Below are 131,920 nucleotides of genomic sequence, written 5' to 3'. Positions count from 1 at the left end.
GTAAAGTACTTTTATTGTTTTAAATATGAAGTTAGTAAATAGTGCATTTCCATAACAATTATTAAATTGAATTAAAAGGAAATTCCTCTTTTACTTAAGAGAGCTCCCATTGTACACTCGACTCTTGAAGAGGAGTTAGACAGAGACAGCTTTCTTTCAATATTTTCCGGCTCCAAAATCTAAATTAAAATGTCCATTCCTCTTCAAAGTGTTGCAGAACGTATCAGAACAAACATGAAAAGATTTAACGCGAAATGTTTAAGCAATAAATAATGAATACAACTAAAAAAAATTCGTTCGTAATTTAATGAGTTAGGTAAACACGAAATTCTCCATGTTGATATATGTATGAATGTATTAGCCCTTAGTTTTCCCTCTGAGTGAAACGTATTGAATACATTTCGAGCATAACCCTCAAGGAGATATCAATCGTTTGGCCATATGCTTATTTTGTAAGCTTGACTCAGAAGGGCCAAAGCTTTACAACCCTCTCTCACACACACAGACAGGAGTACATATAAATGCATTGAGCGCAACCCTGCTCCCGGCCCAAGCGATTTGTAAACGAAAGAGGCAACAAAGACGGGAGTTGGCTGACACGAACGAATACGTTTCCAGAATTGGGCAACAAAGCGACAAATTCAAGAATTTAAACAAAGACAAAAATGAGTCATAGGGCCGATAGTTGCGTTTTTGCATGAAAGCCATACAGTTAAAGGGTCTCTGCTGCCAGACACATGCATGTCCCACAAATGCATTTTGTGGTCTTTAAGCTGCTATTGTTATTATTGCAATACAAACAAGTTTCCAAAGCAGGCTATTTGAGGCAGCTAGCTCATTTGCATACAAAGGCGTTTGCATATGACCAACAAACAATTGTAAGGCAGCTGCATGCAAAATAAATGGCATTTGAGGCAAGCGCCACTTATCTTGCATCTGTACTCCTTCCCCTCTATACCCCTTGATAGCCGTCCAGTTCTGTCTTTGGAAAAGAGACAAACAAGTTTTGCAGTTTTCCTATTTAAAAACTCAAACAAACTAGCCAAAAAAAGTGTAAATAGTTAAATGAATTATATAGATTGCTGCCGCGTCTCATTAGCGTATAAGAATTAAAGCTAAACAAAAATAAAATGGAAAACAAACTCTTCTAAAACAATTCTCCATTAAATATAAGTGGAAAATTGTGCGTGTTGTAAAGAATAAGAAAGGACATTAAAATGAAAGCATGTCCTCATTCAATGTTATCTGTCAATCGATGATCAAATTAAAAGAAAACACTATATACTTATTAATGATCAAGTGAATTCCTCAAAAGCTCGAAAAAATACAGCTCGAGGAATGTGCATTAAGTACATAACTTGATTATTGGCTGAATGTATATAGCCCAACATAATTTTTTCGGCTCATACTTTCAACTTTGAAGATTTGTTTTTCTACAAAAGAACGAGAGTAAAATGTTAAAAACTACATTGTGGAGCGAGAGAAATAAATGAAAATGAACCATTTCTTTTCAATTTAGCAAAATGTCGAATTTATTTTAGTTCCGGTCAGGTCTGCGGAAGTAAAACCATACAATAGATTAAGGGGAGACTACATAATCTTTATAATGTGGGTCGTTTTCTAAAGCCAGAAGTTCATCCATACGGACATACGGACCCATCTAAAGCAAGTTGCCTTGTCATGCACACTAATAATATATAACATTTATGGACTCTGAGATGAGTTATGTAGTAATTTGTAGAAATTCTGATCAATAATAGCTTTAATTATTTGATGGGGTCATTAAGATGTCGTTAAAAGCGCAATAATAATAATCTGCGAGTCTGATAAAGGGCGTTAATAAATTCTTACAAATTAAAAGTTGTGGTGTCCACACCTGTATTGTACGCAGCTTGATTATGTTGTAGTTCCTGTATGAATTTCTTGGCTTTTTGTTTTAGATTGCTAGAAGAATCAAAATACATTGAAAAAAGACGGTTTTTAATCCATGTACCCGAAGGATAAAAAATGCATATTAGGTTTGTGCATTTCATACTATGCAGACAGATGGAAACATTTCCGACCTCAGATAGTTCGAGTATATATAGTATGTATCGATGTAGGCAGGTTTGTCTGTTTGGATGCACATCCGATTTAGGAAACTACTGAGCCCATATTGACCGATCTCGTTGTGTAGGCTCTCTTTCTCTACATACCTCGATTTAATTTAATTTTTTATTTTACCTTCCTTCCCTCGCTCTTTTATTTTTTCACTACTATTCACAATTTCGAAGGTACAGAAACTATTCGTTGCATTCACAATTAGTATCTGGCTCTACATCTATTTTAAATGTAATCCAAATCGGTTGATTGCAATTGGTTAACGCTAATAACACCCCGGGGAAGCTCGTTTTGGGAACAGGGTGTTCAACTCCCAAGCTTGCTCGATCATCAAACCAATCATCAAACAAAATCTGAATATTTGTTGTTCTCCAAGCCAAGTGAAGCCCACTCCTCAAATTTCAATAGTTTTTATTTGATTTTTATTTTATATTGTGATGCCTACCAAAAACAATATACATACATTTTCCAGTGAAGTGTGGTTAATTAATAATGTACCTAGAAGTAGTACTAAGTCCATAATCAATGTCCGATTTGATTAAAGTCGAATTAATCTCCCCATTTTCGACATCAACGTTTTAGCCATGCGGCATTTCAACAACGTCGTTTTTCGACGCCTCGCTAATGCTATTCAGAACTGGCCGTTGCTTGGGGCAGTCACACCTATGCTTCGCTCAACTTTTGATCTGCAATAAATCAAAATGGAGCCGCAATTAAGGCGCATGCCAGTCGGCTGCATTGTCAGGGGCAAGAGTTTTGCATGAGTCAGAGGGGTGTGGGAGGCATGTCGTGGACGACCGAAGCTCGCATTGCATTTCCGTTAGTTATTCATAGTCAATGAGCACGTGTGAGTGTGTGCGCCTGTGTGTGTATAAAAGCGAATTGAAAAAACCACCGCCAGTGGACTGTGGTGCTGTTGTTGTTGTTGCCACCGCCACCACCACCGCCAATGTGTTCATGTTGCAATTTTCCGCGGTTGCCGCTCGATTGCCGAGCAATGTCTGTTTGGCCATCAGCCCACCGCCCCTTTCAGTCTATTTGCCAGATTGTGGGCCGCGGCATAAAATTAGTTTTGCCACTCAGGCCGAAAATTGTGCTTGAAATTGCACAAAATTGAACAATACATTTGTCCCATAGTGGTGCAAAAAGGTGAGAAAAATAAAGCAGACTGCCGCAAACATACCGAGTGTGTGCGAATACATTTTTATTAAATAAATTATGAATGTGTGTGTAAGCTTTACTCGACACACACATACACACACACCCGACCGGCTTTCCGGCATTATTATTATTACGCGTTATCTATTCGATTGTAATTTAGTTTATCAATTTAAATATATTAATGACAATAAAGCGGAGCGGAGCCAGCAAAAAGTTGGTGGCTGACTCGTTAAAAATGTATGCTCGTATGTAAATATGAATGTACAGCCAAAATAACTGAGCAAGGCGTGCACGGGCGTGCAAGTTTTTATCAAATTTACGCTCATTGCATTTTAATTAATTATAAACAGGTAATTATGGTAAACAGACTGAGGCACACCTGCACGAGCTGCAAACAAACACGCCTGTGCATGCACACAGCACCACAAGCCCATAAAAGTACGGTGCAATTATCACATCCATGGGGCAGACAGGAGGTGGAACGGCATTTTATAATGTTACCACAAGCTTATTTGAGTGCACACGGCATTTGCTGCCCCAGACCTCAACTTTAAAGTGTTCAATTAAAGCTCGACCTTTCACTTTTATTACCGCTTTTATTGGCACATCGACAATCGCCGATTTCCGCATTCATGTAATAATTAGCAGACGTTTTTACCGACAAACGCAAAACGCGGCGGAACTGCGACTGCGAAAATAAACTGTTTGAATTAATTCAACCACACTTGTATAGATAACCCACAATGTACACCATACTTGAACTTTGCGCCATTCGTGACGTGAGAAAGAAGAAACTAACTTATACTTCATAAGCAAAACTATTAGGGAGTTGCTGAACAAGGACTCGAAATTTTTATTCTCAAAATCTTCTGCTGAACTGTAATATTAGGACAACTGCAGCCAATTAATTACTCAGCCTGGGAGAGAAGAATCGCACCATATGGAGTGACAACGCCGCCAGCCTTTGGAGCTCATTCGCCTGTGTGCTTATCTAATGAAGTTGATTGGAGATTCATTTCACGCCGCTCTTTGCTAGCTTGTAGGACACTGAAGGCAGCAAAGCATAGATTTAAGCGTTGACTTACAAAATATCAGCCAACTCTGGTCCATTGTGTCAAAATTCAGAAAGTCTAGATGACCTAAAAGTGCTTACAACTAGGCACTTTCTCATTGGTTCTAGCTTCAATACCTTAGCCGAACCGGATATATAAGAACGCAAACGTCATACTTTTTAGGGCACTGGGTACTACACTGCCACTACACTTTTATTTATCTGTCTGATAACAATTAGAAATATTTTTAACAGAATATTCACTAACGGGATTTCAGCCCCTTGTAGCAGTTCTACGTCTATTAGCCTTCCTAGCATTAGCCTTCCTGGCATTAGCCCTCCTGGCATTAGCGCGTCTGCTTGAAGTTGTGCTTCCGCTGCTGGTACTGGAGCCTCCGCTTCGAACTCTGCGCACAACTTTGTACTGCAAATTACTGATCCGTACATTTTTCGCATTGCCTCCGGTTGGAGAGGTCGGGGAAGTCGGACTGGTAGGACTAGTCGGGGCGGTAGTAGTAGCTTCCGTTGTTGTCGCGGTCGATGACGCATCCGTTGATGATTGAGCCTCGATCATCGGCAAATTGGCAATGAAGGACATTGCTAGAACGCCGTATATGAAAATTGTTGTACAAGTTTTCATTTTAGAATCTCTTGAAGTGAATCGGATAACTGAATGATGATTTATAGTCCAGCACTATCTTTATATAGCAAATTAGTCGAGAGGTACCATATTTGCTTTTCAATTATAAACATTTATCTGCGCACTCACAGTAAATTTGTCAGCTGACACAGCTGCTGCCGAAGCCATTGTTTAAAAATAAGAACTCTCATGCAGTATTTGATGCGAATATTGGGTTAAACAAATTTGCTTTAAGTTTAACCTGAAAGTGCTTAGTCAGTATTTCGTCCTAAAGGTCAAATACTATGCTGAACTGAAGGCCGATTCCTCGATTATGAGTTATGTATGAGTTTGGGGTGCCGATAACAGATACTGCAGAGATGATATAATTGTGTGATCGACGGCATTGCTATAAAGGGTATTTTAGGCTTGTGCAAGATATGTACTTGTATAAGGCAGAATTAAACATGTCCGTTTGTCCGCCTGGATTTCAGAAACGGCTGAGCCCCCATTGACAACACTTGGGAAGTAGTTCCTCCGGTTTCCAAAGAAGACATGAATCAAAGCGAAAACTACAGGAAAATGCTGTTTACGTAATACTGGGAGTTATCCCCCTCATAACAATATGAATATAAGTATCTGTATATGCAGAAAGTAAATTCAATTTCAAGAATTCACTTCATTTAGCATCTTTGCGATCTACAAAAACGCCCGAATGACATATTTATAGACACATAACTTATAATTTGAATTAAAAACACCAAAATGGCTGGAATTGCAAAATTAAAATAGAAGTGCCTGCATAAAATAAATGTGTTTACATGCATTATTGTTGTAGAAATTCAATGAATCACAAAGCCAGATTCCAAATTTCTCTTTTAGTTTGCTCCCTGCTCCTGGATAGTCCCTATAAAACGTATTTGGCAATGAGCTGACTATAAATAATAAAACAACAACAGCCTAACTCATCCAAAACAATAGTCTTGAAGAATATTAGAATATTAAGCTATACTTGTAAGATGATTAATAAATAAATAAAACAATTTTCTTGGTTAGCATATTTTTAATACAAATAAACAATTCAAGTTACATAAATGTGTTTATACCCTGTACCTATAGAGTAGAAAGGGTATATTAGGCTTGTCCAAAATATGTAACAGGCAGAAGGAAGCATCTCCGACCCCATAAAGTATATATTCTTAATCAGCATGGCGAGAGAAATCGATCTAGGAGGATCTCGAAAACTATAAAAGCTGCAATAATCAAAGTTGGTATCCCCTTACCCCCCTTCAAAATTTCGTAATACTGGCCACATTTCCAAAGTTATATAGTATAAATCAAAATTTGGACACGCACTCCATAAACAGTCTACTTTTCTTTTAAATTTCATCTAAAAGGATTATGTGCATATACTGCTTTTGAGATGCTTCCTTCTGCATGTTTCATACTTTGCACAAACCTAATATACCCTTTCTACCCTACGGGTACAGGGTTTAAAAAAAAGTACTTATTGATGTAACAAAAACGGTTTATTAATGTTGCCTCTTTACAAATAGTATTGTTCTAGATTATGTTGTTAACCCAAAGAGCGTATATTTCTACGTCCATTACGTCTTCTGCGGCTATTAGTGTTACTTCGCCCAATTGCGTTCTTTGCATTAGTCCTTTGGGCCTTAGCTCTCCTGGCATTAGCGCGTCTGCTTGAAGTTGTGCTTCCGCTGCTGGTAGTGGAGCCTCCGCTTCGAACTCTGCGCACAACTTTGTACTGCAAATTACTGATCCGTACATTTTTCGCATTGCCTCCGGTTGGAGAGGTCGGAGAAGTCGGACTGGTAGGACTAGTCGGGGCGGTAGTAGTAGCTTCCGTCGTTGTCGCGGTCGATGACGCATCCGTTGATGATTGAGCCTCGATCATCGGCAAATTGGCAATGAAGGACATTGCTAGAACGCCGTATATGAAAATTGTTGTACAAGTTTTCATTTTAGAATCTCTTAAAGTGAATCGGATAACTGAATGATGATTTATATCCCAGTATCGTCTATATATAGTACATTGATAGGTTGAGGCTTTTTTCATTGAGTTACTACACATGTACCTATATGTTTATGCGCAGACAAACCCATTGTGGAATTTTTGCTCAGCTGTGTATACAGGTATCATTTTAAATCTTTATTTGCGAGGTACAATGCCTTTTACTTGTAGATAGTTCGTTGCCTAGAAAATGTTGACGTTCCACGAACAGGTCAAAGCATTAGTTAAAATTCATTAACGCTTCATTTCGCAAACAAAATAGTAAACAGAAAATATGTCACGACCACTGTACTCTGAAGCTTTCAACTTTTAATATTTTATTTGGCCCTGTTTTCTGTTCTCTGCTTTTTTGGTTAAGTAGTTTAAACGCTATTAAAACGCTATAACACATAAGAAAACTTCTGAAGCAATCTTTTTCAGCACCAAACTATGGCGAAGGTGTAGGCTGATCTAATTCTAATGACTTCGTATCGCTCAAAATAACAATTTTATAAGTTTATCAAATTGGTTTCTTAAGTTAATCACTTCTTCCGTTTCTTTTGTACCCAAAGGGTAAAAAGGGTATATTAGTTTTGTGCAAATGTATGTAACACACAGAAGGAGGCATGGCAGACCCCACAAAGTATTCTTGATCAGGGTGACAAGCGGAGTCGATCTCGCCATATCCGTCTGTCTGTCCGTCTGTTAGTGATTATGTGTCTGTATGCCAAGTTTCATCATGATAGGTCAATTCTGAAGAAAGTTATAGCGATAAATAAAATCGCTGCCCATGCTCTGCTTGTAGCTCTTTTTTCATTTTTTCCTTTTTGGTGGGATGTACAGGGTATTTAAGAGTTGAGGCTGCTCGACTGCTTGCTTTAAATTAAGTTTTACACTTCGAACAGATACATATATTTGAATATAGGTTTATTATAAATTAATGATTTGTTGCCTGCAGCTGTTGTTGTTGTTGCTACTTTGTACAGCTACATGGAACACAAACACGTATAGACACGCATAATTATTCTACACATATGTGCAGAGTATTTCAAAGTCGGGACACCCGATTTAGCTTCTCTACTTGTCTTTTTAAATATTATATTGCTTAAGGAAAAACAAACGGGACTTTACCACCTTTTACGCATCTCATATTAATAAGAATAATACCATATTTATCAAATGCAATTCAAATTTAAATTATATTGCTTGGCTTGAAATTCGTATTCTCTACTTTTTGGTTGGAATTTTGTTCAGAATCGTTTTTCTTGTGCTATTATACTTGATAAATTAAAAACAACAAGTCTGCGCTCGTTCTCATGGATCATACATAAATATTAGAGTGAAAAGGATGTCTTATAGAACATATCAAGAATCTATATGGTCTTTGCATTAAGTTGAATCGGCCTTCAGCTCAACATATCAGTTAACCTTCAGGCGAAAATACCTTTGCAGTTAAGCTTAAAGCAAATTTGTTTAACCCAATATTCGCATCAAATACTGCATGAGAGTTCTTATTTTTAAACAATGGCTTCGGCAGCAGCTGTGTCAGCTGACAAATTTACTGTGAGTGCGCAGATAAATGTTTATAATTGAAAAGCAAATATGGTACCTCTCGACTAATTTGCTATATAAAGATAGTGCTGGACTATAAATCATCATTCAGTTATCCGATTCACTTCAAGAGATTCTAAAATGAAAACTTGTACAACAATTTTCATATACGGCGTTCTAGCAATGTCCTTCATTGCCAATTTGCCGATGATCGAGGCTCAATCATCAACGGATGCGTCATCGACCGCGACAACGACGGAAGCTACTACTACCGCCCCGACTAGTCCCACCAGTCCGACTTCCCCGACCTCTCCAACCGGAGGCAATGCGAAAAATGTACGGATCAGTAATTTGCAGTACAAAGTTGTGCGCAGAGTTCGAAGCGGAGGCTCCACTACCAGCAGCGGAAGCACAACTTCAAGCAGACGCGCTAATGCCAGGAGAGCTAAGGCCCAAAGGACTAATGCAAAGAACGCAATTGGGCGAAGTAACACTAATAGCCGCAGAAGACGTAATGGACGTAGAAACATACGCTCTTTGGGTTAACAACATAATCTAGAACAATAATATTTGTAAAGAGGCAACATTAATAAACCGTTTTTGTTACATCAATAAATTCTTGTTTTAATTTTTTGTTTGTTTATACCCTCTACCGAAAGGGTAGTTTATTAGTGTTGTGCGAGTGTACATGGAACACACAGAAGGAGGCGTATTTTTGATCAGCATGACCGTCTGTCTGTCTGTCCGTCTGTCTGTCTGTATGAACGCCAGGATCTCAGAATGTATAAGAGCTAGAATAACCTAACTTGGTATACAGATTCTTCTGAGCCCGAGAAAGGACGAGTTTATTCATTTTTCCCGATGCACCCCCCACTGCCCCCTATTCGTGATTTTCTCTAACTCCCGTAATTCTTGGAATTTTGAACTAAAATTTTGTAGACACATCCAGTTAGTGATTATATATCTGTATACCAAGTTTCATTATGATAGGGCGATTATACAGGCCCAATGCACACATACATACATATGTACAAGTACACCAACACGAATACACACGATTCTGATGTAAATGTAAATGTTTTTTCCTTGATTGTTATTGATTGAATGTTATTCTAAATATTTGCTCCATCAAACATTTGATTTGTAATTATGTATTAGCTGTAGTAAGCTATTTAATTTTGTGACCTGTATTTTCTCTCGTGGAGAAAAGATGTGCTGTATTACAATATGTCAACTAAGCTCTTTGAGCAAACACACTGTTTTATTTATACATATATTTAGACACTTATAATTGCATTCCAAATTATTGCTTGTATAAATTTGCGTTTTTCGAACTTTAATAAATATTAAAATATGGGGATTGTTAAAGATATGACTGTGTTGCGCATATTTGTGGCAGCCACTAGTTTTTTGTTTGCTTGCACTCATATCATATGCAGAAAACTATGTAGTATATACTTGTATGTAGAATATATAGTACTTTATGAATTTATTTATGTATATATGAAGTGTTTTTTGTGCGCATCTCTCTTGGCATCTAATAAGTATTACGTTCGTATTAACATTCTGGAAAGTTGGAGGGCAGAACATGCATTTCAATTAACATAAATTTAATGTTTCCATGATATTTGTTAACAAGCTCACTATCCGTACAACAATATAATTATTTCGATTTTTGTGTGTAGTAAAAGTTTCGTTGGCACTGGTGTTTTAAATTTTAATTTCCTGAGTGCTCGACAATAACGCACTGGATCGGTCAGCTTAAGGAACACATGCGAGCACACAGAGAGGCACCCATCGAACTTCCCTGATAAGTGGACAAGGGTAAGTCAAATGCCTGAAATGCGCTTATGCAAACTATAAAATGTCCAGAAAGGCAGAGGCAATGGCAGCTGCAAAAATAAAAAATCAAGTCAGCCAACACAAATCCCAGCCCCAAGGCAATAAAACCAATTTGAAATTGTTATTTTAAACGAAAGTAAGTCGGTGGAAGCAGCAGTGGTTGGAGTTAGTCTAAGTCAGATATGGTAAGCGAAAAGGTTAAGGTAAAATTCAAATAAAGAAAAGTAGCAAAAAGTCATAAAAATTCAAATATCGATGAAGTAGCCGAGCAGTAGAACAAACAAACGTCTGCCCATTCGTGACCCAAAATCAAATGAAATGAACAATTTTCAAGGTATTTTCCCTCGACCGATAAGCAAAAGAGTGTGTGTGTGTGTGTGTCTTCGGTACACAAACACATGATGGCAATGGCAGGCTCGGAATGTTTAGATATTTACTTTGTAATGTATGAAAATTGCCACACACATCCACATATGTGTACAAACGTTGCAAAGATAGCGAGCGGCATATAAAAAATCAAGGTAACGAAATACGTATTACTGGCATTTTTCTGATGAAATCAGCAAAAAGAAAAATAAAAAGAGGCAAGAAACGAATGCGTTGGGGCAAAGACCGGGGACAAAGAGATAGGACTAGGTGCTTGGCTATTTTGTTTATTTGAAAATCTTTAGAAGCCAATAAAAGTGGAAACAATCACATGTGTGTGTGCGTGTGATTGTTCGTCCGAATTCCCGATAAAAAGTAAATTGGCCGCAGAACATTTGGCCAGCCTTTTAGGTGAGCAGCGCTTTCTGGCCATCCTTTCGACACTTTTGTGCTTGCGGTTAACTTGGCTGTATTTTGGGAACGGTTCGATTGTGAATTATAGCAGCAGGTGAAGTAATTTGCTTATTTATTGCACTTGCCAGACTTTTTCCCCGCATTCCAGATAATAGCTCTTCATCGATCAGGCCACTGACGCTCAACAGTACTGCTTCAAGATTGCCATGGCAACTCGAGCAGCTTGTCTGCATTTCTCCCGACCGGAGCTCTTTGACTTATTCACTTCAGTAGAGTGCAACAATGCAGGCTCTCGAATCGCTCGTCACTGGCACGTGCAGCAATCGTACTCGTATCTGAGCATATCTTTCGATTTTGAACAAATTGCAAAGCTTAAAGCGGAACGGCTTCACATTTAAAGCTATTGGGCTCTTGGGCTGCTGGAGTGCTGGACTGCTGGACTGCATTGTTGCCAGTTGAGTCGCACGCAAAGGCATTTTACATCACGTAGCTACAATGACATGAAATCATTTCCACGACCAAAATGCCTTTTAATGGCCAACATGCGAAGCAACCAGCCTGCTATGCGCTCCAAATTCATGTCAGCTACGTTATACAGAATCTATATAATTTATAGCACAAGCGCAATAGCAATAGCAATGGCAATGGCGATGGCAATGGCAAATTATGCGCCAGCAATTGCAGGCGACCAGCGCCCTCGAATTGGCTGGCAGCATTTTATGAGTAATTTTATTTTGCCACGCATTTTTATTGCAGCACAAAAATTATGATTGTTCGCTTTGTCGTCTGGGGTTCCCAGTGTTTACTTATGCTTTCTTATCCGTATATATTTGTACATAAAAAGAGGAAAACAACACGATACATAATACAAGTATAGACAACAAAACAAAAACAAAAAAAAAAAAAAAAAACAGAAACAAACAACAGCAACGATATTACGTGACAGTGACAAAGACAATGACAATGGGCTTGGGCGTGGAACGAGCAGCATCCTGTCATTTGCGTTGGCTCGCTTAAGTGTATGAGATGGGCAGTAAGGGACATTTTTATTGCAAATCATTTCAAATGCTGGAAATGGTAAAAGCAAAACCGCAACACAGACGGCAGACAGGCATGTCGCGTTCCTGTCTGCGATAGATCCTGCTAATCTAAATTTTAATTCACTTCATTACTTTGAGGTGGCAGGTAGATAATTGAATTTATATTTATGAGCCAGTACGGCCTATACTTTTAGTAGAAAATGTACTATTTAGCTTGTATTTATATAATAGTCGATTATTGGCGTTTAGATTAAATAGTAGATATAAATATATAGAAATACCCTTTAAGTTATCAAATAAAACAGAATAACTTGAGTATAAGATGCAATATAATGTTTAATGTGGGATATTCTTAAATTGAGATCAGTATTAAGGGAAATATGCCCACCTTAAAATGGAACTGAGTTGGATTTTTGAAGCTTTTCTTTTGATCGTGTGCATAAATCAAAATATTAATTTGTTGATTGCCAAGTTGAATCCACATGGATAACTTTTTAATATTATTAATGCTATAACTGAGGCCGATAAGTTTGATTTGATAAGAGTGCACATACAGGAAAATAGAAGGAGAGAAGTCATACAATTTTAAGATTTGCCGTAAATAGATGGAGCGCTTCTAGGTATAGAGACTGCCGTCCTAAAGCCAATTATAGGTCTCAATTATATAAAGTCGACCTCTTCTCCAACTACAACTGGGTAACTTATATAAAAGGTAAGTAGTCAGTCGATGCGACTACGCTAATCCACACCCTGTGCCAGGCAACCTCAGTTTCAACTCTAACGACGTCAAAGAATTTCGAGCCATATTGAAGCAGTTTGTCTGCATAGACCTAGTCCATTGTACATGCCTTCTAAGCGAAATGGTGGTGGAGGTAACCTAACCTAACTCATAGAGTATCTCTGTACGACCTTTGTTCTCAAGAGAGCTGAGCACGCTTTTAACAAATTTATTAACTGCATATCCAGGCAAAGGTTTTCACAACCGATACAGGTGATTATTAAAAAGAACGAATATTGAAGTTTGGAATTAAAATGTTTGAAATTAATGATTCATATACAGAATTTTGTTTCCCTATAAACATGTTTATTTAATTACTGTCTACTTTCAATGAATGTTTTCTTTAATGGGATTGCATTTCACAGCCGATACACGTGATTATTAAGAAGAACGATACTGAATATTAGAATCGGAATTTTTGAAATTAAATTATTTATTTATAGAGTTTTGTTTCCCTATGACAGCCAACGATATTTCGACTAGGCTATAATGATTAATGCTATCTGTGGAGAAACGCTTCGCAGCGGTATCCTTGAACATTTGAATGGAAAACACAAATCTTTAAATGTTTACATTCGGCATGCATTCTCCTTTTCGCTTCGCGCATTAGTATTTTCAGATTTTTGCTATAAAAGAGTGCTTGGCAGTAAGATATGTAAATTATATTATTTGTAAACTCACCTAGCTGAAAATTTCAATCAGCTTTAAGTATTAAAACAAAAACATCTCATATCCAGTATTGGGCCAGGAACTTTGTTCAGCGTTTAACTTATCATTAGGGCAATCAAAACTTTACCTGTCGCCTCTGGTTTTTGCACAATTTATGTCGTCTTATTCGGGCGAAATCAGATCTCAAACTTTTAAGCTCCACACAATTGAGTTTAATATGCATTAGTCGGATTCGCATGCAGAGGTGTGAACGCATTTTGCCTCACCAGTACTCTGGTCACACTTACTTATGTGGCTGTCGTCATGAACAGCATGAACGCAGAGCCGCAAAGTAGGCAACACATATTTTCACTTAGACATAAAGCTTAGGTCGAGCAAAATTTACGCAGAAATTGTCATGGACGGCCAACGGAAAAGTCTGTCTAATAGCGGCTTAGAAAAACTGAAGCTCTATTTAAGCATTGGCCAACTTTTAAACGAATTTACTTAGTCCGAAGAACACGCACATAGCCATGCAACATGCCAACTTTGTTGCTCTTGCTGCTTAATGACAAATCTGATTTATGTGACATTTGATAGCAGCAGAAGAAGCAGCAACATTCGCATGTGACCATTGCCTGGGCATTTGGCTTAATGGCATTTTCTTTTGTTGTCAGACGCACACATAAAACTGTGCAGGTGGGAAGGCTCAGTGGCAGGTAGGCATCTGGTCAGGCAGGGAGCCAATCTGCTCATTTGTGGCAATTTGTTAGAGATACGTAATACAAAGCGCCAAGAAAGCGCCGGTGTGCCACGATTACTTGTCTGGCTAATAAATTTTTCAACTAAGCTTTAGCTACTTATAATTTGTTTGGCTTTTGTCCTGTGCTTATCAAATGTGTTTATATTTTGGCAGCTTATTAGTGAGCCGAACGACAAGTCGAGGCTTAATTGTAAGTCTCTAGTAATGCTCACAAATAGTAGCTGTGGGCATGGCCCAAGAAATCGGTTAGATGGTACCTACCTTCCTAGGAATGACTTATGATCAGCAGCCTTCTAAAAGATCTGGCACACACAATATACTATAAGTTGGCGAATAATTATTGTAAATGTTAGAAAAGGAATAATAAGCTACAAAATCTATTTATACTATACTTCCAAATTATAATTTCCGGTTTTTTCCGGTTTTTTTAACTACATTAATAAGGAGCACTCATAAATTGTTCACAATACAGTCTTTAACTGACATTCAACAGTAGTTGTGAGAAGTCCATGTGCTGTTGTATGTATATCCATAGGCAGTCGTAGACAAGCTGTATCGGTCGCGTCCCATCTTTAGCAGTACAATTACACCAAACGAACTTGTTAAACAAATTAGTTTCATTATAAATAAACAATGCCATACTAAAATATTACATAAACAGAACTTGACCTTTTCAATCAATTTCAAACAGTAAAAGTCTCAGATCAAGTATGTCGTTACCTTAGGTCTACCGAGTCTCAGATCAAGAAAGTCGTTGTCTTAGGTCTACCGAAATTAAATCAATTAAGGTTGCTTAATGTTAATACCGATTATAAAAGCTCTGATGGAACCTTCGATTTTACATTTGGGTAACTCTCGAAAGGCAATGACAGATTCCGTTCACAATAATGACCACAATCTTCTATATTTTTTGTATTTCTAATCTTGAGTTTCAAATCAAATACATATTAAAAATAAGAGTTGTTGCAATATTTTAAAAATGACTAAGCTTCATATTTTATTTTTACAGGTAAATAATCTTTTAACAGTTATTACCAAATTTTAGTTAAAATTAAATTCAATTTTTTCAAACTCAGGAGGTTTGTTCAAATAGAAAAGCTACGACTACCGTACAAACAAAGTGCTAAACTCTTCAATTGTGATAGATTGTAGTAAGACAAAATAATCTTCGTATTTTGTAACACTTTCATTTAAATATGCACTCGTTCTTCTATGTTACACTCTGCTCATACTCTCTCTTTGCTCGAGTGCCAAATGTATTCTTGTTGCCCTTCTTTTTATCACAGTCGTTATTGTGTGTCGTTTCGCCCGCTGTCACGTACACACAGCACATTTTCACGTATTAGAAATATTTTTCAAAAATTACCCAATTTCCTAAGTCCTTTATTTGTACATACATATACTATGTGTACATACTTACCAAGCCTGTGGGCTATTAATATTAAAAGAAACAAAGCTCAGAAAATTCGACAGGCATGTCCAGGGAACTGCTTTTAATTGAAGTGTTTATAAGTGTTTATACAATTTGCGAAATAAATTCTGTACCTCGCTTTCAAATGCTTTTATCCTTTACTACTTCTTTATTAAAGCCATACGTATAAGAATCTGTTTAAGATCTAAAAGCAAATCCGACGGGGATGTTCAGGGTATGGCTTATAACTGAAGTGAGAACATACTTGTACATAAATACAATATGTACTTACAAATTTGCGAAACAAATTATTTTTTCGCTTTCAAAACTTTTTATCCTTTACAAAGTATTTATAAAAGCCAGAAAAAAATCTGTTGTAGTTTTCAAGTTTAAAACAAATCGGTCCCATTTTATGAAGGGGTTTTGGTAGCTCGCCAAACAAATACCGTAGGGCTGTGGATCCTTTTAAGAACAAGAAAAAAACACATTCTTAAGGGTACAAGGACAAACTTTGGATATGATTTCTTGTTAATGCAAAGACGTTCGATTTGATTTTGAAACAAATATTTTTTTATTATATCTTGGCTTTTGCTTGACGTTCGTTCATAATTTTTTTGATTTAACTTTACCATACATGTATTATATATAGTACACCGAATTAATTTATTTACAGAGTTTCTAGCTGCTGTTGCTTAAAGTTTGGTTTTTTAAATTCAAGTAAAATTATTTTATGGCATTTTGGTTTATTCAAGAGTTTGTTAGCAGCATGTTCGTTATGTTTAAAATGTATCGTATATATTTGTGAATGCATTTACTTTAATTTCTTGTTGTTATACATCTAAAATGTTCGTTTTAAAATACTCAAATAATTTATACTTATTTTTAGCACACGTATGGTTTCTACATATGAGCGCAATCTTGGCGCCATATTGATTTTGTTTTCGTTTTTTATTTTTAGTAATGTGTTTGGTAATTAAGATTATAGCTGCGACGTTAAATGAGACTTAAAAAGGTATAGTTTACATCGAATGCAAATTCATAAATGTGCTTATATTTATATTTATGTGTTTATACAACTAGGCTTAACAGTAAAAACTCGCCCGCATTCACAAATCCATTCACAATCCCATTCACATCGGAACTCACACTTGGCTGAACATTTGCGCAATTAGCATTTAAATGTTGGCTCATTGATATTTTATGTGTTAATTTGTCACTTATTATTAAAATTGGCGCGTTTTTGTATTTTGCTTTTGTTGCTGACATCTTAACACTAATTTAGTTTTCATTTGATTTTATTTACAAACGCATAAAATGGATATTTATGTGAAAAAGAATAAAACGCTCTTAATTTGCTTGCATTTGCACATTGTGCGAGATGGCGAAATAAAAGCAAATTAATTATATTGATAATTATAGTGGACAAAAAGCTATTCATGCAGCCCTCACGACGAGCTATTTACATTAAATTTTATATCAATCGAATTGTTCTTATTTTTCTTCTTTTTTTTCTTTCAATAATCCGTTAAGGCTTAATCACAATCATGTTTGCTATTGTTTTGCTTTTTGGTTTTTCTGCTCATCATTTCGCTGTTGACTTCTGCTATTGATGCTAAATTTGGCTAACTAAACTGTTCAGTTATTTCGTATTATTTCAACAGTTTGCGATTTGTCAGTGGGCAGCGCTGGACTTTCGTTTGGAAAATAAATGAAATAACATGGAATGTTTTTAGAAGTTGCTTTTGTTTTGCTAAATAAAGAATTGTACACAATAGCTGTGTATGTTGCGCTTTTCCAGACAAACAATTGATCTTTACATACACACGTACGCAGTATATTTCAAAAGATTGTTTTCATAAAGTTGTGATTTAATACATATACTTTAATTTAGTTTACGTACACATAAAAACTTTGGCAATTTATAAATTTACGATATGTTTTTGTTAGTTTTAAGACTTTTCAACAGTCACCAGCGTTTAAATACTACATTTGATTAGATTTTCCATTTCTTATTGCATATTAAAATTATGTGTTCATCGCTTTTTGTTCTCTTCTTTTTTATTTTTTATTTGATCGTACACATATTATGTATTTAAGACAAGAATTTAATTATTGGCAAGTGCGCAAAAACCGTACAAGTACATATCTGCTCAGAAAAAACGGAATAGTATTTTGTAATTAAAACAACAACTGAATTATTAATTGACTAATTGTGTATGTTTTTTTAATGCAAAAATGAATACGTCTCATTATATTTTTGCATGAATGCGTTGAATTAAAACAGAATGCCCTTCAGGTCAAGTATTACAGATTATCAGAAATAATCTAAAGGAAAAAATCGAATTGATATAATTGCGGGGTCATTTCCATAATAACTTATTAGTGGAACACAAATACTCTCAATTAAAAAATGAATTTGTATAAGCTGCAGTGAAACTTTAATGTCCAATTAGCCATTAAACAAAAATAATTATGCGAGTGCGTTATTAAAAAATTGATGTTTTATACGATTAATTACGGCCCTCTTATTTTGCGCACTTATCAGTATTAAATTGTAATTATTTTTACATGTTTTTGCAAATGCTACACAATTATTGTTAAACTATTAATTACTTGTTTATTTATTTAAATGCACTTAGCTACAGAATTCTTACAACTACATTTACTTCATTGTTTAAACTCGTAGGTCTCCTGCACTGAACATGCTTTTGTTTTGCTTTTGAATTATTTCTCTTACTTCTCTCCCAATTTGTTTAATGCTCAATATTTTTTGTTTCTATAAAACACGAGAAAGTTATCGACTTGCTTCGTCGGTCTGTATTGAGTGTTGATGCTTATAAATAAATTAATAACATACACATATTAAACATTAACTATTTACAGTGATTTTTTGTTTGCTTGTTGAAAATGAGCTCAACAATTCTTTTGTGTACTTTTAATGAATAATATTTTTTTGCTTATTGTTGTTGCAGCTAAAAACATGCTCGTTACTTGCAATGACATTTAGGTTTTGTTCAACAACGTTTTTTTTTTATACAATGCGTGGCGCTTAGCTATAAATAATTTAATTTAAGTATAGTATAGTCAAGTTTAAATACGTTCCATTTATACAAATTATATCCAAGAAAGCTTTTGTTGTTAACGGCATGCATGTAAATAAAGAAGCTGATTTTCACGCGAACATTATCGATTTCGATCCCAACAGCTGAACTCTGTTGGGAAATGGGCGGGGAAGAAGGTGTGGCTGTGACTGCGGCTGCGGCTGCGACTGCGACTGCGATTCTGCTATTTAGTGCAGCTACCGTGCAGTCAACAGCATGCTCTGCTGCCGCTCTGTCACCGAGGACGCTGCTGCTCGGCTCCCTCCGATCGAACTCCTCAGATACCAGGATTGCTGCAGGGTCTTGCGTAACATTTGCTTTAACGCGGCCAGCAACTCAACTACAACGCGCTTTTCAACTTCCCCAATTGCGACATCATCGTCATCGTCACTTTTCTTATTTTCATGATCGTCATCAACAACAATGTTTTCATCATCATTAACATTTGGATGACCTTTAACCGCTTTGACCTTGCGCTTGCCGTGCGTATGCGAGGTGGCCGCGGACGTGGACGCGGTCAGCTGCTGGACCCGCCAACAGCCGCCGGCCAAGGTGGCCGCCGTGGCCAGCGCAAGCAGCAGCAGCGCACTTGGCGCACGGGAGGCCAGAAGCGAATCCGTTTTGCTGGCTGCATTTGTTTGAATGAAAAACGATAAGATTTTTGTAACAAATTGTTCGCGGTATGACATACCTTGAACGGGATCGGCGCGTGAGTTGCTGGCGTAGACGGTTTCGCGGGACTCGAGCACGGGCGCCTTTTGGGGGCGGTCCCCCTCGACGGACTCCTCGTTGCTGCGCCAGTAGAACGTCGAGAGTGAGGCGACGCACTGTTGGAATATAGATGGAGACATCATGAGTCGCAATCGTGCTTGGTCAGTTGCAAATAACTTGGGATTGTTAATAATTGCAAACTAATATCAATAGCAATTTGATAATCAAATGTTTTTGAAATTGTATTGCAATGAATGTAGAGAATTAGTGCTAAATAGTGGAGTTGTACAAAATAAAAATAAAATAGACTCGAGTTGCCTAGAGAATAGGACCCTCTGCCTTGCATATACTAGTACAGGCGTTTTTCCAGATGGACACGTTTCCATCGAAATATACCGTCTTGCTGAACTTTTGTATGATGTCTGCAAAGACATGCCGGTTTCTCCGTCTAACATATATTGCAACACCAATATCTTGTCTTATTAAATAAATTGCTCCCTAGAGCCTCATTAATTTCTATAATTGTGGGTTAATCAGTCCATCAGTGCAAAAACACTATTTGTAGTACAATCTTTTTATTTATGAAATGATGTTAAATGTATTAGCTTCTTCAAAGTATAATAGGAGAATTTTAAAATATATATACTATATGTATATATTATTTTAATCATTTTTCGTTGTTAGTTAGTTTTTTTTTAGTAAGGTAGGCAGGTCTTTGATATTATTGTTGGTTTTCGATGTTCTTTTCGCGAAGAGTAGAAATGTTTCTATCTTGCGTTTGTTTGCGAGAACATGTTCGACAATGGATGGCAATATTGGTACGAATATCATTTGTAAAGAATAGTAAATACATGTCGAATTTATCAAAGAATTTTTCCCCTAGTTTATTAAATGCCTTCAAAATACGTCATCATTGTGGAAGATGTGAAGATTAAAACAACAAATATTTGCGAAATAAAGCATTGCAAAATTTACTCATTTTGTTGCATTTCTGCTGACGAGCAGGTTCGACGAGCAGATTCGCTCGTAGATGGCATTCCAACGACTACAAATTCTCTCTTTTTTCGACTGAAAGTCATTATGACTGATAAATAGATATGCGTTTTGTAACTCTGGAACATTGTGTGTAAATTAAAGGCAAGTCTTAATTTCTGTACCTTTGCAGTTTGTAATGGTGTTGAGGACATTTCTTATCTTCTGACCCTTCAAATGCTGATAAAAACACTAATGTAACATTAAGAGGGAAAATTAAAAGTCCTCATTGCATGACATTACAAATGATGAAATAATAATTATTTACACTTTTAATGTAATTTTTGATGATTTATATCTAGTAATATCTTAGCTTTTGAAAGTGATTAAAGTGTTTTCAGTATTGAATATTATTATGTACTTTTATTAACAATCCCAAGCCAATTATTGTACGTACCTTCAACTTCATGTCGCCATTACGGAAATGATGCTGCTCCACGCGAAATTGAAGACCAAGCACGGAGGTTTCCAAGCCCTCTCGACCCGATATAATGGTATCGTACTTGCGTATCTGATTTGAGTCAGCAGCTTCCCCATTGACAAACCACGATAGATTAACGGCCGGCTTGGAGCGTCCTGCGGTGCAGTTGATTCTCACCCAGTCGCCGATTTGATAGCGCGGACGACCGCCGCTTATTTTGGGCGGCCCCTGATCCGGCAGAGCTGCAAGGAAATAAAGGCGCGTTAGCACTGGCTATCGACTGTCCGAAGCTGAGATGTATAGGAGTAGGTGGGCGTTTGTATGGCCTCTAACGAAATCAAGCTGTGCAAAATTTAATTTACGGCTAGTTGCTGGGTCCTTTGGCCAGGAACGAGCCCAGCAATGCTGCAATAAACCAAACCCACAACAACAAAGTCGCGCTGTCTGCCAACGGAAATTCAATAAAAGTTCGAGTTGTTGATGTACTGACAGGCGGGCTGTTAAAATATAGCAACAACAAAAAAACCAAAAAAAAAACGAGAAAAACAGAAGACCGGCAAACAAAAAAAAAAAAACAAAAAACAAAAATGCAGAACTATGCGACGGAAACGGAAATGGTTTTTTACAATAGAGCCAAGGCAGCTGCGGCATATGCTCGCAGTTTGCTGCGCTTGTTGTTGCTGCAGCTTTTAAAAACTTTGATTGAAAGCCAAACAGTCAACACACAATATGAGCAACATACACACACACACACACTAAAAACTAAAGCGACCAAAACAAAAGCGCTCGAAACAAAGACAAAAGCGTTAGCAGTTTTCAGTTAACCGTTCCCTGTTCCGGGTTTGCCTTCTTGCCCTGCCTTGGAGGTTGGGGGCGTTCCCCAAAGTTTATAATTGAACAATTGAAATGTGAGCGTCAGTGCCCAAAGTGCAGCTCACATCCTGCTCCAAAATTTGGGCACGTGTGACCGTGAGAATGACAGCCGAAGCACTTTAACTTTAAGCTGTTTGGAAAATGTTTGCTTGTTTCGCTTCTTGCCAACTTGCCCGCCTGCCCCCTACCAGTCTGTCTGCCGGTCTGTCAGTTATTGTGTTTGCATTTGAAGTTTGCTGTGGCATCTTGAAGTTTTGGATGGCCTAAGGAAACTGTTCTTCCCCAGTTGGACTAATGCCAGGTACAGCGACAGCTGAAGAATTAAGTGAAGCGTGTGTAGAAGCTGAGCTTGCTGCTCCATCCACATAGCAGCTGCGGGACATGTTGAGGTACAGGGTGCGCCATCTTTTATGTCGGTATGTAAACATTGAATATCTTTGAAAATAAATAACCGATTCTCAAGTATGAGATATTTTTATTTAATGTGGTTCTGTACAATTTCTTGAACTGAGGGTTTCAACACTGGTCTACTCGACTCAATCGGTTCACTAATGACAAAGTTATTCAATATTTACATACCGACATAAAAGATGGCGCACCCTGTACTTCCCCCATAATATGGGCATGAAATCAAGTGAAGTTTGTCAATTAGACTGTTTCCTTCTTTTGGGGCGGCTAACAAAATAAACTTCACAATGAGCTTAGAGAAGTTCCCTTTCTCATATAGGAGTATGTAAGTATGTAGAAAAGAATATTAAATTAATCTGCGATTAAACTTGAATTATAACAAGTCAACAAGTGTTCATTAATATGCCGATTATTCACCTTAATAGTGCAATTATATCAATACTCTATTGCAATAATAATTCTGGAACATTCGTTTCAAAAACGAATATTTCTTTAAGTAAATATAATAAAAATCTATAATGGGTTGGAAAGATAATTGAATTTGTACCACTCTTGTTGGGTTATATATTAGGTATGTATATTTAATGAAAAGAAAATGCACCAATATTTTGGAAAATTAAATAAAAAAAAGTAATTTGTTTTCTCTATGCTTTCTTTTAATTTTTTTAACATATTTCCCTTTGAATCATTTCCTATCAAGCTAGATAACTGCAACTTTGTGATATTTAAAAGTGATCCACACTATATAATTGGAAGTATTTAGAATATGCAATTCTGTGATTTCCTTACTATCATTCTATTTCACAACAATAATGTAAACGCTTATAATAATGTGTACTCAATAAATATATAATAATAAATATTTCAATAATTTAATTAATAATATATGTAGCTCAGGCGCTGTATGTCTATAAGTCACGGTATTATACATACAAGTATATTCTTATTATGCAACAGCTAAGCATTCGGCGCTAACAATGCCACAAATTAGATGTCGCACCATGCAGTTCTTCAAAACGTAGCTCGCGACTTTGTGTCAACTTTCAGTGGCTTGCTTAGTCAGGTCGCTGTGGCAAGTGTGAGTGGCAGAGCCGCAACAAAGCGCACACATACTTTCTAATTAGAATTATACGTTTTCGCTTGACTTTGATAAAGTGCGCACACACACCCACCCACAGACAGACAAACACACACCCACAGACAGACACACACACGTACACTTAACCAATAAAAGCACACCAACGCGCAATAGGCAATGGGCAATAGTATTGCCCGTAAGCAGTGAGCTAAAATACTTACACACAACAACCATGTCGCCATGCTCGGTGACCGTTTGAAATGATGGCGCCTCGCCGGATACCTCGCACCGGAAACGACCCGCCGACTGCAGATTGACGTTGCGCAGCGTTACAATAGCGTCGCTCGAGTTGTGCAACTGCAATTAAAAATTGTTGAATGAGTAAAGCACGGAAAATAAACGAAAAATAAAAGAACAGAAAAAGGGGGAAGGGGGGCCAAAACAAAAACTCAAGGAATGCAACGAAAAGTAGCAGAAAGTTTTGAACACCACGTAGGCAAAAAGAGGAGGCAGCGGGAGACGAGTCTGCCATGCAGTTGGCAGCCTCAATGGCCGCCCAGCCGACCGGCCGACCAGCCGACCGGCCGACCGGCCGACCAGCCGACCGACCGAGTCCTGATGATAGACAGCAAGAGTCAGCCATCCAGCCACTTCGGACGTTAATGTAACGTAATTGCTTTTGAAAACTGCCGCATGCTGCGAAGCGGTCCTCCTTTTAAATGCTTTTTAAATGCTTGTTGGCCAACTTAAAGTTGCACGACGGCACTTTAAGGGTCACTCGACCAAACACTCTGCTCTAACTGAGCCCCTCATGTGGGCTTGTCGTTTGGTCAAAGCTCTCGCAAATATTTCACTCGAACTTAAAGCCATTAAGTCGAAATGGCCAGGGATGCAAAATTGTTTTCAGCGACCTACAGGTAAGTACTGGTTAGGTCCATACACAGCATTAGTAAACCATTTCAACAAATTTGGGAAACTTAAAAGTCGATTTGAATTTATTATTGAGTTGAACTGCGGGTTGATTTTAAATATTTGGCTCCCAGGTCTTCTAGAAGATTCACTCTAATGGGAACTCTTTGAAAACAACCTCATTGTTTCAAATTGATTTGCGTCCCTGGTCGCAACAGTGGGGTAAGGTATGTGGTAAATGGGTCCGTTTACTGGTGTATCTGTTTATCTAAGGAGTGAGAGAGCGATGGAGAGGGGCTACGGAAAGTGCACTTTGTTATCTTATATTGCGCATTTTTCGCTTTCATTGTGGCCTGCCTGTTGTTGTTGTTGTTGCTGCTGCTGTTGCTGTTGTTTTAACCTAATTTATAGTTACCACACTGTGGGGCATACCGGCTAAGGTAAACCTCACGTCTAAGCCCCAAACTATTTCCAACTGCAATAAAACAACACAGCGGCAGCAACAACACCACACAGCAACAAAGCAAAAGTTGCTCGCAGCCGTTCGGTCTGCTCTGGCCACATCCCTAGCTCCGTCAGGGAGCTGCCAGTCAGTCACTCAAATCGATTATGCTAAAACAATATCCGCCAATGGAGTTGGATATAACCATTAAGTTCGTACGCGGCATGTATGCGCAACCATTTCGGGCATACTCGTACGTGGATGCATAGACAGCCGGGAAGCGGATGGCCAGACGGAGGGGGGGCGAGCAGAAGGAGCCCGCAGACGCATGACCAAAGTAGTTATCGCACTCGGGCATCTCCTGCAACATGTTCCGTGTGCCTTGCACGCGCTCCTTTTTATCTGCAGCACAACATCAAAGTTTAAAAGCAGCTCCGGCAACGGCAACGGCAGTCAGTGGGAAGAGCCGCCGTCAACCACACCGACAGCACCACCAAAGCCTTCACCATTGGCAGGACACTCAAAAATCATGTGGCCGGGCGGGTGTTGTTATAGCGCGCATTATAGACACGTTCAGTGTGTGTCCGGCCACGCCTCCGCAGTTCCCTGAATGCGCAAGACCAGACAACGAAAAGCGCAACTTGAACAATTTATTGCATTCAAACTTCAGCAACTCCCTCACCAATCTGCGAGTGGGGTTCTAAGAATAATTGGAGCTCAGTCTTTACACTGAACTCATCTGAACCGTGGAAAATAAAGAGACTTCTCTTTGCTATTCCTGCAAATGAGTTAGATTTCATGAAAATTTATCTAAAAGAATTCATTGATCGGTAATTTGCAGAACAGCGCAGATAAAACAAAACACCAATAGAACGCTATTAAGGGATTCTCCTATGTTGTAAGTGTTTATTGTTTTCTGTGGTGGTAAAAATTTAAAGGTTAGATTTTCGAATGCAGCTTCCCATTGAACATCTGACAGATGAAATACTATACACGTATTTGTCTTATCTGAAGTATGTATGTCAGAATATATGTTGAAAATATATCGATTTAAAAAGGCCAATGCTCATGAATAGGTAATATTAATAGGAAATAATTAATCCGCAAGTTTAATTAACAAATTGAATGATTGTCCACGATGGACTCTCTGCTAATACAAAAAATCCTTACATTTCTTACATACAAGGGCGTAAGCATACGTATTATTATTTTAACGCATCGCACATTATTTAAACCAAATTTTAATTTTGCTTGGCCCCCTTTAGAAAAAGCTGCGTACGCCCTTCTTAACAAATTGTGCATTTGGTCATCCATTGTCATAGTTTGTATAACAACACGATCTATATGAAATTTTGCTTCAATATTGTTATAAACAAATAGTTGATCATACAGGATCCCTTAGAATATCGTTCATATAACAGGAATAAAATACAGTGATCGGACAGGTGGATCTTGGAATAGTTTAGAGCTATTGTTGAGCTCTACTACTGTTCATAGACAGACGGACTGGCGAGCATAACTTTTCAGTGAAGGAATAAAAGTAGTTCTACAAACTTTTGATACAACCCTCCTGAATACATATTCTACATACAAGTACATATATGTACTTACATATGTGTGTACTTATAGACAATGAGTCCTCGCATAGTTCTGCACATAGCGAGCAGATTCACTTTTTCGGCAGCCGATTAGTGACGCGCTCTTCACATACCACACACACACACATACATATCTTCGTACATATGTATAGTATGTACGTGTGTGCGTGCCTGACTGACTGACTGACTGAATAACTGACTGACTGCCGGGCCAAATGCTGGTGCCTCACGTGCTTATCTCGAACTCAGCGTACAAGTTCGACACCAACGCTGGAAGGCAGCAGGTAGCATGCCAGTCATGAGCACGCAACTTGCTTGCTACGGGCTACCATTTTTTTTTTAGTTTTTTTCTTTTTGTAGAGCAACCGGTTAACGTGCAGCGCATTTTACGTGCCAAAGTTTTGTGCCAAAAATAATGGAGCAGCGCCTCTTTAGTTGGTTCAACTCAGTTGGCGTTCTCAACTTAGGCCAGGGCGTTAGAATAGATAAGAGTTAGTTGTCTATCAAGCTACAGTTACCTCGCCAGCTAAAGCTAAATATAGTAAGTCGATAAAAGTAATTCTAAATGCAATAAGCCAAGGTATTCATTTTTTGCCTACATTAGTATTACAGCAAACAAAGTTAATCAGTTTTGTAATCATGTCTTTTGATTAATAGTCAATGCTCTGGTTTAGCGAGCGGTTCAGTGCCTGTTATTATATACAATGGATTCTATAAAAAGGGGCATACTTAACGCAACTGCGATATAAGAGGAATACAAAAATTCTAGTTCAATGCAATTATCTATTTCATTAAGCATCCCGCTATTCTTTTGAGCAATTTATACTTTCCTTCCTTTCTTTATGTAATCTGGAATGGTTCACTGACTAATTGTTTTTGGTATATTAAAAAGGAAAAACTGTTGAAGCTGCCATTGGCATAGTGCTCTCGCATTGAATATCCAGTTGGATATTGGATTATATAATTACTGTAAAACTCAGTGAATTTAACAGCTACATTATTTGTTCGTTTCCCACAGTTTATATCTTAGTAATTGCAAAAACTAAGCAGACAAGCACGCGCATTATCTACACCACAGCCGGGTGATAAATATCTTGGCTGCTGTAGACTACACGCCCGAAAATCCAAACCAACGGGTGCATTGGCAGACATCGGGCAGGCATCATCCGCAAAGTATGCAGCGTTGTTTTAATGTGAGATTTACTACGAAACGCACTCACATGCGCATATATACGTGCAGGAGAAAGCAGACAATACCTCGAGTTAGTGGCTCTGACACTCTCGTATACACACTGTGAAATAATTCAGCGGTACGCGTCCTTAGCTGGCATTAAACTCTATTTTAAAACCTTTACTGTCTCGAATGTAACTTAACATGCAGTTTGGCTGACAAATTGTTTGAAATAATCATTCAACGCTTAAGCTGGCCAATGAAAATTTCGGATACCTTTTACCAAATTTGTGCTCTAAAAGCGATCAGAATATAAAATTGTTACTATTTATTTGTGAGTATTCATAATTTTGTGTTGATACCCAATACAATACTCTCACAACATTTCTATTTTTGTTTCTTAGTTACTTTTGAGAGTTTTACGAAGTGAGAACATCTTTCGTCCGCTGAGTACTGAGTAGCAGTAGCAGTCACACTTTTTACATAATCATTAATAATATATGACTTTTTGTAGGGTACTCACATCAACGGCAACACCTGGCAGCAGAAATGTTTGCGCCGGCGGCATATCCCTGGGCACATAGCGATAAAACTCGTTGCCATCCTTGTACCATTTGACCGAATAGAGCGCCTCGCCATCCAGATTGTAGAGGCATTCCAACTGCGTTGCGGAGCCCTTAATCACGTAATTTGGTATTCGCACCTCGACCAAACGGAGGCCGGCTGTGAAATCTGCAATGAGATGGAGTGGAGAAGTGGAGAAAGTGGCTGAGCAATCGGTTTACTTGATTCGGGAGAATTGTGTGCAGATTTAATCTTTAATGCTAGACCATGATTGATTTATGTTTTTACAAATTGCCTGCTCCGCATAATGGGCACTTATGTTGTTACTTTTTTATTTTTTTAATTAATTAATTATAAAAGTTTGTTTGGGGCTGTTGTTGCTGGGCTACATAAATGTCAGGCCCATGGCCAAATGACTGATTGCCCTTTAGTGTTGTTGTTTGCTGCTGCTGCTGCTGCTACTGCTGCTGGTGCTGGTGTTGCTGTTGCTGACGCATAAAATTCTGCACAATTTATGTATATTTAATATAATTTATAATAACATTTTATCGGGCAGCGCACGTCAGGGCTGCTGACTATTTTTAATTTACAAAAGTGGCCAACGGTCAGCAGCTGCATGAAGGCTATTCAAAGGGACAACGTAGGAAATTCGATTAATAAGTCAACATGACTACATTGAATGACATGGATGCGCGGTTTTGGCCTTCAACATGATTGAGTGCCCGATTTATACGTTTGTGCGTGTATGTTTGTGAATACTCATATGATGGGGTCGTATGAGTGCCTTTGTGCTTGACTGAGCATTAAACTTGTAGCTTCTGCTCCTCTTCAAACACTCCGAAGATGCTGATGGTCCTCTTCTTGTTGTTTTTGTTGTTGTTGTTGTTTCTGCTACTCGACTTGTGTAACGTTTTACGGCAAACTTGTTTATTGTCAATATTGACAATGATACAAGCGCACATCGGTTAGAGGGGCGAGAAGGCTCTTCGGTGCGTGTCTTACAATATTACAGCGCCTGTGGCTGTCAGACACAAACATACTGACAGACGCTCGCACATATACAAATGGTTGCTCACTCTGCTAGTCGTCCTCCCAGTCGTAGCAGCCACCAATCGTTGCACATTACAAGTGTAATAAAATGTGAAAGGATGTTATTGTATACACAGCCAGGAAGACAGCGAGACATCTGCACTGCTGACTGACTTACTGACAACTGACTCCGCCTGTCCTCAGAGAGACACTACGGCGCCGGGGCAGCAGGTGGGGCAGCAACGTTAGAAAAATGGGATTGCAATTGTTGCACATCAAAAAGAGTAAGCTGCATAGATGTCATGCCTTTCGGCAATAAGTATTACATAAGAGTACACATAAATATAACTCATACGCATTATGGGATTGCAATAAAATTTTGATTTTGAAAACAAAGCATTTTTGTAATACTCTCCTTTTGCGAAACTCTTTATCTACACTTTTCAATATTGCAATTCTACCATAGTTGCTTTTAATTAAAATTTCCCCTGATACCTGAGTAGTTTTTTTTGAGCGTTCGGATCAAGCTGTAAAAAATCTTCTATCTTTATCGGCAGTCTTAATCAATGTATGATCTTCCTACATGGAAGAATCGCACCACTCCGTCACATTCTGTCGACTATGTATTTTGTAAGTTAGTTTAGAGAGTTGTTCCATGCATGTGTGCGTTTAATATACGTAGACATAGTATGTTTGTGTACACTTCAAATACTTGAGGAGTTTCTTGGCGATGCAAAAATAGAGTAATAAAAAGAAAATATTCAAAAATATACAAAACTTTCGTTGCTGACGCTATTTGTTTGCTCTCAAAAGTGAATTTAGTTTGAACTTGCAGCTGCAGCACCACAGCAAAGAAAACGTACGAGAAGGAGGAGCGAAAGAAGGATGGGGGGAGGGAAAGAATACGAGAGAAACACTCATTAATTCTGCTTAAGAGAATGCGCAGTCAAGGAAGCACAACTAAAGTTCTGCCTGGTAATGTAAGTAACTTTGTCATTTGGGCGCTGACACGCCCACATGCGCATCAGACACACACACACACACACCCACACACTGACGGAATGGGTAGATGGAATTAATATGCTCATGCTGCGACCGCTGCCAAGCGAAAAATCAATTTCCCCTGCCATGCAACAAGCCCAGCTCCTGATATTCTGGCGTCTCTTCGGTGTGTTCGAAGCCTCTTCCACAACTTTTTCTTGGGGGAAAAGTTTCCTGCAGTCGATGCTGATGCTGATGCCACTCGGCGGCAGGCTTTTATACTTTATTGGGGTTAAGTGATTAAATTTGCACACCAAAAAAAAAAAAAAAAAAAAAAGAAAACATGAAGAAATACGTTTAAAAGGCAGCAGCAGTGGCGGCAAAAAGTAACGGCCCAAGAAAAACTTCAGCACGTATGAGTTGTCATTGTTCTCACACACACACACTTACGCACATACTTGCACAGTGCGCATAATTGCTGCGTAGTCAGAACATTGTTGTCCTTCATTTTGTCTGCTGCATACTTTGCGGCGCTGTGATTTTATTATGCTGATTATGAAGAAGTTTGACACACACGGCCAAAAGAAAACTTTTATCTTATTACTCGCTTTCTCACACATTAGTGTGCCTTTGGACGAGCTGAGCATGAGTTGAGTTGAGCGAGCGGCTGACAAGTGACAAATCAAATTTCCCCACATGGTGCCGACAAGGAGAAATCGCAGAACTTTCTGCAAAGTTGCCGACGGCAACACATTCAATCTGCATTGCCAAATTGTGTGCCTTTGAATGGTAATTTAGTTTTTGTCGGCTACGTACGATTTTTCAGGACCTATCCATTTTTCAAACCATTCCTGCTGTCCAGTAAATGTCGGACAAATGTGCGCCCTCGGCCACTTGTTTAAGCTATCAGGCAGCGGCTGATAAACATAGGACCCGGCCATGACCCCGCCAACTGCATGTGATACCTTATTGCTCGTTCATTTTTGGTCTTTGGCTTTGGCTTTGGACTCTGGGCTGCGGACTGTGGCAGGCCCTGGCAGTGGTCGTGCCTGTGAATGTGGCCGTAGCCGACGTTGATGCTGATACAGACACTGGGGCGGCTTTGGGCTTAATATCCGTTGCCATTTTCGTTGGTTTATTAGTAGTTCGAGTTGCCTGCCAGCCATCCTGTTCAGTGCTGTCCTCTTTTGCCCGGTTCTATGCTAAAGTTGTTGCTGTTCCTATGGCCGGACAAAAGAAGCTGTTTGCTTATGTAAATGTCTGCATATGAGTATACCCTGCCTGACATTCCCCTCCCCTGCCTGCTGGCAGCTAAACAATGCCCTTTATGTTGTTCACATGTGTAAGAGTGCGTGTATGTGCTTGTGCAGTTGTCCGCCTTGGCTGTTGCCTATTGCCCGAGGTAGCAATATTTGTTTTCTTGCTTTCATCATTTGCATATAATGGAGCTGTAAAAGTTCATAAGATGTCCGTTTGGCCGACTCCGGCTACGGCACTGGCACTGGCATTGGCTCCGGCTTCAGCTTTGGACTTGGCCCTAGCTCCTGCTTTACATGTGAAAGGATGCCACTGCTGTTGCTCGCTCTCGACTCATAAGAGCAGCCTGCATACGAAAATCGCAGAATTTAATAAACGAAAAATGCATTATTGTATGCATTTGATTTACAAGTTTTCACACTGGGCATGCATAGACAATGCGCAATTGATTTCCTTCTAATATTGGATGAAACTGACAAAATCACAAACTATTAAACATGGGCCAATTGGAATGGCAAGGAATAAAAACTACAACATGCAACAAGTAACTTATATTTCCATAAAAATACGCTTTAATAGCAGAACACGATCAATTCTTCCTCGGAATACGGTAACTACCCAGTGAGAATATCCAAAAGATCAAAAGTTGTAGTTGGATTACTGGCCGCTGTAAATAGCCCTAACACCCGAAAGCGACTGCACAGAAGCTGTTCACCAAATTAGAAATGCTGTTGTTGGCGCTATGCTAGCTCATGAGAGAGAACAGTGAGAGAGAGAGAGAGAGAGAGAATGAGAGAGATAATCAATCCCTGCTATGCGCAGACAGCTTTACAGTATGTTACCGATTACTTCCATACATGTTATTGTACAGAAGCGGAGAGCCAAACAAAATTCGTTAACATAAAATTAATTAAGACTATGGTAGCTAGACTATGCTGAACTGCCTTAAGAATTGGAAAATGTTTCATTTTTCATTGCACATCAGGAAATATATGCTAAAGAAACAAATATTCACAGACAGAGATGAAAACTATCACATGGTTTTATTCTGGGGAATACAATAATGTTTATTCTCTTCTGAAAAGTTATTTACCATTGCAATCTAATTATAATTAATTTGGCTAGGAAAGGATTCTGGATAATTGAAAGTTGTAATTTTAAGAAATTAAAGAATTTCATGGTATGAATACAATATAAGTTAAATGCAAAACCGCCGCTAAACGTTCCTGGTCGTAATACTAGGGTATAATTATTTTGCTCATATTTTATTTTAGGATTCACCCATTTGGATAGATATTGAAGAGCAGATTTACTTTTTAAAATTACATACATGTGCAAAGTTTAGTTTATGAAGATTTTTAATTGTGGGCAGAATTAAGTTAACTCTGTAGCGCAGGAATGTATGGGAAATGGAAAACTACAAAAAAAGTTTTGCGGTGAAATATTGAAGCGTTTATTCAAACAGACGGACGGACAGGCCTAGAGCAAATTATCTGTTTGGGGGATCTACCTTCTGCCTCTTACATTAATTTCTATACCCTTTTAGTATATTTCATTTCACCCAAATCTGGCAAATGTAGCAAAATCGGAATATGTTGCCCATGTGTTAAAAATTATATACATTTTTCCATTCACACAGAGGAAATGTTCCCTCATTAGGTCCTGAATATGAAACACCAGTTTTATGGTCTGCCTCATCACGCCTTCGGAAAATGAAAAAATATTTGACTGCGGCTACTCACACTATTGACATCCGCCTATATTCACAAACAAACAGCAGCACCGGCCAGCCCCAATGGCCGCCAATTGTGATGGCGGGCGATTCGAGCGCCCAGTATTGGGAAGTCCTGGACGGGAATGACCGCCCAGGCGTTGCTGGAAAAATGAGAAAATATTCGAGTTTGGCTTTTGCGCTTTCCGGACGCATTTTCCCTCATTTCGTCTGACTTTAATTTGCGTGGATAGACGGACTGTGCGGCCACAGGGCGTGGCAAGCGCAACAATTACTTCAGCGCTCCCGAGGGTAACATCAAAAAAGGCAAAATGAGAGCACAGCTCCGGCACAATAGCAAAAACAAAGCACACAAAATTATATAATGTATAGAAAATGAAAAGAAAACAAGCGAGTGCCTAAGTAGTGTCCGCCGGGGCCCCAGTGGGACAGTAGCTTGAACTGGGGGGTCAAGCTGGTCATGTTTTTTCTGCACTGCAATGTGTATGTATGTATAGTATAGATGAATGTTTGTGTGTGTGGGCGTATCACTGTGCAAACGTTTGTTTAAAATGTATATTGCATTAATAATAAATTGCGTAACTTAGTAGCTGCATGATAAGATAATTGTTTGGGGCTTACATCTAGATAGGGAACAAATTATAATTAAGACGGGACAGAATGCACATAAAGTAGGTGGTCTAGTTCATGATTCATACAAGTATGAAAACATAGAGGGACCACAGGGATTAGAATTTTCCTTGTGTGTGCTTCATTATAAGATGAAAGAAGAATAGTTGGCTGATAACACTTTTACATTTTTAAACTTAATATGAAAGTGATAAATCGTGTTTGTGTAACTAGAATGTGTTCTTTTCTTAAAAGCTCATGCTTCTAAATATTCTGGAACGTTTTAATTACATACTCATTAAAAATTAAATCATAGGAGTATTGAGGAGCTAAAACAGTTGATCATAATACTACCCGGGATCTTGGAATGATTTCTTTCGTGGTATTATACTGACTAATTTTATTTACATGTTTGCCGAAGCATTTTTGGCTGAATTTCAATAGAAAGTTTTTCTTACTCCATACCATACATCGTTCTATTTATCGTTAAACCATGATTTACGCTCATTATTTGCTTTTCTCCCACCCACAATCGCGCACACACATCACATCCATATCCACACACACACACACACACACGCACACACACGCCTTCGCAGAGACTATGTGCAATTGTTTGTGTATGGCAATTTTCCCACACATCAATGCCAACAGTGCGGCAACAACAGCAACGGCAACAGCCAGACATGCCGCCATTTATGTAACGCAATTATATTCATTAGTGTGCACACCCACATACACACATACGCACTCACACACTCACACACACACAAACCACACACGTCAAAGCCACGCTCAAAACCGAATTGTTGCTTTTGTAAAGCACCGCAGTCTGGGGCCTGCGTACATGTGTGTGTGTGTGTGTGTGTGTATGTGTATGTGATTGTATTTTTATTTAATATGTAGTTGTGTTCGTGTGTGTGTGTGTGTGTGTGTGTGCTTATTTGTTTAGCTTTTTTCGCTTTCTGGTTTGTTTTGGGGTGGTGTCTGTAATTTGCTCTTTATTGAGATGTTGTTTATTTACCGAGCAATTTGTATTCATTGTGCGCACGTCGCCTCCCTCCTCGCTTTATCTCTGCTCGGGCAAGGAAGCACAAGGCTCGCATTACACCATGAATCTAGGAATAGCAAACTATCTGCCTGGAATACATATACAATCCAGACTTTTATGTGCTTGACCGCCTGCCCTGAAAGTTATAGTTTCCGCAACTCATTTCGCTGTTTGTCGAATTGATTTTTATGCGTTGGCAGGTTTTCTTTGCGAGAAAAACTTTTTCAAGACGCAGGAACTGTGGCACATGTTGGCCAAGAGTTTTGCGTATTTAAGCACAAAATAATTGTTTCGCCTTCATCTTCTACTGGTTTGCATGGAAAGCGCCGTTCCCGATCATTGAAAGGCTGGTTAATTTATTTGCAATTAGTTGAGTTTTTGCAAGGTCAGATATCAGGCGGGCAGGCACCAGGGTCTACGCATTCATTAGGCATTCCGTCCACACCGGCGTCCACCTTAATTAGCGAGCGCTGTTGCCAGCCCCTAGAATTTATGTGCAAATAGGAGCTCTCCTAGGTGCAGAGCTAACTTTACCAAGCCATGTAATATGCATCTACACGTATGTTCGAGTACACTCGTATATCCAAGTGTGCAGAGAAGAAAGAATAACAAATTTTTCGGTGAACTTAACTTGCAATAGGATCCAAAAGGCGAAAATTGAGGCAACCCCACAATTGTTGCTTGGCGTTGGGCACGTCGCCTGCAGCTTTGCCAGCAACATTTTGCTAATGGAGCTTAAAATTTATGTAAGCCATTGTCATTGTGTGTGTATGTGTGTGTGTGTGTGTGTGTGTGTGTGTGTGTGTGTGTGTGTGTGTGTGTGTGTGGCCCCATGTCATGCATGCATAAGTGCGGTGTGCAGTCTACCTAAAACATATTGCATACTTTTGTGCATGCAAGCTGAAAATTAAAAGCGCTTACGTTCGCACAACCCAAAACCGAATGAAGAGTGAAACCAATGTAAATGAAGTTGTCTTCCAGCGCACAAACAAACAGACAACCAGACAACCAGTGGCATATCCACATCCACAGACAGACGGACAGACGGACACACGGACACAGGGACATAGAGACAATGCGATAACACACACAAAACTGTGCTTAACTGGCATTTGGAATTTAGTTTTTGTGTTTTAAGCTTTGACGTTTCTTCGAATAGAAACTTCAGCATCGAATTCATTTGCAAATGCATATTATAGAAACTTTAATTAATGAAGACTAAGGCAACTGTGCAAATTGTTTCTTTTAAGTTCTAGTTAGTCAGCTAAATAAAATTTAACTTTATTGATTTATTAATTTAACAAGAAAATTTAAATTACAAAAAGACAAAAGTGTCTTTGACTCTAAAAAAGAAGGAAGGGATTCAGACCCCACCAAGTCTACATATGAATTTCCGATAATTTCAATTTCAAAAAATAAGCAAAATCTTTTTCTTGTTGCAATTTTAGTTTTTGGCTAGCTTTTCATTCTTCTTATTTATAATTGCTTCTTGGATATCAAAAAATTGATTGCGATTGATAATAGACAGATGATAGTAAATGCTGAGGCAACACTTTTCAACTTCCTATTGGTAGTTTTCAACAATTAACGAAAGTGGTTATAAAAGCCATCCTTACGCATAGTAATAGTATTAATATTTGTTGGTATATTCCTATCTTGTTGACGATATTCTTATTAAATTGATCGGCATTGTTTTAGCAAAATTGCTGACTTGGCTGCTTCCTTTGTTGCCCAGTCAAGTCGATGTGGCAAATGGATTAAAACAGCTTTTGGCTTCGTAGCATTATGACTTTTAGCACTCTTGACAGTTTGCCAAGGCGCCACAATTGCTGCCATCGCCTGCTCTCGCTTATAATCTTAATGCGGTTTGATGAGGATGATCATGACACAGATAATGTCGCTGATTTGCCAGCTGGATGCGAGGAACTGTAGAACTAAGAAGAAGAGTCGGCACAGTGCCATGCAATGAAAAGAAACCGTAACAAACTATGCTGCCATCTATCTTCAACTCTATGGGTGTAGTGGTGTTGTTTCCATCGTTGCCGTTGAAAAAGGAATAATTTAGTGCTTTGTTAAATAAATGTCTCAGTCAAAATTTCGCAATTCGTTTTGCAGTTGCAAAAGCCAAAAAGCAAGCGAGGCAGAGGCGAACAAGGAAATTGTTTAATTTTTCATTTGTCTATACATACTTGTACACACACACACACTAACATATATATTCGCACGCACACATATATACGAGGACATGCAACTCTGCTCCGTCTTTTCCATTTTTGTGCTCTCAGAGTGTGTGGGTTTATCTTTTAAATTCTTTCCAGTGACGCTTCATTTTTTATGCAATCTTTGCTTTGACTTTTTGTGCACTGCAAATTGTTGTAATTATTCCATGGCTTTCTTCTTTTCTCTCTGTCGGGACAGGAAATGGCGTTTACATATCGGCAAACTAGCGCGGCTCACACAGCAACCAACAATCTGTGGGCGCCGCAATTTCCCCAAAGTTGATGTGATGCACAGAAGGTTTTGTACGATAGCAAATACTATATAAGATTGCACAGCTAAGTGATTTTATCTAAAATTCTTGACAGAAGATAATGCATGTTTTCTTCTCGTTAAAATACTTCATCGCTTAGTGGTATAAAATGTTTATATAACTTTTTTCTGTTACAACCCTCAGTAAATATAATAGCAAACATTATTCATGGACTCAATACATATTATTGTAAAAGGAGCTCGATAGTAATATTTAAATGACAAGGAAGCAGGATTTGTGTGATATTTCGTGGATTTCAAAGAGAATGTTTGTAGTGAGATGGGCTTATAAAAAATTCAAATTGGTGGCTTACCTGGAACTATTCATAAGGAAACTACTCACTATTTTTGTAATAACAGAGAGTGCAGAATATGAAAGAAGATAAAAAGAACACAACCCTAGTAAAGCTCAAAAATAACTATTCGGATCTTTCCCGAATTTCCAATTAGAAAATATTAGTTTGTGTTGTTCATACTTATGTAGATGATATAGAATTATAAATGAACAGTAATTGGTTCTGGAATTTGTATCTTCGCTTGACCAGTGCAATGGCCAACCTAGAATACACTTGTTAGAGAAAAACAATTATTCACTAATAAAACCAAACGACATAAGAGCCAGTCATCGGGCTGACAAAACTCGCGACAGGAGATAAGCGACCGAATCTGGCCCAAAGTAATCGCAGCTTTGGGGCAGGCACATGCCGAGGCAACAACAACAAGGGCAACATCATCGGCATTAAGGCGATAGCCATCAGCTGACTTTGAGGAAGTGCGTCTTGTCGCTGGCTGCTTATTGAGGCTTAGATCCGATTTGGTAAAGACAAGCCGGCTCACTGCGTGCCTGTCCATTCGTCCATCTGTCCCTCTGTCCCCTGTCTCCTGTCCCTCTGCCTCTCTTTCTGTATGGATGCTGCTCTGGCTGCCTGAATCGTGTTCGAAAAAGCATGAAATTGTTTGTTTATTGAAAAATGATTGTGCGCTCGGGGTACCGACAGACGTATAAAATACAAAACCCAGGCGGAAGGGCAAGCAGTCAAGAGGGAGTGATGTGGTGTGGTTTGGTGTGCTGTGGTGTGCTGGGCTGAGGGTAGGGCAGCGTAGGGTAGAGTAGCGAAGCAGACAACGCAGGCACTTCAAGAAGAGAAGACATTCATGTTGTGGCTCTGGGTCTTGCGGCTGGCAAAGCGATGCGATTAAGCGATAACCCCAAGACAAACCTTTAGACTGTGCCGCCTAAGCCGCCAAATGGTCTGTGAATGTTGCTCTTGTTGCTGTTGTTTTTGCTGTTATTGCCTGTTTTTCCTGTCGTTGTGTTTTGTTGTTTTTTCTTTTGCTACTTGTTTTTAGGAATTTGCGGCTTTGTCTTCGCCCTCGACTCAACCTCAACCGACGCTGCCTATGGAACGAGTCCCGCTGCTTTAACGCTCGCAATGATTTCGCTTGGGCCCATTATCATTTTGGAAATCAATCTGTTAACAGCACTTGTGGGTAGCGCAATGCATATAAATAAGTATGTACGCGAATATATTCGAGTAGGCATATGGCATATGCAAGGGACTTGTATATTTTTATTGTGTTTTGATTGCCTCTTTGGCGCTGTCTGCACATCCTCGCCCCCTCCCCCTCCTACACCATTTTCACTTTAGAGAGAGAGAGAGAGAGAGGCCATTTGATTTTGAAAAATCGTTTGTTGATTTTGCCATTTCCATTTGCAATTCCTCTTTTAATTTTTTTAGGCGTTATTCTCGAGTTGCACGCCGCTTATCTGCGCCACTATAAATTTTTACTTTTTCTGTGGTGAGTGGTTCGTGTTTTGTTGTTGTTTGATGAGTGCTTTTTGTGTTGAGTGTTTGGCACAAAAGGCGATGGCTGTTGCTGCCATTTCTGTATATATAGTATATAGTACATCAATGGGAGAGAGAGAAGCTGTGTGTGTGTGTGTGTGTGTGTGTGTGTGCATTGATTGAGTGCATTGAGTTGTTGAAGCAGGGGCTCAGATACCCCCCACTGCCCCTCCCTTAGCAGCCGCCTAACAACAGCAGCAGCATTCATGTTGAATTGTTGTTGCTGGCAAAAAGTTTGCTGCTCTTTGCGGTTTTGTGATATGGCCAGCAAACAAGAAGACAACAAATATTGAGAGAATGGCAAATTGACAACAACGAAAAGCATTTGCCATGTTTAATGGCTGAGTTGAAGTGGGCATCGGAATATGATTGGAGCGAGGGCTGCATTCTGCGTTAGTCATACGAACCTCTATTGAACGAACGCTTTTTATTATGTTTTTAGAGTGCTATACTTGTATTTATATGTAAATATAATAACGGTAAAAAGGGTATACTAGATTATGTATATTCCATGTACACTTTTAAAATCTAAGCAGTACAAATTACTTTTTTCCGCTCTCTCTCATTAATAATGATTTCTCATAATTCTCGTAATCCTTAGACTGTTGTACACAGAGCTTACAATTATGTCCTGTTACTACTGCTATTTACAATTTATTTAATAAAAATAACTAAACAAAAATTGTTGAAATCTTTGCTTCATTTTTCTTGAAGTATAAACAGATACAGAGTTTTCCGGAATTATGCCCTTACAAGTCTGCCATTCAATTTTTAGAATATAAAGTTCACTTGAACTTGATATTCCACAGAATCAGTTAATTTAACTAATCTAAGAAAGTTAAAATTAGGAAAACACCAGCTGCATCTTTATTGAACTTACCTCAATTCATTAAATTTTCAGCCAGTTCTCGCTACTGGCAAATTGTCAGTATGTGTAGCAACAGTTGAGCTATTAAAAGTTGGCCACACATTGCTGCAGTGCAGTGAAAAAATACGTTGGTAGCTGTCTATGTAGCAGTTTGTTCGTGTGTTGCAAAGAGTTTTCATAGAGTGCATGGTTGATGGAAATATTTGTAAATATTTTGAAAATAGTTTTCACTTGGAGCTATAGGAAATAAATGTGTTCGAATGGAATTCGTTTAAATAAATGACTTTGAGTTGCAGCTATGAATAGAACTTCGATTCATCAGACCAATAAAGTTGTCAATGATGAATGCGTAGCTAAGAACACTTGGGACTTTTGAATGATGTACTATATATATTGTGTATGAAAAACTATGAGGTCCGTTCAGTTAAAACACTCCCTGCTAAAATAAAAACCATAAAAAAACAGTCGAGCCCTCCCGTTGAGCACGTTAAGCCCAATTACTCAAAACGCTCGCTACCTGCCTTCTCAGTATTCATTAAACTTTGTATACGAGTATATGATTATACGAGTATGTTCTACTCACACGGACAGAAGCAGCAACACCCAATTTGCATTTTAGCGTCAAAAGTTCAAAAGTCGACGCACCTTTCGACAGACAGAGGGCGTGTGGAAAATAGCCCCAAGAAGCTTTCCCACCACCCATCGGAGTGGCGTCTACGATTACCGAAATGCGAGGGAAGAAGCAGGAATGAACTCGACTTCGTTCTTTTATTCGACTCACCTTTTGACTAATTGTATTAGATAAATTGTGAAACCTTAATCATGTGGGGAACTCGCATATAGAGGAATGGAAAGGAAAGGCGAGCAGTTGAACAGAAACTCATGTCAACGTCTGGCAAAATGCAATGAGACCAACACCCTCATCACTGGCAATTGCCGCATGCAATAAAAATTATACGCCAAGGATAGTCGAAATATAAAAAGACTGGCAGGGCCCCAAACCTTATTGAAGTTTTGCGGCTTGCAGTTCATTCCGCACCTGGCATTGTTTTACATTCGTCTCCTGGTTTCCTTCTTCTTTAACTTTTTCCACTTATTTCTCTGTTGCTTTTTGTGCTTTGTCTTGGTCCGTCGCTTCCGCCACGAGCTCTGCCGTTTCATTCAATTTCAAGTTTCAGTTACAGCGCATGGCTTGTCTTTCCTGTTTTTATTTAACTTCTCAGTTTACCTTTTTTCTTATTTAATTAATTCACTTCAATGTGTGTGTGTGTGTGTGTGTGTGTGCGTGCATGTACCGGTGTGTTTGCATTTATACTTGTATGTGTATGGGTCGCTGCCGCTTCCTCGGACACACACACACACACATATACAGATTCGGAGGATGGGCCATGCCTATATCGTATAATTGCTAGCTGGGGGTCATTTGTTTTAAAGCTGTAGCTATTTTTCCTCCTTGTCTGCTTTAGTTACTCATTTGCCTTGGGCGGAAGATTTAAAATCCTGGCACTTATACATTAAAAAACTGTATTTAAAATAAAGTTTGGCGAATACTACTACTGTTAGCTGAATACACAAAATATAAATTAATTAATTTATGAACTAGAAACATCAAGTAGATTGGAACAAGCTGAAACCAAAAAAGAAATAAAAATCCTTTCTGATTTCAAGGAAGGGAAACTGCTCCTAAGATTGTGTTATATAAAAAGCCATTACGGTTGCAGTCTGAAAGCCTTAATGTAAGCATTTCTTGGCTATCGGGACTCTATTAGGCTTTTAAAAATATTGATTGTAATTATATTTAATGCAAAATAGTTGCAAAAAAAAGGAAAATGTATATTTAAAAATGTTGTGCAGGTAAGCCACAAATAATTCCCTTCAGTTAAGTTAACGTTACAAGTGTAATTAATTTATTTGTTATTAATTATTCGAGAGCTTAATTCAAACATTTTTGGCGGCTCAATTATAAGCTTTTAATTAAAAATAATATTGTGTCCATTTTATCATTGAATGGCATGCAGTTCCGATTTACATTTAAAATGTCTAATACTACACAAAACAGAATAATACGCAAAATTAGTATTGACATTTTAATGAGCAGTGAAAACAGAGTACAATGCGATCAAAAAAACGAGTTGCTATTTATGGCGAGCTTATGAAACAATTTGAAATTCTATATGGTTCCTTTTTTGCTTGTAATTATCATGCAAATTTGGAAGCAGCCTAGCAACTTAATTCCAGCCTCTAAACACGTCAGCACATGTCACGCTTTTTGCTGCCAATTAATGTGTCCTGGAGAGCAGCTGCAAGTTGCTGCTGCCACTTAAGCTCAAAACTGTAGGGCAGCAAATTAAAACATAAAAGTCACTCATACGTCATGGGAGCCGGCGAAGTAGACACCGTAGCGGCCACGGCGACATCATATACGACATCAAGTGCGTGTGAGCATTAATAACATTTGTGCGTGGCGTAAATTATGTTGATGTGTAAGGAGGAGACGCATTTGCAGCCCTTTTGTGGTTACAAAACGAAGCATTGCCTACATTTCTGCGCAGCTCTTTCAAATAACGAAGCCAGCATATGTACTATAGGCGAGTATGCCCACATGGGTGTGGAGATGGGTGTGTGGGTGTGTGGGTGTGTGTGTGTGCATAATACACAAGTCAACTCTGTTTGTTTATTTGTAATAAAGAACAACACGCGCGCAAAAAACAAAGCCCTTCTCTGTGTTTGTTTGAATTTGTCTTTGCTTACAACGAAATATAATTTGCGCCTTTTTCTGCGATGAGCGAATGAATGGAGAAGCGGACGGGGCGACAGACCGACAACTTCTTTCACTTCCGCTGTGCCACGACACTTTTCTTTCTCCCGTCCATGGCTGTCTGTGTGTGTGTGTGTTTGTTTGTTTGTCTATGTAAATGTGTGAAATTGCTACGTGGCATGAAAATTCCCACATGAGGCGCCGCATGCGTGTTTTGTTGTTCATACATGCATGTGTGTGTGTGTGTGTGTATATGTAGGTGTGTGTTTGTGTCTGTGTTTGCATTTTGTTATTATTTCTTGCAACTACATCAGCGTTGCCGGCAGAGGAACTCAGCGCTGTAGCCGTAGCCGTAGCCGTCGCCATCGTTTTCCTTTCCGCTGTATGCAGCCATTTGTTTGTATTCCCATTTGTTTTTATTATTATTATTTTTTGCCAGAGTTAACTTCACTCGACACACCAACTCCACTCCCCTTGCCCACCACACCCAAAAACAAATACAAGCAACGTCGTGCCGTGGGCTAAATATGTTGTTACTACTCTTTTCCTTTTTTATTTACAAGTGTCTCTATGCGACAGAAGGCAAAAGGCAGCAGACCTACTGCCTACTGCCTGCTGTCCAAATGCGTCAGTCAGCGAGTAGAGAAAATATGTGTAAAGAAATGTTGTCATCGTTGCCTTCGCACGCTGTACAGTGAAGTAAGTAAATTATAGCAAGCCCTAAATCTATTTAGTTCTAAACAATTCTTGACACCTGCTGTTGAGCATTCACAATAATTAATAATAATAACAATAATTAATATTACATATAACTTTAAAGTTTATATTTAAATATAGGTAAGCAAAGAACGAGTCCAAATGGTTGTATTTCTATCTAATTAAAAATGAGTAAAAAATTTAAAAATTTCTAAAACTGCACGAACGCATTTAAAAATGTCCCAAGAGCGCTGAAATTTGAGCCCCTTTGATTACATTTTTCTGTTGCTAACTAGTCGAAGTTCATAGTTTAATTGTTTAAGGATTCTAAATCCTAATCCTACCTTTCTACAAAAGATGTCACAATGGTTTACTTAATGTTGTTTTGAATTTTGTAACTTTTTGCCCCACAGTTCCCTGCAAGGAAGGAAACGAATACTGCTCACTGTTGTGTTATGAATTTAACACATGCATTAACTTTACTGTTGCGGTTGTGACTGCTGTTGTTTTTGTTGCCAACGTCATTTCTGGAACTTTTGTGCATGCCGCTCCAGTTGGTAAGCGGCTTTCGTTGCTCCTACTATACATGCATACTCGTATATACACACAAATACGAGTCAGAGCTGTGGCACTTTAAATACTGTTGCGCATCTTCGAGTTGGGGTTAGGCGCTTAAATATTCCACGCTAGAGCTCGATGGTCGTAGTAAGTAGTAGCTCATGTACCGCTTATAGAATTTGTTGTACAAACTTGTGATTCTTTTAAGTTTTGACTTCAAGTGCAGGCGAGTGTGCGATTTTTCCCCATTGGTGTTTCCTTTCTTTTACGGTATGTGCCACACAGAAAAACACAAATAGAGGGGCCAAAAGCAAACAGCAAGTCAAACGCAATGGCACAGCTGCTGCTGCGGAGTGGCAGTAGTCGTCGCAGACTGAATTCCCTCAAGTAAGTCACTGACACTCAGTTTCAACGAGCACGAGGATGAAGACGGGGATGAGGAAGAGAAGTACTGCAACGTACAATGGCACAGAGCTCGGCACAAAGGGCAACGCCAACACACAATAATGGCGCCTTTAGAGTAGAGCAAAAAGCAAACTGTAAACTGAAAAAACACACACACACGGCCCACATGCTAAAAAAAAAAGCGAAGCTCGCTTGTGTTTCAAATTCATTTATAACAATTGCGTGTATGTTGATGTTGATGTGTATGTCTGTGTGCTTGGGTGTTTGGGTGCGTTGTGTATGTTGTTGTTAAAGTGCTTGATTTCCTAAAATGGTCATGTAGCTCACCGCACACCCCCCTAGCCGGAAAACTTCTTCGGCTTGAACTCATCAACAGTTATGACCGAGAAAAGAGAACAGAAAAAGTGTACCCTCTAGCGCCACGGGGCATGAAAACTCGTAAGTGTAAAAATTGCATAATATTTTGCCCACAAACACACACACACGAAGTCTTATACAAACTCGCAGATGTGAAAGCAAACCATTGTCACACTGGCGTATCGGGTTAAGCGGCCATTTTAAGACAAAGCAACGAAGCGCCGGCATCTGCCATAAGTAGAAAAACAAGCTCCAAGTGCCTTAATCAGGCGAAGAGGCGACGACGACAAAATTGCAGTAAAAAAGGCAACTGAAGTGCGCAACCTTAAATGAGGAAAGTTTAATGCTTTCATAAGCACAACAAATCCTAAAGACAACCCAAGCACCAGCTCAAGCCCCAGCCCAAAGTCGGGTGAAAAATAGACGCTGCGTGGGGCCGTTGGCGCATATCTTAGCTTTTTATGAGCTTTATCCTTTTTCCTCGACTATGCGCTCCTGCTGTTACTGTTACCGCCGCTGCTGCAGGTATAAAAATCAAGAGTTTGTTGTCTTTGCTGCGGGGCAATATTTCCTCAGCGTTTGCCACCATTTCTTGCCAACATTTCCCTGCCTGCTCAGAGCATTTTTGCAATGAAAGTGCACAAGTTTTGCGTTTAATGGGTCATTTGTCTTTTTTTATAAGCTAACGGGTGCGAATGGTTGAGGGGTGGGGGTGTGGGTCCTCTCGGGTTACAAATAGGCTCCGCATATAGGCAAATTAAATATCATGGAAATGTAGCCAGTCTGCTTTTTTCTGCGGAATACTTTCAGGCGCAAGCAGAATCAGGCCGCCTTCTCAACATTGAAGTTAAAATTTAAAAGATTATGCGAAGAACTTAAAAGAAAGCGAATGAGTAAAATATATTATATGCATCCGAAGGTCCCTACAGACTACATAGAGATATCTAATACTTTTGCGTTAGCCGCTTAGACTTTAAATAACTAGAAAAAAGAACTTTTAAAGACGCTTAAACTGTGACCCATAAAAATGAGAATTAAACAAATAGATTGCATTTATTATAAAATAAAAATGACAAATTTTAAAAAATATTAAAAAAAACTTGATTTGCCAGCTTCAACATTGAATTTTGCATTTTGTGTTAAATAATATAATAATTATTAACTAGACCAAATAATAGCTTTTAATTGCACTCGAGTATAATTTATATAAATCTGATTAATTTAAATTTATTATAGAACATTTGAATTAAACATTATGTTAGGAGGAACAACAAATCCCACAAAATCTATGAATTATGATTTCTCTATTGAATTTCAAATTGTGGCAAGTAAAAAATTGGAGGGTAGACATGTTTTCATGTCATTTATAATTCATCAGATTTCTGCTCATTTTTAGGTGTTCATGCGGAACGAACTTTATTGCCAAAATCCAATATCTAGAAAGCTTGGCTATGAATTATAGTTTTGGTATTTATTCCGCTTTTGTTGTTAGTTTTAAGCTAAGCACATGTGTATGGTTTAATATATTTTTCTGCTCATTACTTTTCAGCTGGCAGCACTTCAAACAAAATTAATTACTGCCCGCCCTACTCCATAAAAACACAAACAACAACAGCCCCATTTGGCCTTCTGACCAACATACATAAGGCCACAGCCACCAGAAGTCAGTATTAATAATTCGCTACGCTTAATAGCCACATCTCGACTAGCCTTGTTTGCGTGGTTTAGGTGGTGGCTTTTGTGGTGGCGCTTGCGCTGGCGGCACATGCACCAGCCATTTGCCAGAATTAAACGCACGCAAATTGTGCGGCATAACAAAAAAGAAGAAAACGAGAAAAAGGCAACAGTGGCGGAATTATGGTCTCGAGCAAAAAATTAGAGCAAGCTTAATAAGCGCTACTCAAAAAAAAAAAAAAAGAAAAGAAAAGGAAACCGAAAAAAAAGTGGGAGCACAAAGCAACAAGAACACAAGCAAACAACAATTTGATGCAGCTGGCAAATGACAGACACAGCGACCATTAAAATGTAGACGACCGAGAACAGAGAGTGGATATTAAAAATATGTACACAGTGGAGCGCACCAAAATAATCATAATTTCTGCTAATAAATTTTATAAGCAGGCACTCGGGCACAGCTGAGCTGAGTATAAGTATTCTATCTGGCCGACAGAAGACACGCTGAATCGGCAAAATCGATGCATATAGAAAAAAAATTACTATTGCGACTTCGGTGATGCTGCCACACAGTGCCCGCTTATGTGGCACACTTAAAGACTATAAAAATGTTGAAGAGTTGACCGCACCATTCCAAGGAACGCAGCTAATGCCGTGCACAGCATGTGGTCAAAGGATAAATGTGTGTAACGATCCCGATACCGAAGCCACTGCCGAAGGAAAGCTGTTTACGCGGGGGGTCGGACGGACGACAGACGCATATAAAAAACGATGCAATTACATTAAGGCGTTGGCTCCATATACGAGCATGTTTTTCGGTATGGATATGCGTGCATGTTATTGTGTGTCTCTATGTGAGTGTGTGTGTGTGTGTGTGTGTGTGTGTGTGTGTGTGTGTGTGTGTGTGTGTGTGTGTGTGTGTGGGAAGAACATTTCCACACAAAAGGAGCAGTGCTTGTAAAAAGTACGTTTTGAGTTCTCCTCCGCCACAAAAAGTGAGCGCAAAATTAACTCCTAAAAGCGTACTGCATAAAAAGAAATTCTGCTGATGAGCTCGGCTAGCGGCGCAGCCGAAATTAAACAGCAAAAACAAAAGGCACAGTATAATCAAGTGCAAACAGTAGAACTCCTCTATAACAAATTTATAGTGAAATCTTAGATGAAACTTAATGAACACTATGCTGAAAGTTTTGTGGAATATATATTTTTTAAGCTCATTTCAATAATAACAATGTGAGTTGTAATTATTTATTTAAACATTAATGTTAGATGCAATTATGAAGCAATAATAATTTAATTATTTAAATTTATATTTGAAGTTCACTTCAATCCAAAGCTTTTATAATCAATTTAAAATTTGTCTTATTATTTAGAGTGATTTAGCTTAAAAGCTTTATTTGAAAAATATTGGTGGCTTGGAATAAAATGTATGGATGGCCTACTGTACACGACGTGGGCTTATGCGTATGTGTGGAAAGTACAAGTAGTATATGGTGCATGCCGCATGCCAAAATGTTACGTTTCATAAATTCCGTTACATTAATTACAAATTTCAGTGGGCTGCTGCAAGGGAAGTCAGATTGCATGCCTTGCATGGGCACGTTTACTGCAGCTGCCGGCTTTACACTGCAACCACACACACACACACACACACACACACACACACAAACATGTACACGAAACTGTCTGGCCGCACCGAAGAGAGTGACTTCTCATCATTGCTAGCGCACTAACGGCATGTAATTAGTGTGGCTCTATTAAAAGGCATGGCTGAGGCAGATGCCCAATCCCAGACAGCCTTTTCAGGCCACGGCAGTCAGTGGGTGTCATTCTGTTGCCACTTTTTGCGCCACTCTTGCAAAGTTGGGGCTGCTTTTGTTGCTACTTGTAGCGAAATTAGTATTTTAATGTATGCTAAACGCACCATTATCCTGTCATGTCCTTAGCTTATAATTCACTACAACCGCCTTGAAGTCTGATACGACTAACTAACTGGAAGGCCAAGACGAAGGCGTTTGAGCGACCGCTGGCGGTGGCAGTGCCAGTGGTCGGATATGGTGTTGTACGCGTTAGTCAAATTATAGACATTTTACGACCATTAAGTGCGGCAAAGTGTCGCCAAAGTTGCCTCCTTAAATAGTACGTCGACGTGTTTGCCCTACTTGCCGAGCCTCTTGGCTTGATCTCTACCTACCAGCCGCCTGCCAGCCAGCCAGCCAGCCAAAGGAATATGTCAGTTAGAGCGTCTGTCCATATATAAATAAGTTTCAATTAGCTGCTAGTTCGTAGTCGTCTACTGTGCCGTTGCTTGAATTATGTTCGCCCAATTGCCTTGTAATTGGCTAAGTAAGTGTTTAAATGGCTGAGCATTGACTGCCTGCAGGTGGTCTTGGACTAATTGCGGCAAGGACTGCTGTCAATGCGAAAAAGCTTAAAACAGGCATAAGACAGGAAATTGCTCAAACTACTCTGTACGATTGCCTAAATGCGGCCATGGAGACAACTGACGGACTTGACAAGAGCAACAAAATGAAAGAGTTGACAGTGAGTGAGTAAAGGAAAAGATTCGGTTTGCCAATTGCTATGTTCGAGGACGTGAGATTAAATGTGTTTTGTGTGAAGAACAGGTACGCATATACCTTGTGATTAAAAAGGAGGGTGTTTAACAGCTTACAGTTTACTCAGAAAACTGAGTTCGATTTTGAACAGTCCTTAAAGCAACTCTATGATCATTTACACGATGCATAGTGGATTAAGACTGAAGGCAAGTATAAATTAAGATCTACTGAGCTGCTCTGACAGAATAAGTAATATATTCCAAGATTATAATAGAATAAAACATTGATGCCAACTAACTGTTAGTTCAAATCAATTGGAGTAGTTGCAGCTTTCGCCAAACCCTTTACACAAACAGATTTTCTGGCATCAGATTCCTCAGAGCAAGTGCATGACGCACTATTAACTCTTTTTTTATGTACAATTCCAAAGCACATCCTTTCTAACATTAGTGTGTATTTTTACTCACTCCTATCATTTCCCATTTGACAATTTATGACAGCTCGCAAAGCAAGAAAACTAACAACGACAGCAACAACAACAAGAAACCGTTGAACAATACTCGATGCAGACGTTGTGCAACAAAGTGAAAGATGAAAAACTAAAGATAAGCAAAGGCAAAAATGCAATTCGAGGGAAAAGCAGAGCCAGCTTAGAAGAACAATTTCTTTCCCAAGTGTATAAGTTACGCTTAATGAAATATTTATGAAAATTGCACAGGAGCACACAGACATAAACTCGAGTATAGGAAAGGAGTGGGTCTGGGGTGGAAATACGCTCCCTTATCTGCAAAGTGTATTGCTGTTTATGTAGCTTACTCATATGCTAAAGGAAAAAATCGAGGAAAAATCGTCATGATAATGCGAACGGAGTAGAAGGATGGCGCGATGTAAAGCTATTGCTTGAGCTTAGTTTAGCCAAAGGACAAGAAGAATATCCATATATATGAAGAATTTTGTTTATGTCCGGGTGGATGAACGGCAAGAGTGCCAAGAAGTGAATGAAAGCGGAAGAGGAAAACGGAGGGCCGTAAAAATTATGGACGTCTGGACAGCAGCTGCTTGAAGCAATTGGCAAATAGCTGTCAATATTTAAAATGCGCTTAAAAGCGAGATGGCACCAGCCCGACCAGCCAGCTAACAAAATGGCAAGTCATGGCCGAACTTCCGCCCCTCCGTCCCCCCTCTAGGATTGCACGCTTCGCTTCACTATGTCGCTATAAAAAATGTGACGAACGTCCATGCCCGCAAATTCAAATCGAGCACAAACGAGCACAAATCGGAGCAAAATGCCGAACACCCAGACATACTATATACTTACAGTACCTACTTGTGGAAAAATTGCGTGCTTGCAGTTATATTAGTCTTTTGATCTAATAATCGTAATCTAATAAATGAGCTTGGCATTAAAAAATCTTCCCTTGCCCTGCGAACTCAAATGAAATTCGCTTAAATAATCGAATCTTGACTTGAAATAATATAATTGATCGAAAAAGGAAGTTTATGGTAAGCATAAAAAACATAAAAAATTCAATAAATACATAAATGAATAAACGCGTTGTGGACCCAAGTACTCGTTTAAACTACAGCAAAGCATCAGCATAAGCATCAACAACAACAACAACATCGACATCAGAATCCTCTGCCACACTTGATGGGCGATAATTTCCGCGCAGCAGGCAATGCAGATGCTTTGGACCGGCGTCGATTCATTACTGGTTTTTTTTTCTTTTTTCAACGCAGTAAGACCACAAATATGATTCGCATCTTTAGGTGCGCTGCGTTTTGTCAGTTTGTGTAGATGGGTATTGGGGGGCAAAAATTCAATTTTAATTGATTTATGGCTGAAGTGTTTTGGCTGCAGTTTTCCTGACTGCCGGCATGCGCACAAGTGGCTGTCTGCCTACCGCTTTGATTGACAGGCGTCTCTAGGTAGCAGCCCCAAGCCCCTCTCCCCAGTCATCACTCCACCGCCGATCATGAACTGCACTTGTGTTTGTGGGGCAGCCGAGGCACCGACGATTAGTGACTCATATAGTAGCATTTTAATTGCACTTCAGCATTTTTTGTGAAGCCCTTGACGCGAGGTGGGGCTTGGCAATTTGTCAGGTACTTAGGATGGACAGATATTGATGCTTAAGTGCACCAAGGGTCACAGCTAAGTGAAAATTACAAATGCATAAATAAAGTGCACAGCTCAGATGGTCTGCGACTTGACATATGAGTAGCCCTAAACAGTTGCAGCTCACCCAAGATAATGTGGAAAAGTTTTCCCATTCAAAAAGTACTACTAAATGGTTGTTGCCAAACAATAACCTAAAATACAATACAATTGTTTTTGAGTTATGGATTTAGATTATAATGATGAAGGCCCGTTCTTAGAGAGACATGGGTGCCTCTGCACCGGCTACATATATACAATAAGTTCCAGTTCCAATAATAATGGAATGATTGAACTGTCAATTCAACAACAAATTAATTTCAAAGTTAAGTTTAATTCAATGGTTTGGCTATAACTACGTTTAAAGTTGATATTTCATGATTTGCGTACACAGTTTCGTGAATTTTCAATAAGAGGTGAGTATAAAGATGAACGATGTTTGGTGGAAGTTCTCTCTCCTCGAATCCATGCATTCATATCAGAATGATTAAAAACATATACGTTTGGGAGACTGGCACATTTTCTTGTGTGTGTAACATACTCGAACATGCATGGACTACAAAAATTGTTGCTTTATTAAAAATGAATAATTGTTCTGTTATTGTGTGTTATTATCATTATTAATGGCTATAACTTTCTTCACAATTGACGTATCATGATGAAACTACAGGCATACAGGCACATAATCACTAAATTGATGTAAATTCCAGGAACTATGGGAGTTATGGAAAATCACCAATAGCGGGGGAGTGAGGCCGCTCATCGAAAAAAAGCAAACTCGTACTTTCTCGGACTTGGGAGAATCTGGATACCAAGTTTGGTTATTCTAGCTCTTATACTTTCTGAGATCATTGCGTTCATACGGACGGACGGACGGACGGAGATGGCTATATCGACTCGTCTTGTCAACCTGATCAAAAATATATATACTTTGTGGGGCCTGCCACACCTCCTTCTGTGTATTACACACATTCGCACAAATCTAGTTTAGTCTTTTACCCTTTGGGTACAGGCTATAAAAACAGTTCTAATTTAATCCACCTCACCTATTATCAGATCTGGAGATCTGGACTAGTAAAATTTTTTTGGGAAAATTGGGAAAAATAAGCATCTACTTTTTTGCACTTTCCATCTATATGTACTGTATGAATATAAACTGGAAGTGTTCTAGTAGAACAAACCCCAACACATGTTAACTTTGTTGACAACACAAATTAACACTCATAAAAGTTTTGTCCTCACAAACGAAACGTAACGACACGAGAAGACAAACAGACAGAAGGCCAGAGAAAGGGGAAAAACTTTAGCACAAACAACAAACAACAAGAATTTATGTGCATACTTGCCACTAACAAAAACTACAACAACTACAAAAATAATAACAACAACAACAGCAGCAGCTACAGTACACAAATGCAAGGGGCAAAAATGTACTCCCAGACATTGCAATTTCGTCTAATTGACGCATTTCGTGGCTGACAAGCAGCCGCAAAACACAGAAGAGCACGAAGCCCAAGTCCGAGTCCGAGTGCAGGGGGCAACATGCGTGGCATAACATGGCGTGCAACTTGCCTCAACCGGCAAACTGTGCAGAGCTGCAAAAAACGAGCAGCAGTAGCTGGAGATGAAGCTCCAGAGCTCAGGCTAACGAACTTGCCGGCTGGCGAGTTGGCAAAGTTACGAATCGGCGGCCATGCAACTGCCGCACGTAACGATGGCCACGGTGGCAACTGTAATTGAAAATGTCTTACGCTTGTCGAACCGCAAGTAAAACTAGAGAGACACACATACAAACACACGCTCGTACACTCGCACTGATGCTTAGCCACTCACATAAACAACGCCCATTTGTCGTGCATTGGAGCATTTGGCGTGAGAGTGTGTGTGTGTGTGTGTGTGTGTGTGTGTGTGTGTAGTGAAGATGCAGTCCGAAAAAATGGAGGCGAAAATGAGCGTAAAGCTCGCAATGACAGGTTGGTGCAGGGGACAGCAATCGGTACAAGCTTCCCCATCCCCATCACGCCACTGATGGAGCTGCCAGCTCGTTTGCCCCGCAACTGCCCTCCCGATGCGCTGTAATTGCAACGAGATGGCATGGGAAGGGCGGTCCAACAACAAGAGACAGGCGGACGGCGGGCAGTCCACGGCTTTAGCAACTTCATTTTCCTCTTGACATTTTTTTCTTCGGCTGCTGGGCTTCTGATGCCTCTGCCGTGATGCCGGGTGCCAAGTTTTTTGCCCTGTCAAGTTGTTTTGCGGCTGGGTTTCCATTTTCTTCGTTTTGAGGTCAACTAATTGACTTGCTGGACAGTCGTATTCATTTCCTGGCTTAGAACTCTGCAGAGAAATCTTCTCTATTATCAGATCAGCTCTAGTTGCAATTAACTACGTGGCCAAGACCCAAAGGGAGATAGCCTCCAACAAACACAATTGCAACACAAAAATCGGCCTACAAACTACAAGAAGATTTGAGGACATTTTTTAGTGGGAATTGAAAAGTAACAAACCTTAAATTTATGACAATACTTGAATATAAATATTAAAACAAAATATACAAATCGATTCGCATGTAAGCCACAAATTAAAACTGCATAAAATCTCATGAAATTGTAGCAAAGCTTTCGTTATATTTTATTCCAATCTGCTTTGCATTATAATGATTTCTTTAAAGAGAATTGTGTGTTTCTAAATTCAGGTCGATACCAGATAGATATTAACATTTCTTTGTAATACTATTGATAAAGTTTTTCTTATTTATTTGCAAATGTATGTCGGCCCGTCAGCACATCTCCAAACAATCGATAACACCAGCTGCGTCGATCTCTTTAGCGATAAGATAACTACTATCATCTCTAGCGCCACCAGCGCGCTTATACAAAAAGCTTAATTGTATCAATTCGAATTAATAAATAGTAATTTAATTGTGCTAATATACACTTGGAGTGTTTTATCTGCAGCTATCTTACTAAGGTATTAACCCACTAAGCCGCAATGGAAAAATAGACATTAATTAAACGACTTTACGAATTTCTTACTTTTTTATTCATTTTACAAAAGCGACATGCCTTAGAAAACGCATTATTTCAGCGTTTCGAGCACTCTGAGTAATGAAGCTTCTTTCAGAATGTAAGCTCACAAAATTGACTTTCCAATATAACACATGTATTCACGCCGACTTGACGTGGCCTAGTGAGACATCAGATTAAAGCCGAACCGCAGAATTAACTACCAGACCCATTGCTCATTGTAAAGCTCAATTATTTAGCTCTAAGATTTCCCAGAAAAGAAATTCAAGCACTGAGACACAGTATGGCGTATAAAAATGCTTATGAAGACACACACAGCGCCAAATGAATTCTTTTCGAGTTCGCTTGGTGGGCCGCCCATCAAATCAAAAGTAGTATGTATTTATGATATTTCTGTAGAATTCCATAATTCATTATTAATTGCCTTATTTACGAGTTCGTATGAGTGTGTGTTTGTGGAGCTGAAGCATGTGGAGACTCAATGGTTAATTTTAGAAAGAGTCCATGGGTCAATGGATAGAAAAATTGTAGCAAAGCTTACACACCACTTGAACATTTCAATTAGTACGCCGACACATTCAAAGACGGACAAAATGTAATAAAACAAAACATGCTCGCATATAAAATCACAATCACTATCAAAAGCCCATGCCCACAAACCACATAAAACCGAAATTGCAAATAAAATTGACGCAATAGTGTGTACTTGTATTATAATGGCAGTCCGACTGGTCTTCAGTTGTCAGCGGATATGTATGGACACGTTCCCTTTTGCAGCTAGTTGCGTGTGAAATGAAACAATGGCGACCACGAGACGCACACGGACCCCCTCTGTCGGACTCTAACTGGGACCAACCCGGCCTGAACTAACACGGCGAAACAACAGGGCTTAATGGGCATGAAAATGGAACGCACCCAAAGGAGCGGACGAGGGTCGCTCTGGGTCAGCCACAGGGACTGGAAATAGGCCGGGAGTGCGTTTAAATGTATAAAAATTGCCACGAAAAACTTAAATAAGTAGAATTGACATTTACGCTTAAATAGAAGTGCTTCGGCTTTAGCATGCAACAAAGTGGCACAAGCTGGGTGGACAGAACGAGTAGACAAGCTGCACAGTGAACACTTGATAGGGGCAACTAGTGGTGTGGTCAGAGTTGGAAATATTATGTATTATTATTACTCCTTCGTCAAATTGTTAAAGTTAGCCACAAAAGGAAATCTAAAACATGATACGTAAATAATTTATATTGAAGTCATTTCAACTAAGGGTTTGGATTGAAACAATGCCTAAATTGTTTGCTCTATTATCGATTTTCACATTTGGTGTACGTTTCTTCATGGCATACATATAACAATGGACTTTGATTTAGTAGTATTCCGGGCATGATGGGATACAAAATTTTATTATTTGTACTAATCGTTTCTAGTAATTTTCTATATATACATACATGGTGCCGCAACCATGATTTCAGTGTTTTGGAAATAAGTTGTTGAGACACAAAAAAAGCATCAAAATTGATAATAAAGAGATAATACACTTTCCTTCCAATACTTTTGTATCTCAACTTCTTATTCTTCTCTCAAAAATATGCGTGCGGCTGAGAGTATCTAACTTGAAAGGGGCATATACAACATCCTAAGAATGATTTCCGATCTCATAGAATGACAAAGAATATGTTTTCACTAACTAGGGACTAATGTGAACTCATTTTCAGTTGCGAAATTCGTTGACGACTTCAAAAGAAGCCACTAATACTACAACAGAAAGAAAATCACAGCTAATGGAAAATTGGCAGCTCTTCCAGCTTCTTCAGTGCTGCCAAGACCACAAAATATCGATAGCTTGTAAAGAATGTGATTTTATCAACCAAATACTAAATAAATTGTCACAAGAAATGAAGATGATGCATCATCATCTCACTACTAGAATTTATAAAATGTATGCAATTAAAAAAACAATTAATTAATATTTCCCATTACTTTGCACTTTCAGAATAAACTTCTGAATACGCTTGAGTGGAATCGGAATATTTGATTTGAAATGTTGATACCCATATTAACGAATCGATACGCTCGCTTTCTTTTACAACATTAGTCCGGAGTCCAGAGCAGCCCTGTCCAATGACATGGCATTGTAGAACGTGGTCTTTGACAGTTTCAAATTTTTTCCACTTTACGGCAAGTTTTCGTGACGTTGATACTTTTTGTGCTGATTCAATTTGCAAAAATAATTGATTTTCCGATTAAAAATGTCGGGCAGAAAAGCATCCGTTAAAATGCCGCTGGGTAAGCCAAAATTGTTCGTTAACATTTTACTGCAGCACATTTAGCATCAAACTGATTACAGACAAGTTATATCGCAAGTGCGTACACCCGAAGCCAAAGTTCCCAAGAAGCTACGGGGGAAATAGGAATTTTCGTCGCCAAGTCCCTCGTTTTAAGTCCTACCAGGACCTTGACTATACACGAGATGTGGAGGTTGTTGACATAAGTCTGCTGAGTGCTCGTCGCAACTGGGGACAACTTAAAAATCAATGCGAACAAATTCCGCATACTCGCCCAAATGAGTTTCTTGCAGCTGGAAACAATCAACAGTACCTAGATCCGAAGTCAAATCGTGAACATCAGGATTTGAGTATGTCAATGGGCGCTTCTGCGTCCAATCAGCCCCAGCAGCTGTATAGCGCACCCAGTATGCTTGGCGGAATGAATTCGCCAGTCGCTTACGTAAATCCGCAAGAAAACTGGGTAAGGAATCCCGTGCTCAAGCATGGAAAATTCAATTATAATGGCTGGCCCAACCAGCAGCCAGCCAACAACCAGCCCCAACTTGGTGGAATCTACAATGGCAGTGGAACTGGCAGCAACCAGCCCCAACATGGTGGTATCTACAATGGCAACGGAGTGGGCCAACTAGTTTTTCGGCAGCAGCTTCCGCCAGTGGGCAACGAAGGCGACCGCAGGTTTTCTGATATTGGCAATATTCCACAGGATGTAGATCTGCAGCGCAATCCTGAGCAACAGCAGTTGCATATGCATGGAAATATGATGAGTGCTGCTGCTTCCAACCAGTTTCAGCCGCTAGGGAACGACTACGGCGGCGGAATGAATCCGCAAGTCACTTACGTGTATCCGCAGAGTAATAGATTCGAAGGCCACTCTCGCAGTTACTGGGTCGGGAATCCCTTCGCCAATAACGGCGGTTTCAATTATAATGGCTGGCCCAACCAGCAGCCAGCCAACAACCAGCCCCAACTTGGTGGAATCTACATTAGCAGCGGAACTGGCAACAACCAGCCTCAACTTGGAGGTATCTACAATGGCAACGGAGTGGGCCAACTAGTCTTTCGAAAGCAGCCTCCGCCACTACATATGAATGGAAATATCATGAGCGCTGCTACTTCCAACCAGTTTCAGCCGCTAGGGAACTACTACGGTATGAACGGCGGAATGAGTCCGCAACTCACTTACGTCTATCCGCAAATGAATCGATTCGAATGCGACTGTCGCGGTAACTGGGTCGGGAATCCCTTCGCCAATAACGGCGACTTCAATTATAATGGCTGGCCCAATCAACATCCAGCCAACAATCTGCCTCAACCTGGTGGTATCTACAATGGCAGGAGAACTGGCCTACTCGTCTTATTTCAGCAGAGTTCGTCACTTGTTGGAAACAATCAGCAGAATGCACAACATAATCCAGAACAGCTGCACATGACTAACAATAATGTCTATAATTCCATGGGCACTGCTACATTCAATTATCGGCAGCAGCATGGCGCAATTCCGCAATTCGCCTGGAATCCAGTACACCAGCCTCAAGCTAGCATGCAAAGGGTCCCCTCTCCAAATCCTTTTTGTATTCAGAACGGCCAATGGGGTGGCCAACCGATTTTCCAGCAGCCTGGGACTCAATTTGGTGGCAGCGTCTGCGTCGATAATGCCATGGATGGAGACCCAAATTCTGTCATCTGGACGCCAGTAAAGTCAGAAGAGTCGGAAGAGCCGGAAGAGCTGGAAGAGCCGGAGTTCAACAACCTTAGCTCAGTCGAAGAGCAGAACCGGAATGGCGGGAATGAAAATGCTACCAACTGGATCCGTTCGGGCCAATTAAAATCCATGCTCAAAGGCACAAATAAGCCAGAAGCTCCTATGGAAGACGGCAACTCTTCACAATTAACGGTTAACAATACCCTACAAATTAATAAAAATTCTCTCCCAAAAGAGACCAACGAAATGGCAAAAACTGCTGCTCAAAGCGATGACATCCCATCAGGAGCTGTTCGGAGGCACACGCCTTCGTGTCAACTTAGACTTGCTGATTTTTTAAATATTGATTTAAGTGACTCTGAAAGCTCTGATGTTGGTGAACGCTTTGGATAAGTTGAGAACAAAGACAAATCGCCAGAGGCTCAGGAGGGGCACGAAGCTAATGAAGTACAGTATCTGATAAATTTTCAGGATTTTACTTCATGCCATAACTTAGTTCATTCTAGAAAACAAAATGAAGTTCGAAGATGGGCAAGAATCTTTCAGAAGGCTTTCAGAAGGCTTCATTACCCTTCACTTGCACAATTCTTTTTTTTTATATGTATATACAACAATAACGACGAATTGAACGAACACATATTAACGAAACTAATTAACAAATAAACTCAATAAACACAAATAGAAAGAACGGGTGTTGGGCGCTGTTCCACATAATGTGCCGCGTCGATTCAAATCTGAATCCAAAGAGAGGCGAATTTCTATAAACAAATAAGCAGCACAATTGCAATGTTTTCGGCCACATTGTAATAACACTAAATTGATTTTGTGAACTCCATTTTGAAGAAATACAAAAGGAGTAAATAAATAAATTAAATAAAAAAATTTAAAAAAACAACTGGATATAACTTTTTTGTGGGACTTATGCTGGGGAGCAGAAGCATATTTTTATGCAAACCATCGAATCAAAATCAAATGTTTCTGCTTCAGCTCTTTAAAGATAAATTAATAGATCATGGACATACATATATTTCACTTTTATTTGGATGCCACTGTAAAGGGCTTATTGTATTGGATTGGAAACTCGATTGGAACATGAAGAATCTGTTCTGCTAAAAATATCGATATAAAAATAAAAACCAAACAAGCTCTTATTGATTGTTCTTACAGTTTTCGAGATAAAGATGATTATACGAACGGCGCAAACCTAATATACTCGTGTATATTTCATGCACAGGGTACAAACAGCTGCGGACAGAGTTTCGGGAGAGAGTATATTTATGGCTGTAATTTTCTTCATAATTAACCTATCTTAATGAAACTTGGCATACAGACGCATAATCGCCAACTGGAAGTATTTGCCAAATTTGAGAACAAAATTACGGGATTTTTGGAAAAACACGAATTGGTGTGGAGGGGGAGGGGGGTGTATCAGAAAAAAAATTAAGATACAAAGATTGGATATTCTAGCTCTTATACTTTCTGAGATCCTTGCCTTCATACAGAAGGCAGACGGACGGACAGACGGACATGGCTATATAGACTCGGTTTGTCGCCCTCATCATGTGTATACTATATACATTTTGTGGGTTCTGCCACGCCTCCCCCTAATACAATATTAATTATGTGTTCTTTATTTTAAACAGTCGCGTTTACTGTGAGACGCATTTATCAAAAGTTGCAATCCAATTTCCTACTTAGTTTGCTGCCTTGATACTGCCATATGCACTCTAAAGCAAGTATCTCCAGTAGTTTACGCTTGTTGCTGCCTCGAAGGCTCACTGTAATCCTAATTCTTGCTGCATTGCATAGCTGTCACTCATCGTGCCACAACACAAAGTCACTACCACAGGCACATGTCTAGTCAGGCCATCTAGGAGGGTGGTGGGCGCAGTAAGGGTGTTGGAGGGAGGAGTTGGGAGGGCTGTGCAGTGAATTGGAACGCTGTCTGGCAGCAAAACAAACACTGCATTATTGTTTGTAATCGTTTTTCGATTTAATAAAATTGTGTCCAGTGGCGTGTGGTAGTGAGATGCGTAACAAGAGGATCAAGAGGACCGTGGGGTTCTACTCGTATATTTACTGTGGCAAATTCATTCGCTCAGTCAATTGACACAGCAGCTGGAATTGTTGGGGGAGGGTTGGCCGAGGAAGTTGCGGTAAATAGAAATGTCCGTTGCAGCAAAAAGTGCGTGTGCCGTTGACGCCTAATGAAGGCGAGCCCAATACTGTTGCCATTTCCAGTTCCGTATCCGGTGGCGAGCTCTCCCCAATCCCTAGCAACCTCCCTTCCGGCTTCCACCCAGTGGTCAAATTGCCCATGGGAATATAGAACTATGGCGCGTTATTTTAGCCCTAAATGAGTTTTGTGTGGCTTTGTTAAGCGTCGTCCACATGGGTTACACTAATGTACTGTTGCAGCTGCCAGTATGCGTGGGCATAGAGTTCTGGTGGAATTTTCAGCGACAAGCTGAAGCAGAAAACTGATTACATATTTGCACACAAGTAGTTCAAAGTCGAATTCTAAGCTTGACAGTATTAGTCCATAAAGACGGATGAGAGAACAGCTTAACAAATCACTAGCCACGGCCTATTCGGCGTAAATCCTCCTCGCAGAGGCGAACTCTTTAAATGGGAAAGCATTTGCTAAACTTAACTCGAAATTTAGTGTAAGCTCAAAAATATGCACAAGCCAGCCGAAAGCCTTGAATTTTTAATTACAAAAATGTAAATTAAAAAAGAAATATATAAGAAAAACTAGGAATATTTCGAATTATAAGTACACTGTTATTAGATCGTCATATCATAACCAACGAGCTGAAAACTAAAATTATACCCTACTGGACCGACACATCTCTATCTGTGCCTCTGGATGGTTGGTGTGTGTGTGTGTGTGTTTGAGGGGGTTGTGAAAATTTGGCAGCCTAGATAACGGCATCATGTCCATGTCTGTTCCTGTTCCATGTTCATGCCACACCCACGCGTGCGCGTATTTCACGCTTCACCGAACTGAGCCATGTGGGTGCTGCTGGCAAACGCCAAAAACTAGCCCAACAACTGGATTAATGCCGCAAAATCCGCACGCGTAGCCCAGTGCAATAAAAGCAGAGCGCAATTAAAGCGTATTGACCGTGAAGCGGCATAATGAACATTTTATAATTGAATTAAGTTCCAAATAAGGCAAACAAAGATGACCAAAAAGGAATGAATGGAGGAAGCCCATCAGCAGCCAAAAATAAGGGGTTGCCCAACTGACCACACACAAATCGACTGGCCACTCGACTCGATTTCCACAATTTCACATTGTCATCTCGCCGTTGGCAGTCGACCAGTCGGGCAGTCGGGTGTGGTAGACATCGGGAGGCGTGCGCGCAGTCGTGCGCAACTGCGGCCAAAGGTCGGCGGCTGAGCAGCGGGCCGTTTGCTGTCCTCAGTTGGGGGCAGAGCAGAAGGTCAACAATTAAAGCAGTTTACCGCCTCTACGGCTGACGCATATGGACAATGTTGAAGGCTTAATAAATAGCCATAATTTAGTCAGCTGCGTGAGTAGGTGGTGGAAAGGGAAGGGATGTACGAGTATAGTGTGTCAGCCGTGGACATCACTGTGTAAATTGTGTCATCTTCTGCGACGTCACGTGCATTGGCTGGCAAGTTCAAACACAGGGATCATTTTCCATCCCTTGACCAGTGCGCTGTGCGAGCCTTTAATGCGCTCAGAACAGATGTTTTTTATGCAGCCGAAGGACAAACAAAGAGAGGGGCATGCAATAGCGGTAGCTGCTGTGCGTGGCAGCCATTAGGGAACCGTAGGTATTAGATCTGCTTCCGCTATTGACTTGGTCTGTGGGGTCATGCCTAGCTCGGACATTAGCTGCAGCTGTGGCTTATTTGCTTAAACATCGTTCGGGCTATTGTCGTTATAAATCGAGTTGGACAGGACAGAAAGGGATCAATGCAATGTGCTATCATTGGCTAACAGTATCAGTCCTGACACGGACTGCACACAAGGCTTATCTGGCTTAATTAAGTTTTAATAATATACAGTGATTTATCAAATTAACAAAGTTATTTATACGCAAGTATTTAATGAAAATACTAGAATATTGTTGATTTCCATCGTACCCTTAAGAAAATCCTGAAATTATTAATATTTTAATCAGTTTATAATCCAAATACAACATTTCGTTTGATTCTAACTCTCAACGTTTCAAATATCCCCGACAGCTGACTTTTTAGCGGCTGAAAACCGAACGCGACTGCTGATTTACGACTTCTGCTCTCGACTCTCTGCTGATATGGTCTCTGCTTATGTCTGTTATCTCTCTGATTTGTAGCTTGTCGATCTGTGGGAATCGCCTGTCTCCTTGTATTTCATTACAATGTCCTTTATTATAAAGGCCCTTGACCCTAAATACATCGGCAACTTCATCATAAACTAATTAAGTTTGCATCACTTGAAACATAATGCTTACTTCATAACAGATTATTGTTTGCTGTATTAACACTTTGCTGTTAATAACATAATGTAATTTGGCAGCAGCGCTCTCTTGCTCTCACTAACATAATGTAATTGTGGCAGCGCTGTCTTGCTCTCATTGTACTTGTAGCTCTAATCGCATATACACATAAACCGCTGTAAAATAATGAACAGTGCAAGGGCCGTGCGCAGCCGAATCTAGTCTAGAATCTAGACTCCAAGAGCCTCTCTCGACTCACATTCTAAATAAATTGTTGTCTATCTCCTCATACTACTTCTATCTTACCCTGTTGTTCAAAGCGCAGAAAAGAGAGTCAATCGAAACAATAGCCATGATACATATATAGTACATATATAGTATGTACATAGGCGTTGACAAGTGACGATTAAATAAATATTGAAACATTGTTATTGAACATCGAGTTGTTTTATTTGGACTGTTCAAGGCTTAAATATAGATCCAAAACAGCTGCCAAAAAAGCTTGGCAGCTCAACATTTTGATTGCCTTTAATATTGCGTGACGAAAAAAATGGATCAGTAATTTTAAACTCAAAATGAGCTTTTTAAATGCTTTAGCAGCTTCTTCAGACATCTAGAAGCGTTGATCTCGCACTTTTTTTATAAATGGGAATAAGAAGTCATTGGTTCGAGTCGGGCCTGTAAGGTGGACGATGTTTCTGGGTCGGACCTGTAACACCAATTTATGGTTATTTCGAATTTTCGCGATCTAGTCAAAAAGACTGAAGAGGACACATGATTTTGCGCTGATATGCTATATTTTCAAATAGTAATTTGATTACCGGAAATATTGATTTATAAAGATATTTTTGATTTGCTATTTAAACAAAATTGATTGTGCTGCAGGCTAATTAGAATTATAACATATTTCACTGCTTCTTGATTATTCCAGTAAACGTGTTTATTCCGTTCTGAAAATCGAATACGGTTTATTCTTGGTTAAATACAGACCCACCTTTACCTTTGATTACTAACAAATAAAGTACATAGGTGGTTACATATTTAGATACAACATGCTCATACGAACCAAACAAACAGCGTTCAAAAATAACAGCCGCCCACAACGTTCAGCCAGCGTTAATTTGAGTCAGCAGCTGGCATCATATGGCAACCTATCGAGTCCACAAATATAGTTATATGCATATCCAAGCACATACCAATAAACACAAATAAAACAGAACACCAAATATCGGGTAGGTAGGCAGGTAGTCTACACCTGAACGGGCACACACACACACATACACAGACACACTCTACCCAATCAATACAAATATCAATAACAAAGCTAGCAAGCAGAACGCGCATAAGCAGCCAATGAGTGTGTTTGGTTATCCTGCAATGCATAAAGGACAACAGCACGGCTATATTAGTTCACATGTGTATCTGTCCCTCGCTCACGTAACTTTCACCGTACCTCTGGATGCTCTAAGGACACGTGCTGATTAATTCATTAAATATTAACGTGCGGCTCGATGGCTGCTCTCCAGCCTGCCAGTCTGTCTATGTGCTTGCTTGTGTCTGGCAGGCTGTCTTGGGTCGAATGTTTGAAATGACATACTGTTATTGAATATTGGCTGCCTGAAAGTGCTGAAGGAGCTGGGGCAGGAGCTGGATCTGGCACACCAGCCGACGTTCAATGACAATAAAACTATTAGCATAATGCTTATAATAATCATAATAATAATCAATTGCATGAATAAGGGCTAACGGTGGCCGTAAAGGCAGCAACTGACTGGACACTGATGACTTGTACATGGACCCTACTATAACCCACATATGTATGTAGATATATATATGCGCTTGTCCTGACGCATTGACAGTTTATTGTTGTCATATGCTAATAATAGCTACGTGTCATGTGAGCGGGCTTGAAAGCGTTGTCGCCACTCCCACTCCCACACCCACACAAGCACACACACACACTCACATAAAAAGAAAAAGAAATGGCAACAAATTTGTAATCCTCAGATAAATTGTTATTTTATGTGCTATCATAATAAGGATATTATGAGATCCGGGACACGCACGGGCTGTTTGATAAATACAAATATGTGTGTAAAGAACAAGATTTCTTTTACATTCTGAAACAATTTGAAATAAATTCGTATGAAGACTAAACTCCTAGTTTAAGTTGTACTTGTATTTAGCTATACATTTCATTTCAGTTATTGAAATATTAACAGCATAATTAAAGGGTATCAAAAAAGTAAAAATAATAGTATTGACAACATTTGTAAATTCAAATAAACAACTCATCAATTGTTTGCCCTTTTTAATTAGTTCCATGAATTTCAACAGATTTTTTTTGAGTTGAAAACTATCTTTTGCATTTGATATAGACATGGATATATGTACACATGTCCATCTGTCCGTCTATATTATCACTTAAATCTTTTAAGCAATATGCACATTATTTTAATGCGTGTAACAAGAAGGAAGAGGTGAGGTAGGCCCCATAAATAATAAATATATACGAGTATATTTGATAAGGATTGTTGGAATGAAATTTGAAATTTTGCTATACTCATATGTTCAATACTTAAATCAAACATTTTTCAAGATTTTACGTGCCACCCACAGCTAACATACATTTTATTTCGTTAAAGACTGACACCCATAAGCTGTGCGGTTCTTCTGATTAAAGTTCATTCCCACCTACTGCTTTGATTTTCTTATCATCTTTTTGAGTGGATTCTTTAATAATCCTAGACTTTTATCAAAGTACCCTCGTTGGAAGCTGGCGCAGCACATAACTTGCCTGGTCTCGAAGTTTAACCAAACTATGCACGTCTAAGCAACTGCTAATATGACCGGAGCCTCTGCAGGACGTCATTGAGACGACGCCTTTGGGACATTGAACATTATTGGGGCGCATGCAGTACGAAATAAATGTGGAGAGGCAAACACATACATATGTCGTGTGTGCGCGAGTTATGATATGCCCCGTCCAGCTCACACACTCGCCTCCCATCAATTACAACACACGTAAATTCGGCTTTCGTGACATTATTTATTAGGTTATATTGTTTATCTCTCCCGCTCAACATATTTACACACACACTGCCCTGTTCACCCTCACCACAGTAACTCCGAGTTCCCTCCGAGTTCCTTTCGGCATTACAGTGTTGGCAGTCGGAATTATGTTCCAGTGTAGGAAGACACGTGTATAACTCGCGCGTGTGTGTGTGTGTGTGCGCGTGTGTGTGTGTGGACTAAAAGAGGGCACGCGTCTGTGCCGCCATTTGCGTGCTGGGGTCCTTGCAAGGCCAAAAAAGACGGCACAATGGCACAAAGGTGCAGACGTGGCGCAGACAAGCTTTCAATCTACACATGTGTGCGTGCGTGCCAGTAAATGCGAGTATGAGCCCGCACACACAAAATTATAAACATTTTTAAAACACTTTCTGAAACATTGGAAGGCAATGCCCGACTATAGCTGCTCGACTGCCCGTCCTTCCATCCGCCGGGCGTCCAAAATGGATGGCCAAAATCGTACGTGCTGTGGTCACGCATCAATTTGGGCTCAAAAACAAATACATATACATACGAGTATGCATGTATATGTAGAACAAGTGTGTGTGTGTGTGTGTATTGTATCTTGACAGTGTCAAGCGTGCGTGAAATTTTCTTTGCCGCAGAAGAAAGAGCGTGAAAGCGCATTTAATAAAGTGTTTGTTTGTGTCAGTTTCGATGTAGTTGCGAAAATGAAAAATTGCTGCACACTTAACGGCAGTTCGTTGGCTCCGACAGTAAATTGCTGAGCTCTGCAACTCTTGTCCAACTGTTTGTGTCAATTTAGCGCAATTGGCGCTTGAATCCAGCCACCCAAGCTCACACATGACAACAACAATCAGGGGATTCGGCACAGCGTGGTATGATTGGGCGGCATTGAATGGCAGCTCAACCTGAACCACCGCCCCAATCCCCACCAGCTAAGCACCTTTGCCATTAAACTATTAGACATCATTTCGCTGGGGCCGGCTTAAATCCTAAATCACAACGCTCACTTTGTCTGTGCCCGATTCTTTTTGCGGCTGATGAGCCTATTTACATTAAAACATCATCAACATGTTTAAATCGACATCAAACTCATTTTACGCATCACCGAACTTTTCGTAAGCCTTTGATCCAAAGCCTCCCCCCCCCCCCACACACACACACGCACACACAAACACAAAAGACGACCAATGAAAAAAGGTCTTGTTGGGCAAAAAGTAAAAATTGAGCAGAAAAATCAAGCAGTGCGTTTATAAAGCATTTGGCGCACCATATACACACACACACACACACACACACACACACACACACATACGCAGGGACTCCAACAATGTAAGCGGTAAAGCGGTTTCATATGTCCTTGCCGACTGTTGTCGTTGCTGTCGTTGTTTTTCTCATCTCGAGTTTCCCAGCCATGTAATATAAATTCGAAATAAATCAGTAAACTTTCAGCAGCATGCTGGAGAACTGGAGAACGTTTGTTAATTTGATATTTCAAAAAATAATAATAATAATAAATACAAACATTTCAAAATGTTGGGTTAACTTTGGCAGTCCTGCAAACGGAGACCACAAACGACCCAACTCAATGCGACAGTGTGTGCGTGCGTATATGTGACCTTTTCAGGAGCAAAGAGTTGTCCAGTTGCATGGCATGGCCATTAGAGCGGGTCCTGAGCTGACAGAGCGAAACGAGGACCGAAAAGTGTCATGCACTTTGAAATTGAATCGCACTGTAGCACATTTTAGGCAGAATAAGACATTTTTTGTGTACCTCAAGGAAGTCGGCGTATTAGATGAGCCCTAAATGGTGACCTTTTTCCTTAGAAGCTCGAAAACAGCCGACCCAAAACTCACGAAACTGAGAGTTTGAATAATTTTAGAAGACAAAGACGTTTGAGCTTGTATTGTTTAGTATTCTAATGGTGACATATAATTATAGTATTTAAAAACAGTACTTCAGATTACATTGTGTACTTGTATATTAACTACAATAGTATTGTTGAATATTTCCACCGAAACTAATAACTAAACCACTAGTTATCGGATGAAATTATAAAGTAAATATTGCAGGTTTAGCCAGATCAAAAATTATGTAAGAGTGGTCTCATATATGTGGATAGGAGTGTTCCTTGTCTCTTTTGCCTTCCAAACGATGCCCTAGACAACGATGATCAGCAGGAAGACGACCAGCAGTCCTAAAAAAGAGGTTGAATTCGACAGACGTGCCGAGGAAAAGACCACGAGTTCGGTACTTGGAACGCAGAGCCAAGTCGTGCATTTTTGTAAACCAACTTAGTTATATTTATTCACACCGTTTTAAATGAAATTAACATTGTATTAAATAAAACCCCAACTATATAGAAATATAACAATTGTCGTGTTATGGCCAAAACTGCAGGCCGATTCGGTAATTCGATTAGCTTTAATTTAGAAATATAAACGTACTTCAAATTCAAGTCTTGCTTATGCTGGCATCTTAAACGCGTTTGCCTTATTATTTATTTTCAGCTGCTTACAACGGTCTCGTGACACAGCAGCTGACAGAGGGCTTTAATGTCCCTCTGATTTGTCATACGCATTTCGTATTACCTGGCCTGGTTTCTCTTCCCAACAAGCTTGGCACTTTCAATTAGTCCTTTCAGCTGCCAAACCAAATAGCAAACAATGGCAGTGGCACAAACCGCAGTCTCATTACGAAATATTTAATCATATTTAGCGTGATGTTGCCGCACGGTAATAAGAAGAGCAGACAAAACCCAGGCAGTCACCACAATTTGAACAACAATACGGAGCAGCAAGTACACCTCAGCAGAACACGACACAGTCCTCCGGCAATCCGCCTGGCAACTGAATGAACCTACAGTCACTCGAGTACATGTTGCAGGCATTAAGCAGCAATCAACAAACTATCGTCATTGACGAGCACAGTGCAGAACAGTGCCTCTCACATGAATAAGGACATCATCTCAAGTGGCTTCTCAGCCCAAGCAATAGCTACGTCTGTGCTTCTGTTTTCTGTGGTTTCAGAATATTGCAAAATAAATTCATTTAAAAATATATATTACAATTAAATCGACAATTATCGTATCCTCTCATTCTATATTGAACGCTTCCATATTAAATGCTTGAGTCACTTGACGAAGAGTTGTTCCTTTAATGTTAATTTTTTATTTTTTATATAGTTTCATAGTTTTATATTTATTCTAATTATAGGAAAGTTTTGCAAACAAATGGAAAAATCCAGTTTATATAGACAATAGTCGTAGCAATATTTTGCCTCTATAATTGGGACCAAGCACGTGGAATCGTGTGCTACTCCTATTAATATTAATATATTCGCCGTCTTTATTCATGTGAGCAGCTAATAGTATGTATTTGCCAGTTGGCAATAATATCAAATTGCACTTTTCTACACTCACACTCGAGAGCGTGTGCGTTTAGTACACGCTCCTTCGCCCCAGTGAAGAAAAAGATACACAAATATCTGCCAAATACAAACAAATGTGCAAACACACTCTGGGTGCGACTGCTACCCGGAGTGGGTGCAAAGGGCAGGGGAGACATGGAAATGTCGTTGCAGGCGACGCTTCTTGTGGCTGCTGCTCTTGTTGCTATTGTCGTTGTGGCAAGCAACCTCTCTGTGGCTCCGTAAATATTATTTAAGTCTATTTGAGCATAAGAACCGAAGTGAAGTGAAGGTTATGTTGTGCAATTTTTGCAACGTTGGCAAAGTTTGTTTTGTTATTTGATATGCGCTGTTATTTGATGATAATACAGCTGCCTGCATTGCGGCTACTGGAGAAATGGGACTAGAATGGAGAAAGTAGTGGGCGATATCTGTAAAAGGGTAGCAATCACTGCAAAAAGTGCCACTCTAGTTATTGCAGCTGACGAGGCACTAAATTGGTTACAGTTTCATTGGCATTATGCTGTGATGGTCAACAAATGACAGTCCGTTTGTCTGACATATATTTATGTATATAAAAACGTAAATATGTATATACATATATTGAATAAATAAGTAAGTATTCCTCATGGGTTTATGATTGAATTTTTCCCCCGCTTTTGTTATATAATTGTATTTCAAACTTTCCGTTCACTTATAAACTGTAAAAACACAATTTATATATAATTAAGTTGATAAGGTTTTATAACATGTAATCTTTATTATTAACTAATTATAGATACACAAAAATTTATGAGCCAATTTTTATGAATAAATGAAATGAAAAGTAAATATTCAAATAGGAGTCGGCAAAATTAGACTTGTTGACGAACTTTTAAATGTTTTGATGGTCTTCTATCTCGCACTTATATATTGCTCTACACTAACTACACTTATACACAATTCAAAGTGAGAAACATTTGTTCAAAGAATTAAATAATTCGAAGAAACATCGAAGCCAATTACTTATAATACATTTATTTGAATTTGTCGGCTTTAAAGCACAAACAATATAAGATATGCATTCAAATTACAGCAATGTTTTGTTAAAGCTTAGAATATCCGCTTTATCTTCACTTGTATTTATTCCACTTTTTTCAAGTATTTTTAAATGGACTCATAAACAAGTGAAACGACATTGAAATTTGATGTAAGTATATTTAATCGGATTGCATTACATGTACCACTTAAATAATCAGTGTTTTGCATTTATCTTGCACAAAATATTGCATAGTTTTTAAATGAATATCTTGGAATATTTGCAAGGAAACAGTTCACTTAAAACTAACTGACCAGTGGATCTAATTTATTTGAAATACTTGTACAACTTGATGAGTTTAGCAAACTAATCGAAAGCTTAGGGGCCAGAGCTTAGTCACACACGTTTGCTTATGTAAGTAAATTAAATGCAAATTTAATATTAATGCACACTAATATTATTGCTGGGAAGCCACTTGTGATTTTATAAAGAAATCCCACTTCTGAGCCGCAGGGTTCATTCATTAATCAATAGATTAACCAGCTAGTAGCACGCGTCTTGGCCCCATCACTTGACTCGCTTTCATTTGGGTTAACTAACTGGCAGCGAAACTGAAAGCAAATCTCATTTGCACTTTGTTGGACGATGACATCCACCGCCCGACGCCCGACGCCCGACGCCCACAACCCCTGCCCCTTTCACTGCCCTCACCCATCAATCGCTTCTATAGCCAAAGCCAAACATTAGAAATGCATTTTGATGGCGGTTGGGTTGGTCTAGAGTGCACACACATGTAAATTATTCATGGCGTCAAAGTAACGCCGATAATGCCACAAATACACAATCACACACTCACACACACACGCCAGTCGTGCATACTCATGCATATGTATGTACATACATACATATGTACATATGTATGGGTGTAGACTACGAGTTGTGCTCTACACTTTATGCGTTCGAAAATTTGTTTTTTCATTTTTGTAGTTTTCTTTCTATTTTTTCCAGTTTCTTCTTTTGTGCGCCGGCCATTGCATTCGTTGTTTCGTTGTTTCCATCGATTGACATACATACTTGTAGTTCCGTTCTAATGGATTTTCACGCCAATGTTGACACAATTGCATAAAAGAGCACAATAATCGACATTGTGTAGACGCCAAGACGCGTCATTGGTTCTTATTATTATTGTTCTTGTTGTGTACTTGCTGCGAGGCTCTACTTACTGCGAAGTATGTGTTGAAACATTTAGCTGCAACTTACCTGAAACAAAAGAAAAGAAATTTCAGTTTTCATTCGTTGCACAAATATTTATGAAATCAGCATTGCATTTGATTTTAAGCTGATAGTATACATGGTATTGATATATTTGTAAAAAGTGTGCACATTGTCCCAATACTACCTACCTACCTAACCAACTGTTTCCAATTCCAATTCCAAAGGGACTTAAATAAATGGCATGTCTATGCTTACACATAATAATCGTATATTATTCGATTGACAACGCTTTTAAGAACATTTCATCAGATCCTTTATCCTTAAACACATCATTCAGTTGAATTAAGAGATTACAAGCAAGAGCTGAAGAATATTTTTATTTACATCACTGTTGCATTTGTTTATCAATTGCACTGGATTGGATTGCAGGGCATAAACATAAATTTTCCTAAACCTAATTGCCATGCATAGATTATCAGAAGAGCAAAAAGTGCTCGCTTGAAATGTGCCCCGACCTCCACTCAAATGGACAATAAATGTACACATAAGTACGGAGAGCCTTAATTAAGTGCACCACTCGGAATGATGCACGCAAGTAAAAATGAATGGTGATATATTTATGAGCTCATGAAAAACTCAACAACGCTGATGCTGCATACATATTTATGAAACGGAATGAAATGTTTGTGTCTTGCATTTTTGGTTCAAGATTAAATGAATAATAAAAATTAAGCGCTGCAGAGGGACCCCACAAAAACTTATCAGCATCTTCATTGACAGTTTCCTATCTCCCATGCTCTGTCTTGCCAGTTCTGACTCGCTCGGTACTGCACTTTTAATTAAAAATTCAAATAAATACTCACTATTAAGGCAAAAGTTGAGAATACTTGTAGTACTAACACAACAAACGACAAACAACAACAAAAATACGAGTAGTAATAATGAAGAAAACGAAATCTTTCAGCATGGACAGCAAAGAATGTTTGTGGCACAGCCATGGGGCAGGCACTGCTCCGCTTTATCGCAGCTGTAATCTGTCAGCGAGTCGACTCGAGACGAGTCGAGTCGAGTCGAGACGCCTCGAGAGTCGAGAGCTAAAAGTCGGGGCAAACATACATACTCGCACATACCACACACCATTCACTGAGAGATCAGAGTGGTAAGCTGCAGCAGATAGTTGAGGAGTGTGGGGCGGAGGGGTGGAGGGGCGGAGGGGCAGCGTCAACGTGTGTACTCAGTTGGACCGAATTGACGAATGCTGCGACACGCGACGCGGCAGCAACTTCATAAGAAGTGCATCTAGAGAAGTGCACTTGCCACCACCCTTTGTTGTTGGTATTGTAGTTGTTGTTGTTATTATTATTTTTCCATCATTATTCTTCTGGTTGTTGTTGCTGTGTTTAGTTATTAAAACTGACAGTTTTATTTGTCAGCAGCACGCACCCGAGCGCATGCTTTTCGGCCGATAGCGGCTTCTGGAGCTGTAGGGTGGGGGACTCCCAACCCACACACATACACGCACACGCACACGCACACACACAGACAATAGCTTTATGACACTTTTATTTTCTTTCTCGAAACAAATGCTTTTTGACATGTGGCATACGTGTGTGCCTCTTCCTTGGGGTGCGCATGAACTGCAAGCAACACAATCGATTTTTTTATGCGCTAAATAAAAATAACTCAACATTTTAGTTGTTGTTTGCTGAACGCGACAGAGGGGGAGGCAATCGGGGCAGGAATCTACATATACCTTGACACATGTTTTCGGCTGCAGTGATTATTTTACTCGCCAGAGTGTGAGCTGTGAGTGATTTTAAGTGTTCAAAAGCAATAAACATAAATATTTATATTTTTACTGAACATCCCATCAATAGATAATGTTTAAAGTTGCTGGGAAATATTTCGAAATATGAATTAAAAATCGTTGAAAATTTGGAAAATGTTAAGGCTCCAAATCATACACCGATATTTGTTAAATAATGCCCTTAAATGCTAACCTATACTCGTAGCGTATAAGGTATACATACAAGTATATTAGGTTTCACGATTCCAATTTCGACCCTTCAACAATACAGAATTTCGTCAGTACTGTTTGTAATAAAAAATGTAGTGCATTAACTAAACTTTGCATTCGTAATACGGTTAATCCCAAATTATGGTCCTGACGAGACAACTAAGTCCACTACTACGCCCACAAACTGCAGCATCATAAGTGTGCTTTCATTCTTTTTCTGCTATGTGAGAAAAAAGAACGCAGCTGTGGACATTTTTGTTTTGAATGCAGGGGCTGTAACATCCTCTCTGGTTCTGACCTAAAACTAAAAGTATATTTGTAATGTAATGTAATGTGTAACAAAACTAGCTAAAAATGTATAAACAACAATCGCTTGACTTGACATCTAATTAGATATTTATTTTTAAATTCTAGCAGCGATCCTATTGTGGTTTATCGTCTTTATAGAATAAAATTTCCTAATGATTTATAGAAGAACACTACATTTAAAGTTCAAATGTGCAGAAATAATTTAGATACTGTTTCTATACAATAAATCAAAGAATGCTCCCGTTCCACACGAAATGCTCATTTATTTAAAAATTTCACCACAAATTCTGTCAGCGGTCCATAAAATATACAAATAAGTTTATACGAAAATAGCAACATATTAATTAATAATCAGACTTCCATGAAAATAAATTAAGAAAATTAGATGGCATACCAACAAATTAGTGTCTCGCTATTATGCATTTAACTAATCACCGGCTAGAATTTTCATGGAAAAAACAAATAGGAAAACTACGCGCTGCTCCCAATTTTCGCACTTTCATTTTTCAAAGGAAAACAAACGAGCCGTCTAATATTTGTTGTCATTTGTCTATTTATGATAATTAAGGTTTGACATTTTTATGATATTAATTAATTTGACGAGCCAAAAAGCCGGAACGCGCCAAAGTCCCAGCGCCCAGTGTTCCGTAGCCCATGGCCCCAAAACGTGGAGCTAATTTTGTACCCAAAAAAAAAAAAAAAAAAAAAAAAAATTGTATGGATGTCACTGACGCTGCCAACGCTGCCTTTGCCGTTGCCGCTGCCGCTGCCGCTGCCGACCACAAAAAGTTAATAGGCCAAGCGTTTTACTGAGTGGCATGACCCGAAAAAAGCAACGAAAATTAAATAGAAATGGAACGGACACCAACACGAACACGGGCACGGACACGGGAAGGTGAGAAAAGTGTTGCTCGACTTAATGGCCGTGGCATTAGCGTTGATCAAAAAGCATTTAAGACTGCAGCGTTGGCGTTGGGAGACACAACGGCTCTTGTCGTAAAACTGACAATAAAATATGCAGATGCAGCCAGTCGCGTCATAAAAAAGGGCGACCCAACAGCAAACTGTCGCTACTCATCCGTTGCATTTAGTTCTGTATGTATAGTCTAGTAAGTATGCTTAACTGTAAGTGAGCTTATTTTGTTTTAATTAGCCATAAAATCAAAAAATGGGCTCGAATATGAAAGGGCCGGGAGTCGCGTTTTTCTCGCTCTTAAGTTTATGAGCTTTTGAACAACTTTACAAATGCACTCGCAAATTTAAGCAGCCGGATAGAAAGCAAAATGTGTACGAGGACAATCAAAATTCGCTTTGCACATGTTGTCAGCTTTAAAATCAAATTTGCAGCACGTTTGCCAGAGACCTGGGCATATGTTTCCTTGGTGCTAAGAATTATGTGGCACTGAAAAGAAAAACTACAAGTAAAAAGGAAAGGAAATTTATGCGTTACGCAAAAGTTTTTCCAATGTCACGCCCATTTTGTACAAACTGCCCATTGGGCCTCCAACAGCAGTAGCAACAACAACAAATCTGCAAAATGAGGCGCAACGAAGCGCATGACAAACAGATTTTTTCTCAAACGCAAATCCGTGCACTGAACACTGAAGCACAAGAACACAGGGCAAGCCCGGAGTGTAGGAATTTCCATAAAATTAGAATAACAGCAGCGATTCTTTTGCGGGGCCGGCGTCGGCGCTAAATTTATGAGCGCCTTCTAAAATAAAATAAAGAAAATGAGGCAGAAACGTGCTATCCGCAGTGCTCCACTCTTTAAATACTCTGACAATATGCCTTGTTAAAGCTGTAAGTGCGAACGAATTGCTGCAAAAAATATTTCATAAACACTAATAATGTTGCATCTTATTTATTTTTACAAATTCTAAACTATTAGCTATTGACGATGATAATTAACTGAAGTCTTAGTCTCTCTATATATATGTTTATAAAAAAGCTTTTTAGAGAGCTTTTAAATATTTCTGGATATTGTTTACTAAATATATGTGTATCTTAAAATATATAAATGGAATAATTTATATATTCATTTATTTTTACAGAGTTAACCTATAACTTACTGACTATGCAGTGAGCAAGTCTAATTATTTTATAAACTGACAGAACCCTTAGTTCTATCTATATGTTTATCTTTTTAGAGAGCTGTTAAATATTTCTTGATATTCTTTACTAAATATATATCTTAAAATAAATAAATATGGTATGTTTTATATTGAGGCCAGATCTATCAAAGTTTTGTAGTTTTTGGAAACTAAAGTATTACTCTATTTGCGCAAAAGTAGTTCAAAATCATTAATAAATCAGTCTTCTTTTGGTTATAAGAATCAGGCTCAACCTCTAAAATAGCTTATGTCTAAGATAATTTATATTCAGGTCAACTTTTTCGAAGTAAACTTTCAATTACTATTTATTTTATAGTTTTTTGAAACTAAAGTATTATTCCATTTGGGTAAAAGAAGTTCAAGATCATTAACAAATCGGTTGTTTTGGTTACAAGAATCAGACTGAAGCTATAATACCCATTGCAGTAGTGTGTCAAAAGAAATAATTTAGGGCACAAGTTTTCGCCAAAAAGTAATTGAAGCTGAAGAAGCGAGAGATATTCCAAACGCACGGCACCACTTTGGGTGCAAATAGATAAAATATAGTACGTGAAAAAAAGGAACCCTTTTTCGGCGCAGGAATTCTGCTCAGACAGATCCACTTTGGCGCTAGTTTGTCTAGCTGCCTGTCTGTATGTCCCTGTGTCCGCGGGCCCTTGCCGTGTGCCATTTTTTCACGCATTTTTCATTTTGCAGGCTCGTCCTCGGGCCCGTGCCCATGTCTTTTTCCCTGTAACTGTCGCTGTCGCTGTCCTTGTCGTTGGCGGCAAAGTCGCGAAGGACTTGTTCTCAGTAATTTATCTTGTCGGTGGATGAGTGCGTGTGTATGTGTGTGTGTGTGTGTGTGTGGATAAGTATACGTGTTTGTGTGCGTGTTATACAAGCCGCAGCGCAATGATTATATTTTAATTCCTTGTTTTTGATACATAAAATTTTTATGTCATTTTCGTGGCATGGCGTACACGAACAAATTAAATCGAAAAAATTCCGAGCGGGCGCCAAAAGGCTGCACGTTGTCTTTTAAATGCCTCTGGGCATGACTGGCGCTGTGACTCACACAAAATAAATATTTAAAATAAAAAACATGTTTGCATCTACTCGTATGTATGTGGGATTTTTAATTTTCGGTGCGTCAAAAGCCGCTAGTTTGTACACTTGGATGCTTGCATGCGTTACAACATTGATTTTAAATCTACGAATTTCCTTTTTTATTATTCTGTTTAGCTCATTGTTTTCGTGTGCCTTTTGTGGCTGCTAGCCATTTGTAGCCAACGGTTTTAGCCAGACTGTGATTTTTAAAGTATTTTTTGCCTCGCTCAGCGAACATTTTTTCAACTATTACTTGTTGGCTCGTGCCCATGTGTGTACGCTTTCCCCTTGCTCTACTTTTCTTTTTTTTCATTTCTTTATTGTAACGCCGTTTGTGGTCTTTACTAATATTTTTGGCGCTATGCTTTTCACTAAACGGATTTTTTTTAGTCACCAGTTTTTGCAGCGTTTTTTGCTGAATTGGAATTACAATTTTTTATTACTTTGTGGGTTTGCAGTTCCTGGTTGCGATGGTTAGTTGAGTGTGTCTGTGTGCAAGAGTGTATGTTTTTCATAAATCTCTAAATTGAGATTTATGTTACTTTTGCATATTTTAGCCATGTCCAAAAGCGGTTTGGCTGCAGACCGACGACCGAAGTCGGACGACGACGATGAGCGCGGTTACAACTTGGCCTGGACCCCCAAAGTTTACATTTCGGTTTGTCACAGTGTGTATGTATGTGTGCTAGTAGGTGTGTGCGAGCAAGTGGCAGGATTAATAAATTAGTTTGTGGTCGAATTGTCGTTTCGGTCTTAACTTTTTGATTGTTGCCGGCAGTTTCTGACATATGGGTCACATTTAATTGCTTTACGAGGCATGTGCTTTTAGTGAAATTTTAAGCAGTGTCATTAAAATTAATATTTTAAGGAGCATTTAATAAACGACCTGTTAACATTCAGCTCGTTTTAGAGAAAGATATATTCGCACAAGTACGAAGGGAATGTTGACTTAATTATTAGACCCACAGTGGCAGAAAGGCATTCTTCCGTAATGTAGATGCTCTTATAAACTAAGAACTTATTAGACCATTATAAGAAATGATAACATAGACAATGAACTTTATTTTAACTTTATTTATACTTGTTTTAAAAAAATTATATCTTGTTCTTACGTGTTATTTATTGCTGCCCTTAAATAGAGCTTCATGGTGAGCATAAAATATTTAAGAAATAATTTCAAATAGGAATAGAACTGAACTGGATTCGACTATTTGAACGGTCGGTTGAGAGGCCAAACAAATGATAATCTGTGCAGGATATTGGTTTCTACCATGTATTTGATAAATAAAGCTCTTGCTTTTACTTTCAGCTGTTGAAGAAGAGAAGAGAAGATGTTCAAATCTGCTTCTTTAAATGTTGAAATCATCGTGAACATTTAAAATTAAATTGTTCAGTTCAGTATCAGTTTTGTTTACTTTTCAACAAAAATTTCCATCTTAAATTTTGTAAGTTGCAGTGTTACTTTCGTCACTATGTTACTTACCTGTATAAGAGGAAATCGTATTTGTGTGCACATAAGATAAGTGCAGTTGCCTGAAAGTCCTCAAGGAAGCCAACCCTTACGAGCCACATAATACTCGTTTAGCTAAGAGCTAGCAAGCCAACAAATAATGGCTTAAACGGTAACTACGCAATTGCAGGCACATACGATTATTCGGGTGCTCTAATAATGCAAACACAGACCGAAACCCATAACTATAATAGCAACAACCGCAACCAAGTAAACATGGCGTTGTCTGACTAACCTACAGGATATTCTACCCACTTAGAGTGTGTCAGGTTTCAGCATCTGCCTGAACCGAGCAATTTTAATGCCTAAATCCCAAACTGGAGCTTAAACAAATTTAGTTCGGTTTTGTTTTTGGGCGCTCAGGCAGGCAAACAACGATAGGCAGACATACTCGTATATAGTGGTATGACATAGTTGGGCATGAGTATAAGGACATGTGTGGGCAGCACACCCATACATACTCGTATACCCCATTGTATTTGCATTAGTGTAATGCAAAGTGTTATAAGCTTTATTATTGTTGCCATAGACAGCGGCCCAGGCAGCTGGCGAACCAAACTTGCTGCTCGGTTGCATACACAAGCTCCACTTTGGGGAATTTTCTGTAATGATGTGCTTAACTTACTCACACACACAAACACACAAACACACACACACACGCACTCGAGGGCAAACTATAATGCCTGCTTAGTCATTTGCAAAGTCAAGAGAACTGGGGGAAGAAAAAAATCGAAGCTAAGCCCAACTGTTTGCTGTGCTATTTTCATAGCTAAATCCCAAAAACGGATTGATAATATCCCACAAATGATTAACTTGGGCCAACACACACAAATACACTGACACTCACACAAGCACACTAAGAGCCAGAAAGTTTCTTTCTGCGTGTGTGCCACTTGGGAGGCCACAATGCGGCTACTGTTGCTCGTGCCTTGGCTCACATATGCTAATAGTTTTCAGGGTCTGGCAAATTTGTCAAACTGTCTTATTGTTGCCTTGAAATTTGTTGCACATTTAAATCAATCGCAGCTACAATGGGCTTAGACGAGCTGCAAGGGTAGAGAGTAGCAGGCAAATCTTTTTCTACCGTTCGGGGTTAACTGCTCTGTGTCGCCTACTCGTGTGTGCCTGGCCCGGCATCAAATTACTTTTGATTGCTACTGGTGTCGTTTATTGGATTTGGCTTGACTTATTGGTAAGCTCTCTCCCTCCCCTTAGTTCCCGATGTCCCACTACAGGTTGGTAGTTGCGTGTGTGTTTATGACCCAGCAAAAAAAAAAAAAGGAGATGAAAATGGACAGCAATAATGGGCTCTGGTTTTTCTTGTGGTATTAGCTGGTAATTGATAAGGTCCTGCCACTGCATCTTGAGAACTAAATTGCAGTCAATCGATAAAGTGAGGGAACATTTTCGAAAACACTATAGATTGTTTTTTGAATAATTGCGGGACATGAGTGAATAAATAAAGCACGAATGAAGAGGTGGAGTCGAAGGGGACACCACTCTTAAATACCCTCTATCCACATAATTAGGCCAAAGCAGCAACAACGACAGCCGGTGGCAGATGACTGATGAAACTTGACTGGGGGACATATTAGAAATAACCGGATATAATTATCAAATACAAGTATGGTAAGCAGCACCAAGAATCTCGAAAGAAAGTGGGTTGTGCATTTTTCTGCGTTTGCTTAACAGATAATACTTCTGATTTATTAAAATATTTTTATGATTTGGAGGGCCAATAACACTGTTATCTACTTCGAAATAAACTTTCGTAAGAAATCTTTTGTAGTTTCTTGACCCGCCTTTATTTGAGATTTTCTACACTTTGGGTAAAGGGTATACAAATGAACGAAATTGAAGAGCATACAAGTGTGTATCTTCGGCTAACACCTATATGAGGGTTAAATATATTTTATATCCTCCCTCACACTTTCTATTTGTACATCTACTTGTATTCAGTGTCGCATGCGTGACATACTTATAGTATGTACACATGAGTATAGAGTGAACAAGTGCATAAATATTGTAGCACATGTTAATGCTGCTGCCTCTGCCACTTGACATCATAAAGAAATAAAGATAAATAACCAAATCAGCAGACAAAATGACTTCATTTCATTTGCCGCCCAGGCGCCGACGCTGGCGCAATTCACGCCAGCGCCAAATGTGACATTATACACATATTTATGTACAATCATAATACAATCTCTCTATATGAGAACAATTGTGATAAAGCAGCCCGCTCACAACACACACACACACAAACACACACACAGAATCACACAAATATGCTCGCTTGATATGCGTAAATCTTTTATCCGCATGAAACGATAATAAATCTTTGCAGCAAAACGTACAGATTATTAGTCATTCTCTTACTTTACCCAATAGCTGCAGCTACCAGCTCCCCAACTCGTTTGCCCCCATCTGGGGGCATGACAAACATCTGGCGCAGAGACCGACAAGCAACAGCATTAGGCCGAAACAGAGGCAGCGGCAAAGCCAAGCTACATACATATGCTCAGGCTCGTGTTCCGACAACAAAACAACCATCCCCCTCCCCACACTATCCATATGGAAATGTCTTGGAAGCAGCCACACTGATGTTTATATATTGGTTGTGTGAGTGCGTGAGCGTGTGTGTGAATGAGCGTGTGTCTCTCAGATTGTTGCGAAATAAAGTAATTTGAGTTTGGAGCTTAGGCCTGCGTCCCATTTGTATGGACAGCCGTTATGAAATTTTATTGCCATTTATTATCGCTTGGCAAATTTAAGTGGGTAGTCAACATTTTGTGCTGATTTAATACTTTAACATTGTGTTGGTAGAGTTTCAGCACACACACACACACACATCACTACAAACACTCAATGCATGATTTACGGCTGCAAGTGGTGATGACGCGCGCACGAAAGTATGCAACACAAAAAAGGCTTACGCCAACAAAGTGCCCGAACGAGCGACAGGCAGGCAAACGGCAAGTCACTTAAAAATGGCTGAGCAAAAGGTACAACACACGTGCACATCGAAAAGGAGCGATGGTGGGAGGGAGTAGGGGGTAGGGGGTAGGGGCATGGGTAGGGGGTGTCAGATCTACAGAAGCGGCATTGTGCCGAAAAGCACTTAAAATGCAAGCAAGACGAGCAGCTGAAAATAAAATAAAATAAAATAGAAGAGTTTGCAGAAAAAAATACAGTGAGCAATCAATACGGTGCATCTAACACAGTTATGGAAAATGTTCTGCAAACATAAATAAATTAAAGGCTTTACCGTCTATCCTTACACCGCTATGTATCGAAATTCGAATTTTGATATGGCGTGGGAGCATGGGCACACGAGAAGTAGAAGAGAGTGAATGCAAAAGAAAATTAAATCACACAATAATACAAAAAGCAATTTGCGAAAAATAAAATTGGAAATTAAACCCAGAATGCAATAATAATTCAAATTACTTCCACACCCACCACATATCTTAAACAGTAATTGAATGGATTTTCAAATATACAATTATGAAATAAATTGTAATCTTGCAAAGTCTATTTGATTTTGATAAAATGCAACAATTTGCTGCTAAACACACCAATTTATCTTATTTTCACTGTGAAATTAAAATAAAAACTCTAAAGCGGTCGGCAACATGAAAAGCGCAGGCAAGCGAATAAGCTGCCAAGATGGGTCGGGGTGTAGAGTGGGCCGCTTGTGGCTGTGGCTGTGTATGTTGCATGTTGGGGTTTTCTGGTAGCCAAACTAAAAGGCATGTCAGGCGTTTGCTCTGTGGAGCGCTATAAGCAAACACGTTCAAGTGCATTTAAAGTGTGGCACAAACAGCAGCTACTTCACACAAATACAGCTACACAGCCACACACAAACGAACACGCCCTCTCTTACAGAACACAGGCACATGAAGCAGTTCAGCACAGGCAACCACACACATACACACCCACACACCCACACACACACAAGCGCACGAACCTTCTAGCCACTTGAAACTGCTTGGCGTGTCGTTGTCAGTTAAGCATCTTCAGTTTTTGCTGCCGCTACTGTTACCAATAATATTTACAACTACAGCGCAGCTGTATAAAAAATAGTGTATAAAATGTGCAACACTGCAAAAGCCACCGCCAAGTGCAACAAGTGGCAGCCACTGCTCCAAAGCCCTTCAGTTCTTTACTTGCTCACTTCCTACTTTGGCTAAATTCGCACTTGAAAGCGACAACAGCAACAGCAACAACAAAGCCCTGCCTCAATGGGCCCATCCAAGCAGGCAGTCAACCAGCCAACCAGCCAACCAACTGCATATGTTTGCCAAGTTTTGAGCCGACTGTGCGCCTTCCGCTCCTTGGCGTCATGGCGCTGCAGGCAAACAAGTAACTGCCTGCTGCCTGCCGTCCTTCCTGCCTTCCTTGCATCCTATGTCGAAGCGCAACAGTTTGAATTCTCCTAAATATTTTCGGCTAAAAGATTTCCGTTGCCTGCGGAGCGCATAGCATGAGCATAGTTTACTAATTTGGGCGACATTAATTTGTGTCATCCTGTTGGCGAAGTTGCCGACAGGACGGGTGGTTTTGGACTTTTGCGCAAAGATATGAATAGCTAGGTATGCTGAAGTGGATAGCATGAAATAAATGTTCATATAAATGATATATTATTACACTTTACCGAAGCCTATGGCTTGCACATTTGCATTGACTTACACGAGTAAGTTACCAATTCATTTATTTTAAATCAATTATCATTGTACATACAATAAAAAATATTCATTTAATGAGAAAATGCATCCAGTATTAAATTCAATTGTTTTATTAACCTTCTTGGTTTTGGTTGTTTGATCTTTCGTATCTTTAAGAGAAGTATTAACTTTAATTTTACATATTTAAGTATAGGTGTTTAACTTTTCATTTAAATTGTTCAAACTACGACTAATGTTATGCTATGAGAAAGGAATTTGATGATATCGAGTTATCTCCCAAACAATTAACGATTTCAACTAAGCCAATTGGCTTTTTACAGCAAAAAAGAAAATAAACCCGACAGCTTTAAGTCCGATCCCTCCCCACCATAAATAATGCCCATGCCGCGCTTACTGGCGTTCCTCGTCGACATTTGTAAGACAACTTTTACTCAAGCCACTTTTTTGCCACAGATTGTAGACAAACTTGCAGCATAATTCACATTTTTCACACGCCATTCGTTTTCAATAACTCGCCACACACAGCCTCACAACCCAACCGCTAGAAGCGAAATTAGCGAGCCAAAAAGCGTTCAATCTGCGCACACAAATACAATTGTGTGTATGTGCAAGTATGCAGACATGTAGGTATATGGGGGCAAGTTTATGTGGAGGCAACTGAACAGTCATGCTGACTGTCGCGCAGCGTCATCATTGCGCCGTCTTCGCTGTCCTTTTTCGTTTGAGATTGGGACTTGGGTTTGGTTTTGGGCTTGGGCTTGGGCTTGGCCTAAAGAAAGGACAACGGCAAAGTTTGTAACGCAACGCGCTAAATTTGCAGCCAGCATCGACAGCAAACTCGTATATAGTACTTACGTAAAGGTCTGTACATAGAGGCACACACACACACACACATATATTTTCTCACACATATCCATACTTGTAACGTATTGAGCTCCACCTTTTTCGCGTTGCCGCCGAGAAAAAAAAGTCGTAAGCATTGCTCAGCCATCAGCTTCAACAGATTGCCATGGCGCCTTTTTTGGTTCCTGCTGCTATGACGATGCCAAAAAAGTGAAAAAGGAAAATCAGATCACAACACATATAGGGACTATATGTACACTCCGCGAAACCCCAATGCAGAGATAGCTTAACACTTGTCATACAAATTGTTGCCAGATAAGAAAAAGGAAAGCTCCTTAATAGATTTTCAAAAGAAGAACATCGTTTGAAAAAGTATTACAAGTAATTTATTTTGTAATCAAAATATTTTGAATACCTTTCACTAAAAAGGGTAAGAGTAACTCGTATTTGGTGTGTAAGCTCGTAGTACATAAGGATGTCTAAATCGGAATGTCTTTCCGTTTGTTCCATATACTTCTCGTTTTACAGCTGGACCTTGCGCAGAAGCCCTTTTTTTAGGAACACAGATAATACTGTATATCCAGACCGACTATGCCACAGAACTACTTTTTATAAATGTCATAGAAATATGGGACTTGAAAGTGTTTAGCATGAAACTTTGTTTCGCTTATAAAGATATTATGACCAAATTATTCTCGTATGTTGAGAGTGCAGTTCTAATATCTAATGAACTGAGGAAAGAGAATGGCAATAATGTGATCATTAAAAGTAGAAAATACTTTTCATGATAAATCAGGAAACGAGAATGGTCGAATAAAATAAAGCAAAGTCAAGGTTATTTAGCTACATCGCAAACTTCTTAGCTTGTCGATGGAGACTACATTTCTAGAAATACCAGCACTTTTCAATTAATGATCATAGTACGATTAATAAAATCAATTTGGGACTGCCTTCTGCTATTAATATAATTATTTAGTTACATTTTATTGCCAGGTAATACTATACAGGTAATATAATACTTGTTACAATCTCCGATCGCCTAACAAAAAACTTGTAACTGCAATTTTTTCAGTGCATTTGCACATGTATAAGTAATATGTACACATATATGTATTTGGTGCCACATACGGGTATCTCCTTCAACATATTTGCCATTCTCGTGCGGATTCTTATAAAAATTACTTTGTTTGCCTCCTGCAATTTTATTGAGCTTGCCAAAACTTCAGCTCCGACAGCCCCGGTCTGCTCGCCACTCGTATTTTATTTGCGCGAATCTCGGCATGCTGCCCCGCTTGTTGTAACTTTTCAGCAATGGGCCGAAGAGATTTCTCAGTTGTATTACGCTAGTTTGGTATGTGCCCGAGGCGGCTTAAACTATGGCAAACACGAAGATTTTTTATGGCAATATAAACCGAAATCGTAAAAGTGATTTTGCGACGATTCAGCGATTCTGCAAGGGCACAGGTACACACACCCATGGCAGTAGCTGCCACTGCTTCGACTGTTGTTTTCGATAACGATGTGAGTGAATCAGTGAGCGAGTAGAGGGCCGGAGTGAGCATGGAAAACAACTGGATGGCTCAGGGTAAACTGCTGGTTTGTGCGAATAGCTAACTTCAGCTGCAATGGCAGTTGCTGCTGAATGTGACAACATTCGGAAACGCTCTGCATGGCACCATTAAATAGGATGGAGCACGGAAAGTGTTATGCTTCGGATGATACTTTAAGTTCATTGCAAATCAAAGCACCTTCCCCCTAATAGAAGTAGGACATTCACAGAATGGCGCAGAGTATTCAAATAGCATGCGGCTGGAATTCTCTTTACATATTTACAGATATTTATTCAATTATATTTTCAAATTGTTTATAAGCAATTCATTTTTTTGCACCTTGCAACACAATGTCTTGCCGTTTAGAAATGAGTAAGCTCCATCAGAACTGCAAGAATTTTTGATATTTAATAATAACTAAATATTTTAGCTTTATATAATAAATTGTATTTTATTTATATTTGAATATTTTTATGCCCTAATAGAAGTTCTTATTGGTCTGCTGCAAACTGAATTCATTATTTTTATATTGAAACAAAAATCGAATAAATCTATTAATGGAGTAAATTATAGGGAAAATAAAAATCTAGAAACACAATTAGAAAAATCGAAAAAATAATCTGTTTCCTCAATCGCCACGGAACTTCACAGGATCAGCCATGGGAATATTTTCAATATATCCACAAAATCCACAAAATTTGACCAAATCAGCTTAGCGGCTTTTGGAGCCTATAGGGAACATACCTACTTCCATTTTTATGTATATCATGTGCTTATTATTGCGATAAAGAGCGGTGTTAAACATTTTGTTGACCTTGATGCGCCAACTGCTGGTTCAGTGTCTCTCTGTATTAGCAGCTGAATCAATCCCTTTGGCAAGTTCCTTTGTCAAAAAGTTCTCTGGTGTCTGCTTTATTGCAGTCTTTCTCCCACATCTTGCCGTCGTCTGGCATTAAACTCTTCTCCAACACCCGCCTAATTAACCCATACAATACCCCTGGTTGCTTCTGCTCCTCTTCTGCCTTCTACCTCCTCGTCCCTTAGCGTCTGCAGCTCTAACGCCTACGGAGCTGACTCAATGCCAGTTGTTGTGACGGTTGGTCTCGTTGAGTTTTGCGCAGGCCTGACGCGACGGTGTCGGTTCCGCCACATATGTTTTTAATTATAACTGCACATTCATGCCGAAGGCTTTGTTGTTGTTGCTCCAGTTTGGCTGCCGCTCGATCTTCTGCTATAATTTTGCGAATTTATGATGCGTTACATTTACAGCAAACGAGACATTTTATAGCAGATCATCAATCAATTTGTCAACTCGGCCAAGTCACTGCCTCGGTTGTTCTTGTTGTTGTTGTTGCTGCTGCTGCTGCTTCTGCCAACTGCTTCTGCTTCGTTAGAACTGAGGCGATGCTGTTGCACACAAAATGTCAACACACATTGACAAGAGCTTGCCACAAAACGTGCCTCCCTCCCTTCCACACTTAGTCAACGTCAGTGCGGTTGCAATAATGAAATATTTGGCATGCTTACTTGTACATTGAACAGCAGAGAAGTGAGGGAAAAATAATTCCTTATTACAGTAGGAAGACTCTGTTTAAGTTTCCGAAATACTTGTAAAATATACATAGGCTGTTCAACACGAAAGGTGAATTTATTTTTTGAATTTTGAATCATTTTGAAAAGTATTTATTTATTCATCAATATCCATTTTGTGCCCTTTAAAGTAATCCCCCTCAGATATAATTCACTTATGCCAGCGCCCCTTCCAATCCTTGTAGCACTCCTGAAATGCGCTTTTCGCTCGTTCTTCGATTTTCATTTCCTCCCATCAATTGTGGCAAAACGAATTATTTTCATTGGTCTGTTCAGTTTTGGGAATATTTAGGAAAAAGTCGAAGGGAGCCATAAGTGCCAAGTCATAAGGGGGATTACTTTGAAGGCGACAAATTGGATTTTGATGAATAAGTAAATGCGTTTCCTTTTATTTTGAACAGACCTACATACCTACCTATGTACACTCAAACGTTCCATAACTTCCTTGTAGTATCCTTATTAACCGTACGACCTGTTGGCAGGAACTCATGATGCACCACGCATTGTAATCGAAGAATACCTCGTATACATAATAAGCAAGACTCCTTCTCGGTGAACAACTTTACCCTACAGGGTATGAAAATGGATTTTCTAAACAAGATTGCAGGAGAACAGAATTCCTTAATTGTGCGCTATGTCGCATTAAATTGAATTAATTCGTGGCTCATACCTAACATAATTGATTTGTCAAAATTCGTTGCAAGTTTGTGGCAGTGCTTCGACTGTCTGAAGGAAGTTCTACTCTGAGGCAGGCAACTTATTTATAACGCATGCTATAAAATTAATTTTATGGCAAAACCGCAAAAACGAGTGCGCAGCGTGCACAACAAGGCGAGCAAGGACGGCGCGACACTTACCCTCCAGCCATCCCCCCGCCCCAAAAGGGCGAACCAAAAAGCAGAATGTCAAAAGCAGCCACGATAAGAGCGACGATAGTGGGGTAGTGAGGCAGAATGGAATGGGAGGGGCACGTTGCATGGCAGGCAGTGAAGTTTGCCACATTAATTTCCGCAACGTTTTTTGCTTTTGCTGCTGCTGCCGGTGCTGTTGTTGACTGAAGACGACAACGACGATGTTGTCGATGTTGCTGCCGCTGCCGCTGCTGCTCCTGCTGGTGTTGGTGTTGGTGCTGCTGTTACTGAGGACGTCATTGAGTCGTGGACTTGATGCGGCTGCCTCTACAGTTTGACAGGCACAAACAAACAGTATTCTGCGCCAACAGCAGCGCTGCCGGCATCGTTGCATTGTTGTTGCAGTTGCCATTGTTGCTGCTGTTGCTGCTGTTCTTGCTTTTGTTGCTGATGTTGCTGTTGCTGCAATGTGACAAAATGAAGACAAATGCTTGCATGCTGAAAGCTGTGCAAAGTAATTAGACAAACATTTGCCATGGTCGGGGCCAAATGGTGTGGCCAGCCAGCCATAAGCTGCAAGCCCACACTTACACACACACACACACACACACACATACATACAAGTGCACAAATACATATGCATACAGCTGCTAATTGCTTCAATCAACACGTCGCCGCAATTTTGTCGCTGCTGTTCCTGGTTTTGGTTTTAAGTACTTCGTGCAGCGCCAGGCAGTTCAAGAGATCCACACACATGCATATATACACAGATACTCACGCACACACACACACACACACACAGAGACTCACTGCTGGAGGAAAAGTTTTTAAAAATATTTTTTATGTATCAACGAGAAGCGGACAGGCGAGTACGCGAACAGGCGGACAGTATGACAGGAGGACGGACAGTATGACAGACTGAATGGCAACAAATGTTTCCAATACGCGTCATCCTCACACCCCTCGCCAAAGAAACGCCTACACGTGACTGCGTTTATTGCACAAATTTTCAACAAAATTGCTACGAAAATTGCACTAAAATTACAAATTATGGGGAAAATGGAGCAGCCGGGGAGCCTGAACGCCATTTTCCAAGCCGCGAACTTTGCGTCGCCATCGCCATCGCCTGCAACCGCCACGTTAATGACACTGACGCCTACGTCAACGTCAACGTCAACGACGACGTCGAGGCTATCTCTGCCACGCGACGTTACGCGGCTGTTTCTAATTGTTTTAGCACTTGGTGGCAGCAACAACGAAGGGAACAGCATCAGACTGGCAGGTTATTGTTTTTGTTGAGACTCCCGAGTCGTGTTTATTTGTTGTTAATGGCCACTGGCTGGGGGCTCAGCACTGCGGTTTAAGTTTTGGGTATGCGAGTAATTTGCGCGCCAAGTGTTAATTACAACGATGGGGCATTTGCAAGATTTGCGTCTGACCTGGCAAATTATTGACGAGGGCGAAATGCGCGGCTGCTGGCTTGAGCAATGGCCACAGATGCGAATGACGGCTTTGAAGGAATGCTGCTTTTGTAGCCCTTGCCCTGACCTTGGCATTTCGACTGGGGTCGGAAAAATGAGATGCTAGTAAAAATACATTTAATGCAAAATGTGTAAGATGCGAGTGAAGCCAACAAGTTAGTTGAAAGTGCCACCCACATCCATAACAAATTAAGGAAACAAATCAAGAAATAAATGAGTTGAACCATGAACTATTCATGTTCTCTAAGACTTAACAAAAATATTAAAGTATAAGCGTGTATTGTAATTGGTATATACTCGTATGTTTCTAGCATCATGTTGTTTGTATGACCAGTATCAGGAAACGAATTCAAAGCACTAAGCTCGCCTGTCTTGACTCCTTTCATAGAAACTATATCACTTAAAAAAGGAGAGTTTATGTATTGAAAATGTTTTTGTTTTTAAAGGTCCCATATTAAAAATGGGTGATGAAACATATACATCGTTCAATTAGCCTTACTTCGTTTGCTTCCAACAACACAATGACTAATTGGTTTGTACAGATAGTACAGAGCAAGCAGACTTGCTGCATCAAAGAGATTCCTGTGTTTAAGCCTTGGTAGCCATAGGGACTTTATCGTTCTGGAGACAATACCCAAATCTGTGCTAGCAGCAGCGAGCGTTCACGAACAGTGCGACGCTCTGTTAGATTTTAAGTCAGTATGTCGGTGCCATTAGCTGGCCATCAATATGTCGATATACAACAGTGTGGCTTTTGGAATGGAAGATCAAAACTAACTTAATATAAAAGGTCTAATCTAACTCTCGTCAAATAGAAAGACTATGACTATAACTATCCATTGGAAGCCTAACCCACAGGCCACCATGAAGCCACAGCGCACCTGTTATCTTATCCACAAGATAGCTGCTCTCCTTTAATAAGAAGTTTTAGTTACTGTTGTCCCGGAAGAGAACCCATAAACTGGAGCAGAAAAAGCTCTATCCTTTCTCTTCCTAATAATAACATCATTTGCTCTCAGCCCTTGTTGTTGAAAGAATATAAGAAATGGTATATATGAATAAATATAATCGATATATATCACTAAAAATTTTAACATTTTATATAGCAAGTATACGTATATTTTCGCAAAGGTCGACCAAATGTATTTGTTCTGTGATTTCCATTTTATCTTTTCTTCTTTAATTTACAATCATTTATTGATAGATTTAATATTAGCTAAGATTAAAAGTTTAATATGTTGCTATCAGTGTTGCACTTGATATTCAATTGCCTTCTAATTGATTTGCGACCGTAATTAATGCATAGGCTTTGGCTTTATATTTCAGAGAATCAGGTCGTTTAACGGGTCATTGCAACTCAAAAGGTGCTGCGCTCATTCGCCAAATGCCGCAATGATTATAAGCAGATCCAGGTCCTAAGAACGTCACCTCACAGTTGACTCTCGACACCACGCAATTAGCGGCTGCACTACTTGCCCCACAACCGATTGGCCAGCACGAACATGAAGCCCAAGTATTAATTTGCACTATTCAATGTGCCACTTAATGCCAAAGACGTGTCAATTTCATGGCTGACAAACCATTTGACAGACCGTGCTCGTTGCCGTGGACACTCCGGACTTGCGTCCGGGAGAGAGAGAGAGCGAGTGTGTGTGTGTGTGTGACATTGTCCAACGATTATGGGAATTAATTACAGCCATCAAAAGTTATTAGGCGCAATTATCAACAATGTAGGCGATGTGCAGTGTTGACAATGCTCGCAATACTGGCGATGGCGATGAGAATGCGTCTTTATCATTCCGGCATTGTCTTTGGGCAGCGGCTTCGATTAAGGCACTACTTAATAAAAGACATACACATATGTATACTGGTAAGTAGGAATGAATGTATATACAAGTAGTCGTACATGTGTCAAATGGAGGGCGTGAGGAGCGATGAACGTGGGGCGGACAGGCCATACTTTTATGGCTTTAGTGGCAAATATCAATGGACAGCAGAGGCAGCGAAATGAATAAGAGAAATGAGTTACATGCCTCCATTTTTCACACCCCACTGTTGGATTGACTTGAGACACGCACACTTACATGCACACACACAAACACACACATGGACACTCACACATGGCTGGCGGTAAAATGACAGAACAGAGTTTGCCAGCAGAAAGGGAATAAAGTAAGCAAATGCGCCATAAATTAAAACTAAATGCCACTGCCTGTCACAGGCAGCAACTGAAGACAGCGTCGACAGCGGCCCAATGCACTGCACTTGCAAAAAATAATACACTTTATTTTAGTTTTTACAACCTAATCTCTGCGAACTAGAAGCATCCTAGCCATCCCAGTTATCTGACTAGGATTATGTCAAGCGAAGCAATATTCAATGTAAACAATGTTTCTTGAGTGAAAATCAATACAAATTATTTGCAAAAAGATAGCTTTCTACATGAAGAAAACCTTTTAAAGATTTTTTATCTTCTACAATAAAAATATGACTAAATGGTATACAATTTTTTTGCTTGTCTGACCATAGCTTTGGATGCAACGACTAAACCCAATCTAGCTTTTTTTTTGGCAATTTGATCCAATTCTCATGCATTAGGAAATATGAAAATTGTTTTAGTGTACCTACACACCACACGCATTGTCACGCCTACTGCGCGAAAAAAGGGGCGTTCAGGAGTTCTTTAGGGATCGCTGACACCCACACACTCGCATCACTCAGGCCAAAACAAAAGTCAGGCATTGGCCGCATGATTTACGGCTCAAATGGAAAATTGCGCATACGCAACATACGAGCAGACTGCTGCCGGGCGCTGCTAAAAGACAAAAAACAAAAAACAAAAAAAATGGTAAAAATATGCGCATAAATTTTCACAGAAAAACGTTTGAGGCAAATAACTTTCAAACAGCAGAAAGAAAAGGGGAAAATTCTTGCACTGCTCCCAAGGAAAATTTGTAAGGAGCTTATGGAATGGCTCGACTGGGTGGCCACGGATGTCTGACACTTGCCAGACATTTGGTCATTTGTTGCCACAGCTTGTTGCTGCAAATTGCAAACAGTCGAAAAGCATGGCAACTGCCACGCGTTGGCGGCGCCATCATCGTCATTATCATTATCACCATCATCATCATCATCATCATCGTCATTATCGTCATCAGGAACGACAACGCCAACGCCAACGCCCAGACTCAGGCTCAGGCTTCTCATCATCTTGTTAGCATTTTGTCAGCCAAGTTGTCACATTCGCTCGCCGACTTCTGTTCTGCGAATTCTCATCATCGCCGCCGCCATCAACGTTCTCGTACGGCAGTTGCCTGCAACAAGTTGACACTGTTGGGCAGCGGAGGGGGGGGAGTGGAAACATGCAGCATTCATGTCGCCTGTCTCTCCTCACGCACTTCACGCCTCACTTGACTTATATTTGGGTTGACTCGCAAGCGAAAAATCTTTAATTGTCGCGCAATTTTCCAGTTACTGCATTTGGTTCGCTGCCACTCCACTCCTCTCCACTTTCCGCTCCGCTCCTCTGCACAGCAATTCATTCATTCATTCAATGCCGAAGATGGCACAGTGCGCTGAAAGCAGCTGAAAACCGCACTGGCTGTGTTGCAGGGGCAACATGAGCGCAAAGCTGCCAAAGGACTATGACAAATCTAGTAATTCTAAAGGAAGGTTTTTTTTTTAAACCACTCACATTATTTCAAGCCGAAAAAACCTTTAAAAAAGTACCGAAATGAGGCTGAATAAGCATATCATTTTATTGAGTTACAAATAATACTTATTACCTATGTTTATAAGTATATTATTAAAAAAAAGCAAGAAGTAAAGTAAACTTTCAACTATGAAATACATACTATATGTGCATATGCACAATATTGGACTTCAAAACTACTCATCAGATCTTAGTAAAAAATTTCATTTCGTCAGATTTATCATAGGATTGCTTCTATCTCATTTAATAGTCAATATACTTGTATATATTAATCTCCTGTCACACTGTCCGGATTGGACTACAAAACCGATCTTAATAAATTTATTTTTAAATATGTCGGAGTTATTCCAACTGCCATGCCACAACTAATACTTCTAAAGGCTGAGTGTAAGTCGGTTGAATGATAATAAAGAAAATGTATTACAAGTTATCCATAGCGAGTAGATTTAGTTTGAAAGAGATTGAAATGTATTTGTTTATTTAGTGCAGTTTACATTAAATTCCCTGCAGCTCTCAATTGAATTCTTGCTTATTACCTTACAAAAGTTTCTGCAATATCGTAAGAGATAAGAGTATTTATTTGTAAAGCCTTATAGTATTTTATATTTTCAGGCACTGAGCAGCATTCCAATGTGCATTAAGCGTCAATTCATTCACTCATTCCCTCATTCCTTCACTCCTTCATGTTTTTCCCGGCCGCCCCGTTGCATTCATTTGGGCGCCATTGTCAGCTCCTCCTTTCCACTCCCGGCCACTTGTGCATGCAAGAGATATGATATTGCCTCCACTCCATGGGGAGACAATGCAGCGCGAGCGGCACTCGTAACTACCAATTAGGTGGATAGTTGCTGCGGCAGCTACGACCGCAATTTCAATTAAAAGAATTAATTGCGTGTGCTTCCAGGCTCTGATAGTTGAACCAACACTTTCGCCGACCACTTATCTAAATACATAGTTAGTGGGGGAGGGGAGTGACGTGGTTGTTGCAACCCGCATGAAAGGCATGTCAACAACAGCCACCTCAATTGCAATAGCAATATGTCAGTGGCAAATGCAAAAGCAATCAACTGCAATGCAGCGCCAGAGGTGCGATATTTATCGCATTTCTCCCGGCTTGACAGACATCACCAACACCTGAAGCCTGAAGCCCCTTGCTTTTTTTTTGGCATGGAGGTGGCGATTGTCAAAAGCTGACGCAACAATACGGAACACAAAGCTGCTTCAAAATCCTGCGGCAGCTTCTGCTGGCAGCCGTTGAAAGCCGCTTTCAACGATGGCGCAACAATCGTAAAGTTGTAAGAAACTGACGAAACCGGAACAAATCGCAGGTAGTAAAAGGTGTTGATGTGGCAGCTAATTATGCGCTGCATGTGGGTGAGAAAGAAAAACATCAAAGCGACGGCCAATATAAACTAAACTATTCGGATAAACAAAGCAACTAGACAACGAAAATGCTAAGAAATGACGCAGCATGGAAGCCATAAAGCCATAAAGCTCGTCAATCTAGTTAGCACAGAATGTTAACAATTCCTTCAACAATTTCCCAAAAAATGCCCACCAATCAATGCGGAGGAAAATGCTATGCACGGAATTGGGAGCTCGTAAAAAAATATATTTTATGGCCGCCAGTGCAGCCGACAACAGGAAAGTAAATTTGTGTGAAACTTTGTGAGGAACGGAGCAGAAATTAAGCTAAAAGCCTTGGCTAAGGTGCAACCATAAAAACGGGTGAATCATTCGATGCACGTCAACAAGTGAGGGGAGTGAGTGGTAAGGGTATTTGCTGGCCACGTGTAAGTGTGCATGTAAAGTGTCACTTAAGCTCGGACCTCGATAGCAGCACCACACAGAGATACAGCGAAAAAGAGAGCACACTCTACTCAGTATTTGATAGCGTGAAGAGCCAATTGAGCCGCCTACGAAATGCAACGACGGTCTTGCAGCAAAGCCGCTGCAACAACAATGTGGCAAATGCCAGCAGCAGCAGCAGCATCTGCATTACAAAAATGTTTTACGATTGCCTTTACCGATGATGCAGATGCGCTCAAAGAACAGGCGGCGCGTGCGGGCCACAAAAAGTAGAAGAAATACTTATAAGCGATGGAGAGAAAACAAAAACACTGAGAAACGAGCTCAGCATGGAAATAAAGCGAGTTTTATTATGTCGCACGATAAGGCCAGTATTCAGTTTTTGTGGCAGCGGGTGAACAGGGCATATAGCAGTGGACAGTGGGCACAATTTATATATATGTACAAATCATATTTATGTCCATACTTGTATAGTAAATAGTAGAGCTAGAAACAGGCTTACAAAGAAATAATGAGGTATCAAAAATATATAATTGGTATAAGATGTAGAAAGACTTAAACAAAACGAAAATACATTTATTGCTTTTTTCTTTTACATATTCACAAATATTGTTTGAACAAAATCTTCCTTTTCGGCTCTGAAGCTTGTATATATTTATAAATTTGTTGGCTGGATTGATACTTCTGATATACTGACTCGTATGTAAATTATAAGAATTAAATATTGCACTTGAAAATAAATAGTACTTAGTTTACGACAAACAAAAATGTGTTATTGAATTTCATAGTTGATACATAAATATTTTTTTTATTTCAATATTCTTTTTAAGATATTCATTTGTGATTTTCAATTTAAGATTGCGCATAAGTCGGTGAATCAAGTTTCTTCGATTGGTAATCTGAGCCCCTATGCTTCAAGAGTCAATAAAAGTAACAGGAGGCACTAATAGGAGTCGTATATTGTAAACGGTTATCACAAACAGATATGGATATTTCACTATATCGCAAACAAAAGACTCAAATAAGGACTGTTCTGGCAGCTCAGTAGTTATTAAAGCTTAGTATTTACGAGCTAATTGATAAAGCAATTTAAATACGAAATTACTGAATTTTGTTTGCCTGCCAGCAAACAGTCCACTCATTGGACCGAAATGAATTTGCTCACAAGCAATATAAAAGGCAGAATAGTATCTCTTTACTGTGCTTCTACTAGAATGTATATTTGCTTTTTCCCCCAATTTTTAATTGCATTTTTTTTGGGCTCAAGTTAATTGTACAATATTATTAAGGTACTTACTTATCTTAGATTACAAAAACACTTCAAAAATAATATGCTAATCAAATTCTAACAACATCTTTAACAATCTTTAATTTTTTTTTCTAAAAGTTTATTAAAGATTATAATCTTTAAATACTATTTAATTTTATTTTTCACAAATTACTTATATAGATGTACTCCTATGTACGCAAGTGGTTCTATGGTAATGCAACAGCAAACAACCGTTTTTCCCTTTTTTCTTTTAAATTGTACACTTACGATTCTAAGCAAATACCGTTAGTTCTTCCTTATTTTGTCTTTAACACATCTTCGCAGAACATTCTTGTACCCTACAGTTTTCGTTCGTTTTTAAGCAATCGCAATGTTTTAAGCGGTTCTATAGTTTTGCAACGCACCTTATATCTGTATGTGGAAGTGTATTTAACTCAGCGTTACAAATTATGGTATAACTGATTCGGCACATATTCATTTATGATTGAGCAATTTGAAGCTTAACCCACTGTATGCATTTAGCGACTCTGGGAAGGGTGGCCACAGTGCAGTGCAGTCGGCGGCATTGCATTAAGCGAAACGAAGACCGGTCGACGTCTGGACATGAGCGCGAACATGAATAGCTGCCGGCAGCTTAATGGATATGGATATGCTACAAGCAATGGCAACAACAACAGCAACAACAACAACAACAACAACAACAGCAATAGTGGACACATGGACAATGGGACAAATTGGCGGTTGCGGCTGCCGACATACACAAGGCGCGAGTTTGTTTGTTTCTGTTGTTTTGTGTTTTTTGCCTCTCCTTTTTTGCGTGTCGTTTTCAATTTCATTATCAAGAGTTATGGCAAGAGCTCTTTTCTTTTTTTTTCCATAGTGTCCGGTTTATTTAGCTGCTATAATAGAGGGGCCTGGAGAGCTCACCACATACATATGTGTGACCTGTGCCTTTGTTGCACAGCTGAATGTGACGAGTCATTCACTCCCTCACTCACTCACTCATTCATTTGACATTCATTCAGCCGGCTGACCGGCCCACTCCCCCTCCCCCTCCCCACCCCCCTTCCCCATTCATTGTGCCTTAAATGTTCGCTCGCCTTTTTGTCTTTTGTTGAATGCACACCCGCATCTGTTAAGCTCCTGTTGTTGTTCTTTTTGTTGTTGCTGCATTCAATTGAATGTTGCGGTTGGCAATCATCGGTAGTCACAACAACGGCATCAAAACAGCACAACAGCAAAATGATTGACAAAAACGTAAGCGGTTCTGCAAAGGCAATACAAAATGGCCAGCTCTTGTCGAAGCGGAGTTTTAGCCGCGCTAATATTACTATACTTGTTGTTATTATTTTTGTTGTTGCTATAATAGTTATAACTGAATGTTAAAAAAATGAAATGTTTTATTTTATGTTAAGAGGAACAATGGGAGCAGGCGGAAAAAAAGGAACTGAACGCTATTTAGCTTAATAATAAGTTTTCTCCTCTACTATCAATTTTTTAATGGTGTAGGTCTATGGTATAATTTCTCTGACAACATATGGCTCTGAATCGGGGCATAGCTGGCCAAATAGCAAATAAATCTCCCCCAATGTGTCGGAGGCATTAATATACATTTTTGTATAGTTATTTTTGAGGCTTTCTTCTTTAAAGTTTAAATTATAACTCAATATTAGTAAGCTGTATTGACAGCCTTATTTTTGATATATTTAATAATTAAATAAATATAAATAAATAATAATTTGCTAGTATTTTTCTACCTTCATTGTTGTACTATGTTGTAATTGGTATATTTTTTTTTATACAAATATTTTTTTCTGAAGCAACCTCGTGTCTTTCAGATCATCAAGCCAATTGTTCAATGAGGTAGTTTGTTTAAGCGGTCGTGCACCGATGGGGCAAACTAATTAACTAATAGCAAGTGTAGATGTGAGACGACGATTAATTAGTTTTTATTGATTTTGTGTTAGTTTCGGGGACTAAATAGTTGTATAATAAAAGTACTTCTGCCCCTTTTAGAGTTCCTAAGTGTTGTCAACAGAATAACGCCTTCAGTGATAATCGGATTTCCGAATATTGCCTGCATTCTACCTATACCTGTAGTACTTTTGATGTTGTATTCATTTATCTCTCTACAATTTGGTTATAAAGGTTATTTATATAACCCTTACCTCCGTTTTGCAGCAAATGAATATATGTACGAGTGTGTATGTAACAGCAGCAGCGATGGCTGCGCACAAAAAAGGAACGATAACAACGATAACATTTTAGCACATAAATAACGAATTCATGAAAAATTTTGCACTCATGTTGTGTGCAGTTTTTTGCGTCACACCTCGAGCCCCCGCCACCGACACTTCCACATAACCATAACCCCCCAACAACGTTTTTGCCGCTTGTTGTTTTGGCGGCAAACGCATTGCATGTTGCCGTTGCCATTTATGTTGCAGCGAGCGCTCAACATGCACAAGAGCCCACAGATAGAGCGCGGGCATACAACCTTCTAAGCATGTGTGTGTGTGTGTGTGTGTGTGTGAGTGTGTGTGAGTGTGTGCCATGCCTTAGTTGGTCGCATTTCGGCGCTGGCAACAAAAGCCAAAGGTGCAACGCGGTCAATGCGTTATTTGCAATTCATTGCGGCTGGTTGGGAACCAACATCGAGCCTCTTTGTATATGTGTGTGTATATAGCACACGTATGTATGTATGTGTATATGTGTGTGTTTAACTTTATGACTTAATTTTTACGCAGCGTCGCTTTCATTCCGCTGCATGCCCGCAATTTAAATGCTAATCAATTGAAGGGTAGGTGGGGACTGCTGTGATCGAAAGCCGAAAGTGAATTTTTCCACGCAATGTTGCAAGTTGTACGATTTGCTGTCTGCAATTAAAACAAACAGCAATGCGCGCTATGTGCCTGGCTGCCACATGAAAGAATTATGCATGTGGCAAGATGCGCAGCAGAAACGTTGCCCCAAATGCGAGCGCCAGCAACAGAAGGCATCATAAATTTATCATTTCTGCCCTGTGCGAAGGCTCCACATGAAATAATAATAATAATAATAATCGTAGGAGGCGGCACACGTTTATCTAAAAGCTAGCAAGCAAATAAATAAATAAAAGACAATCAGCGTAGGAGAAAGTGCGGCAGGGACCAGCGAACAGCTCACCTAAAAATGGAATTTAAATCAAAATAAATGCAAAAAAACGGCAAAAAATGGAACAACATTTGTTTTTGTTTCAGTTTTTCCTTCAATATTTCTTCTTTATGTTTGCTTATTTGCTTTCGTTTTCTCCTTTTCGCCTCGCTTTGCGTTTTTGTGCGGGCCATTGGGAAAACAAAAAGTTGGCATCGCAGGAGGCGACGTGAGCGTGAAGCTTTCAAAGACGGGCCATGGGACCGGAAAGAGCAACACGTAGCATTTTAATAAAAGTAGCGACGCCGACGTCGACGCTAACTTCGCTGCACACGCTGAAGCTCTGGCTGAACACTGATTCCAACGTTGCGCCTTGTTGCATGCTGTTGATTTAGGCACGGAATTTGCAACATGCGCGCAGAACAAACAGCAACAACAACGCCTAAAACAACGACAACTACAAATATACATACTATGTGTTGAAATGAAAAACAGCAGCACATCGTGTTTTGTTTCCCTTCTTAATTTTATAAACACGGAGATGTGGCCAGTTTTCCTATTGTTGGATCAATATGCTTCAAAAATTAAAAGTAGGCTATTTAGCCATCGATATTAAAGTTGAATGAAAGGCGTAAGCTGATGTGTAAGCTTGCAACCCCATAAGACCGCATCGTAGACTACATGGTAAGAGTTTAGGAATATACAAAGAGCCTTCCAAATTAACAGCAATTCTGTAAAATTTTGTAAGAGTCTTCTTCAAAAAAAACAAACAAAAAGAGTGTCGTGCGCATTATGGTGCAACATTGCTAATATCCGAGCTGAATGCTGCAAATAACTCCATCAAACGCTTCAAACCACCTGCATAAAACACAGCATTAGCCGGTTGGCCGGGTGGAATTAATTCTGGATTAATATTCCTTTCGAATAGAAAGCAATCAAGATTGTCTTCATTTTTGAAACACAACTTTTCACAAAATAAACGCTCATAAAAAATTGATATGTTTAAGGATAAAAATTATAGTTTTAACAAATTAATAGAGTGGTAGTTTGTTCGGTTTCTAAAATGACAAATTCTGAGATACTCGCCACATTTTTCTCAATCTTGTATAAATCATTATTGTAGTTTTTGGTAATTAAATGTTATTGTTCAATTTAAACGCAATATTCGCATTAGAGTGTTTATGTCTGGGCTGAGGTGTAAGCTTTGGTGAGTCGCGAAGAGGCATGTCACCAATTGTTTTTTTGGAAATACAAATTGTTGATAAATTGTTGTCTGAGTTTTAAAATGTAACTTGATTCAATTCAATTAAATTTTTTTAATTCAAGAAACTTTTTTTTAGCTTTTTTTTTTTGCTTTAATTAAACCGTAATTTAGCAGCATCTCTTCAATTTTCCACATTATATTTGTAATGGTTTTTTTATAAACTGCAATTTTGAGGTTGTTAAGGCCTGTAATCATTTTTTCTTTGTACGTCCATTTCGTCGCGTTTCGCACTGCAAGGCAATGGGATTTACGAGTTTGATTTGCGTGCCGTATAGTTGTTGTTGGATTAGCTTAATCGAAAAACGGGGCCGGAAAAGCACGGAAAGGTATGCAAATGGCTGCCGTAACTTAATAACCGACGGCCACGAGATGTCTGTCAAAGGAAATATTTGAACAGCAACCGAAAAACAACAAAAACGGGACAGTAATGGCAAGTTGGGGACGCAACAAAATGGAGACTCCGCTGACAAAATAAACGCATTTCGACGCAGCAGCTGCAGATAGAGAGCGAAAAAATAGCCTTAAAAATAATAAAAATGGCAGATGGCAATGGCAATGGGGACTGAGGCATGCAAAATGAACAGCAGCAGGCAACAGACAGCCAAAGCCAAACAAATGGATGGAAGGCAAATCAGTTAGCCCACGAATGAAAGGAGCTGCTGCATCAGCGAGAGCTACATAGAAAGCCCGAGCTGAAATTGCATTATGTCGATTTTGTGGATTTTCTTATAATGCAAAGCAGCCCGGAAAGAAATGGAAGGAAGGGCAGAAAAGTATAGAAGCAAGGCAGACAGCTGCCTTGGCGCCTAAAGATAGGCAACGGTTGCCATTGCATGCCAAGTTACTTGAAGGTTGTTCTTTTTGTTGCCGCTCTTACCAGCAGTAAGGATTTTTCTATTTTGTGCTTCTGTTGTTGTTGTTGTTATTTTAGCAACTATTGCTGCACGGCAAAGAGATTTTTATTGGTTTGCACAAAATTTAGTGGCAGGAAGTAGCGAATTTGCCAGCAACTTGAGAATTAGCTGGCAAACAAAGGGGGGGAAAGGCCGCAGGTGCTCACTTTGTAGGGAAAACTTTTCGAGAATAAATAACAATATTTGTTGTTGTTGAGGTATAATTGAAGTCCCACTAAGCAGAGAGTTCGAAAACGCACAACTATGGAATTAATTGATCGATGTATCCTTTCAATCTGAACAGCTCAACTTATATTCTGGTAACCGAGTCTTCACAATACACAACTTGGAAAAATGTACGATTTTACTAGTTTTTTATGTGAAGACCAGATTGGCATTAAATGCCAACAGAAAAGAAAAACATTTTGATGTCACTTTCATAAAGCGTGCAGGGGAATGTGCAGCTGTGGAAACAGACAAACAAACCTAAGGATATTCAATTATATAAATACAAGTATTTTTATGTTTTTAATGAGCGATTGACCTCTACCCTCAACATCATATAATTTTACCTTTTTGTTTAGTTTTTTCGATTTATTTGAGTGAGCTAATGTGTTATTTTTATAGCAGTGCAATTAAATAATGGTCAGGCTAACACAAAAAAGTAATGCTAAAATCTTGCTAAAAGTTAATTAAACTTAACTAATTAAATGCAAGCAAAAGCAACAATTTACAATTTCATGAATTTAATAATGTTCAGAGTTTAACAAGAGTTCCGAAAAGGGGCAGAGATGGAATTTACTTATCACAAGGAGGACACATAAGCACTGTCCCACCGGATTTAATGGTCAGATTGTAGTACAAATTCCAAGAATTTCGACAACAATGAACATACATTAATAATTAGTTAACCTTGGGGTCTAGTTTGGTAATTCCAGTTAAATTCCTTGCGTTCATATAAACAGATATGACTATATTGGCTCGTCTTGCCCCACGCCTCCTTCTGGGTGTGGTATAATTTGACACTAAACTAGTACATCCACCCCTTCACCCAGTTTGAAGTAAGCTTTTTACAAATTAGTCGATTTGGAAGGGTACGTGAAAACACTGCATCTTACATATGTATTTATTTTCCCAAACAAAACAACAGCTTTGCCTTTTGACATTTGTTTAAAGCTGCAGTCTAAGCGGAGTGCAACGGAAGCAACAAAATTGGAAATTTTCAATCTGACCGAACAACCACAGGCACACCATACAAATACATATAGAGTGTGCTGCGTCATAAGGAACAGCTTAGAACTCGACATGCACAGCAGGAGATGAAAAATCGAAACAATTTCAGGGAAACAATGTCTTATTGTGCTCTAGCTCCACATTCCTAGCTGTGAGACCATAACCTGAGGCTCATTGAATGCTATTGCAGCAATCTGCTTACATAGAACACATATCTGAAAATAGCTAAAAAAAAAAAGATGTATTGGAAGCTGAAAAATAAATACAACTTGTTCCTTCTTGACTTATCATCAGATGATGTTTTATATTTGAAAAATCGAAGAAATTGAATATATAGTAATTCGCAGAGAGATCAGAAGACAAACCTCATATAAGATCCAATTTTATCGGCGTTAGTGGCGAGTGTGTTTTTAATTGCCGGCAACACATTAAAAACAATTTTTGCAACCAGCAATAAATTTAATTGGAAGCAAACGTCGACGCCCATTGCACACACACACACACACATAGTAGATTCATGGCTTGTCTCGGGCCTGGCAGCAATTTTCACACTTACCTACAAGGTGTCTGGCTGCAGCCTTGTGGAAGGCACATCCACGCCCCCGCACCACTTAAGCAAATGTCAAAATCAACCCTTGGCGGATTTTTATTGGCACCAAACACGCATCCATCCGCTCCTGCGAGTGGCAGCCCCCTTTTCGGGAGGGCTGGGGGTAGAGATATGTAATTGCATTGAGCACATAAATCAATTGAATTGCATTTTCATGCGACAAGTTTGGCCAACCCCCAATCGTTTGCAATTGCACTGCCCTTGGCTGGCAGTGAAAGCCAAAGTAGTTTTTCCTTAGAGCTGTCTTTCATCTTTTTCTGCACTGCCCCGCAATCTTCGCCACCCATCGGACAAACCCCTTCAACCGTAGCATAATCAATTGAAATTGCAGGCAATGCGTCACGGGCACGCCAAAGTCAGACCGGGACTAGTAATCCCCTTAACCCTCCACCCCACCTCACTCCACTCCACTCCACTCCACTGCACCACTTCACCCCCCACTATCATCCACGTCACTCACATTTTCCCCGCTTGTAGAGTCATTAGTTTAGCTTGTGGCTTTACCCGATGTCGCTCCTTGCTGAGTTTTCTTTCGCTTCCTCTATTTATGTTTGTATGTATGTGTGTGTGTGTGTGTGTGTGTGTGCATGTGCTTGGGTAAAAAGGTTATCAGAACTTCGTTTATTGCTTATCAAATTAAATGATTAATGTTGGGTTTTTTTTTTCCTTCTCCTTCCACATCAGACTTTGCTTATGCTTTTTCGAAAATGTCAGCAACAGTTTTTCAGAGTGCTGCTTCAGTTGTTGTTTTTGTATTGGTTTTGTGTGAATGCTTGTATTAAATTGTTGAACGTTTTATTGAGAAAGTTTTGCGGCGATATTGTGGGCTTACGCTCAGATGTCTGATAGTGGAGTTGGAAAAAGCCGAGAGCGCTCGGCATTCATTTGCCGCACCATATTGGAGTGTTAGCTGGAATTGGAAATTAAATTTCTTTGCTATTTGAGTTTTGGAGAGAACCAAGCTACTCAACATGTTTCTCAAAAGTTCCATACGCCATACATTAAAGCACAGCTAGCCAGAGATAAAGTAAGTTTTCATATTTATATCCGAGGTTTTCTCACTCTTTATATCCCATTGATGAGCCTAAAGAAATGAATCTATAAAACCCATTTTTACACTTCAGAATGCTCTTTAGCTATACCTGTCATTAATAAAACGCACCACAACGGACACCTTGAAAACATTATTAAATTTATAAAATGTGTACCGGGAAAAGGAATAAGGAGATAGTAATAGATTCACCAAGAGCAAAAAATTAGGGAAAGAAAAGCGTTCAAGTTATAAATTGAATTGACAGCCGGTTGGAGATGAAAAAAAAAAAACAGATTGGTTTTGTAATTCTCTAATTAGCTATTAAGAATTACGTTTTCTCCTCTTCTTACTATTTGTTTTTAGTTTGTGATCATTAATGGCTGTGATTTGGGGTTTGGCTGGTCAAAGGGACATTTAAATACGCCCAACGTGTTGGAGTCCTTAATAGAGATTATTGTTGATTTATTTTGGATGTTTTCCTGTCTTTTGAGTTGAAATTATTCTTTCCTTAAATAAAATAAAAATATTTTGAATTCGAATATCATTTTCCAAATGATGTAATAAAAGTATCCCCAAAATAAGCAATTCAATGCCATGAGCTTCTGCTTGTCAAACAAATTAAACGCTAGCTTTGAATTGTAATAGATCTTATAGCTTGCGCAACACTGATATGCACTTTACGCTCTTCGTAGTGTCGCGGAGCGTCGCATCATTTATGTGGATACATGATCCACAACATATCAATCTCAATCAATCACAGAACTACTGCCATAGAGCTGTATGGTGAAATGCATACAATGATCCAATAACTCATCAGCGCACAAATGGAGAAAGCGAGCGCCTGACAAACACAATTCATGTCCACAGATCTCTCTGTAGTCGGCACTCTGCAGTCGTTGTCACCACTTGGCGCCCACAATCCACAGAACGAGTGCTTTTGTTAATTAAACAAATGCCGCAGTGACGTCGTTGACATCAGTCAGAGAGCGGCTAAGGCCATAGATGCGGATGTGCGCTGTGGCAGGGCCACAGAAATTGCGTTTTCGGATGCCAAAGTGCAACGCAAAGCAAAGTTGTGGTTGCCCCCACTGGCGACTGGTGGCTGGCGACTGTTGACTGCACACACACACACACACACACACACACACACACTCACACTCACGCACATGCGCACGCACACACTCACGCCAACAATTTAAGCGCGAAGCAACAACAACAATGTAGATGCCTGTGAAAATGGGTGCACAAGCAATTTAATTTATTTCAATTGCTACTGAATTATTACAAGGAGGATGGGGGGAAAAGAGGCGGCGGAGGGGTGGATGGGGCGATGCACAAAATGCAATAATTGCTCATATTTTGTTGCTTTTTAATTGTTCATAAACAATTTTAAATTTGCGCTCAAAAAGAAAGTAAAGTTGCATGCGCGTCAATTTCAATTAAACAGACGCCGACTCCCAATGAATGTGAGTTCTGTTGTAAAATGTTTGTGGGGGGAGGGGGTTGGGGGATGGGGTACTAGGGGGAGTAAATGGCAGTTAATGGCCTGGCGCTAAAATTGCACATATTTGTTGTTGTTTTTTCGCCCGTTCTGCATCAAAATTTCAGCAGCGTGTGCGGGATGGGGAAGTAAGTAGCTGCTGATATCAATATGTGCCCCATGCGCCAACATAACGGACAGCCCTTGCCCCCCGCTGCTGGCTGCTGGCTGCTGTGCCCACAGAGATGGTGGCTGGGTGGTGGGGGCGTCGGTCCATTTGGACCCGTCGCCAACACGACGCTGATTTGACTCTTGCTTGTGCAACCGATGCTGTTTCGACGTCCAGCTCGCCATGGGTGGCGACGGCGTTCAGTTGCATTTTATTTAACGCTTTCAAGTGCCACTATTATTATTGTTGCTGCTGTTGTTGTTTGTTGCTATTGCTGTTGTTGTTGTTGTTGCTTGTTGCTTTTGGTTCAGTTTGCCGTTCAGTTTCAAGTGTAAATGAATTTATGAGGCGCACTGCAGCGTCGCGCCGCCCACTGTGAGGCAATGAGTGCTGACTGGACCCAGACCCAGACCCGTGCCACTGCCACTGCCCGTGGCCATTCGCCAATTTGTTGCGCCTGTGAAATGTCAGGCTAGGTGTGAAGTTTCACGAGGCACTCGGACACTGACCAAAAAATTACAAAACAGAGGTCCAAAGCTAGCCCACCACGGTTATCTCACGGTTCTTTTCAAGCTAAATTAAAAAATACTCACATGACAATATTAATAATACTTTAAAGGGATGGCTGACATTTTGCTTTCGCTTCATCTTAGTTTACGAGTTTATTTTCAAATTAAATATCACTTTCAAGACAAATCAGAAGCAACAAAATTAAAGGGCAAAGTATAGTCTAGTATTTAATAAATTAAATTGTAATTGCTTTTTTGCTCCAGTTCATTATTAAACATTATCAAATATTTAATTTACAGTTGACTTGGTGCTGAACCATAGAATACAAAACTAAAACTCTCAAGTTTGGTACAGAATTGTCCGATAAAAAAGAATATAAAGATAAAGTAATTCTAGTCGCTTCTAATCTTTAATACGATCTGCTAGAGCTGCAAAAAGAATTGATTTTTAATTGATTTGATCGATGATTAACCTTTTTGATACAAATCGACTTCTTTTTTTGTAGAATCAATTAATCGTATTCAAGAAAATTGACGCTGATAATGTATGATCTCACTGAAATAAACAAAGGAATTTAATTTTGTTCCTTTTAATGTTAATCAATTTTAATACAAGTATGTGGGAATCGGAAAGAACACTGAATATTTTGCTGCTCTAATACTCACACAGTAAGTTAACGAAAATAAATATTTTTATGACAATCATTCCTATGGCAGCTATATGTGCGAATACTAGATCTGTTAAAGATGTCTTGATTATTTCACCAATCGGTCCTATGGAAGTTATATTAGATATTAAGACTATAAACGTATAGACGAACGTGTCTATATCGCTTTGTCTCGTCATGATCTTATATACTTGTATGCACCTTTTCAGCTTTATAATATACCCTTTCTGGTCGGGATATAACAAGTGATTGTTTCCTATTAATTATGAAAGCATGAAGCTTTTTTAAAGCCCCAAACATGAAGATGGACAATCCTATTTTGGGTCAATTTCATGGACCTTTTATGTAGGATGCATATAAAAGGAATGTCTCAACGATTATCTTTAGAGTAAGTTACTGTGCTAATTAAATTAAAGTTTTGTTACAATGTGCAACAGTTAATGGGCTTGACAAAAATCATTTTTAAACAATCATGTGCACAAATAATGAATAAGTTACTCACCTTTCAATACGCCAACGACGAAAAGAGGGCCGAGCAGAGTCAGGCAGTGGAACATGCTGGCGCTTTTATTTCACAAAACTGTCGAGTAATGGAAGAAGTGTAAGTTTATGCTTGTTTTCTGGCGGCGAAGGCTGCAAAGAGAGGGGAACAAAGAACCATATGTTGGAGTTAAAACAAAGCTCAAATCGTGAATAAGAATGAAAACAAAAAAATAACTTTGTATACTAAAGGGGACACGCCCAGAGGCCCCCGGCCGTCTAGACAGCAGATAAAACTGTTAGCCCCCCGCACATGTCGTACGACACATGCAATTTGTCGCTTGTTTAGCGCTCCATAATAGAGACATTATGCCGGGCCCCTAAACAAGTGTAAAGCGGAAGCGTCACCTGTGCAGTCGACGCCCTCGCCGTCGCCCTCGCCATTGCCATCGCGACGTCGACGTCGCCGTCGACTCGTCGCTGCGCAGTCATCATTCAAATGTCATTCGCTCTTACAAATTGTTGTTTGACATGGCACGCCGCTAATCAAAACGGCGCTCACACACACACACACACACACAGACACAAACACAGACACACACACAGAGACATGTGGGCAAAGGTGTGCTTGCATGTGTGCTCTTAAGTACAGTAGAGCTTATATCAAACGAATTCTCGTTAAGGTTTCTAAAAGAGGTAGATTTTCAATTGGGTTTGTTACTTACTCTTAAAGAAGAAGCGTTCACAATTTTCAAATATTGAAACAATTTAAATAAAAAGAAAGAATCCTGTAAATAATTCTGCTTTATTTTTAAAGTGAATTAATCTTTGATTTAAAATGAATCGAAATTGTGGTCAGAACTTTAATTTCCTTTTAGTGGAATTTAATTTTAAAGTACCATTAATCTGAGGTAAAGAAATATAAATACATCTTTTTTCACTTTAATTATACTGTTATTTTAATAACTTAAACTAAACTTATAGCTAAAGGACAAGAAAATCCACTATAAATTGCGATTGTTTTTCCAGTAAATAGGTCTCTGATTTCAAATGAATTGAATTGTAGTCCGAACTTAATGTCCATTTAGTGGAATTTTATTTTAAAGTACCATCAGTCTGAGGTAATCAAATACAAATAGATTTTTTTTCAGTTTAATTATACTATTATACTTTAATTATACTATAGCTATAAATAGGGGGAACGCAATTTGTTAGTTATATATTTCAGTGCAACATTTTCACAATTTCCCCTTTTTGCATGCTTTCATATTAAAGCCTGCTTCCACACCTGAGAACAATTTTTGAGACATTTTATTACTTAAACTCCTAATCCTTCAGCTCCTATTCATCAAATGGTCTTATTTATTTATTTTTATGCATGTATTATTTTTTAAAGTGGTTTTTTCATAAAGAACATTTTTATTTTTATTAAATTTATGGATTCATTTTTTTTTTTCTAAAGAACGTTTTTGTTTTTCTTTGAATTAAGAGAACATAATAATGTCCAAGAGTTCGTAATATTGATGTCCGACTGCATTGGCAGAGTAATGTGCTACAATGTTCTGACTGAGATTGTTGCTACGGAGGCTTGTGGCAAATGTTTGCTGTTGCTGTGCGGCTCCGATGCGACACGATTGCCATCATCAACATCAATACCACAGGCGCCACAACTAGTGTTGTTGTTGCTGCTGTTGGTGTTGGTGAGACCGTGCCCAGATGGCCGGGCCCCCTGGCGAATTGCTCAGACGAGCGCACTAAAGTGCAATTAGCCGAATCAAGGTGAGGGCTGCGAATAGGAGGTGGGGGCGCTGCCACGCCTACACAATCAGCAGCTCAGAGACGTCCGCCTTTTAGGTTTAGCCAAAAATTTCATTAGTTTTCCAGCAATGATTGGCTCCATTGTGGCATTGTCAAGCCAGTCATTTGTTGAATTCGTCGCTCGCCTTCGCCTCTCCGCATTCAAATGTGCACTGCATTTTGCTTTATTCGAAAATCGTTCAATGATTGTCATCGTAGGTGTGACTAATTGTTGGTCATTTATCTTGTCCACTGCTTTCTTTCACTCTCCGCCTCCTCCTCCGCCTTCGTCTCCGTCTCCGTCCCGCTCAGCTTTGGCTAGCCTTATTGCTCGGAGCTCAGTGTTTGTTGGTCGGTTTGTCGAGTCGGGTTTCCATGGAACCCATGAATAATTTGTGTTCCATTTGGATTTTTAAATGTCCGCAGCGGGGCTGGGATGCAGCTGAAGGCTACTGTCAATGCGTCTACGATCGCTGACGGGGTTGGGGGTGTTTGTATAAATTAGTGGCATTGGCCTTATGTGTATAATTGATAGGCAATTGAATGGGCGGACACAGTTTTGACTTTGGTCCGAGCATTGGAAAGGAAATGTAATTTTGTAGATATGAGAGAAGGTGATAGGCAAGGTTGGACGTACATGTACATTTCAAATGGGGCTTTGAAATTGTCAATGAAATCGTTCCACGGGCAAACACATCCGCTCTTCATATGTTTTCTTTCTTGTCAATTAATATACTTTTTGCCCATCATTTAATTTCTGTTACATATTCAAACTAGAAATATAAGGGAACACTTTCCAAATAAAACTATAAATTCAAATATTGAAAACACGTAAATAAATGATTAAATATAATGCATTTTTAGCAAATGAGAATATCTAGAATTAAAGCCAATATCTCACTGCATACAATTATGGATAATAATTATTCGTATTGATATAATTCACCATTAAACAAATTCATTTCCTATTCAAGTTTGCTTTTCGTAATTTTAATATAATTTACAAAGACTGCCAACTTCTTGTAAAAAAATATTGTCTTCTATTTTTTTAAAGGGTGATGCCATTATCCAAGCAGTAAAGCGCAGGCACGGGCTTTCCTCCTCTTCTTCCACTCTGCAGCTTCTGCAGAAGCTTATAAGAAAAACAATGAATTGATAAATATTTACATTTCATTTAAACAAAAGTACAAAACTACGCAGTTCCAAATCAATCAAAGCACAATAATTTCAACATTTTATTTGCTGACAATCTTTTGAAAACAATATTTTAATAGAATATGGAATTTGCGGAAATATTCTCTTTATTTGTTCGTTGAGTGAACAGCATAAGGAATTTCTCACAAAACACTAAATTATTTTTCGGAATATTTCAAAATTGGTTCTCCAGAAAATAGAAAACAGCAAGCAATTATCAACCCATTTCGCTCTTGACAGCAGATTTGTGCTTAGAACATTTGTGTCATGTTATATTTCGGGCCATACATTTTTTGATTGACAAACGCTTTGATATCGTTCACATGGCAATCTGTGAGCGTGTGTGTGTGTGTGTGTGTGTGTGTGTGTGTGTGTGTAGATAGATACAGACACCAGCAAATATTATGGCAAATGACTATCAAAATTGTTCGCATGCAATATTTACTTGGCAATTTGTTGACGTTGGCCACACACGAGCCCATTTCGGGGCACACAAATGCCCAAATGACGTAAAACACACTCACACACACACACACACACACATGCACAGTGTAATTTATAGTAGTGTGTGTGTGGGGCACATTCTATTAGCCATGCTAAGATGCTCGCTGGCAGCGCTGACACAGTAAACAAGCCAAAACGCCTGCCAACAACTGCAACCCCAAGCAACGAATGCTATTATTGTTACCCCCGACTCGGCTTATTAGCAACAACACCAACAACTACAAGAAAATCGCGCTACCAACGTCACACAAGTCTCCTTTTTCAAACTAATTTCAAAGTAAATGTGATACATGTTTGTTGGGCTTCCAACCTAGTCAGTGGCCCGTGCCTTTGCCTTTACCTGTATGTCCTGTGTGTCCTGTGTGTCAGTGTGCATTTTTTTCTGCTTTCATTGTCCTTACTGTTGTTGTTGTTGTTGCCGTTGCTACTGCCGCTCGCGTGTGTCGCTAATTTACATAATTTCGTCGTTAAGTGGCGGAAAAATGTAATCGAATGAATAGATTGTGCCGAAGCGTCGGCTCCAAGGTGTTTTCTTTCCTATTTGTTTATTTGGTTTTTTTTCTTGCTTGCCTATTTTTACTGCTCAAAACTGTAATTAGAATGTTGCACATGGAAGCCCGTTTTGGCACACGCAGCTCCCTGCCGGCAACAACAACAACAACAGCAAAAACAACAAAGCCATTTAAAAACAAATAAAATACAATACACATTCATTTCCACCGCCTATAAGTATAATATAAATAGCTAGCTAGGCACAGAAAATTAGGCAAATAATATCATTTACTTAATGGGCCATGCCACAATGAGGCTTCGCAGACACCTAGCCATACGCACACACATGACCATCCACATCCACATTTACATCGACACCCACCCACAAGGGCACCCTGCATGGCAGGCGTAGACAAAAGGCAGCCATAGAAGTGCGGAGGTCGCTTTTGTGGACCTCTGGACATTGGCAGCTACGTATTTTTTTGCTCCCGTTCCCGACTGGGTGTTAATAAAAATGTGCTACCATAACAAAATCAAGTTACTTTTACTTTTTGGTTCACTGGTTTTGCAGTGCTTTGGTTTTGAGCTCGTCCCACAGTACCCGCAGTACGATGGGGACGGCGCCCCGATGAGGTGAAAGTTCGAAATGAACATTGGTTGCCATGGCCCTCTGTTGGAAATTGAAAAGTTATCAATTACTTGAAACAGGCGTTTCCTTTCGACATCTTCTTCTCCTCCTGTGGGTTGATTGTTTTCTGTGTTGACTGCCAGCCTTCGGCAAAAATTTCTTTTTGCCACAATCGAAAATTACTTGGGCACATATGCAAAAATTCCATTCTGGCCCAGACGACGACAGCTCGCATTACATTATTTTGACTTCAAGCGTGTCAGGTAATTGAATTTAGGTTCGAATTTCGCTCCTTTGATAACTGCCTGTGTCTGTCATTTGTAATTTAGATTAAACGTTCAGCGGCTAGGCAAACTAAAACATATTTTTTCAGTATTCAAGGCTACGAATTAAATGTGTGCTTCTCAAAATCGTACTCTACTAGAGACTGGAAACAACTTTCATCTCTGAAAGTAACGAAGATGAACTTAACATTTTAAGATGAAGTGATGAAATGGCTACACATTTCGATTCAAATATTCATAGCTCAGTGAAGCTAAATACGACCAGGAAAGCGCCATTTAATTACGTGAAATGAAAAGGAGAAATTAACGGGAAATGAAGATGATCATCTCAAGTTATTGACTGTTGAAGCTCAAAGTATTAGTGCACTGGGTAGAATTTTGAAAACCATGAGAATTTATCCTCCATAAAGAAAATAACAATCTTCTTTATTAATTTGTACAAGTATATTTCGAACCGATTTGATAGAACAAATTGACAATTTTAAAACCATATGCTCACCACCAGTTGAGGTGTAACTTTCCAAGCCATATCGATTCTGATCCTGATCAGGTTGATCTGGACATAAGTATTACCTTATCGAAATGGAGCATCATATTTGTAGTGTTAGTTTTAATATGTCAGCGAAGATTTAGAAAGATCGAGTCCATAACATTGTCAACAAAAGTAATGTCTTAGAAGCTCCTTTGTATACCAGATATGCTTTAAAAAAATATTGATCAGCCTTAGAGAGGCAATAGAAAATAACTTGCAAGGAAATATAAATCATGAGAGATGACTTAAGAAGAAGGGCTCTACATGAAGAGTTATTCAATAATTTGTTTTTAAGCTCACCAACAGATTTTCACTTCATCTATTGCTGCAGTTAAATCAACTTAATTTTAGGACCATTTATATACTATTATATTAGCTCGAATAATGAATAAATTTTTAGAAATTTGAAATACTCGCACTAGGCATTAACTTATGATTTAAATGTTGAGGCCCATTTTGTGTGCACACTTCAACTGCCAATTAAATCCAATTAATAAATCAAGCACAGAGCAAATTTAGCTCAGCGTTCACATCAATGGGCCCACGGAGTAGCAAACAATCTGAAGAACAACGAATTGTATTTGTTGCTCGAAGCTGCTTAAAGCAATCACTCACCCGCACTCGCCAGCAACCACTTGCTGCGTTGGCAAATCGATTCCAAAACTAAACAGGCAACAGAACAAGAACAGAAACAACAACAAGTGAGAGTGCCACCGAATCAGCAATAATAATAAAGAAGGGCGCATTAAAAAATCTCGGCTAATAAACTAACAAGGAAATTTTATAAACAAGCTGAAATGTTTGGGGCAGGCAGCTGCAACTGAGACGTTGCCGGAGATGTTGGCTGAGACGCCGGCCGAGGCTTGTGCGCATTTTTTTAATTTGTTTACTTTGTGCTAAACATAAGCGTTACAACAAAAACAACAACACAAGAACAACAACAGCAACAGCAACACCAACAGCAAGAGCAGGCCATGCCAAGCGCCATAAAAAATCAACAGTGAACAGTGGAAATTAAAAATTTATAAACTGGCGAGGCAAGTGTGCGTAGGAAAATTGGAAAATGTGTAAGTTATGAGAGTCGGGTGTGCCTCCGTGTGTAGTAAGTGTGCTTGTGTGTGTGAGTGTGTGCGAGCGTTTGAATATTTATGTAAACGTCAATGCAATGCAATTGAGTTGAGCAACGTCATGGCACGTTTCTGGTATTTTATTACAAATCATGTGCCGCCTCCGCCTCTGCCTTTGCCTCTGCCTTTGCCTGTGCCTGCGGCTGCTCCACCACAGTTGCACCCCATCCACAGCACTGACTAAACCAATTGATATAAGGCAGCCAACGTGACGTATGAGTGATGATACGTGTGCCTCAATGCCGCAGCAACAGCATGGCAGGGGCCCTGTGTAAACATTGGCTAGCATATGATTCCCATATTTGACATACTACGACTATACACACTCTTGTACGAAGCGCCACTTGTTCGACTCCTCCCCCCCGCCGCGTGTGCGCCGATCAAATTGAAATTAGGTTGCACTGGCGCCGCCAATTCAAAACTCAAAAACGTCAACAAATCTTGCATGGCCAGTGAGCGTTGCATCTGCTACACTGAGAGAAAATACGTACACAAGTACTCTATATGGTAGCAGCATATGAAGTTTTTGAAATTCTATTGGTTCTTATTGTTATACATACCCCCTACCCGAAGGGTAAACAGTTTCTTGCCTAATATGTAACAGGAAAAAGGAAGCTTTTCAGATCCCATAAACTATACCTATTCTTGATCAGCATATGAGGACAGAAAGCGATAGAGACATGTCCATGTGCATGTATGGATGAACATGAAATAAAAATGGATAATGGATGCATGCATTTCGGAAACGGTTGAGCCCACCAAGCTTAATATGTGGACTGTCTGAGTCCAAGTTTATTTTATATGTTTTCATCATTTAGGAACAACGAAATCCATATTTTAAGGTTTCTGCAATAACTTATAAAATTAAAAATGATTTGCCATATGCTTATGGCTGTTTCGCAACGAATTTGAAACCGGATTTGAAGAATAAAAGCCGAAATTCAAAAAATTCCCAAAAGGGAACGGGCTTGCAATTATTTAGTTAGGTATGAACACATTACAATACTTTTGCTTAAATAAATAATATACGCATTTCTTATACTCGTATATGTACGTATCGTATATTCCTCATCGGACTAGGATGCTTAATTGAAATAAACCTTAAAAGAACGAAAGGCACAAATATATTAAACAATTGTGTGCAATGTATTACTTTATTTGTTCTATTGCATAAATATCAGTGGTACAGAAGTGGAAAAGAAGCACGAAAGAAAATCTACAAAAAAGACAGAAGGGAAAATAGTCGGATCGATACTATGACCGACCTTTTCCATAGAGCGATAGACTCCTCGAATCCATTATAATCTAGTGTCTGTTTAAAGGGAAGAAAAAGAAACAACAAGAAAAACACATCTGATTCTGATGAGGACCCGTACAAAGGACATATTAGAAGAAGCAGGAGATTCTTAAAACATAAATTAATAAGTAAGATATTTACTTCAATATTAACTAACTTGTCTGAATTCAGACTTATATTTATGCTACTAACAATTGGTTTGTATGGGAGGTAAATAAGGGCGTGGTGGATATAAAATATAATTGTGTCTATCACTATGCTTGTAGAATCACAGAGCATTTAATTATCTTTTTGGCATACAACTAATCTAAATCGTAAATAAATGTTTATTTATCACAACTATTTTATATGTTAGCGTCTGCTTCAGTGCTGTATTTAATTTATTTTCATATTCAATTAAAATAGTGAAAGTTTGAACATATACTCGTATTAAATTATTCTTTCTATATTGTAACCAAATGAGCAGCGTTTTTATTAAAAATTGTTTGTAAATATAGTTCTTTTGGAACCCCCAGGACTTAGCTTTGCTTACTTAAGTAACAATTGATTTTTATTGTTATGTTGAACTCAATTTTTCACAGTGCTCAATACATGTAGTGTAGTTAGGAAGAGCTATCACAAAGCATTCCACCGACACGTCCCCTTGCTTGTTTCATTGCAACTCGGCCTGCCTTATTTGTGGCACGAACGCATGTGTGGCAGATAGACAAGCAGCAGCAGCAGCAGCGCTTGAGTCTCATCTAGCTCATAGCCGCACTCGGTTAATATTCCATTTGCTTCATGGCTGCTTGACTAACTGACTAGCGGACTGACTGACTCGCTGACTGACTGGCCGACTGACTGAATGATTAGTTGTTGTTTGTTGCACTTTTGTGTGTTTGGCTTGAATCGATGTCTATTGGCTACAAGTGCCTTGTTGCTCCCATTTCCATTTCCACTTCCATTTGCAACCCCACTGCTGGCTTCGATTTCATAATTTTGTTGATTGATTTGCCTTTTTAGTTGTGCGGCGCACATAATTTTTTTATTTTATAAATTATTGGCATGCACAAATGGCTTTCGCCTGCTGCTTCGTTTGATTGCCACTAATTTGACTGTCAATCAATAGCATTTGTTTTCTAGCGCAATATATTCGCCATGATGTTTATACTTATTATTATTATTAGTATGTTGTTGTTGTTGCTGTGTTAGTTTTTCTTTTGATTTGTTTATTGGCGTGTTCGTTGTGGCGTGTTCCCATCGTGCGCATTGCCGATAATTCGTTGCATTTTGAATGCATAAACACCATAATGGCATATATATCGTATTGACAGTGATGGCCATCCGTGCGTGCTAATCAAAACAGAGTTCATTTTATTGCATTCAATATTTGCATATTCGTACATTTATTTAAGCCGTGCAGCCAACACACTTAATAAATCCACACTGGGTGTCTACGTTTCAAATCAAAGTCCACACTACAGCATTTTATAAAAAAATTTCAATTGAGACAGCATGTTCAGCGACGATGTTTATTTATGTTAATGCGAGCAAATTGAATAACAAATTTGGAGAAATTATTAATTATGGAAATAAATAAGAGGACGCACAATATTTCTCTCATTGGCAATACGCCTAATTTCCCTCATAGCTAAGATACAAGAGATCAGGACCAGGCGATATATACGTGTATATCTAATAGATTCTACTGTGAAGCAATGTGAGGCGCGAAAGTTCTTGTTGCAGAATCGAAAAGGCGTCCATCATCCGCTTAAAAACTGTCCTGGCCAGCAGGGAGAGGGCAGATCGGCTAAGGGTAGAAACCACAAATTCCATTTGAAGACAGACTTAGTGAATAGCATCGCAATAAAAGATTTCCAAACTAATCGCCATCTAAATAGCACTAAGGAGCAATCTGGTGTATGTGGGACGGCCAACGGAGGTCCATCGGCTTAGACTAACCTAACCTATAATTAAAAAAAACCTACCTATTTTAAGTCGTATATTTATTTAGTTTCGTTGAGCTATCGAATTGCCTTTAACTCAAGAAGCACTTGTGCCAGACTGTCCTCATCAGAATCCCATTTTTGTTGCTCTCCTAACAGCCGCACTAATGAATGAGTTGAACGGATTTCGAATGAGAATAAATAAATAGTTAAGCATTAAAGTTGAAGTGTAAAATCGCTGCCTAAAGGCACACTTCGGTTTCGGCAAAAAGCTGAGCTGAAATAACTTGACAAATAAATTGTAAAAACTGCCAAAGCAAATGCATTTCGATTTACTCCTTTTCATTAAATGTTTATGATGGGCATGAATATTTGTTTCTTTATTAGCTCGCCAAATTAAATATTTGTTTTCTCATTGGATCGGCCAACAGCCAAAACAAACGGACCTAGTTGTGTTGGTTCACAGCCCACCCAGCTCTGATATCCATTTCAAAACACAATTTTTGCAATTCTCTACAAAATATTGTGCGGCTGAAAGCTGAAACTTATTTTAATTGGGAGCATGTTTATTTGTTTTCCATTACGATTTTCATCATACGAGTATTTTTAATTAATTGCCAGAGAATCGTAGATGCATGTGGGAATGCATATTCGTAGAAAATACATACAAGTACGAGTATGTAGTATATTTACAAGTAAATTATAAAACATTTCTCAAACAATTTGTGTGGCTGACTGGGAAAGAACTATTCAGTTGTAGTTGCTTTTACAAACGCCCATCATTTATGCATTACATTTCGGGGCAGTGCGGAAATGACTTGCAGGCTGGCCAGCCTTGGTGCGCAGATGCTCGAATTTGTATGTAAATATTTTTGGTGAGTATTTTGTGGCTAGATTTTAATGAAAAACAGTGCCCACTGGATTGCAAAAATATCAATAATTTAAATGGCCACAAATTGCCGATATATGTATAAAAAAAATTTCAAACAGAAAATACAAGTACTTATAAATAAGTCAGCAAATGGAGAATGCCAAAGAAATAAATTGATTAGGGCTGTTGGCACAGCAATGGCAGCCAAGTCATTGGACGTCCATCAAGGAGCGAAAGGGCAAATGGCACCGCAGCTGCTTGAAACTGTGTAAATGAGTTGACCACAAAATGTCAGGCATTGCACCTCGAAGTCAAACAGTCACTCAGTCAGGCACTCCCGTTGTTATTTGCCCCAGAAGATGGTTGCTGAAAACCACAGATACGGCCAACAAACTCTAAACCAACACCCTGCAGCTCGAGGGTGCAAGTACGCCTTCGATAATTGCGGGTTCCGATATTCGTTCACCAAGACTTTAATTAATTAATTTATTAAATTTATAAAGCCATGTAAGCTGAAATCATTAAGGCACTCTGTTTGGTACAACGCTTATCGATAGAATCGTATCGATTGTTCCATGCATGGAGTCTACAAATATCCGTCGTTGGATATACGTCTTGGTTAATCTTTGCTCTGGCTCTTATATCTTATTTCCCCAAGTCTAATGACTAAAGCCTAACAGGAAGGACAGTGCATTGAAAGGCAGTGTGTTATTCGCAGAAACACCCAATCTTAGGAATGGAATAACAACTATAGTCTTGGGTCATTGCAACTGATTACTATTCGGCTTTTACAGGTTGTTACTGGTTTCAAATGTAATCAAGCGGATTCAAATATGATTGCGTTATTCCACGGTTTTTCGAAAATTACGGATATATAAGTAAATTACATACATTATTTTAATAATGGGATTTAAAATAAATACCAAGTAGAATAAAAGTAAATGCTATCTATGTAAAATGTAGCTGTTCTCAATTCTGCATCAGTTCATCCAAAAGTATATCCACAAGTATGGATAAAAACGATTCAAGAATATAAACCAAATAACACTTGTTTTTTCTCTCTTAATAATATTTAGAAATGGAAAGCGCTTTGATTGCAATCTATTTTTCCGACTCCAGTCTGACCTTGTTGATGAGAAAAGCTAAGCCTCGGAATTAATATAATGCGAAAACAAATCTTAATTTAAAAACAATTCAGTTATACTTAGAAGCTCAAGTCAATTCTTAAAAGTATGGAGTATTTGCAGTTCTCCCCTTTAATTTGTGATCAAGAAGTGGTATGCTGGGGGAACTGGGCCGTCGCACAACAGGGTACTTTTGGAGGGATGTATTTGTACTTTCCCCCATAAACTCACTTGGTTGTGTGTGTGTGTGTGTGTGTGTGTGTGTGTGTGCAAATAAAATCAATCAATTTGCTTGTTGTACAACAAACATTCCATAAGTGCGGCGCGACAGTGAAATCTATTTGCTTAAGTGTTAAAAAAAGTTTGGATGAGCACGTCGGGAAGAGCGTGAACCACAACAACCACAGCACTTGGGAAACAAAATATTAGTGGGGAAAGGAAAGTGCGAGTGTATAGGAACGAGAGGGAAAACAAGACATTCACACGCTACGTCTGAGACACACACACACACATAAACACACTTGTAAATGACTGAGTGGCAGTCATCTAGTTGGAAATGTAGCGAGCGACCCACTTCAGTCGCGCGAGTAAAAATAATTAATAAAAATCTGGCAAAAACTTACCCAGACTAATGCATCGCCAGACGCACAGACACACAGATACAGACGAAGAAGTCTGGGGGTGATGGAGACGATATAGACGATATAGACGACTACGGCGACTACGACGATGCCTTCGAATGTGTTGAGTGATTTAGCGGGTTGGTTTTCTGGTTGGGCTTGTTCGGTAATTTTTATGCCTGTGTGGCTGCCATTTCAGCTCACAACATTGACATTCGGCATTGGTATTTTCATTAACTCACAAAATCGCACACACACACACACACACAGGCAGCTGCAGACCGCAATGGAAGACTATGTGAAGTGTACTCGTGTGTCTTTATGATGCGGTGCATAAAAATCAATCAACACTCGCGCCTAATAGCTGCACAGCTCGAGAGAATAAGGGCCCAAATGTATCTGCCAGATACGCGCACTTTGTGCACTCAAAGGTGTCGGGCCTCACAGATAATTTCTATGTCTAAGTATATAGTACGAGCCCGACTGTCCGACTGTCCGACTGTCTGACTGTCTGACTTTCCAGACAAATTGCTGTTGTCTCTAATTTTGCCTCGCTCTGTCGATTGTTTTTGTACTAATTTCTTAAATTTGTTGGCGAAGCGCGTGGGAGTTTGAACGAAACACTATAGAAAAGTTTCACACGATCGAAGATGAAGATGAAGATGAAGACGAATTCGAATTCGGAATAGAATTGGAATTAGAATTGGAAGACGGCGGCGTTTTGGACAATTGGCGCACGTTTTGTGCCAAAGTTTCTCTGTCTCTTATTGTCTGTCTTGATTTGCTTGATTTTATGGCTTTGCTTCTTTTGTTTCTCGATTTGTTGCTCTGCACGCACCACCTAGAAGCAAAAGAAAGCAGATGGAATGCATTTAGTGCTTTGGCAAAATGAAATTTTTTACATTTACATTTTCAACATCCTCCCTCTCCCTCTCCCACTTCCTTTCCCAATAGTGTGTACATATACTTGTATCTCATACGTCCTCCGTGCACGTGTCAATTTTTATTGAAAAGTGTCGGTTGGGCTCCCAACTTTTTTCTGTCTCTCTGTCTGTCCGTCTGTCTGTCTGTCTGTCTGCTTGTTGTTGTATTTGTTTTTTGCGCCTCTACACCACTTTGTGGGTGCTTAAAACAGCTGACAGCCCATGCTCTTTCCCATACCGAACCAGTCCCAGCCCCAACTGACAGATTGATGAATGTTTATGCTTTGGCTTTGGCTTTGCGTTCGTCGTTGCCTGCCTGCCTGCCTGCCTGCCTGCGTTGCCTTTTGCTGTTTTTTCAGCTTAAATATTGCTAGCCTCTCTCTGTGCCTTCACACATTGTAAATTTTTTATTTTAACAGCATTTTCATTTTCACTTTTAATGAAAATATTTTGGAAATGTGCTATTTTCATTTTGTTTGTGGCAAGAACGCAAGATTTATCGCACAAACAGACGTGCGTGTCTTGACTTTTTCACTCCTAAGGTTAATTCGTAGATGGCGGGGGCGGGGGCGGTCAGACCGACTGAGGGCTAATAGCCGCCGATCAGCACAGATGCGTTAAATCGTTGACAATTGGGATCATGTGTTGCCTGACTGCTCTCCTCTCCTCTCCTCTTGCCTAGCCCCAAGACAGAGGTTTCTTGTTTTCGCTGTCTTCTCCACCAATTAGTGTCTAGTTTATGGATGCTGGCCAAGTCAAGGGCCCTGCGTGGGCCAAGTTAATGCTCAACTCATTAGCATTAGCTCGTAATGAGGCAGCCATGAAAGGTCAAGTAGTTGGGCAGATGATGCATTACAATAGCAGATTCTATGTTTCAGGGATTTCTTTTTGCTGGATTTGGCAGCCATTTGACTCAATTATGTTTAAAATAATTGCAAACTATATGACCAAACAATATAGCACTTGAAATTAGTTTATTTATTTTAAAAAACTTGGCTTGATTCATGATTTGTTTTGAAAATGTAGAGCAAATGATAATAAAGCTCTCCAATCCAAGAATGTTTAACAAATAAATAAACAATAATAAGGCAATGGGAGAAACAAATAATTTAACAATAGGATTATATTTCCTTTGTAATAAATTATAGCCTATTGTAAAATGTACATATAGCTTCATTTAAATAAAATGCATATTTTATTAAATAATCCTCTGATCCTCAAAAATATGCCCATATCTAATAAATTCAATTTAATATGCTTCCCTAAAAGAATGGGTTTTAGCTTAGATCAAATTTATTTATTAATAAGCTTAGCACCGTTCCCATGAACAAATAAAAGAACTGATGAAATAAGGCAATGGAAATATAACAAAGGTTTAGTTTAATCTAAAATCCGTCCATTAATATAAAGCTCGTTCAAAGCTTTTTTGAAGTCTTATCGAATATATAATCTAGTATATTTATTCGGATCAGGAGATCAGCTTCAATTATAAATTGATGTCCCCACGTGTACGTTTTTTTTTTTGAATTATGGGCAAATTATGAGACTTGTCTATTTTCATCTTATCCGAACAAATGCAAAACTCATTTCAATGAGATGCAAAGGCCATTTAAGTTGGAATCGAATGAATTCAATTTAAGCGAAAATTCAGTTGAAGTTTTATATTTCTTCAAATATTCGCCTACAATATTTGCTCGAAAGTTGCCTTGTATATTGTCTTCAAGGATAGTAAAAATGTAAGCCCGTAATCCATAAACCCTTCAGTAAACAATGCCCAAAATCCATTTGTAACCAGCTCGGAATTCGGCCAAAAGTCTCCTCGACGGGGCAATTACTTGACATTGGAGAGATAAGAAAAGTTTTTGGCCATGCACGCAGAACCTCCCAAAAGGGTTCAGACTGGTGCCATAAATCGCTGGCGAAATAAAACAACAAGAATGTAAATAATTGAGCGAAACTTGTGGAAATTGAACAATACGTCTGCCTGTTGAAAATCTCGCTAACTGCGCGGGAAAATTGGACGCACTTGCCCGACCCAAAAAGACAAATAGCGGCACGCACTATGGCTCGTGATGGGTCTGTGGCAGTGTCGGGGACGGAATCGGGGGCGTGTATTGTATGTGAAAAAAAGGGACACGCCGCGTCGTGTCCATTGTCCGTGTTTATTTTAATACAAATATTTGTTTATTTTTAAATGGAGGCGACGCCGGCGCTGTCCACAGTAGCCTTCTTTTTCACTCTTTTGCCTTGATTTGCTTTTGTTTTTTATTCGGCATGTAAATGTAAATTTTCATCGCACTTTTTATCGCCCTTGCACTGAACATGTGCGCACGGCTTTTCAGATTACATTTCTACTTTTATGGAGCAGTTTTTATTTGTATATTTGGTGCATCATTTAATTAATTATTTAATTTTTCTGCACTTCTGTTTGCTTATGCTAATGAGCTTGTTTTTTTTTTATAATTGTACATTTGTTTTTTAAGTTGATGTTGGACAACAAAAAATGCGTTGACACACTTACTTCGAATATTGTCGACGGGTTGTCGTTAGTTCGTTCGATCTTTTTTTGTTCCAATCGGAGCCCTCAGCCAACACTTGTATCTGTTATTGGACTGTTTTCCGAGCACGAAATTACTTGGTAAATAAATGAGCGATTTAAATGCTAATTAATTGTGACAAACACATGCACAAACGCGCACACGCACATACAGAGGCGAGTAGGGCCACTGAAGATGCCGACAACGATGACGATGACGACACAAACAAATTGAGAACGATTTTGTCATATAATCTGCGGTCATTTATCAAGAAATTCTCCCCATTTGGTATTTTCACTCGCTCGGCTGCGCTTTTCCGATCGGCAGCAGCATCTTTGATTAATATTTTGAAATTCAAATTAAACCGTCACCGTTACGCAGACGGCAGAGACACACACTCGAACACACACACGCACACCTTATCACGTAGTCCGCTCACGAGCGAGCACTCCCAGCAGGCACGCACGCACGCACGCACGAGACACGAAGTTAGCCGAAGCAGAATATGGACCAAACGCTTGTAAATGCTTTGGAATCAAGCGTCCGTGACTTGTACCGTTTCAATGCGCGCGTCAAAAATGACTGAATTTCGATTCAGAAAATTCAATACAACAGAGCGAGAGAGGAGAGGGAACATTTGATGTGTGTGTGTGCAGAACTCTGCAGTTAACAGAAGAGGTATAGGCAGAGTTAACAGTATTCGTACACACATTAAAACAAGCGTACATGTACGCTGCTAACAGCAACCCAAACGAAAGTGCGACGAGCGCCCTCTGTCGAAAAATCGTGTTTTGCGCTCTGTACTGCACTCTTATACGCTGTTAATATGAACAGCGCTGTTAGGTTGCCTAACATTCTAGTAGTACCTGCAACACGAACGCGTTCGAACAAGTTTGACGAGGACTCCAATATTTCAACCTTAATAACAAAAAAAAAAAACGAAGTTATTGAATATATTTATAGCCTGCACCCGAAGAGACAAAAGGGGAAATGCGCAATTATGTTATGTTATTTACTCAGCTGCTAGAGACATTTTATAATAATTATATTATATTGTTACACATATAATATACAGAATATAGGTTCTACACCACACCAAATAAAAATTGTTAAAAAATAGAAGCAGCTTCAACACTAATACCCGAATAAACGTTGGGGAAGTACTGCAAGCATTTATAATAAACTTCTGGTTTAAGATATTGAACGAATTTCACTCTTTCATAAAAGTTGTAGTACTTGTATATATAAATTATAGTATGTATGTATATAATATTATTACACAAATTAAATGTAATTATCCTCCACACAACAACTTCGTAAAAATTGTGTTTAAAGAAATCCACTAGAAGCACCAACTAAACCAAGTACCGCAAACATTTTAAATTAACTTTGAAAACTTTGGTTGAAAGTCTAAGATTATTTTATTCTGCCATCTCTTACTGATTGTATTTAAATAATTGTATTTAAATAAATACAAGCAAGCAATTAATAAAAATAAGCAATAGTTAGTAGGTGGAAGATGAAAAAATCATAGTTTATCATCAATTTTTTTTTAAACAATACGTCAGAGTCAATAATTGGTGTCACAATTCATTATGGATTCGTAAAACCACCCGATGAATCTGAAAAAGAAGTCCTTAGCTTTCTTTGGGAATTTAGATGAATGTGGCCACACAGAGTAATATATAATATAATTATATATTATAAAAATATAATATACATATAATATAATTACATTTAGTTTCACGTTTCATTTCATTTTTGGAGCTTAACCCGCAATCGGAATTGAATATTATTAAATGATTAAAAGTAATTAATCGAACCAGGTTATACTCTTATACTTAATCATTCTCTTATACTTTTCGAGATCTTTAGGTTTATAAAGACGGATAAACAGACATTGCAATATCCACTTGTCTCCTCATGCTGATCGTGAATATATTTAAATACGTTTCCATATTTGCCTTACCTTTTGCCCATTGGACACAGGTTATACTTGTATTAATCAGATAATATGCACGGCAAGACGTTGACACTTAGGAGTATCTTAATAACAATACCATCCATATCCTCGCAGGGCTCAATGACAAAACAACGGCACGCCCGTAAAACAATTTAGCAGGCGCATAAAGAGCCGACAACAAATATCGCACTTAATTGTATTAGCAGCCAGGCTCTGGTGGTGCCGTGTGTTTGTTTGCTTCACAGTTGGTTCAACCACTCAGCCAGCCAGCCAGCCAGTCAGTCAGTCAGTCAGTCAGTCAGTCAGTTAGTCAGTTATTCGGGCAGGCAAGCAAACAAATCGTCTAAGTCTAGAACAACAAACGGCACAGCGTCCAGCAGCCAAGAAAAATATGGCCAGCCGCCGCACACTTGATTGATGATTTTATGACATTGTTTACTCAAGTGATGATGAGGGAGGCGACCGGCCGCGCGGCTAGTCTAGGAAGTCCAGGAAGGCAAACTAATAGATAGCAATAGCAACAACAAAGCCCAGCAATGTGTGTCCTTTGGCTGGCATCGAGGTACCGAAGCCGAGCCTGTGATTGCAGCCAGTCGGCGAACCGCCTGCCTTTGTATCTATTCCACATAATATTTTGCCTGCCTTTTAGGACTCCCTTGGTGGTGCGCGTGTCCGCGGTTGAAGCGAAAAAGAGAGAGTTGCAGTTGACTGTTTTCCCAAGAATGCTATCAATCTTTTGCTTATTAGGGATAATATTACAATTACTTGTAAGTGAGATAAGCCAAAAAGGATAAGTGTTTTCGGTGCTCGAGTTCAAGAACGAGGCAGACTAAGACCCTTAAGTGTTTCTGAATAAAGAGCGGGGAGTGCGTCTAAGTGGCGCTGAGCGTGTTAGGACAGGCGTTTTCCTTTGATCTCGAGCTGCCAATGTTATTGCTGTTGTTGTGTAAACAGATAGTGGTTGACATTAAAGGACGCCATCAAGTCACTTGAGCTGCACTCTGCGCCAATTTTGCATGCCCGTGCCCCACATCTTTTGTTTTGTACAATACTCGTATAATTTTCAAGTGTTCGCCTTTGACGCGCGAGTGATTGACAAGCTGGCGATGCAGGCGAGGGCGGCGGGCGTTTTTCATTGGAAAGTACTTTGATAGCTTAAGACAAATACTTCCTGTACTATCTGTAAGCCACCGGCTCAGAAAGGAAAACAACAACCTGCTTCAATTTAGTCATAAACTATTTCGACTACCTGGGCGCTGTCTGTTGCCCGCAGCTTGACCAACCACCATGACCCGGTCAGGAAGCCAGTCAGCCAGTCAGTCAGCCAGCTGTCCTTCTGAGTCAGTCCTTTGTGCATCGTCCTCATCGTAGTCGTCTGCTCTTTGATGATAAATTAGAGCTGCTGTCAGAAATAAAAATAAGACCAGCACACAGTCTACCTGCGTTGTCTGCCTCATTTGCGGCTCTTTAGTTGCTCGCCGCCCTCCTCTTTTATTGCTTTATTATGTGGCATGTCTGTTTATGCAGGCTTAGGGCACTGTAGGGTGCGGCTAGTTCGGGAGTGTCGTCTCAAATTTGTTCCATGCAGCTCTATTCAATTACTCTGCAATGTGCTTCAGTTTAATTAATTTCCGACTGTTTCGGCTGCTAGTCAGTAATCAAATCATGTCTGTTTTCATTGAAAACATTAAATTATTATTAAATACCTTCATAGATTCTAGAACGCTTACATATTAAAGGAAGCAAGCTGGAGTTTCAACGTCACTCAGGTACCAAAAATAAGGCTCGGCTAAGCCCAAATAATTATGTTATTACTAAGATATCCAATTATTATACACAACGCGCTTAGACGTTGAGTCGCTCGACTTCCTAAATTATATCGTTGGCATATAGCAGCTATATGATAACGCGATCGGGCAGTATCAGTCGCAACATATTATCGGTGTCTGTCACATCTTTTATTTACACGATAGACTTCAAAGTATGGATGGGGTAGTGATTAAAATAGACAAATAGACGCACGCCCTGGCAGTCATCATGATTTGGATTCGCCTCGTCATTCTGATCACGTGTGTCATCTGGTCGGACTTACACACCCACCACGAAAACAATATATCCTGAACTTTCCAGTAAATAATTTAAGCATGCGCTCAAAAAAATCGTATTTATAACAGACCCTCCCGAACAAAGTAACTTATAACTGTTTGTAAGAGTTTCTATTTAACTACTCGATTATGATCCCATTCCATATTTCCCAATAATTTTGAACAAAGGCTATAACTTATTAACTTCATACAATTGATTTTAATATTTTGTGACCCCTTCCATTATTTGTTTCACAATTATTGCCCTTAATTTGAAGAGAAAAGTATGCCTCCATGATGGAGAAATCAAATGCTGTGCTAGTCAAATATTTGAGGCACATTTTAGAGTAACTTGTTAATTGACAGGAGTGCTTTGTTGCATCTTTCCTATCCTTAGCAGTAAAATAAAATAAAAACCCCAGCAGTTTTATGGATCGCTGAGAGATTGTTTTAGCCTGAGTTTAAAAATCAGGGTAATTTGCTTACCTTTTGCCAAACTCTACTCCAAATATTCAGTTTGGTGAACAAACTCAAATAATTGTTGCAATCTTGTGAAGACTTTTCTTTATAAAAACAGTCAGCTACAAATGAAATTTTCTGTTCCTAAACAGCTACAGAAGCTGACTGGAAGCATTTGAAGAATAGTGAACCTTCTCCTTCTAACAACTGTTCTTAAACTGAACCCTATATGAATAAGTTATAAATTATAATTTATGTAGCTTTGCAATTATGGGCAGTATTGACGAAATTCTCAGGCGTGGGAAGGAGGGAAAATATTAGAATAACATAATTAAATAAATGTGTGTTGCCTGGTTATTAGAAGAGTCTACATTCCAAGTTAGAAGATAACCAGCCTTCATGAGGCTGGATATGCTTTCTTCTCCGTGTAACATAGTTTGTACAAATCAAGAACACCCTTTTTACACTTCGCTTACAGTTTATAAAACAGAGTGTACCCTTTCCACAATGAACACAAGCTTACCGGTACTTATCGGGCAAAATCTGAACGATATGTGTGTCGGCTCACTCGCAATTGGAATGCCAATTGTTCGAACGCTGTGCCTGCTCTCGCACAGCAATTTCCCATAAACGGGCGATACATGCGGCACTAAACCGATTTGCATGCTCCGGTGTTTGGCAAGCCTCGCCAAGTTTCCCAGGTCCGCAACTTCCCGGTCTACTCCAGCCCGTGCCCCTCCCTCGGCCGCACTGTCGGGGTCTGTGTGCATTCATTCATGCAACAAAGCGTGCTGAAATATGCAAACTCGTGTGTAAAAACGTTGCAAGCTATGCGAGGTGCGAGCCCGGACCCTGGGCCCGACTTCACGCCTCCAATGACTCACAACGCGCCGCAATTGCTGATAAGCACAAATTAGTGGCAAATTAAGCTATCAACGCCACGCCCCAACTTTATTCATGCAGCTGCAACGATTTTACTCTCCCATTGGGCAGCTGCCTAAATAGAAGAGTACCCCACAACACATTGAACTGAGCTATGGCACACTAGATGCCGAAAGTATTATGACAAAGCCACTAATCACACGGTTCAAGTAATTCAACGACGATAGACCCTGCAGCTTTCAACCATCGAATTGTTGCTTTGCAGAGTGAAATAAATAACTCTGCACTTCTCAAGAAAAGTAGCTGCAAATACACTTTTGTTGTTACTTGCAAAAGTTGAGGAACACTATTTCCCCGATAACAAGTTAATGCACCGTTTTTTGATTTCTTTAAAATTTAAACAAACCAAATAAATTCAAAAAGAGTGGATTTGTAAAAGTTGATGCGAAAGTAAAAACAAATCAAATTGAATTAATCATAAAACATAATTATATTACTAATAATAGTTATCATACAGTTTAAATTGTATTAACATTATTATTTATCATACCGAAGAAGAAGGAATTTTCTCGTTTCATTTCAAATTGTTATTAAAGTCAACCTACATTTCAAAAACTAAATAAGTTTTGTGCTTGTTGAAAAATTTGTATTCTAATTGAGAATACACAAATCAGCTTCCAATTCCAAATTCGCTTACATAAGGCAGAAGTACTTAGTTTAAAAATGTTTTTAAACAAAGTTACTACACAACGAGCTATAAGTGTCTTAAACCGAAGTCTTACTGTACTCTTTCAATACTATTCGCTTTAGCATTCGTCTTATATGATGCTACCAGCCAACACACCATATTTGTTGTTTTTTTTTTTTGGCTTAGTCTTTTATTTAAACCTTTCACAAATGAAGAGTAAGGCAACATTTCCAAATATTATGGTCAAGTATTTTTCGATGCAAATGTTGCTGTCCAAGTTGGGAAGCACACAATCAGAATACTTTTGTTGTGCAGTGTCGAGTATTTTTAGTTACTCAGGCCTTTTTCCCTGGAAAAGTTGTGTTTGACAGACGCTTGTCGTGCGTACGAATCCGCACTCAACACTTTCTGGGCTCTGACAGTTACACTTATGACCCGAGACTGACCCCAGCCTGAGCAAACATTCGAGCAGACATTCGAGCAGTGTGGGGAGGTGAGGAAGGACAACAAAGAGGCGGGGTGTGAACGGGAACGAGGCAATGGCAAATGGCACATGCTTATCAGTTTTCAATCACATTTGAAACACATTTGTATTTGTGCATCAATAAATCAACATGGCTTGTAATCCTTGAGCGTTACACGAACACGGACGTTGCCTCGTCGTCAAGGACAACGCACCTTTCCTAGATAAGTATTGACAGCATGACATATGTACATTGGATTTTTATGGGGCTGGCTGGGGGTTGCTTGATTTAGAGGGTGCAGGCTGCTGCTGTTGCTACTTTTCCTTTCTTTTCAGGCATTTTTGGACGCCCCATTCAGACGTGTTTTAGACTCCTTCTGTGCATTGTAGATATTCGAAACCGATAAGCGCTGGTTTGGCGAAAATAAATGGAAAATTGTCAAAGCTGTGGCTTGTCAATTTCACACGCAAATCACGTGCGGAAATATACAAATAAAATAATTAGCCGCAAATGTTGCCGACAACAATGAAAGAGGAGGGACGGGCCCCTCAAATTATGGGACCGGCATGGGAAAACGGGAAAAGTAATTCGTGCATAAACAATTAAAATGTGGCTGCCATAATAACGTTTACTTGCCGCTCATAAAACACCGGAGCAACAAAAATAATAAAAGCAACAGCACTAAAGCACTCTGAGAATGGCAAAAATCAAGGCAATACAGGATCTGAAGCTGGCCGGCCGATGGGACGCACAAAAACCACTCGAGTGTGTTGTGGCTTCCAAATGTCCGTGTTGTTGTTGTTGTTGTTGTTGTTTTTATTGCTGTTGTTGTTGTAGGGAGGGATGCCTAAAGGAAAGAGCGAAGGCAACGCATCGCAGCATCAGAAATTAAGTGGAAAAGAAGTACGCACTTGAATTTCAATTGAAATGACCTCCCTTCCCGCCTCCCCCTTCCCCCTTCCCCACTCCAGCACTCAGATTTCAAACCCAAAGTTCGTCTGTAGTGCCAGGTAATCGGGTACTCGTAATTGCAATTGGGTAGAGCTCGTACGGGAAAGGGTTTGCTTTTTATTTAGTGTCGCCAGCGTCCACAGAATGTTGACTAATGATTATTTAAGTGAATTAACATTAAGAGCACTGCCCTTGGCAGTTATTCCTGATCCTTTCTTCCGCCCGCCCCACCCCAGGACCCATTGCAAGCCTCGAGGCCTATGCTTGCTCAACGTGAGTGTAATTGTTGCCGTCTGCCACAGCATAATAGTTGTTGTTGCTGTTGTTTCTGTTTTGCTTATTAATATTAATCAAGTTTATTAAAAGGGTTATGCAAATAAAACAAAACACAAACACACATGCGCATGCTTAAGTGTTTTGGTAATTGCTTTGAGTGGAGTTTCGAATCCTTTGTCATTTCAGGACAAGCATTTAAAATAAAACACAAATTTCAAGCCATATTGGCAGCATTTCAAAGTATTCATATAAATATAAGTATGCGGAATATCCTCACATATATACCACTTATACTATATGTATGCATATGTTTCATTGTCAATCAAAAGGGTCACCATGATAGGCAATCCTCTATCAAGAATTGGCTTAGGCATATAAGTGGAGATGATGCTCGACGTTAGATTCTGGTTTGTACTTTTGCTTGCATTGTAAACTGAAAGGGCGCAACAAGCAGCGAAGGTTTGAAATATTCTTCATCCTAGCCCGCTGATCTCCTTAAAACTGTGTAATTAAGAAGTTAATTTATGTTTCTAAGCTTCCTTTTTAAGTGCAATAAGAAGAAAAGCTTGAAATATTGCTGCTTCGAAACAAGTTCCATTACAACTAAAATTTCGAGTTTAATTCGAGTTTTCAAGTATAGTAATGGTAAGTAAAGAAAATAAATATTAATAATCGAAAACTACATATTTATTTTACTTATTTATTTTATGATCACA

The 131,920-nt window shown here is 39.3% G+C and overlaps 1 protein-coding gene across 1 annotated transcript; it reads right to left on the bottom strand.

Annotated features, from left to right (window-relative positions):
• Positions 1 to 19,053: 19,053 nt before the first annotated feature.
• On the bottom strand, positions 19,054 to 124,001 carry LOC115630762. The gene is made up of 8 exons (XM_030527417.1): positions 123,422 to 124,001; positions 107,605 to 107,735; positions 28,023 to 28,231; positions 23,601 to 23,736; positions 20,997 to 21,262; positions 19,548 to 19,683; positions 19,300 to 19,484; positions 19,054 to 19,251 (listed from the first exon to the last, which is right to left on the bottom strand). The coding sequence occupies exons 2-8, from the start codon at positions 107,657 to 107,659 to the stop codon at positions 19,054 to 19,056; spliced, it is 1,185 nt and encodes a 394-aa protein (XP_030383277.1). The 5' UTR covers positions 107,660 to 107,735; positions 123,422 to 124,001.
• Between the last annotated feature and the right edge of the window lie 7,919 nt (positions 124,002 to 131,920).

This window comes from Scaptodrosophila lebanonensis, unplaced genomic scaffold, assembly GCF_003285725.1.
Source record: "Scaptodrosophila lebanonensis strain 11010-0011.00,11010-0021.00 unplaced genomic scaffold, SlebRS2 tig00001410-arrow-pilon, whole genome shotgun sequence".
Taxonomy (NCBI): Eukaryota; Metazoa; Arthropoda; class Insecta; order Diptera; family Drosophilidae; genus Scaptodrosophila; species Scaptodrosophila lebanonensis.
The sequence above is the reverse complement of the archived record's forward strand: the minus strand, read 5'-3'. Positions and strand labels throughout refer to the sequence as shown.

What these genes read in the sequence shown, in the direction of transcription:
- LOC115630762 (XM_030527417.1), bottom strand. Translation starts at nt 107,659, where the DNA reads ATGTTCCACTGCCTGACTCTGCTCGGCCCTCTTTTCGTCGTTGGCGTA. An exon ending in CGTCGTTGGCGTATTGAAAG is followed by an intron (nt 28,232 to 107,604) that starts GTGAGTAACTTA and finishes ATCTCATTGCAG; the next exon opens with ATTTCACAGCCGGCCTCCGT. An exon ending in CGGTTAAAGGTCATCCAAAT is followed by an intron (nt 19,252 to 19,299) that starts GTTAATGATGAT and finishes CATGAAAATAAG; the next exon opens with AAAAGTGACGATGACGATGA.